The sequence below is a fragment of the Pogoniulus pusillus genome, chromosome Z (genome assembly GCF_015220805.1).
Source record: "Pogoniulus pusillus isolate bPogPus1 chromosome Z, bPogPus1.pri, whole genome shotgun sequence".
Lineage (NCBI taxonomy): Eukaryota > Metazoa > Chordata > Aves > Piciformes > Lybiidae > Pogoniulus > Pogoniulus pusillus.
This window is the reverse complement of record NC_087309.1, coordinates 30,433,729-30,567,844: the sequence shown is the minus strand read 5'-3', so window position 1 is coordinate 30,567,844 and position 134,116 is coordinate 30,433,729. Positions and strand designations below refer to the sequence as shown.

At 42.1% G+C, this 134,116-nt stretch overlaps 5 protein-coding genes across 11 annotated transcripts; 1 reads left to right on the top strand and 4 right to left on the bottom strand.

The window, feature by feature from the left end:
* Nucleotides 1-14,595: 14,595 nt before the first annotated feature.
* Nucleotides 14,596-28,868, bottom strand: FAM151B (family with sequence similarity 151 member B). The gene is made up of 6 exons (XM_064140699.1): nt 28,603-28,868; nt 28,358-28,483; nt 26,011-26,176; nt 22,412-22,629; nt 17,147-17,282; nt 14,596-15,077 (listed from the first exon to the last, which is right to left on the bottom strand). The coding sequence occupies exons 1-6, from the start codon at nt 28,619-28,621 to the stop codon at nt 14,927-14,929; spliced, it is 816 nt and encodes a 271-aa protein (XP_063996769.1). The 5' UTR covers nt 28,622-28,868; the 3' UTR covers nt 14,596-14,926.
* Nucleotides 28,869-28,956: 88 nt separating this feature from the next.
* Nucleotides 28,957-76,343, bottom strand: ZFYVE16 (zinc finger FYVE-type containing 16). Its single transcript, XM_064140698.1, has 18 exons — nt 76,163-76,343; nt 65,613-65,724; nt 63,271-65,432; nt 50,630-50,723; nt 47,858-48,016; nt 46,953-47,062; nt 40,907-41,282; nt 40,275-40,397; nt 40,024-40,179; nt 39,230-39,454; nt 37,477-37,559; nt 36,561-36,665; nt 35,602-35,752; nt 33,995-34,057; nt 33,266-33,428; nt 32,400-32,505; nt 31,533-31,697; nt 28,957-30,544 (listed from the first exon to the last, which is right to left on the bottom strand). Exons 2-18 carry the CDS (start codon nt 65,683-65,685, stop codon nt 30,383-30,385), a joined length of 4,476 nt encoding a protein of 1,491 aa, XP_063996768.1. The 5' UTR covers nt 65,686-65,724; nt 76,163-76,343; the 3' UTR covers nt 28,957-30,382.
* Nucleotides 76,344-76,773: 430 nt separating this feature from the next.
* Nucleotides 76,774-92,260, bottom strand: CCDC125 (coiled-coil domain containing 125). Of its 4 annotated transcripts, none has more exons than XM_064140366.1 (12): nt 92,112-92,260; nt 91,509-91,881; nt 89,982-90,040; nt 88,445-88,531; nt 87,500-87,577; nt 86,652-86,737; nt 83,669-83,751; nt 81,486-81,601; nt 79,809-79,916; nt 78,693-78,864; nt 77,262-77,395; nt 76,774-77,131 (listed from the first exon to the last, which is right to left on the bottom strand). In XM_064140366.1, the coding sequence occupies exons 2-12, from the start codon at nt 91,777-91,779 to the stop codon at nt 76,814-76,816; spliced, it is 1,512 nt and encodes a 503-aa protein (XP_063996436.1). In that variant the 5' UTR covers nt 91,780-91,881; nt 92,112-92,260; the 3' UTR covers nt 76,774-76,813. The 4 variants fall into 4 exon arrangements, with proteins under 4 accessions (XP_063996436.1, XP_063996438.1, XP_063996437.1 ...); XM_064140368.1 differs by having other exon boundaries at nt 91,509-91,861; XM_064140367.1 differs by lacking the exon at nt 92,112-92,260 and adding an exon at nt 91,977-92,099.
* Nucleotides 92,261-92,809: 549 nt separating this feature from the next.
* Nucleotides 92,810-95,476, bottom strand: AK6 (adenylate kinase 6). 2 transcript variants are annotated; one of them, XM_064139986.1, is made up of 5 exons: nt 95,023-95,476; nt 94,654-94,746; nt 94,297-94,355; nt 94,066-94,211; nt 92,810-93,916 (listed from the first exon to the last, which is right to left on the bottom strand). In XM_064139986.1, exons 1-5 carry the CDS (start codon nt 95,048-95,050, stop codon nt 93,727-93,729), a joined length of 516 nt encoding a protein of 171 aa, XP_063996056.1. In that variant the 5' UTR covers nt 95,051-95,476; the 3' UTR covers nt 92,810-93,726. The 2 variants fall into 2 exon arrangements, with proteins under 2 accessions (XP_063996056.1, XP_063996057.1); XM_064139987.1 differs by lacking the exon at nt 95,023-95,476 and adding an exon at nt 94,828-94,972.
* RAD17 (RAD17 checkpoint clamp loader component) lies at nt 95,129-115,387 on the top strand. Of its 3 annotated transcripts, XM_064139983.1 has the most exons (16): nt 95,131-95,411; nt 97,261-97,533; nt 98,617-98,700; nt 99,335-99,491; nt 99,921-100,057; nt 101,196-101,248; nt 101,338-101,463; nt 101,573-101,642; nt 102,871-102,982; nt 105,215-105,406; nt 106,519-106,604; nt 107,119-107,265; nt 107,734-107,880; nt 108,631-108,751; nt 109,983-110,040; nt 114,101-115,387. In XM_064139983.1, exons 1-16 carry the CDS (start codon nt 95,370-95,372, stop codon nt 114,366-114,368), a joined length of 2,073 nt encoding a protein of 690 aa, XP_063996053.1. In that variant the 5' UTR covers nt 95,131-95,369; the 3' UTR covers nt 114,369-115,387. The 3 variants fall into 3 exon arrangements, with proteins under 3 accessions (XP_063996054.1, XP_063996053.1, XP_063996055.1); XM_064139984.1 differs by lacking the exon at nt 107,119-107,265 and having other exon boundaries at nt 95,129-95,411; XM_064139985.1 differs by lacking the exons at nt 95,131-95,411; nt 97,261-97,533; nt 98,617-98,700 and having other exon boundaries at nt 99,411-99,491; nt 99,908-100,057.
* The last annotated feature ends 18,729 nt before the right edge of the window (nt 115,388-134,116 follow it).

Below are 134,116 nucleotides of genomic sequence, written 5' to 3'. Positions count from 1 at the left end.
AGAACAAGGGGAAACAGTCTCAGGTTGTGCTGGGGAAAGCATAGGCTGGATGTTAGGAGGAAGTTCTTGCCAGAGAGAGTGATTTGCCATAGGAATGGGCTGCCCAGGGAGGTGGTGGAGTTGTTGTCCCTGGAGGCGTTCAAGAAAAGACTGGATGAGGCACTTGGTGCCATAGTCTAGTTGACTGGCTAGGGCTGGGTGCTAGGTTGGCCTGGATGATCTTGGAGGACTCTTCCAACCTGGTTGATTCTATGATATACTAAAAGTACTTGCTCCTTCTTCCTCGTGTTGTCTCTATGCAGGAAAACTGAAAGTTTCATCCAACATAGCTAAACTTGTAAAAAGTATTGTTTGAGAATGGCTCTTTCCATTTGTTGGTAACTTACTGTGGTTCCATTTCAGTGGAGATACAGTTCTGTGACATTTGACGTCTTAAAACTCACCATTTCCCAGTCATCCATAATATCTCTTAAGCAAATAATTGGAACCAAGAGCTGAATTTCTAATGTTAAATTCCACCCTTACCCTGCCACATAAAATTTCACAAACAACAGAACACCCTTCATGTGTTACGCATCTTGATCAAGAAAACACCGCACATGGCAACTTGTTCCTTGACAGTTTTCTTTAAAAAGCTGGGGCTTCTGGGGTGCATTAAGAGTGTGTCAAGCAGATGGAGGTTCTCCTCGGCCACTACTCCGCCCAGTGAGGCTCCACCTGGAATACTACATCCAGTTCTGGCCTCCACAGTTCAACAGGGATAGGGATCAACTTGAGAGAGTCCATGGAGGGCTACAAGGATATTATGAAACTGGAGCACTGCCTTATTAGGAAAGGCTGAGAGACCTGGGGCTCTTTTGTCTCGGATGGAGAAGAATGAGAGGGGATCTAATAAATGTATATCATAGAATCAACCAGGTTGGAAGAGACCTCCAAGATCATCCAGTCCAATCTAGCATCCAGCCCTAGCCAGTCAACTAGACCATGGCACAAAGTGCCTCATCCAGTCTTCTCTTGAACACCTCCAGAGACGGTGCCTCCACCACCTCCCTGGGCAGCCCATTCCAATGGCAAATCACTCTCTCTGGCAAGAACTCCCTCCTAACATCCAGCCTATACCTACCCTGGCACAACCTGAGACTCTGTCCCCTTGTTCTGTTGCTGGTTGCCTGGCAGAAGAGGCCAACCCCCACCTGGCTACAGCCTTTCAGGTAGCTGTAGACAGCAGTGAGGTCACCCCTGACCCTCCTCTTCTCCAGGCTAAACAACCCCAGCTCCCTCAGCCTCTCCTCATAGGGTTTATGTTCCAGGCCCCTCACCAGCTTTGTCACCCTTCTCTGGACACGTTCCAGTACCTCAATATCTCTCTTGAATTGAGGAGCCCAGAACTGGACACAGCACTCAAGGTGTGGCCTGACCAGTGCTGAGTACAGGGGAAGAATAACCTCCCTTGTCCTGCTGGCCACACTGTTCCTGATACAGGCCAGGATGCCATTGGCTCTCTTGGCCACCTGGGCACACTGCTGTCTCATCTTCAGCTTACTATCTATCAGTACCCTCAGATCTCTTTCCTCCTGGCAGCTCTCCAGCCACTCTGTCCCCAGCCTGTAGCACTGCTTGGGGTTGTTGTGGCCAAAGTGTAGAACCCTGCACTTGGCCTTGTTAAATCTTGTCCCATTGGCCTCTGCCAATATAACTATATGAGGGCTGGGTGTCAGAAAGGGACAGCCTATTCTCACTTGCACCCCATGATAGGACAAAGGGCAACAGATGTAAACTACAGCACAGGAAGTTCCACCTCAACATGAAGAACTTCTTTACTGTAAGGGTCACAGTACTGGAACAGGCTCCCCAGAGAGTCTGTGGAGTCTCTTATGGAGAATTTAAAAACTTGTCTGGATGCATTCCTGTGTGACCTGAGCTAGATTTTATGTTCCTGCTCTGTCAGAGGAGTTGGACTCAATGATCTCCAGAGGTCCCTTCCAACCCCTAACAATCCTGTGATCCAGTGAGAACCATCTGGACTAGTTCTCACACCTTACAGTGAAAAATTAGTGAGGCTCATCCACCCCAACTTATAGAAAGATTAGTGGCATAAAACTCTTACACATTTTAACTATGTAAGATGGAAGTGGTGCCTCTTTGTGCAAAAATCCCTGTGGCTGTTTGAGCTGATCCTCTAGCTCAGACATAGGGGAGAGATGAACATTCCAGGGATAGGCCACATAAATGGCAACAATAGATAAATTAATGCAATTTCATTGGAGCATCAAGAACTTAATGTCTAGAAGCACAGTTTGTTCTGCCCCTTCTCCCGCTGGCTTCGAATGCTGCAGCTTCGCCTATCTTCCCTGGCTGCTGTTTTGGCTGCTGCTGCTTCTGCTGCTTCGCCGCCGCTTGACCCCTCCTCCATCTCCCTTAAGGTTATTGTATATTTTTTTTCTTTTCCCTTCCTTCCTTCTCTAGTTATTATTTCTCTTTACATTGTTATACTTATACTATAAGAAAATACAATTTCACCTTTCCCTGACTTTCAAAAAAGGAGGGGGGTTTGTGTTGTGAATTTTCTTCCCGGGGGAGGGATCAGCCCAAACCCGGGACAATCCCTATCCACTTAAGTTACAGCTTGCAGTAAAACACACCACCCAGGAGATTATTGATTCAAAATCTAGACCTGTTTTACTTTTGGTTTTCATTTTCACTGCAAAATGCTAGGAAACTATACATGGGAAGTAACTTCTAGGCAAAAAGTGAAGAAACAACAAACCTGAAAAACCTCACATTTTGGTTTAAGGAAGTTTCTGCATGTTACACAGTACAACCAATTAATTTTCCAACTAACAACAGGTTGGGTTCTTACACTTGTAAATCACTATTCCACTAGTTGGCCATTTTGTTCATGTAACAGGAGCATGATCAGGGACAGAAAGGCTAATGGCAGTCACAGGTAAACTACCTGCTAAGAACATTCACACCTGTACCCAGAGAAAGGAAAAGTTCTTGTTTGTTTTACTTTTTTTTTCATTGTTATTCTTAATACTGATATCCAGAATTAGAGGGAGGAATGTTTGTTGTAAAATATTTTTCAGCTGCACATTTCCACCTTGGCACTGCAATACCTTCAAGGAGATCAGGTTTGATACATCTTAAGAAAAATCAGTTTGTGGGGGTTTGTTTTGTTTTGTTTTGTTTTGTTTTTTTGTGAAAGACATCAAATTCTTTAATGACTACTTGTTCTGATAGAATACCAAGGTATTAATTTATTGTAAAATGGTCTGTCAGACCTTTACACAGCTTAGCCTTATTAATAAAGACCAAACCAAACCAAAAACTAAATTCCTGTTTGTCAAAGGATGTCAAAGGACGACTGGTATTTGGGATGGCCATCTCCTTGGCTGGTAATGCATGCAGTTGACTGAAAGCAAGCACACATTTCACAGGAAGGTCCTTGACTTTGGCATTTCACACAATTCAAACATGAAGTTGCTTTTTGCTAGTACAGCACGGGCAACAGAACCCCAGGACTTTGATGAGGGACCACGACACGCTGGTAACAAAAGCAAAGTTACTTTGGATAAATTTCATACTTGAAATTCCTTGAAAGTATCTGGTAAAGCTCAACAAAGATGAAAGTAAGTCTGTAATGACCAAACTCAATGAATTACAGAAGAATTACTTAAAACTCCTCCTCTGTCCATACTGTCCTCTGTGGGAGTATGCACTATGTGGCAGGTGAAATGTATATAAGGAAGAAAAATCTCAGTCAACAGGAACTTCTGGGGGTCTTGCCCCACTTACAGCTCAAAGAGGGGCTTGCCTCAGCCACAGTGCCTATCGGAACCGGATCCACGAAACCAAGCTATCAACAGTTCAACACTTAAGGAAGCACCAGAGGTCTCGCCAGCATGAAGCCAAAAGCACTGTTTTAAATTTAGCCATAAAGAAGGCATCTTCTGTGCCAGCACCACACTGCAGATCATCTAAGGGTAATGCAGATTCAGAGCCTTTCTCTGCGAGCAGATAAAAAAATTAATTTATGGTTAGCCATTTAAAAACATCTTAAGCTATGACATTAAGCAGTGAATGTAATTTATTTCTTGGAATTGTATACAGTTCATTTTATTTCCAAATTTCCGAACCCAGGTGCAGACAGATGCTGATGAACTGTAATGAATTCCTGTATTTTCTCTCCAAAGGCATCAGCTGGCAGTTTTGCACACTCAGACAAGCTGCCATAGACTGCAGAAGTTACAGCCTTCTCCCTCAAAAGCTAGGGCCATTTTTAAATAAAAACTTAACCTGTACACACCACTTAAAAAAACCCAGTAATTAGAGTAGCTTTTAAAAACACATTTTAATTGTGCTTGGACAGATCCCTGCTGAGATTATGAATTTGCACAGGCGACTGCTGCTGCTGTAGTGATAGGCAGAATCAGCAGCAGGCAGTGAAAGCAACAGCTATAATGACAGAATGATGATCAAGGGAAACCAGGCCCAAGTAAAAGGATATTAAAAAAATAACATACAATTGCACCCAGAAATTAGGCATCAAAATTCAGAGGGTGCAGAAGAGTGCTTTGAATATCACTCAAAGTACAATGTCAACTAATGCTTCTCTTTCATAGGTTCTAATGAAGCAGCTCTGCTCTGTCAGTTTAAGATGTCATCCCCAGCAGCTTGCAGTCCAAGGGTCTCTACCTGAATGCCCCAGTGCAACGTGGAGTAACTGCAGCATGGAGTGTTTTCTTCAACCATGCTACTAAAGGGTAATGGCACAGTAATTAGGGTGAAATGCAGTATAGAATCATAGAATCAACTAAGTTGGAAGAGACCTCCAAGATCAGCCAGGCCAACCTAGCACCCAGCCCTAGCCAGTCAACTAGACCATGGCACTAAGTGCCTCAGCCAGTCCCGTCTTGAACACCTCCAGGGACAGTGACTCCACCACCTCCCTGGGCAGCCCATTCCAATGGCAAATCACTCTCTCTGGCAAGAACTCCCTCCTAACATCCAGCCTATACTTCCCCTGGCACAACTTGAGACTGTTTCCCCTTGTTCTATTGCTGGTTGCCTGGCAGAAGAGGCCAACCCTCACCTGGCTACAACCTCCCTTCAGGTAGCTGTAGACAGCAATGAGGTCACCCCTGAGACTTCTCCAGACTGAACAACCTCAGCTCCCTCAGCATCTCCTCATAGGGTTTGTGTTCCAGGCCCTTCACCAGCTTTGTTGCCCTTCTCTGGACACCTTCCAGCACCTCAATATCTCTCTTGAATTGAGGGGCCCAGAACTGGACACAGGACTCAAGGTGTGGCCTGACCAGTGCTGAGTACAGGGGAAGAATAACCTCCCTTGTCCTACTGGCCACACAGTTCCTGATGCAGGCCAGGATGCCATTGGCTCTCTTGGCCACCTGGGCACACTGCTGCCTCATCTTCAGCCTACTATCTACCAGTACCCCCAGGTCTGTTTCTTTCTGGCTGCTCTCCAGCCACTCTGTCTCCAGCCACTCTGTCTCCAGCCTGTAGTGCTGCTTGGGATTGTTGTGGCCAAAGGGCAGAACCCTGCACTTGGCCTTGTTAAATCTCATCCCATTGGCCTCTCCCCTCCCAGGCAGCCTGTCTAGGCTCTCCTACCCTCCCAACAGATCCACACCTGCTCCTAGCTTGGTGTCATCTGCAAACTTACTGATGCTGGACTCAATCCCCTCGTCCAGATCATCAATAAAGATATTGAACAGGACTGGGCCCAGCACTGATCCTTGGGGAACACCACTTGTGACTGGCTGCCAACTGGATGTGGCACCATTCACCACCACTCTCTGGGCCTGGCCTTCCAGCCAGTTGTTAAACCCATATCAGAGTGAATCTGTCCAAGCCATGAGCTGCCAGCTTTGCCAGGAGCTTGTTGTGGCAGACAGTGTCAAAGGCTTTGCTGAAGTCCAGGTAGACTACATCCACAGCCTTCCCCACATTCACCAGGCAGGTAACCTGATCATAAAGGGAGATCAGGTTGGTGAAGCAGGACCTGCCCTTCTAAAACCTCTTCTGGCTGGGCCTGATCCCTTGGCCATCCTGTAGGTGCTTTGTGATGGAACTCAAGATGACCTGTTCCATCACCTTGCCTCTCATTGAAGTGAGGATGACAGGTCTGTAGTTTTCTGTCTCCTCCTTTCAGCCCTTTTTGAGTAAGGGCATAGCAGAAGTATAGCTGTAAAATAACATCTTAATTCCCTGCTAAGATGTACACCGAAACTCATCCAGAAAGAGCCTAAAAGAGGGTCAAAGAATGAAAGACTAACAAATTACCCTGGCTTGGGTGTTACCCAGGAACCATTACTGCAGCACATACAGAGAATCACAAAATGTTGGGGATTGGAAGAGACCTCAAAAGATCATTCAGTCTAACCTCCCACGCCTGAGCAGGATCAACTAGAGTAGGTTGCACAGGAACACATCCAAGTAGGTTTTGAATGTCTGTACCCTTCAGGGTGGTTTTCATTTCTCCTTTCCAGTTTTTTGTCACCCTCAATTTTTTTTCCTTATGTTCTTGTTAATTTCCTGTGCTCCAGCTCGCACTCATTGCCCCTTGTCCTACCATTGGGCATCACTGAGAGGAGCCTGGTTCCATCCTCCTGACACTCACCTTTCACATCTTTATAAATGTGACTGAGATCACCCCTCAGCCTCCTCTTCCGCAAGTTTAAGAGACCCAGCTCCCTCAGCCTTTCCTCACAAGGAAAATGTTCCTCTCCATCATCTTCATGACTGTGCTAGACTTTCAGGCAGTTCCCTGAGGTCCTTCTTGAACTGAGGCGCCAGAATTGGACACAACACTTCAGTTGCAGCCTCACCACAGCAGTGCAGAGAGGGTAGGAGAACCTCTGTTGATCTACTAACCACAACCCTTTTAATACATCCCAGGATGACACTGACCTTTGCTGCAAGGGCACACTGCTGGCTGGTGGTCATCCTTCTGTCAGTAAGGACCTCCAGGTCTTTTTCTCTTTGCTGCTCCATGGGGTTGTTTGTTAGTGCTATAGATAGTACTCTCGGCAAAACTGACAGTAAATACAACAAGCTAATATATAGTAGATGAGCTCAAGAATCAGGAAATCACTGCATAAGCAGGTAGCCCTGCAACAAACAGTGAACAAGCTAAACCATAATATATATCTCAGAGGGTCAAAAGTTGACAATGAAGTTTTCAGTTAAAATATCAAGAAATTAGATTTTTGTGGCAGAAAGAGATTTCTAATTAACATAAAGCATACAGAAAAAAAAGTTTCTTTACAAAATTGCCCAAACTCTTTCCAGTATCTTTCAGTAAGAACAAAACTATCAATGTAAGAAATACTCTCTGAAAATAGAAAGATATGTCAAGTAAATTAAAAGCCATTTTGGAAGAACACTGGAACCTATGAAAAAGGTCCTGACTCTTGGAGACAATGGAGACTCTTGGAGGCAATTCGTAGTACTCCTCCATCAGCTTCTCCCTAACCTTTAAAAAACAAACCCTAGAAGAGACCAAACAGTTTTAGTGCCCCAACACTGTATTTAAAGGACAGGGCCACTTTATCATCAAGTTACTGGATCAAAGACTTTCTAACCCATTCCCTAGCTCTGTTTTCTTAATCACCAGTGACACAAAATCCTCATGGTGGCCTGCAGAAGTAGAGATTTATGTAAACTTGAAACTGCAAACGGGAACTTGGAAGGTTAAGATATAGCTTCCTGTGGCACAACAGACAGCACGTGCCAGGTGTGGGAATCAAATTCTTTGCCATCCAGAGAAAGCAAAACAAAAATCCCAGGAGAAAGCTTGCACTCAAACTTTAAATACAATGTAATGAACAATGCAGGAAGCAAGCATGCAGAAAACATTAGCAAATGGCCAGGTCATAGACATCTGGCTGATAAATAAAACATAAAATGCCTTAATTGGAAGGTTACAATTAATAGAATGGGATGGTTATGATGTGTTTTTCTTTATGTTTTCCCTCATCAGAGTATGTGGAGTACATGAATGCTGAGGATGGGGAGAGCTGCTTTTGAAAAATGCGTCTTTGGGGGCATTTTCTTCAATTCCAGAGCACATTTAAACAACATAAACCTCAGAAAATCAGCTTCTGTTTTGCTTTCTTCTGTACACCTACATGTTACTGCAAGATATTAGTGAGTAGCTGTGCAGAACTAATGATATCCATACTCTTCTGTACCATGTTATTTAATCTATTTATTAAGTTCCACCAAGTTCACAGAAAAATACGAAGCCTGAACTGCACTTGCAGTAATAAATGAGGAAAGTTTTATTAATTGATTAACTCACCTGGGCATCCTGAACAATAACTAAATCCACTGAAGTGAAGCAGACTTTTCATGGAACAAGGACAACTAGCTGAAGGGGAGCTGTAGCCAGGTGGGGGTTGGTCACTTCTCCCAGGCAACCAGCAACAGAACAAGGGGACACAGTCTTGAATTGTGCTGGAGAAGGTATAGGCTTGATATTGGGAAGAAGTTCTTCCCAGAGAGAGTGATTTGCCATTGGAATGGGCTGTCCAGGGAGGTAGTGGAGTTGCCATCCCTGAAGGTGTTCATGAAAAGTCTGGATAGGGCACTTAGTGCCATGGTCTAGTGACTGGATAGAGCTGGATGACAGTTTGGACTGGGTGACCTTGGAAGTCTCCTCCAACATGGTTGATTCTATTCTATTCTATTCTATTCTATTCTATTCTATTCTATTCTATTCTATTCTATTCTATTCTATTCTATTCTATTCTATTCTATTCGCCTTGCATAAATATATCAGCAGACATGAAGCAGCACTGACAAAATGGTTCCATAAAGAGTTGGCAGCACCTAAGCAAAGTTTCTAAACTTAGTTTTAAGTACAAGGAATAGATTCCAAATGGAAGGACAAAGATGGCAGCAACAGCTCAAGTAATGTGGATGTGTCACAGATCCTCGTTTCCAACAGAATATATAACTGGCTTTCATCTCACCTTTAAGGTCTTACTGCCAGCTATACAGTTAATACATTTTACTTCAGTATAAGGGCATTTGTATGAAGCATGACATCAGAGAAACAAACTCATATGGATTTATTTACATGTAGTGAGACTGAACTGACATAAGCCAACAAAAAAAAACTTCACAGGAAACTCAACAGGGATCCTTGGTTAAAAAATATATACAGAAATTCATATATACAGGGTAAATACCACCACCAGGTGAAACCCTTCTGCCACTGCAAGAATGCTTAATGGAATCAATTTCTAGCATTTTGTTAGATCTGGTAATCTGGTTTTACACATCTTGTTACCTCAATTAATTTCATCACGTCTTTTTTCAGAATATTCCTGTTTATTCATTATCCACACGTGTTACTCAGTGACATCTAATTCATGATGTCCACACTATTAAAAGTAGTTCTGGTAATTTTTGATGGCTTTGTTTTTACTTAGTTTAATCAGTTCTAACAAATTCCAGTACTTCACGTGAGAACTGGTAAGTGAAAAAAATATTTTTAAATAACAGAAAAGTTTGCCAGTGTGTTAGCAAAAAGGCCTAACCAACTGGAAGATAAAATCCTTGAAGTCAAGAAGTTGTTGAAAGAAGGAATCCATACCAGTCCTGAATATTTATATAAAGTGTAGAACAAAAGGATGATGAGATAATCTTGTCCCTTCTGAATGACCAGTGTATCAAGACAAGAAATCCAGACCAAGCCTAGAACTAGTGAAGTGCTAAATAGGAGCAATAAAAGTGCCTCAGTGCTCTTTAGTGACACTTTCATTCAGTAAATGAACACAGCCACAGCAATGTGTCTTCAAGCTCTTTCCTTTATGTCCCTTGAAGGCAAATTTGGTTACTCAGACACCTGCCTGACTCATTTAGGCTACTGCAGCTATGCTGCATTTGCTTACATAATCTGGCTGATGTCCCTTAAGTGTTTCTTGTTCAGTAGGTATACCAGAAAACAAATCCCTCTGAACTATACCATTTTCTACTAGTTTATTTTGTGTACCACAGATTCAAAGCAACATCTGTAGTTTTGGTCTCACTGGAGCTTTGGCCATTCACATATTCTGTTCTCCCTGGAGAGGTGTTAGATGAAAGGGTCATCATCCAGAAAAGGACATTGGGTTATCAGACCTGAAAGCAAACTGTTCAAACAACAGCTTCTGAACCTGTTTCAGTCACAGTGATCCAGGATAGAAAAGGATCTTTGGAGTATTTCAAATGTTTTCCATAGTTCTGATCAGCTAGGAAACTGTTATTGGTATAGCCAAGTGTGCATGCAAAGGTCAGAGAAAGAGATGCTATGAAGAGAACCAAGTGGTTACACCTGTTAAAATCAGATCATGTTGCCAGTGAATATAGGTAATTTCCAATCCATTAAAAGGAATCATGCTGCTAAACTTGACCTTTCGGTGGTTACCATCATTCATACTGACTGATTGTGCAAATGAAATTCTCTGTTTATTACAAGTAGATATATTTTTTTTTCTTAATTGGAAAAAGTATTTCCTTGTTTTATCCAATCATGTCACAACTTAGGTGACAAAAGTGACAAAAACATCCTATCAAAAGAACCCTTGCAAACAGTCCCTCTCCAGTTTTTTTGTAGGTCCCCTTCAGATAGTGGAAGGCCACTTACACGGTCTCCCTGGAGCCATCAAGGTTTAGGATTATTAAATTATAACTAACTTTTCTATCATTTCTAGCATTACACAGTTGTAGTAATGCTATCTAAGAAACAAAAATTGCTGTAATTAACTCTAGTACTAATAGCCTGTCCAGTACTATATAAAACATCAAAGTAACAATTCCTGTGGGAATCATGCTGAGAGGAATGAGAGGAGAAGGACAGTAAGATGATGACATAATGCCTCTTCTAAATGAATGCTGATTCTTTCAAATCAAAATCTCATCTGTCATCATGGGAAAAAAAACCCCAACTTTCAATGTTTGGCAGAATTTTTAGGGATGAAGGAGCAAAAGAATAAAAAAATGCATAAAATGAAATAGGTCAGACCCTTCAGAGAATCAGAATCACAGAACATTAGAGGTTGGAAAGGACCTCCAGAGATCATCTGTTGGAGAAATTCTTGCTAGCAGAGGACACAAAATGATAAACATGAGCAACCCGTGCTGGGAGTGTCCTTGAATCCATCTTGGGAGTTAAGATACCAGGCGCTGGGTAGCAACCCTCCACATGCAGCTGCAGGGGGTGGAGTGCAGCTGCAGGTGGGCAGAGTTAGCCAGCCCCAGAGGCTGACCCTCAGATTGTTATGGTATATTGACCTATCCATGCCTTACATGTAACCCTGTACCCTCTATATGTAACCAATTTTCATGGAGCACGCCTCATGTAAGAATGCATATTAAGTCTCTGCATCACGGAAATAGGATGGACTATGACCATCTAACCATATTGGTGAACAAAGAGTCATTGTACCCAGGTGCTCCACCGGTGTGTTTGATAATAATCATCGAGTCCAACCCCATTGCCAAGGCAGGAGTATCACCTACAGTAGTTTACACAAGAATGCATCCAGCTGGGTTTTCAAAGTCTTCAGAGAAGGAGACTTCACAACCTCTCTGGACAGCTTGTTTCAGTGCTCTGTCACCCTCAGTGTAAGGTTTCTCCTCATGCTGAAGTGCAATAGTCCATGTTCGAGTTTGTAGCCATTGCTCCTTGCTTTACTACTGTGAACCACCAAAAAGAAGATTGTCCCCATCCATTTGACACCCACATCTCAGATATTTATAGATTGGTAACATCTCCTCTTAGTCTTCTCTTCTCCAAACTAAACAGCCCCAGATTTTTCAGTCTCTCTCCACAGGGTCTCCAGCAGGTCCCTGTCTCTCTTGAACTGAGGAACCCAGAACCGGACACAGTATTCCAGATGTGGGCTCACCAGGGCAGAGTAGAAGGGGAGAAGAACCTCCCTAGACCTGCTGGGCACACTTTTCTTAATGCACCCTGGGATGCCATTGGCTGTCTTGGCCACAAGGGCACACTGCTGTCCCATGGAGAACTTGCTGTCCATCAGGACTCCAAGGTCTCTCTCCATGATTTTCCTACAGGTCATAAGCAGGATTGCAATGATTTTAGTTTTTGTCAGTGTGATGTTCAACTTTTGAAAATCTGTGAAATTCTATTCTGAGAGCTACGAAGATGCACAAAGCAGAAGCATGTTGAAAATAAGCATGCTACCACAGAAATCTACAATCTTTTGCTGTAAGCACTGTGAGAAATATATAGAATCATATGTGTGATCCGATCAATTCGTGGCAAGGGGTCACAGACAAGGAGGAAGGGGGGTTTGAAAGAAACTGCATTCCTGCTTGCACCACCATTGCAAAAGGTATGCAATAAGCCTAAGATAAGAGTAATAAGATTGGCGAAGGAGGGAGGCATGTGGAAGAGATAGTCTTTTGCATATTTAAATGGAAATGAATTCCTCCTGGTGCCACCTTTCTGCATGAGCAAACAGAAGAACCAAGACTTTGAAGTTCATGAGGAAGACACTTAAGCAAGACTCCTTACTTCATCAAAGATTACCAGAGGGACCACTGGATAAAAGGAGACCTGTGTGGAAGAGACATCTCACATTCCTAAAAACTGATAAAGAAAACCCAACCTTTTCTTAGAACTTAGTAATGAATATGTATAAAAAGAGAAAACTGAAGGCAAAGGGGGTGCACTGGGGTAGATCAGAGTCACCCCTCGTACGCGGGCCTGTACATTGCTTGATTCCTGCAACTCTATTAAAGCCTTAACTTGCATGAACACCAGTTTATGCCTGTTACTTCTAACAGCACTAATGTCTATACAGCTATTTCAGTCTCTGGCTTTTAGGAAGACTGCAGCAGAATATTTCACAGAACTCTTTGAATTTAGTTTCGAGCTGCTGAAAGAACCATCAGCACTTCTCTCATATTAAACGCTCCAGTTCATCCAATGCTATCTCTGACAGTGCCTTACAGCACAGGATTACCATAAAATTATGGGATGGTAGGGACTGGAAGTGGCTTCTGGAGATCATCTAGCCTAAACTCCCTGACAAAGCAGAATCACCTAGGCCAGGGCACACAGGAACACATCAAAGCAGGTTTTTAGAGTCCCCAAGGGGAGACTCCACCTCTCATGGCAGCCTGTTCCAGTGCTCCCTCATCATAAAGAGTATTCTCCTCCTGCTTCACTACTCTTCATTTTGGGCATTCTGCTTGCCCCTGAACCTCCTGTAGTGCAGCTGAAGCTCCTACTCCGCCTTCCCAAAATCCAAGGATGACCTCGCTAATGGCTCAGAAAGCATGGATGCAAGCCATGGCATGGAATGCAAAACTGCCATGCTGCAGAGAACCCAATAAATTGTAATTCATCGAAAACAGCCAAATTTTTTTGTCCCTGAAATGCATAGCATCACAGACTGCACTCTACACATTTAGCAAATAAAATTTTCTGTTGACTAGGAGTGGGAACATTATCAATTGCAACAGCAGTAAAAACAGAGTACACCAAGATGAGGAACAACATAACTCCCTTGGGAAATGCACAGTTCTGTACTTAATATTAGTCCTGACTCTTGTCCTCCCCTACGAGAAGCAAAATGAGGCTTTGACAGAGACTGAGCATCTCATAGACTCTGGCTTACACAAAAGCAGTTAGTAGGAAACTGCCTCGGTCGGTGTGGCAGAGGGCCACATAGGCCCAAATGGCCATGTTTACAAGCCTATTCTTGCCCGGACAGGCTGTTCCCCCGAAAGGTGTTGTCCTGCCCAAACCAGGGGAAAACAAATTAAGGGGGACAAAGGAGCACAACAAGCCTGGTGCCTTCGAGTCTGGCCCTGGTTGGGGTAAACACCTTGTGTAAGCTCACACGCCTAGGGTGGGGACCCACCTGAGCCCCCTCCATATTTGGGGGTACCGGACCTGTGGATTTCACCTTATTTGGTACGTTTTGGCCTGCTGCCAGACTCTTATTGGACAGAACTGTGGCCAAAAGGGACCATCAATCTCGGGCACACACCTCATAAAAGGGGCAATTCAGTGTTCCTGCCACCCTCCTCCACCCGCCGCTCCTGGCCGCTTTGCCGCCTTGGGGCCACTGCCACTGCATGATTCCAGCCCACAGCGCTTCACACCGGCCCAGGGAACATCGACCAAGGCACTCCCGGCCAGCCGCCGCCCCAGCCTGTCGTTCCCAGCTCGATCGTGCCCGTGGAGCCTTCAGACAGCACACCCCAATAACACCTGAACTGAACTATTCAGACCCACGAGGGTCAACAACGTGACTTTTGCTACATGTATTTGGGATCACCGAGACTGTGACTCCAGCCAGTGAGTAACTGAGCGATCTCGATTCGAGCAGCACAGACTTTCAGTGACTTTATCAGTGGCACTTTTATGCCGCAAGACTCTCTATCCAAAACCTTTCCAAACCTCTACTAAATTCCTGATTCCTGCTGTAAATAGACATTCTGTAAAATAATTTTACAACCGTATACAAAGAACTTGCGTAGGGTAACTGTAGGTAAGTTTGGGGGGGGGGATTACTTTTGTATATAATATTAAATTATTTAAAACCCTTTTAAATTTGGCCTCATATTTAATCCCATGAACCCAAACAAAACCCCTTCACAACAGTCTGCAACTATTAGCTGGCCCTATTATCGCCTTTACAAGGCCTTTGAGTGAATGAGAGTGAACATGCATATGATAAGTAACAAGCATGACCTATTAAAGAAGGCATCAAATTTCTGTTTGAAAAGCCTTTCCACTGGAGAAAACTCCTCAAATAATCACAGCTATGTTCTATACAATTCTTTTGAGAAGGAAAACACATTTCTCTGAACATGAAATCTTCATATTTAAAGGGGCTAAGTACTGTAAGGTCAGAGATTGCCCGCTCTGTATCTATTACTCTATTCCTATAGCCTTCTTGAATTCAGAGTTTTGTGGCTCTAAAATATCGTAATAAACTCTACTTTTAGAAAAGTTTTCTCTGATGTAAAGCAAATCTTCCACAGAATACACATCTTCCCTTCCTGTCCAAACTGTGAGGCTGTATCTATATTAAAACAAGAGGGAAAAAAAAAAGACAAAGAGAAAAAAAGATATGTTATTATCTCAAGATAACTCATGCAAGACAGAAAAACACTGCACTGTCAAGCTCATAAAAATACTTATGACAATGGTATGTTAATTTTAGGAATGTAATGAAATACCAAGACCCTAACCTCCTTTACATTTCAAAGTTAAGTGGCCACAATTTCTGAACTATCCGTTTCACATGTCTCTGCCCTCCTCAACCCTCCACACTCAGGCAAGTCATCCTCTGCCTTGCATTAGTTCTGCAATGGAGAGCACTCAGAGCCTCTCCAATCTTGTTACCACAGTGCCTTCAAGTTACTGGGAGAAAAGCAATTGCTCGATCAAAATCGTACCCCTAGAAACAGGGGTAACAGACACATCCACTTGCACACAGTGCACGTGAAATGCTTCGTACAGGCTAGTCATTGAATAATAGGATTGACAGCCTTTAAATAGTTACTTGATACACACTAACTAAAAATCTTTGACACTTTTTCTTTTCCCTATCACAGAAGCAGTAAGTCAGACAATTTGGCTCCAGACAAACTTCAAGGTCCTGTTCCTGAAACTAAACTTGCTAGAACTTCTCAAGGACTCAAAAATGTTTCAGATACGCAAACCTACAGCCCTCAGAGCAACTTATCTGTAGCTTGGTTCTGTCAAACCTAGCAACAAACAGATCAATCTCAGCCAGATATCCATCACAGAAATTTACCTGACTGAGCATTTTAAGTCTGACACAATAATAAATAGTTACAAGCAGAGCATTGTAATAGAAAATGAGGCAATCTCAGATGATTTTCATACTCTGTTTTGTCACCCCTGCGATGTGTAGGAATAATCATCTAAGCAAATGTGTCTCCTGTACTTCTATCACACACACTTTTCTCATTAGTTGCACAACCTTTATTATAACTCTTTAAAACAACTGAGGAACTTTGAAGTATTTAAAATATAAAGCACTATCCTCCACAATCTCCACATGACAAACACTTCATTCTCCCCCTTCTTTTCTTTAAAACTGTTAATCTAAAACACAGGTAAATCAGAATCCAGTTGCATGTCAACAAAATCATCTCTGGAATTTCCATCTTCTAATCATGCCATTAAAAAAACCCCCAATATTTTTATGCTGAGGTAAAAGAGAAAACCTTGGCATTTGAGTAATGCTTGCATCCAATGAAAACACATTTGAGAATGGGAAAATTTGCAAGACATACTCTTAACATAATTTGAAATTAATTTCTCAGTTTAAAATACTTAATTCTAGTTTCTCTCTCAATTCATCACTATAAATGAGGGGGAAAAAAGGACTTTGCTTTTTTTCACCCTGTTGTCTCTAATTACTTAGACATTTTTCATACAAGTCACTGTCTTAACATTTCTGTCTTGGGCTTTGATTTTGGTTGGTGCTTAGGGAACAGCTTTAATAAAGCATAAACAAGCAAGTTGTTGAAAGAGATGAGTAACAGTTGGCATGTACAAAGTATGTTTTATTGTCATTCTACTATATGTAAATACTTTCGATTAAGTGGCTATAAGTTTGCAGTAACTATTTTTGGAAGGAAACACTAAGTCACTGTTTGGAAGCCATTAGATATACTTCAAATACCTATGCAAAAATCAGCTTTGTCCAACCTAAAAATCACCTCTAATGTTTTTACACCATATTATTACAGAAAATACAAATAAAAAAGTTTTAATTTCACATTGCACCATCCAACTACCTGGTTTACTCAACTATGTTAGTCTTATGAAATGTTTATAATGCAACTGGATTACAAGCCTACAAAAAAATCACTACCTACAGTAATTTAAAAAGAGGCTTTTGAAACTTTATGATTTCCAATAAATTACTAGTGAGCTCTTCAGCACAGTAACACGGTGTAAGAACTCAAGGGATCATCCAGAAGAAAAAATATTTTCAATGTCAAATGTCAAAAACGTATTCAATGTCAAGTAAGTACACATAACTGTGCTATATTTAATATAAACAATGATGTGCCTATGTAACAGACAGCTAAAAATAGAAACCCTTAAACTTACCTCTCTGACTGTTGCATTAACCAACACAGCTCAGCTACTGACTGTGGTACCAATGCTGCTCTTACAGGGAAAGTGACACGCTGGGACAGCATACTGCATATCTGAGCCATTTCTGTCACCATCGCCCAGTCATAGCCTACAACAAAGACAGTCTGATCACAGAGAATTCCTCACAAAAACAATCTGATTACAGAGAACTCCTCACAAAGACAATCACCACAAAGACAATGAATTCTAGAACAGTTAGGCTGCAAGGCAGTGCAAGAACAAACACATTTTGAGGAAACAATACAACTCTAAAATGAAACTGCAAAATCATTAGAAACAAGTCATTGTCCCAGGGAATTCCATTAACTGCACTGTTATTTTACACACATTTCTAGAATGTGACATTTGTGACATTCTTTAATGTCCACGAAATTAAGTCTTTGCTTTCTCTCTCTAACAACAAATGCTGCTGATCACTTCAACATGGACTAAACATAACTTGAGAGCAACATTTAGAAAAACCCATAGAGAATGTGACAAAAAGTAGAAAAAAATGGAATGAATGCCAACAGAAGCAGCCCTTAAAAACAAAGGGGCTCAGGAAGGTTGGACCTACTTCAAGAAAGAACTCCTTAAGGCACAGGAGCAGCTGTGCCATTGTACCAGAAGATGAACCAACGAGGGAGGCAGCCAGACCGGATGGGAAAGGAGCTGCTGAAGGAATTAAAGAAAAAAAAGAGAGTGCATTGCAGGAAGAGTTCAAGGATGTTGCTAAGTCTTGTAGGAAAAGAATTAGAGAGGCAAAAGCCCATTTAGAACTTAGGCTGGCCACTGCTGTTAAGGAGAATAACAAATGTTTCTATAAGTACATTAATGGCAAGAGAAAGGCCAAGGACAACCTCCAGTCCTTGTTAGATAGAGAAGGGAATATAGTGACAAAAGATGAGGAAAAGGCAGAGGTGCTTAACACCTTCTTTGCCTCAATCTTCAATAGTGGGACAGTTGTCTCCAGGACAACTGAACTCCTGAAGTGGCAGATGGAGTCAGGGACCAGTATAGTCCCCCTCTAATCCATGAGGAAGCAGTAAGGGAACTGTTGAGTCACTTGGATCCTCACAAGTCCATGGGACTGGATGGGATCCATCCTAGGGTGCTGAGAGAGCTGGCAGATGAGCTGGCCAAGCCACTCTCTATCATTTATGAACAGTCCTGCCTCACTGGAGAGGTTCCTGAAGACTGGAAGCTGGCCAATGTGATACCCATCCACAAGAAGGGTCAAAAGGAGGAGACAGAAAACTACAGAGCTGTCAGCCTGACCTCAGTGCCAGGCAAGGTGATGGAACAGGTCATCTTGGGTGCCATCACAAAGCACCTACAGAATGGCCAAGGGATCAGGCCCAGCCAGAATGGGTTTAGAAAGGGCAGGTCCTGCCTCACCACCTGATCTCCTTTTATGATCAGGTTACCTGCCGGGTGAATGTGGGGAAGGCTGTGGATGTAGTCTGCCTGGACTTCAGCAAAGCCTTTGACATTGTCTGCCACAACAAGCTCCTGGCAAAGCTGGCAGCTCATGGTTTGGACAGATTCACTCTGTGCTGGATCAAGAACTGGCTGGATGGCTAGGCCCAGAGAGTGGTGCCACATCCAGTTGACAGCCAGTCACTAGTGGTGTTCCCCAAGGATCAGTGCTGGGCCCAGTCCTGTTCAATACCTTTATTGATGACCTGGATGAGGGGATTGAGTCCAGCATCAGTAAGTTTGCAGATGACACCAAGCTGGGAGCAGGTGTTGAGCTGTTGGAAGGTAGAAGAGCCCTGCAGAGGGACCTGGACAGACTGGATGGGAGGGCAGAGGCCAATGGGATGAGATTTAACAAGGCCAAGTGCAGGGTTCTGCACTTCGGCCACAATAACCCCAAGCAGTGCTACAGGCTGGGGACTGAGTGGCTGGAGAGTAGCCAGGAAGAAAGGGACCTGGGGGTACTGATAGACAGTAAGCTGAAGATGAGGCAGCAGTGTGCCCAGGTGGCCAAGAGAGCCAATGGCATCCTGGCCTGCATCAGAAACAGTGTGGCCAGTAGGACAAGGGAGGTTATTCTTCCCCTGTACTCAGCACTGGTCAGGCCACACTTTGAGTGTCCAGTTCTGGGCCCCTCAATTCAAGACAGATGTTGAGGTGCTGGAAGGTGTCCAGATAAGGGCGACAAAGCTGGTGAGGGGCCTGGAACACAAACCCTATGAGGAGAGCTGAGGGAGCTGGGGTTGTTTAGCTTAGAGAAGAGGAGGCTCAAGGGTGACCTCACTGCTGTCTACAAATACCTGAAGGGACATTGTAGCCAGGTGAGGGGTGGCCTCTTCTGCCAGGCAACCAGCAATAGAGCAAGGGGACACAGTCTCAAGTTGTGCCGGGGAAAGTCTAGGCTGGATGTTAGGAGGAAGTTCTTGACAGAGAGAGTGATTGGCATTGGAATGGGCTGCCCAGGAAGGTGGTGGAGTCACCATCCCTGGAGGTGTTCAAGAAAAGACTGGATGAGGCACTTAGTGCCATGGTCTGGTTGACTGGCTAGGACTGGGTGCTGAGTTGGACTGGATGATCTTGGACGTCTCTTCCAACCTGGCTGATTCTATGATTCTACGGTTTAGAGATAAACAAAACACTTAAAACATTTTATACTAAAAAAATGCTAGAATCAAGTGATCTAAAATGCTTTAAGCATTTGTTGTCAATGTTTTTACAAGCACTGGAGCCAATTAAAATGGTATTCAATCTCCACAGAATCACAGGAGAGTAGGGGTTGGAAGGGATCTCTGGAGATCATCTAGTCCAACTCTCCTGTCAAAGTAGTTTCACCTAAAACTGGTCACACAGTTCTAAAGATTCCAGATATGAAGATTCCTTCACCCATCTGGGCACAATGTTTCAGTGCTCCACCATCCTCAGTGTAGACAAGTTCCATCTCATATTTAGACAGAGCATTCACTGTTCAAGCTTGTGCCTGTTACCCCTTGTCTTATCACTAGATACCCACTGGAAAAAGACTAGTTCCACCCTCCCGACACCCACCATTTAATTATTTGAGCACTAAGATCCCCCCTTGATCTTTTCCAGGTTAAAAACTCCCAGTCTCAAGTTGTGCTGGGGGAAGTATAGGCTGGATGTTAGGAAGAAGTTCTTAACAGAGAGAGTGATTTGCCATTGGAATGGGCTGCCCAGGGAGGTGGTGGAGGCACCGTCCCTGGAGGTGTTCAAGAAAAGACTGGATGAGGCACTTAGTGCCATGGTCTGGTTGACTGGCTAGGGCTGGGTGCTAGGTTGGATTGGATGATCTTGGAGGTCTCTTCCAACCTGGTTGATTCTACGATTCTATGATTCTAATCGTCTTTCTAGCCCTTTGTTGTACTCTCTCAAGCAGTTCTCTGTCCTTGAACTGGGGAGCCCAGAACTGGTCATGGTACTGCAGATGAGGCCTCACCAAGGCCGAGTGGAGGGGGAGGACAACCTTCCTCAACCTACTTGTCACACTCTTCTCCCTGCATCTCAGAGTAACATCGGTCTTCTTGGCCACAAGGGCATATTGCTGGCTTATAGTCATCCTATTGTCTATTAAGTCTTCCAGGTCTTTTTCCACAGAGCTATCTTCCAGCAGATCAGCCCCCAGCTTGTACTGATAGGACCTCCCGAGGGGCAGTATCCTATGCTTGCCCTTACTGAATTTCATAAGGTTACTCTCTGCCAAACTCTGCAGCCCTTCTGGGTTAAGCTGGATGGCATCACAGCCTTATGGTGTGTCAGACAGCTCTCTCAGTTCTGTGTCATTAGTAAACTTGCTGAGGGTACACTGTATGCCTTCATCCAGGTTGTTGACGAATATATTGAACAAGACTGCACTCAGAACTGACCCCTGGGTCACCAGTTGTTACACACTTCTGACTAGACCCTGTGGCACCAATCAAAACCCACTGATCTCTACATTTCAGGCAATGTCACACTTTCTAAGCTTGCCTGTGAGGATTCTATGGAAGACAGTTATCAGTAGCCCTGCTGATGTCATGGCAGACAACGTCCACTGCCCTCCCCTCATCCTTTTATTTCTGCAGGCTAGGAAAATCTTGACTTCAGTAATGACAGTTACTGTTCTTCTCTCAGGAAGGCACATTGTGACTGAAAGGGCTTAACCAAATCTTAAAACCCCCAATGTCGTTGGGCAAACAGCAGTTTGTAGTTGAAATCAGTCAAACAAGCTGTTTTTCTTCTGTCTCACAGTATATTTTTGATAAGCATTACCATTAACAGAAAGTTAGAATGGAGATAAAGTTACATTTACTAGAAAATATCAGTGAATAAAAGCATTTCAATTATTTTCAGCTGCTTCGTACTGCACTGGAAATACTTTGCATGGTGTACTGTAGGGTTTAATAAAATTATTGTATTAAACAAAATCCTTGTAACACAATATGAATTCTTAAAAAAGAACAACTGGCAAGTTGGAAAGGTTATGTGGTTTTGTTGCAGTCACAGAAAATATTGGTGGGGAGTAGGCTACTGCACACAAGTGGATGTGCAACGCAGTAAAAACCTCTGACAAAGCAACTATGAGTGGATACCTGTGAAAAGAACACTAAGATAATGTTTAGGATCTGAGTTTGAGATGGGGATTAATATAAAACTCTTTAATTAGATTCTCAAAACTGAGACTTTAAAAAGTGTAGTGGGTGGCTTGGCAGTACTGGGTTAATAACTGAGCTCAATGACTATAAAGGTGTCTTCTAACCTAAACAATTCTACGGCAAATAACTTGAAAAATTAATTGCAAAAAAATCAAACATTCAGTAGAAATTAATTACTAAAAACAGTGCTGACTTACAATTTGCTTTGGGTTATCTATTGCAAAAGCACACTAGTAGGGCTCTGAACCTACAGCTAATGTACTTTCCCTCAGGAAACATGCCAGAATTCCAATTACCAAACCAATACTTCCAGGATTCACAAAGCAGACTATCTAAAACAGGGTTTAAACAATTTGTCCCCCAAGGTCTCTCAGCATGAGCAAATAAGTTGAAGAATAAAATACTGTTTGACAACAAAAATATAATTTTCATACATTTCTGCTGTAACTCAAGCACTGAACTAACTGCTATAAAACACAATCAAATATACACCAACAAAGAAAATAATCCACCTTATATTCACTATCATTTGCAAACTGGCAGGTGGCATATACCTTATTTTTAATCAGTTATGAAACGAGTTTGAAGAAACATTAAATATTCACTCTACCTTTATTGTGTTTGTCAGGATGCCAGCCAGTTGTCCATCCAAGTGACAAGGTTATGTTTGGGAAGAACGAAGTGACAGTGTCAAGGAACCTTTTTGCATCCACTGCAGCACTATTTCCATTAGGTCCTGGCAGGATGTCTGCATTGATCCAAACAGGTCGCCTCAAATGCTGCTTCATGTGTTCAAGAAGCTCCAAGGAAGGCTTCACAGCTTCTAGACTGTACCAATAGCAGATGGATGAGATGAGACACCTCACTTGGACTGAAGATGGGAAATGTACAGTACGCATGTAAATGAGTATGCAAGTCAGAGAGGAAATGCTGAGGAATCTTTCAACTAGAAGGTGTCTACTATTGCTGGTGCAAGGCAATATAAGCTTCTTTTCTCCCTGCTGTTAAAGATTAACTACTTCGTGGCTCTCATCTCATGGCTCTTCTGACTCCTGACCTGTTAAGACCTAGATGGCACTGACAAGATTTTAATGAAGGAAGCCACTGTGGGGTCTAACTTTCCTGTAGTGGCTGTTCCCACAGCTCAGAAGTGTGGCACAGTAAGGGCAGCATGAAGAATTCTCACCATCATGTGTCCACTATTAAGTGAGAAATCAATGAAGCTCATCAAGTCAGACCATTATCTAACACTTTCAAATCTGATGATAAAACATGTCCCTTAGCACCACATAGGTGTCTTTTAAACACCTCCAGGCACAGGGATTCAACCACTTGCCTGGGGAGCCTATTCCAGTCTTTGATAAATTTTTCAATGAAGAAGTTTCTTCTAATATTGAACCTAAACCTCCTCTGGTGCAAACTGAGGCCATTTCCTCTTGTTCTATCAATTTCTACTAGGGACAAGAGGAGAAACCCAAAACTAAACACAGGCTTTGAGGTGCAGCCTCACCAGGGACACAATGGCATCCTTACTCCTGCTGGCCATACAGTTCCTGATATAGGCCAGGATGATGTTGGCCTTCTTGGCTACCCAAGCACACTACTGGCTCATTTTTAGCCAGCTGTCAAACAGCACCCCAGCTCCTTTTCTTCTGTGCAGCTTTCCAGTCACTCTGCCCCATGCCTGTATCATTGCCTAGGGTTGCTGTGACTTAAGTGCCTTGTTGACTCCAGACCATCTGCCTCTCTATAGGGCCTTCCTACCCCCAAGCAGACCAAAAGAAGGCACCGTGAAGGGGAAGATTACAATTGCTCCACAGTATACAAATAAAAGACACATAAGTTATATGCTGAACTAGTGCCTGTCTAAACCATACACATGATCGTTAACTGCTACCATGTTGTCCCAATTCCCAGGCCATTTTATCTTCCCAAATCCTAGCTGCATATCTGCAGTTTCTTATGCCTTAGCAGCAGTGTCTGAGTTGAGGGACAAAAGTGGTAAACAGCTACTCTTACTGTTTTGTAGGGATGGTTCTATACCAAGTTATTCCCTAGCTTAGCTCTCAATGAGATCAGATGAATTGTATCAGGCTGCGTGGACAAAACTGGGATTACATGATATTAGCTTTAAAGCCTAAAGCTATTTATTGCCTCTGAACTCTGAGCTAACTGTGTTGTTTCCTGTAAAAAGCAATTTTGTACATTTTAACTTTTGTGTTGTTAAAAAAGCTGCATAGTGGTAGGAATTCCACTCAGTGCTTTTAGTCAGTACTAGCTCCAGTCTTCTCAGAGAAAAGCTAGTGATGGCTTGACTTAACATTATTGGTTTAAGTATTTCTCATATTGTCTGAGGCCAGAGAGTTTGCATTTTCCCATATAGAAGAGATTGTTAAAGCCAGCGGAATGCCTTCCCTTGCACTATAGAGTAAAAGATAATATAAAACCCCAAAGTAGCATCTCTTGAAACAGACAACAAAAAATACACCCAGACAGCACTGTTTTTATTGCACAGTATTTGGAAACTTCAAACATATTGCTGACTCCATGCTGGAATGACTGGCATTTTTTAAAGTAGGACTCTGCAGCCTTTTTGCAAAATACATTCATTCCTGCAGATAAAGTCAGCAGGAAATGCAATTATGCGGTCAAGGAAGCTGACAGGGGAAATAATCTTGAAATAATAATCTTCAGAACTTCAGCAATGGTACGTAAGAGATATTATCCAGAAGACCATCAAATCCTGTTATCACATATTTGACTGTATCTGCTCTGCTTGCCTGTGGTTTTTAAAATGCTTTTACACAATTAAGACCTTTATGATGCAACATAACTTGAAAAGCCTTTTAACATCACTACATTTGGCCAAAAATTTGTTGTGATAAAGTAAGACGTAAATGTTCTCAAATTAATTTAAACAATAATTCAATCTCCAAAATCCAATCAATAAACTCAATAGGTAAACCCAAACAAACACCTCTTTCTCTTGTCCTTTCCCTACTCTGTCCAGGCAGATGCTTACAGATTCTGTAACAATAAAAAGATTTAGCCTGCCCATTTTTTTTATTTTCATGAACTTTCTGCATTACACAGAACAATGGGTACAAAAAACATTTTACAATGATCTAGTTTGCCCTTCTTTTTCCTACTTAGGCATTAATGTGGAGGTAGCTTCTCCATTTGCTGCAAAAATAGACACTGCATGTGCAAGTTTGGACAAAGCTGATGTTAGGAGCTTCAGAGATGTACATCTGAAACCCATTTCAAACTTCTCAAGACAATCTCACGGGGTCTTCAGGTGCATTTTCCATTAAAGACAATGAAAGAGCTAATGGTTATAATGATAAATGAATTGCTAAATATTTAATAAGGCCAAAGAAACTGAACTTAACAATGTGTTTGCACATTACAACATAAAAAGCAAGAAATTTTTTTTGTGCTACCAAACATGCTGAAGAAATCTACCACATCATCTGTGGTGTGAGATCAGATATTAAAAGGACTACACCTAATTCCTGAGCTGAGACAAACCCAACGTAGTGTTAGTATTGGAGCTGATCAGGGAATACAATTCCTCTCCTTTGGGGTGCCAGGGAAGCTCTGGGAAAGTAAAGATACTCACACTGGTATTGGGAGAGGTTTCTAAATTGTGATGAACTTCAGCAGACCTGAAACAGGAGTTAGCTTTTCAGCATGCTTTTCAAGCTCCTTGAAAAACCTTCACGTTTTCATTCCCCTTTCATAGTTGCAAATGACACCATGAATACTGGGTGACAGCAGAAGAGACTTGTGTGCTGCCAGGCACAGAGGCAACAGAACTGAGCCCCCTTTGCAGCCTGGGAGCCATTCTCTGACCTTCCACTTTCTTCCCCAATTTAATTGCTGAAGCAGAAGGAAAAGGAGTTCTCTAAATAAGCACTATCATTTCAGTTATGCAGATGGGAAACTTTGCTCAAGAGCAACTCAGTAACTAATTCATTGAATATGAAATGATTTGTTTGAAACACATTTAAAGTTTAATTTTTGCAGCTCATATAGTAATACTAGCTATATTTACTCATTTTCTGTTCAAGAAGGAACATACTGCACTCAATTCCAGAGTAAGAAGATAGTTTGGTCCACTGTCACCAAAGAACAGTTAATGCTATTTGTAAAACTGTTAATTAGTAAGAACACAAACAATATAGAAATTTTCTTGTCTTGAGATACCTCTTAAAATCCAGCTTGATGCCTTTATCTGTGTTGAAAATCTCCTCCAGCCATTCCTGCAATGTGATGTCACTGTCTGTTTCAGGTGGATGAGCCATAACAGGGTCTCCATTTCCTCCCTTGCCACCGCGAAGAAGAACATCTGCCTCAATCATGTGAACATCACCTGTGGATTTAAAAACCTCAACGCTCCATCAGAAGCAAATCCAATAGCTCCAGTGGCTGCTTCAAAGAGCAACTACAGCACAAGTGCTTCTGCACCAGACTGTGCACATTTCATTAAGGTCACCTAGCATGAGCTGCTACAAATGAAGCCACAGACGTGCTTTTCTTTGGGTACGTCTATGACTGCATTCTCTAGAAATCTATAACCATGTTAGAGTTTCTGTAGATAACATTTGGCCAAGTATTCATGGGGTTTTCTTCACTGAAACGCCAAAACGGATATCCAAAATGTGAATCAACTCTAGCTACCTTTCTCTCTTTTCCCTAGAAGTCTCTATCTGGAAGCCTATTTTAACAGGAAAAAAGGTAACCAGAAAATCTTAACACTGGCAGAGACTGAGCACTCCCCTCGTCTCATTCTCAAAACTGACCAACTTATGTTGGCCAAAACTTGAAAAAAAAACAAACCAGTCAGCCCACAGGCAACATCTGCCAGGCAAATGGTAGCTGAAACAGAAGACAACTGAACAGATACGCTGCAAGCTCTTGGAAACAGTTTCCTACAATGAGAAGCATCTAACAAAGGGACATAGTCTCAAGTTGTGCCAGGGGAAGTATAGGCTGAATGTTAAGAGGAAGTTCTTGACAGAGAGAGTGATTTGCCATTGGAATGGGCTGCCCAGGGAGGTGGTGGAGGCACCGTCCCCAGAGGTGTTCAAGAGAAGACTGGCTGAGGCACTTAGTGCCATGGTCTAGTTGACTGGCTAGGGCTGGGTGCTAGGTTGGACTGGATGATCTTGGAGGTCTCTTCCAACCTGGTTGATTCTATGATTCTAAGAGTCTGATCAGTGCTTCCAGCTTTGCAGAAAATTAAGTTATTTAATATATTTAAAATTCAATTATTTAATATAATGCAGGACAGATTTTGCAGTATAGCCCTGACAAAGCTGTCACAAGCAACTGACTTTACAGCACTGCAGGTGGTGGGCTGGCACCCAGGACAAAGCCAGCCAGAGTGACAGTAGTTTCCTATAAGGGTTTTTTCCACCACCTGCTGCCCTTTTAACAGCACTCTCCATCTCTCTTTGGATGGAGAGAAGGATGAAGACAGGGAAGAAAGAAGCCAGAGACTCTCAAAGAAGTTGGCACAATGGAAAGGCTGACCTACCATGAAAACAAGTAGGAAAGAGGGACAATTTGGCTACTATTACCAAGGCTGGCTATCAGGGAGCTGAGGTTTAACTCCAGTACAAGCACATTAAAGAAACCAATTTTACCCACAGAGGGTTTGTGTTTGCCTGTGTTAAACAACACTTCGAATAACCTCAGTTCAAGTGTGTGAAACCTGAAGACCCCTTAACTGCGGCTCTGGTCTGCTGGTGGAGAAAGAAGAGCCCACCAGAAGGACATCATGCTTGGAATCACAGAATTGTTCAGGTTGGAAAAGCCCTTTAATATCAGATTCAAGCCCATCTGTTAAGTTAGGATTGCCAAGTCCAGGGCTAAACCACATCACTAAGCAGCACATCTAAGTTTTAAGTATCTCCAAGGATGCTGCCTTAATTATGTACTTGGGCAGCCTGCTCCACCGATTTACAGCCTTTTGGTGAAGAAACATTTCCTAATGTGCAGCGTAACTGTCACCTGGCACAATTGAGGCTATTTTGCCTTGTCCTGTCACTTGCTAGTTGGGAGACCAGCCCCACACTGTCTCCAAGCTCATTTTGGGGAGTTGCAGAGTGGCAAGTCTCCCTTCAGCCTCCTTCTTTCCAGACTAAATTAATCACTCTCAGCCGCTGAGAAGTCGTCTGTGCCCTAAGCTAGCCAAGATTGTGTAATGAAACGATATCACCTCCAAAGCTTGCCCTGTTAGCGTTTGCGGGCAGACGGCCGCTTTGTGAAACGCCTCGCCGAGCTGCCTGACAGCACAGCCAAGCCTCCTCTCTACGCCAGCCCTTCACGTTAACGCGAGGCGGCAGGCCGCCGGGCAGGGCAGGGCAGGCCGCCGGGCAGGGCAGGGCAGGCCGCCGGGCAGGGCAGGGCAGGCCGCCGGGCAGGGCAGGGCAGGCCGCCGGGCAGGGCAGGGCAGGCCGCCGGGCAGGGCAGGGCAGGCCGCCGGGCAGGACAGGCCGCAGGGCAGGGCAGGCCGCCGGGCAGGGCAGGCCGCCGTCGGCTCACTTACTTCTGGCGGCCTCCACAGCTCGAGCCTTGCTATTAGCGGCGTGGAACCACTTGACGGCCGCTCCGTCTCTCGCTCCGATGCGCTGAAGCCTCAGGAAGTGATCCACTGCCTCCTGGCTCCAGACGCCTGCGGCGGCGCGAAGGAAAAGCTGCCCTCAGGTTCGCCGTTCGGCGGGGCAGGACCCAGGCGCCTGCACCGCAGGACCTGCACTACAGGACGCCCGGTCCCCGGGGCACAGCTCTTACCCTGCGTCTCGTCTATCATGGCCTTGCCGCGATCCGACACGCCGCTGCGGCGGGAGTGGAGTGCCAGGCGCTCCCCGGGCGGAGCGGGGACAGCTGGCGGGCTCGGACCAACGGAACTGCCCGGCGCTCTACTGGTGGGAGAAGAGCGAGCACCGCAGCTCCCCGCCGCTCATGGCGAAGGCTTAGGGGAGCATTTCCGCAGGAAGCGGAACCGGCGGCCCGCCAGAGAACAGGCTGGGCGCACCGCCACCGGCTGCCGCAGGAAGGGGGCTGTGAGGCATCTCCAGGAAGCTCTGAGGCCGAGATACACCCACCTTGAAGTTGTACTTTTTAAGTAACAAGAGGTCCGCTAAATGCCGCTTGGTTAACTTTTATTGACCGTTACTTAGAAATGGTACAGGCTAAGGGGCAGGGTCAGACGTTCCCTTGTTTGCTCCACTGTCCCGTGGCAGTTTGATTTCAAGCAAGGACGGGTTTTGCTCACGCTGCAGATGGTATGGACTTAAGTAAGCTCTTCCCCTGACTGCAGTTTCTCTCGTTACATTAATTACTTCAAATGCAGGCTCAGTTTTCCCTGGGACGAGACGTGAAGCCTGAACCCTTCTAGAAACAGTATTTTGAAGCGTAGATTACAGCAAAACAGATTAAGTAACAAACTGTTTTTGATACGAAAACACAAAATATCCCCTATTAGCATTATGAAGGCATCGAAATTTTAATAGTCTTACTATAAAACTGTACCAGCATTTTTAATGAAAACTATACAGATCTTGTATATATTTAGTTTTGTTTCTGTTCTTGATGTGTGACAGTGGTGTGACAGTCACCAAACCCAAACTGTAGTTTGCTGGACTCAATACAAATAGGATGTCTCACAAATACATAAATAGATCTTAATGACCCAATATAAAAAATACTATAGAAGAACCTCTGGTATACCAAAAAAAATCGATCTGCTAATGAAAATTCACACTTCATACATCAATTCTCCCTGAAAGGAAAGGTGGCCCCGAGGAGATGGCAAAAACTGAAGGCATGAGCAGGAAAGATATTGCAGAATTCTTGTCTGACTTATTGCTAAATGTAGATTACATCAAGGGTAATCTGGTTTTATGTTGATCCTTGAAAGGTCAAATTGTATGTGGACTTCCAAGCAGAGAGTAAAGAGAAAGAAAAAGGAGTATTTACAAAATTAGCATCCATTTAAGTTAGATAAATACAACAAAAATCAGTTATTCTGTAGAAGAACTAATTCAGAGCATATATTCTTGAAGCACCAGCACTGAATCCTACCATTAAGGCCTTCATATAGAAGATGAAGACCTACCCAAGTCTTCCTCATGCTGACTAGAAACCTGCAGTCAGCTATAGATCTTACACGGCAGGAAAGTAATTTTGTGCCGGTTTCTACTTAACATGCTGCAGAGATCACATGTAGCTGCAGCAGATTTTAGTAATACATTTATCTCAGGTTAAGAGGCAAGATAGTATGGCTTAAAGTTATGTAATGTAATAAATGCTACAACTATGTAAAGAGGTAAACAAAAACCTGCCCTCTTTTGCACCTGTATCAAGTGTAAACTTTCAGAACTTCAGGAAACATTACAAACTACAATTCATTTGTGGCAAGATAACCAGAGGGGATTTAAGGGTTTTGAAAAACAGTTTGAAAAATCTATTGAAACATAATAGGTTTAGAAACTTTAACACTTTCAGTGTGTGTAGCATCAAAACTTTGGTGTTCAGATATAGCAAATCAGTATCTTTTCTGTAATCAGCCTCAATGTAGATGTTCAACAATGAAAAATAGTAATTCCAGTTTCAGTGGTAGACTTCCAGGATGTAACATCCTGCTATGAATCACAGGGACCAGAGTACTGTCCAATTCGTTTAGATAGTTCTGTGGAAGAAGACAATATTCAGATCCAGCAGTGTACTCAACCTAGAAGGAAAACACATTCATGTTGGTATTAACACTTTTTTATATTAAAAATATTTTTATATTAGTGTTTATATTATTATGCTTATATTATTAAAATATTCCAACTAGTCTCAAACTACCACAACAATACAAAAATGCAGTCTCTTGGCAGAAGATGGTTTCAGCATGAAGTGACATAACAGTCCAACATATGCAGCTGGATGGGTTTTGAGGCCAATCATGACTGATTCAGCTTGCCATTGGGAAGCATGCAACACTCCCCAAGTTTACAGGGCCACACATCCTTCATTTCCCAGACTGCTTAAGTATCACAGTATCACAGTATCACCAAGGTTGGAAGAGACCTCACAGATCATCAAGTCCAACCCTTTACCACAGTCTGATGTCCAAGAATGATATGATTGTATCTTAGTATCATAATTACTATTACATTTATTTCAAAATAGACTACTGAAAACTAGATTTTCAGGCCCCTATTTCCAGATTCTCTCAAAAAAGATGAGGAAGTGCAACAGAGAACACCTTCAGAGGTTGGGAACTGAATTGTTCTGCTATTTTGCAATATTTTGAGCAGCATCACCACAAGCCTTCTCTTCCACCTCAGATGGGCAGAGCTGTCCTTCTCTGCTGTACAGATTTTGGTGCAAACATCCCTTAATGAACCAGTAGAAAACTGTGCCCTTTGAGCAAAGCATCAGAAAATTAGTTCCATGATTCTCTAAACTGGCTCACCTTGGAGGCATATGAGTGGCAGAGACAGTTTCAACTAAGAAAAGACTGACAGCTTACTGCAAACACTTATTAGGGAATTTGGAGGAATTCCTTTTGAGAAAAGCTGGTCATTAAGACAGCCTCTTAATGAAATTTCATTCTCAGTTTGGATCTGATTTGGGGAAAAACCTAAAAACATTCAGAAAGAGACCCAAGGTCTTTCCAAGAAAACAAATTTCAGATGAAACAGTATCTGCAATAAAAATGGAAACATTACCGTATCTGTGGCAACAGAAACTCTTACACCTATCTTATTCATCCCACTATTTTTCAAGCTTCTAATGTGTGGGCAAAGAGCAGCAATGGTGCCTGAAGCAACCTCATCAGCAAACACAGGAAGAACAGGATTGGTCAGTTCATAGTTGTTCACAAAATAGTATACCTGAAATTACAGAAAGCACAAAAAACAGTCAGCAGCCTGGCAGAACAGAGCAAGCTACAATGCTTGTCTGTTAGCAAATGACTCTAGTATTTCACCTATTTAGTCAAAACACGTACATGGTCATGACAACGGCCTACATATTTATATATAGAGTTACCAGTGTTAACAGACTTTTAGTCTTCCTCAGAGGAGAAAAGCAGGAGGTCTGTAAACTTGTCACAGAATCACAGAGCCATTTAGGTTGGGAAAAAAACTTCAAGATCGTCAAAGTCCAAGCATTAACCCTACTCTGCCAAGTCCACCACCAAGACATATTTGCCCAAGCACCACATCTACACAGCTTTTAAACATATCCAGGGTGACCCACTCAGCCATCTTCCCGGGCAGGCTGTTCCAATGCCTGACAACTCTTTCAGTGAAAACACCTTTCCTAATGTCTAGCCTCAACCTGCCCTGGTGCAGCTTGATACCATTCCATCTTGTTCTATCACTAGTTACTTGGGAGAAGAGACTAACACCCAGCTCATGACTAACTTCCTTCAGGCAGTTGTCAAAGAGCTGTGGAGAACTTTCTGCCTGTCAGCATGACTATACATCAACTAAGTGACTTACTTTCATAGTAGTACTACTCAGAATGATCACCTTACCACTTAACAGTTCTGAACAGTAGCAAAAAAAGGTTCAAGAACATAATTTACTAACTTTGGTACAGTTCAGAGCTTTCCCTGTCCCTTCAAAGTTTCTCTTGTGGAACATTTTTTCACTCAGAGTTCCTTCCATTGGTAGTCCATCCACAGGGCTTAAAATTCTGTGGAAGATAATCATATGATTAACAAGTAAAAGCAGATTTTATTATTACACAAAATAATGTTTAGCCATCCTTAAAGGCTATTTAAACAGCCATACAAGAAAATTAAATACAGGATGAAAATTAAAACAATGCTTGATAAAAAAAAATAATCTTACGAGTTTAAAATAAGCCATCTTATGTAAAACTACTGTGTAGTTGATATGGGAAGCCACAGAGAAGGGCATACCAAGTCAAACCTGTGGCGCCAAAGACAGTTTAAGTGAGATGTTTTCAGTTAGTGTTACATAATTAAGGTTTAAAACTACATATACAAGCATTTAAATTACATCCAGTAATAACACCTTATATTTCATGTTGCTTTGTTGAATGCTGGCATCCCAAGCAGTATATGAACAAGGGCAGTTCCATGCATTTACGAGCCCCTCTCTAGCAAGGAAGTTTAATGGGATTAATTGCCTCCTCACACAAACTGGTTACTTATTTGATAGAGGACTTCTAAAGGAAATTGAGAGCTCGCACTCTTTCCATGACAGTTTCCCAGAGAACACTGTATTAATTTTGATGAACTACAGCAAAATTATCTGTTAGTGACATCTAGAGGACTGCTGTTAGTTTATCATTCCATACTCTTTCAAGTTTTAGTATCAGGTACTTTCAATAAAAATATTTTAGTTTAACTTCTAAACATTAAAGATGGATATTTGAAAATCGAGAGCAAGAATTCTCTTAAGATGTTTAACTTTGATAATATATTTACCCTTTGATTGTTTGGTCTTCATCTTCTACCCAGCAAATATCTACACATTTTTCTACTTCGCCTGTATCCATTTTGGGACAAATTATTTTATAGTCCTTCTTGCTTCTTAATGCCTTACATAGGTTTTGCAAGGTTTCTGTTGTAACATGTACTATTATTCCATCTAGAAGAAAATTAAAGTTTAAATTTATCTACAGAATAAGTAGCACAACTTTCCAGTAGAAACTTTGCTTAAATTCTAGTAGGACCAGCCCTCTATTACAGCTTGTTATTAGATGCACATCAAATGGACTCCACCCCCCAACTACAGCATTGTTACATGAAAGAGAATGTAATGCAAATCTTTTTTTCAGACAGAATTAAGTCAACAGAATAAAGACTAAAAAGATCAATCTTAGACTAATGATAGAAGTTTATCCTATTTGTGTCAATATATGCATTTCATCAACACAGCAATGAAAATCGTTGCATATATAGGTAGCCATAAAGGGAAGACTTGCACTGACTAAGGCAAAAAGAGTTACAACTTACTAATAAAGAAACAACCTAGGTGAACTAATATATATTTATTTTACCAATATTTACTTTGCAGTAGGTCTACTAAGTTAAAAATCCCAGAAAGAAGTTTAGTTCACTGAGGAATAAAGATCTTGCACAAGACTGCTGCTATTTATTTATTGTTTTTAAAGCTCCCTTTAAGACAAAAACCACAGAGGACAAAATTATTACCTTCAATTACAGCATATTTAGCTGCAGTTGCTTCTTTGAACACCACAAAACTTGCACTGGTGACTAGAAAAAGTAGGAACAAAGTGAGTACTGCTTTATAAGATGCAAGTTTGTCATTGCTAACGTTTAATTCACATTATTTTTTTACAACAGCAGGCAGAAAAAGCACTACTATACTGAAATTGCTATTACAAATCCCTCACTGACAGGATATGAAATGCAACTCTCTAAAGAAGATTTTTTTATAGTTAGACCTTAGAAAAAAAATCAGCTTTGTTAACTTATTTTATGAGTGCATACAATATCTTTTAAATATTTGCTACAAGCCAACACAAGCAACCCATATAAGCTTTGTATGCAAAGAGTGGACTTGGTTGAAGAAACAGTGATGTGATGTTTTCTTTCCTTGGGTGTTTTTTTTCCTTTTTTTTTCCTCCTTGTAAAACAGACATGCTACTTAAACTTTTAAACTCAAAATTTTTACAGGAGATATTCCTGAAATTTAGATATTTTCAGTGGCACTAGAAGCAGTTGGAAAAAAAAGTGAACTTCCATGCTATAAACCTTTGTATAAATTCCTTAGTTACAAAAAAGAACACACCAAGTAGCTACACACAGAATAAAATTTCAGAGATGGTAAGAGCACAACCCCCATCAGTCTGGAATTCCTCCCTCCAAATGGGCCTTGTGGAAAAACATGGCTGTGATGCAAAGCCCTATCGCAGAGCTGTATTAGTTTCAGAAAGTAAAAAGTATTTGTGCACTCCTTGTTCCACAGGTGGTTGCATCAGTTTGCTAGGTGTTGTATAGAAGTACTCACCATTACCATATTCGCATATGCTTGGTTACTGACACTCTATGTTTACATATAAATAAATTGCCCAATTCACACTATTATTAAATTTTGGTTTTGAAGTATGTAAATAATCTGATGATGCTTGAAAATGTAAACTACATGAATAACACTAAAGGAACAAAGAGGAAGAAAGTGTTAATCTCCATTTAATACCATATTTTTTAAGTCTCAGGTAAGTGTTGATACATATCTGCAACATTTTATTTTGCATTTAAACTACTACGCTGCTTTGTAGTGGTTTGAACCACATAATATGTCTGTGTGTACATATATATATTCCCTACTATCAAAATCATTATGACTGCTGCATTCACAGCTGTGCTGAACAACGACCCTGGAAAGGGGGACTGGTTACCCTCTTGCTTTTCCAGTCTTTGAACAAGCAGCTTTTTTGGCCTGTAACGAAATTTGGACAGGTATTCCCTTCCCTTTTCCCTCTGTTCTCTATATATACTGGTGTAATCTGATACCTCTGTAGCAGGGGATTAAAATATTCAGTGTAAATCAACTGAAAACTTTACCTTATGTTTCCCCTCCCTTTCTTATCTCCTGGCAAGGAGAAAGCAGACAGGAAGGGGAGTGGAGGGGACGTAGAAAGAGATATCTTGTGTTGCACTCACTACATGCTTGTATGCTGACCTTTACCTCAACAATTTCCTGGGATTAAGTACTTTCCTTGCAGCCTAATATGAATCAATATTTCTACTCTGGAAATGTATTTTTTCTCCACAAGCCAAACTAGACATCTTACCTCTCCTAGGACATCCAGTAACACTGACTGTTTTACTCTGATAGAGGCCATCTTCATCCTGCACACACACTAAGAAAGAATCTGCCTCATTACTAGGGTTCGTTCCAATAATAATCACATATTCATCAGAAGAATCTATCACCTTCATCACCTGTCAATACAAAATTTGTTGTTAAGCTGACAAATCTCACTCTGCAGCACCCCATGTAAGCACAAGACATTAGGAAAAAAAAACACCTCTCAAAACAAACCCCAGAAATTACTCGCCAGTTCTAGGAAGTATGAACAACAGAGTTTGCCATGACTAGCTGATGGAACACTAAGCATGATCGAAACTAAGTTGAGAAGATACAGAATACCAGTCATAGGGATTTTGTTAGTATTAAGGCATTAAGTCTTGTGCAACTTACTATCTAGGTTCATGGTAGTTTTTTTTGTTAAACCTGAAGGAAACAAATTATAATAAAAACTACACTGGCAAGAAAGTTTTTCAAGTTTAAAGCAAAACAACATCATCAGGAAATAAAAGATAATCCTTGGAGATATATGCTAAAAGATTCTGAAGAAATTGCTGATTTTCACCATTTAACAGCTATCCTAAACCTTGATTTTCCACTCATCATTATCCACCCTCCTATGTATGAAGGAAAAAGAAAACATGTAGTCTGATAATTTCATGCTCTCTGCCTCCCCTCATCACACATTTGCAACAGTTTAAAGTTCAAAGCATCTACTGCACAGCAAATCATAAACTAATCTAAAGATCTGCTATCAAGTCGATAGTTCACTTGCAGAACTGCCTGAAAAGTGAACACAAATAAAAATACTGCAGCTCCTAAGAATCAACTCTCTTTTTAAATTTCCCCCCCTTACTTTTAAAGATGTGACTGGTATTATAAGAAAAACGAAACACTGAAATAGTTTAGATTAGAAAGCTAATTGAGAATGATTTTACTCACCTCATTATACCTCCTTAGGGGTATTTTAATACAGCATCTATCATTTTCCAAATGAATAAATAGGCTGTGTATGATATCCACAGTATATCCATCATTTTTGAAGTCCTAGACAAAGTTTTTATGTTAGCAGAAAATTAAGTACCATTTTCTTACCTGCTGTAACAAATGTCACCTAGATAAAAGTAGTTTACATATCAAAGAATAATGATAGCTAAGGGTGGCTAAAAACTGAAGCAATCTCTTTTTTTTCTGCTGTAATTCATAGAATCACAGAACGTCGGAGACTGCAAAGGACCTTGAAAGATCATCTAGTCCAACCCCCCTGCCAGAGCAGGATCACCTATACCAGATCACACAGAAATGCATCCAGGCATGTTTTGAGTATCTCCAGAGATGGAGACTTCACAACCCCCTTGGGCAGCCTATTTCAGTGTTCTGTTGCCCTCACAGTGAAAAAATTCCTCCTCATGTTTAAATGAAACTTCCTATGCTTTAGCTTCCACCCATTGCCCCTTGTCCTGTCACTGGGCATTACTGAGAAGAATCTGGCTCCATCCTCTTGGCACTCACCCTTTACATATTTATAAACATTGATAAGGTCACTTCTCATTCTTCCCTTCTCCAAGCTAAAGAGTTCCAGCTCCCTCAATCTCTCCTCGTAAGAGAGATGCTTCATTCTCTTAACCATATTTGTGGCTCTGTGCTGTACTCTCTCAAGCAGTTCTATGTCCCTCTTGAACTTTGGGATGCAGAACTGGACACAGTACTCCAGATGTGGCCTCACCAGGGCAGAGTAGAGGGACAGGAGAACCTCTCTCGACCTACTAGCCGCAGCCCTTCTAGTACACCCCAGGATGACACTGGCCCTCCTGGCCACAAGAGCACACTGCTGAAAGACAATAAAACTTTTACTCACAGTGAGTATTTGCAAAATTCTGCATCCGATCTCTGTAAAGATTGGCTTCCTCCCTCTAACACTTAGTAGAGGCATTGGATATTCTAGGGTCATGGACAAAAAAGAGAAAAGGTCAGTGTTTACCTATATCCAACTGGAAGGCTTGCCAATCCATGCACTTTTAACTTCAGCTATCGTCTATGCTTCTTAATCTTCATATCTGAGCAGCCAAATGAACTAGAGGTCCTGTCATGGGCTGCTGCTTAGCCCTCTGTGTGGTTTCTCCACCCACAGTTAAATCCTAGTGCAGTGCCATTGCCTGGAGTCACTGTGGTAGGCACTTGCAATTGCTTTCATATATTTTGTCAGCTATGTAGTAGGAGGTGGATAGAAACATCCTGGATTTAATCTCTGGGTCACCAGCTGTGTGAGGGGTTGCAAGGCTTCAGAGTTGCTAGAATAAGAATACTGTACAGTTTAACATCTACAACAATGCTCTTATACCACATGAAGCACTACTTAGTACTGATAAGCAAGAATAGAGCAAGTGAGCACGTTCATTCAAAGCAACAAGCTTGCAAGTTCCATAGCTGCATGGGACATATGCAGATGGAATCTAGGGAAGCAGAGGTTCAGGAGATCACAAACCACAATACGAAGCCATTTGAAAACAAAATGAGTAGTGTATCTGTCAGCACTGTCAGGTTAAAGATACAGAACTAGTAAAAGAAAAAAACAGAGAAGTAGCTTGGAAAGAGAAAATAAAAAAAGGTAAAGAAGCTACCACCATTCTCAACATGCAGACAGACATTCTGGACAGCAAAAATCAAACACTGACTCAAGAAATAACAAGAAATATGTATTTGTGAGCTTGAAGGTACTAGAATTTTAGGCTTATTTATTAAAAATGTGTTCAGGTCATGAAATTTGTGTATAATTTAAAAAAATCTATTTCACTTAAGCAACTGCTGCACACTTCACCTTATCCAATGACCTGCTCTTTCCTCTACATAAGAAGCAGCAGTGCAACAGGAAACGAAACACTATCTATATAAGTAGACAAGCTACTCTAGATGGCCTGTAGGATAGTATCTAACTGCAGGTCTTGCTCAAGCTAGCTTTGTCTGTTCCTCAAGACATTAGGAACCTGCAGCAACATTCTCCTTTGGTGAGTCTGAAGTAGTCTCACCGTGACAGAGGTTCACACTAACTGTATGAGAAAGCATCAGCCTGCACAGACTGTGAAGGGTAATCTCCATATGGAGGTTGTGTCACTGCACAACCTTTGGTGGTCCATACTCATATGGTCTCCATCCACCTCTTTGAAAGAGTGCCTGCTGCATTTTTACAGGCCCAGAGATTAAAAGTTTGTTAATTAGTGAGTTATCCTTTTAAGTACTGAATACTTCTATCCATTATGTAGTAGTAATACTTTAATGATATACTCAGTTTCAGTAATTTAATTCAAAAAAACAATTTGTCAGCTGTAGATTTGGTTTGTTAACTTCCCATCAAATTTTCTTACTATGCCAACAAGTGTCAGACATAGTCTACTGCTGTGAGTTGGGATTTCTTAGCTTTCTCATCAGCTAAGAGGAGAAAAAATAAATCAAGGAAGTCTAGCAGAACAATTGACTTTCCAGGTATGAAAGTTCAATCCTTCAAGAGTGTAAAATAAAACTCTGCAAAGATTAATCTAAATGCAAGGTCTAAACACCTTGCATCTCTAAAGGAAATTTAATGTTCATACAGACTCTGAAATGTAAAAACTTACCCCCAGATTCTGCTCCCAAGCTAGACATTAAACGGCTTGGAAAAGCTTTCACCGAGGGTATTTCCACCTTGTGGATGAGAATGCCACAAAGATAGGGTTTATCTGGTAGAATCTGATCATCAAGTTTCTGGTAGGTTGGTGAAACAAACAGGAATCCTCCCAAGTCTTCTGTACCAAGGAACTTTCCAGTAAAAGTAATATATCCCATGTTTTTTATTAACTTTCCTGTAGAAAGATGGAAAACACCTTTGCATGTCTGGAGAAGTTAATACATCATGGGAAGAAAACCACTCTAACCAGTGGTCCCCAAGAGACAAGTAAGTCAGACAGCATCTCTCACATCTTCCCAGAAGTCCGACAGATACCTAAACCCAAATGCTCTATATTTACTGATTAAATTAACTTTTATATTTTCCAAAAGCACTGTTCCAGAAGAAACTAGTTGATGATCTGCTATCATACACACACACACACACGCACACATGTAACAGTATGGTACCTCTACAAATGAAGTTCTAGATGTCACTGCCTGAAAGACTTGTATCCATAGTCTCCAACACAGTATGACTGAACAACATAAAAACCTACCAACAGGAAGTTTATAGAGGTATGAAACAAAACTTTTTTATTATTCCTGTTGCTTATGTAGAACCCAAGGCTAACACTGGAGATTTTTCAATGGAATCATTAGACACTCACAGACACTTTTAAGAAAAATTAGGTATTGACTTAAAACTTTAAAAATCAGCAAGAAAGTATTAGAAAGCAGTAAGCAAGCCTTTCAAGTTACATACCATTCTCTGCATCCTTATAGATGTCAATAAATAATTTCAACATTTCAGCTGGAAAGATTTCTTCTTCTGGTAAATGCTGCAACAGAATGATAATTTCCGCCTGACCCAAACCATGCAATCCAGTTGTTGAGAAGTACCAGCATTTTTTGGAACAATCTTTAATTAAAAAGACAGATACATCATAGTAATGTTGTTTTATAGTCAGAAAAAGAAAGCTAGATTTCATGGAAACGAAAATGTGCACTACTTACAAGTCATTAGCTTGACATTTACAAGCAAGTTTGCATTTAGGATAAAAGTTACTGGATAAGGATTGCCTTCTGCAAGCAGACAGATGACCTGTTGGTGAGACGGCTGTTGTTCCACCAGAGGACCTGAATAATTTAATACACAATTTAGTTCAACATATCAAGCAACCACTTAAAATAAGAATTACAGATCAAAGCATAGCAAATACTATATCATCCTGTCTTAAGAGGGTGGTAATTATTCTCAAATCTAGAACAGCCACGGAGCTACCAATGATCAGCTTACACTAAGAGTTGAGGAATGTATAAAACTAAGGCAGTAACTTGTAACAAAGGTGCACACTAGGTCTAACATTCATTTTGTAACCAATGAATAATTTTATATACTGCCTTTTCATCCATACACTGGTACTGGTAAGTACCACCAATGTGCATTCACTACTACGATGCATTGAAATGATAAAGCATTCTCTTTCTACATTTGACCTTATTAATGATGCACATTCAATTATCAGACAATGCACTGTGCAGCAAATAAATGAGATTAGAATTGTACTGAAAGAAGAATTATATACACACAAGTCCATATTTAGAAATCCTGTATCAAAAGATTAAACAGTTTTCTCAAATTTTACCTTTTTCTTTTTCACTCACTGCAAGCAGAAGTGGTGGCAGTTGATCGCCATCAGGAAAAAGGCTGACTGCTCGACTGACACAGTTTTCAACACCACAGAGTTGTCTGTAACGTGAAGGACTAGGAAATGTAACACCTGCAGCCTGAGGAACTGAATTCAAACTAGTGCTCACAGCTTTTGCAGCAGAACACTCTTCAGTTTCTACAGTGTCAAGTGTAAATCTGTGTGCCACCTCAGCTCGGCCTGCAATAGCTTGCCGTGCATCATGTGAAGAGAAAGAAGAATGTAACTCCGCCATTCTTGTAACTAGATTAACTTCTTCAACAGGTTCTGAATTTACATTAGTTGATGCATCATCTGCCTCTGGTTTTACAGCCTATGAAGAAGAAAAATTAAAAAGTCTACACTCTTGTCTCACAACAGCTAAACCTTTATTTGTTCAGCAACACAAAGTTTGTATCAGAGTACTGAATATTAATTATTTAGTATAGAATAGTCAGATATAACACAATCAACAATAAACCAAGTACTCTCCAGGAATCTGTTTAGCATTACTGTTTCCTCACTCACAGCTACTGAACACTGTCATCATTGTAACTTGCCATCATACGATCTGCAAATGTATTTCTATTTCTACACTATCTACTGATAGCTGAGTCCAGCATTTTATAGCCTGATTAATTTCCAGTTTGGAGTCAAACCTATACTGCACCCCCAGCAAAACAGGTATGACAAACTATGAGCACAGGCATATTAGAACATAATCTGTCAAAAGATACAAAACATCATGAGGTGTGCCACTGCCTTTCAAGTATGCTAAAATGTATACACGAACAATCCTACAGAGAGGGGAGGAGAGAGAGGGGAGATGAGGAAGGGGGGAGTGAAAAAGAACACCTTCTGATTTGCATTGCATCCAGTGACAGTATGTTCAGGATTATGGGCTACTCATGCATGAGTTGGCAGGGCTCACTGAAAGGGCTTTAAAAGTGGGAAGAGGATAGAAACAGGCTCATGCTAGTGCCGGTGGTGAAACTGATAGCCCAGCTCAAGTGCATCTACACAAATGTATGCAGCACAGTCAACAAACAGGAGGAGCTGGAAGCCACTGTGCAGCAAGACAGCTATGACATAGTTGCCACCACAGAAACATATCAGGATGACCGTCATGTCTGGAGTGATACAATGGATGGCTTTAAGCTCTTCAGAAGGGATAGGCAGGAAAGGAGAAGTGTTGGATTGGCTCTGTATATTAAGGACTGTTTTGGCTGTGATGCTGAATGCTTATGGGTGAGGATGAGGGGGAAGGCCAATGACACAGATATCCTGTTTGAAGTCTGTTACAGACCACCCAAGCAGGATGAAGAGATTGATGCAGGGTTCTACAGAATGCTGGTAGAAGTCTCCAAAAGGACAGCACTTGTTCTTGTGTGAGGCTTCAACTTACCAGACATCTTATTGTAAATACAACACAGCAGAGAGGAAATACTCCAGGAGGTTCCTGGAGCATGTGGAAAGCAACCTCATGACTCAGCTGATAAGTGAGTCTACCAAGGAAGGTGCCACACATTAGATCTGTTGTTTACTAACAGAGAAGGTCTGGTGGGTTATGTGATAGTGGGATGACTGTCTTGGGCTTAGCATCCACAAAGTAATGGTGCTCTCAATTCTTGGTAAAGTAAGGAGTAGGGTCAGCCAAAGTACTATCAGGGACATCTGGAGGGCAGACTTTGGCCTGTTCAGGTCACTAGTTGAAAGAGTCCCTTGGGAGATGGCCCTGAAAGGCAAAGGAGTCCAGGCAGAATGGGTGTTTTTCAAAAATCAGCTGTCAGAGGCACAGGAGTGGACTGCCCCCATGTGCTGTTAAGAGGGACTTACACAGAAAACGACTGGCCTTGCTGAACAGGGAGCTTTTGTAGGCACAAGGAGGAGAGTTTACTACTTCTGTAAGAAGGGGAAGGCTACTCAAGAGTTGTACAGGGATTTAGTCAGGATGTGCAGAAAGAACATTAGGAAGGCAAAAGCCCAATCAGAACTCAGTCTGGCCAGTGCTGTAAGAGATATTAAAAAGTGTTTTCTACAAATACATTAACAACAAGAAGAGAGTCATGCAGAATCTCCATCCCTTAATGGATACAAAGAGGAATACTGTCACCAAGGATGAGCAAAAAGCTGAGGTAATTAATGACTTCTTTGCCTCGTAACGGTCAGAGCAATTATCTTCATGGTATTCAGCCCCTGAACTATAGGGGCAGATGAGATCCTCCTGAGAACAGCGAGTAAGCTAGTGGAGGAGCCTGTCAAGCCACTTTTCACCATTTATCATCAGCCCTGGTTAATAGGGGAGGTCCTGGATCTCTGGAGGCTTGCCAATGTGATGCCCATCTACAAAAAAGGGCTGGAAGGAGGATGCAGGAACTACAGACCTGTCATTATGACCTCGGTATCTGGGAAGATTATGGAGCAGTTCATCTTGGGTATGCTCACATGTCAAGTACAGGAAAACCAGGTGTTTGAAGCAGGCTAGAATGTTTTGGTGAGAGAAAGTAGATAATTGGCTGTGAAAGGAAAACAATGGTTATGTCTCCTTCCCTCACAGTCTCACTGAGAGGTATGGGAACAAGAAAGTAAACATTAGATAACACTTTTCGCCATTTTCTCACTCTGCTTCTGGCTTCAGACTGAGCTAAATCTCCCTAACCTCACTGCCACTAACCTTGCTCCTTAACCTCTTGGCTGAACCTCTTTTCTTCCTAGGACTGGGGTAAGGCTGAGAGGGGCAGGGGGAAGGTGCAGGGGTGGTTGAGAGCCCCTCCTGAGGACTCAGGTTTCTGGGAGGGTAGTTGTGTTTCTGTATTGTTTTTACCTTGTATATTTCTGTATATAACTGTATATATTGTAAATAACTGCTTGTATATTGTGCTAGCTGTAAATAAATAGCTTCATTTATATTCCCAGAGCACGACTGAGTTAGCTGGGGTTCTTTCTAAAGTGTGGGGGGGCGGGTAATAGCCAAACCACCACACCAGGGGATCATCTTCAGCCAGCATGAGTTCATGAAGGGCAGGTCCCACTTAACCAGCCTGATCTCCTTCTATGATTAGGTGGCCTACCTAGTGGATAAGGGAAAGCCTGTGGATGTTGTATACTAGATTTTAGTAAAGCATTTGACACTGTCCCCCATAGCACTCTCTTAGAGAAGCTCATAGCTTACAGCTCAAGAAGTACTTTGCTAGACTGAAAACTAGCTGGATGGCCAAACCCAGTAAGTTGAGATAAATTGAGTAAAATCCAGCTAGCGACCAGTCAAAAGCAATGTTCCCCAGGGCTGGGGCTGGTCCTGTTTGATATCTTTAACAATGGTTTCAGATGAGAGAGGATTGAGTGTACTCTCAGTAAGTTTGCAGACAACACAAAATTAAGCAGAGGTGTTGATCTCCTTGAGAGTAGGAAGAACCTACAGAGACTTCACAGAATCATAGAATCAGTCATGGTTGGAAGAGACCTGAAGGATCATCTAGTTCCAACCCCCTTGCCATGGGCAGAGGCACCCTACTCTAAATCAGGCTGGCCAGAGTCCCATCCAGCCTGGCCTCAAACTTCTCCAGGGACAGGGCCTCAACCACCTCCCTGGGCAACCCTTTCCAGGATCTCACCACTCTCACAGTGAAGAACTTCCTCCTCATGTCCAGCCAGACTTGGACAGGTTGGATGAGTGGGCTAAGGTCAATTGTATGGTTTAACAAGGCCAAGTGCTCGATCCTACACTTGGGTTACAACAACCCCAGGCAATGTTACAGGCTTGGGGCAGAGTTGCTAGAAAGCTGCCTGGCAGAAAAGGGCCTGGGGTTGCTTACTGACAGCTGGTTGAACATGAGCCATCAGGGTTTTCAGGTGGCCAGGAAGGCCAAAAGCATCCTGACTTGTATCAGAAATGGTATGGCCAGAAGAAGTAAGGAAACAATTGTGCCACTCTAATTGGCATTAGTGAGACTGTACCTGAAGTACTGCGTTCAATTTTGGGCACTACAGTGTAAGAAAGATATTGAGGTACACGAAGTGGGTACAGAGAACACCAATGCAGCTGGTGAATGGTCTGGAGAACAAGTCGTATAAGGATTAGCTGAGGTTGCTGAGATTATTTAGCCTGGAGAAGAGACCTTATTGCTCACTACAGCCACCTGAAAGGGGGTTGTAGTAAGGCTGGCCTGGCCTCTTCCTCCAGGTAACTAACAGGACTAGTGGTAATGCCCTCAAGCGGTGCCAGGAGAAATTCAGAATGGATATTAGGAAGAGTTTCTTTACTGAAAGAGTAGTGAGGCATTGGAATAGGCTACCGAGGGAAGAGGTGAAGTCACCATTCCTGAAGGTGTTCAAGAAACAAGTAGATGTGTTACTTCAGAACATGATCTGTTGCTCATGGAGGTGATGAGTGGAAGGCTGGGCTTGATTTAGAGGTCTTTTCTGACCTTAATGAATTTATGATTCTATGATCTAATGTAAAAAAGCTAATCATTTCAATATTACTTCACACTAGAAGCAACATGCAGATTTTGGTGCGCTCTACAATGTAGTATTGTAGGACATTAAACAAATTCTGGTTAGCCTAATCCAATAGGCAAACTATAGCAAGACACTGGGAAAACTGCCACAGACTTCTACAGTAACCATATTACTACTGACAAGTTTCAGAATTATGTCTTAGGTTACCCTCATAGAAGCAGTTATGCAAAGGCTGTGTAGAAAATATGTCTAGATTGGAAAACTTTCTGCTATACTGTTTTCAAAGTTCACATACACCTCAAACCAAACATGGTTTCCTTTGAAGTACTGTCTACAGAATATTTCTATCTCAGGATATCACATCACTCTGCAAAAGTTGTGAGGCAGAGGTTGTATTATGGTTGTCCAGGGGCACCCCAAATTCCTTCTTAATTCCTTCCACTCCATGGGTTTGAATGGGAGAAGAAGGCGTGGAAACAGCTTCCCCCACCCTGCACTGTGTGCTTAAAGGGGGGCCGCAAAAGGCTGACCCGTGTGGAAGCTTGCGCTGGTATTGGTTTGGTGGTTGGCTGGGTTTTGTGCCCAGTATAAATGGTAAATGGACACTCTGTCTAGAAAAACGGTAAATAGAGCAAAAGTTCCTGCCTTGAGAGTTCCCATCTTGAGAGTCCCCTACCACTGCGAAGGACAGATTCCTTCCATGACTGGACCATCACCGCTTTTGGACAGCTCCTACCTTTGTATGGCTCTTAGGTTTATCCTGTGCCTGCTTTTGGATGGTTCTTCCCCACCTTTGCACCCTTCTGTGCAAACCTGCAGGCTTGGCAAGCCCTGGGGTCCTTTGAGAGAGCCAGCGGCATCTGGACTGCCCTCTCTTAGACCATATCAGTATCCAACTCCCTGGCTGCCTCTGGGAGGACCCTAGCAGTTTTGGCTCTCCCCTGCCACTGTGAAGGCAACATAGCTTCACGACCATCCCACTCGGGAAGAAGTGCTCGAGAGACTTCTGAGTTTGGTGGCTCTGCCACTTGCTTTGGACTTCTGCTGCATGGATCTCTGTTATTGGGTATTGCCTAAAATGTCAGTGGGCTGCTCCTGCAGAGGAATCCAGCAAGGGATCATTGCTGAATGCCTACACCACCTCCCTGAGTAAGACTCGCTATTCCATTAATCTTCTGTTTAGCCTGATTGATAATGGGGTAAAGCTGTTTATAGCTTAGCCTTTTCCATTTCCTGACTTCCAAAGTATCTAAATTTAACTATAATATCCTTTTGGAAGATATTTCTGATCGAACTGAATCTGTCAATAAACTAAACTAATTTTTGTATATAGTTTGGGGGTGAAATTCCAGGAAAATAAAATAATTTTATTTTTTGTAATTCCTGGCTTGGCCACATGAAATCCCTGCCTCAATGACAATAGTATGTAAGGGGCCCCATCAATTTGTTAGCAATGTGTTTCAAGAAGTAAGAAGTGTGTGCAATTGCATGAATTAATTCATGTTATATCCATTTCTGTCAAGTCAGAGTTAACAAGACTTACGTTTGGTGATAACCCCTGTGCTATAGGTGAAAGTCTTCTTGCATCTTCTATTTCATCACATGCAAGAGGATTCACAAAATCAACTCTCCTCTCCTCTCTGGGAGACAGCTCTAGGAAAGGTTAAGAAAACAACACCAACTCCATACTGCACCGTTCCAATAGGTGAAAAGGATACAAATGAAGCCACTCTTTTCCCAGCACTTTTATACAGCTTAGGAGACTTCTCGTTTGTACTGTGTCTGGTTTGTATTACAGCTATCCTGCAAGTAGTAACTTTTTCCTAAACAATTAGTGATAGTTGTTTTTTATTTTTTTACTGTAAGGCTCAGTCACAACACAAACCAGAAATCTCCTAAACTATATAGAAACATTGATATTACTACTTACACACATAAAAAAAACCCAATATAAACAGAGAGGACAATGAAAAAAAGTAACATCCACCTTTCATAAGCAGAGACTAAAGACTTAGTCTCTCAGAGGTAATTAGTGATACAACAAGGAGGAATGGCCTCAAGCTGCGACTGGGTAGGTTTAGACTGGGTATCAGGAAAAAAAATTCACAGAAGAGTGGTCAGGCATTGGATTAGGCTGCCCAGGGAGCTGGTGGAGTCACCAACCCCGGGTGTGCCTAAGTCGTTTGGATGTGGTGCCTGGAGATATGGTTTAGGGTGAACCTTCCAGAGTAAGGTTACTGGTTGGACTTGGTGACCCTGAGGGTCTTTTCCAACCTGAACGTTTCTGTCATTCTGTGATTCACACATGGCATCAAAACTGGGAATTAAAAGTCATTTTCCAGTGTCTTAATTCAGAGTTTCTACTTCCCATAAAAAGTAGCACTCTAATAAGTATGCATTTATGCTATGCTGATAGTGTTAAGATGTATTATACTATATTTAGCATACCTTTAATATTGGGTTGTCCAAGTACTAACATGGGTGAAGAAGGTGTAGCAGAAGTACCAGATGTCTGGACTTCCCCTGCAGGTGAATCAGCAGAAGGCTCACAGGAAGTAGTGGAACTGAGGTCAGGATCAGTTGAGCTCACCTTTCCAAATGCCTGTGCTAAAAAAAAAAAAAGGCAAACAAAATCCCCAGTGTGGTTAGTTTTTAATATCTCACCATTTATTTCATTTGCACTGTGGTATTATGGCTTGGCTTTTTGCAGAAGCAGTGCACAATTTGTAAGCTAGTTATGGAAAATGAGCACTCGAACCATTGTAGAGAAGAAAATTTAGGTATCTTGATTTGCTACCTACACATTTGCCTAATTTGTTCCCAACAAATTGGAACAGATGTCCTTGTATATCTTGCTACTGCTGCAGTGACTACATTGAATCATATGAACCCTATATCTTAGTGTAAATACCTCTATCACAGTAGTCAAGCCAAATTCCATTCAGGCAGCATTAAAAGCCTCTTGTGTTTTCAACTCATTTAAATAATAATGAGGACCTAGATGAGGCTCTGGCCAGCCTGATCTAGGGTATGGTGTCCCTGCCCGTGGCAGGGGAGCTGGAACTAGACAATCTTTGTGGTCCCTTCCAACCCCGACTGGTTCTATGATTTTTTTTCCTCCTGATGTTTCCATAATCAGAGATGTTTAGCTCTCAGTTAAGGTGACCTTATGACTCATTATTGAAGCAGTTGCAAAAATATCATGACAGAAAGCTAGACAAAATGGGCAAATAACTAGTGCAAATAAGCAAGTGCATGGCCTTTGAGTGCAGAGAAGGCTACTGTGGAGGGAGGATCACTTTTGGCTAGAGTGGCAACAGCTGAACTTGACTTAATAGTTAGACTTTACATAATAGTCTTATGGAACTCAAGCTGTTGCTTGAATGGTTTTTTTTAGACAAATCACAAACCATCAATCAAACTCAGTGCTACTCCAAATTTAAAATAAGAACAAAAATCCATCTATGTGGTACAATTATTCTCTCATCTTCCATCTGAGTGCTATGAAACATCATGCAAGTGTTTGCTCACCCAACACACACTCCAGCTGCTGCCTGCTAACACCACACACATTCCCAGCACTTGCTTGTTAGTCCCCAGCCACCCCCTACTCAGCCTGTGCACCCCCACAGACGTTGATTACTGCCCCAGCACACACCCCACAGCTGTTGCTTGACCACCCTGCCTCCAGCCACTGTTTGCTCCTGCCACACACACTCCCTAGCCGATGGTTGCCTCCCAGCCACTGCTTGCTCACCCAGTACCACTACTCCTGCAGGTACTGCTTGCTCACCTGACACATCTCAGATACTGACTGCTAACCCTACAGTCTCCCACCTTCACTCTCCCTTCCAGCCATTCCATGCTCACCTTGCCCCCTACCCACTCCTTGCCCAAGCCACACCCTCCTTCAATCACTCCTTGCTCAACCTACGCCCCTGCAAAGCCATTGTGTGCACCCCCGCAGACTCTCAGCCCCTGCTTACCCCTCCACCTCACAGCCACTGGTTGTTCACTCCACATACACTCCTCAGTTGCTGCTGCTTACCCCATACACCCCTCTCCTGCTTCTCAGTGCACCCTCTAGCCACTCCTTGCTCTCTCCACAACCTGACTCCACCATTTCCCCACCCACAAGCTGCTCCTTGCTCCCACCACACCCTCCCCAAACCCTCTCTGCTCTGAAGGACGATGGAAGGGTAAAGGTAAGAAGACAAGATACAAATTAGTAATTGAAAGAGAATTACAACAGAATAATAATGCTAGTAAAAAGAATAGAGAGATAAGTGATGCACAATGGCAATTACTTTTGGTCCTCCAGGCAGTGCCCAGTATTTCTGGTGCGTGGTGCCAGAAGAGAATAACACTGAAATCATAGCCTGGGAAGAGTGGTAGAGGCTGCTGACCACCCCTCATCTAATACATGCTGGCAATGACATATATTGAGAACGTCCCATTGGTCAGTTTTGGTCCATTGCTGTGGTCATGCTCTCTCCCACCTTCTTGTGTACCTTGACACCAGCCAGACATGGTAGTTGAAGTCTTTGATTTCTGAACAGCTAAAAACATGGTATAAACAATTTTCTTGTAACAATTCTCTGACTTAACCCCTAACATGCCATTTGTTTTTCTACCAGTGTTGTGAGTTGGGTTTTTTTAAAGAGAACACGACAGAAATTAAACTCTCAAAATCAAATTGGAGAGAAAATACAGAATTCTATTTGGAGAGAGAACACAGCAATAGACATTACAGAGCAATTACAACGACAAACACCCTTGAAGTTTCCCCCATTCCCAAAAACTATATCTACACTCCCCAATGCTCCAATCCTCCCCCCTCCCCAAAGCCTCTGCCATCCAAGAGGCCTACTGCTTACATGTTTCCCGATAAATTGGCTCCCGCCACACACTCAGGGCAGGAGGAGGAGGAAAGGAGAACGAATTGACCTTGTTGTCAGTCAATAAAGAGATAGCAGAATTATGGGATTGAATAACAATCTTCCAGTCCTAGGGAAAATTTTTTAACCCTATAGCCCCAACCTGGGACGACCAAGAAGAAAAACAGCTCTATTTTCTGACAAACCAAGGACACTCAAAACCAGGAAAAAATACACCAATTAAACCAGTGAAGTACCTCAAAAAGAGCAAGGAGATGTTAGCTGCATCTATACTTCTCTAATGATTACTGCATTTGCTCAAAAAAAAAAAGAACTTTTTTACCTTTAATATAATCATAGCAGCCAGTACAGACTCTTGCTTCCTTCTCCATGTATTGTAGTTTGCATTTTCGTTTGCAACAAGCACCACAAAAAACCTGAACCAGAGAAAGATAAAGTTACACACTCTACAGACAAAATCTCAGCAACTCCTGAATCAAGTTCCTGTTCATTATTTAATCCTTTTACTAAAACAGACTGCACTAGATAAAGAGTACATGCATTGTTTCATAAGTATGGATGTTGAAAAGGACCTTAGTATGTAGGGGTAGTGGTCAATGGCTTAATGTCCAAATGGAGACCAGTGACAAGTGGCATCCCTCAGGGGTCAGTATTTGGACTAGCACTAGTTAATATCTTTGCTGGTGATCTGCTCGGTAGAACTGAGGGCACCTTGCAACAGGTCTGTGGACACTATCAAGCTGCGTGGTATGGTTAACATGCAGCAAGAAGTGGTGTCCCTCAGGGGTCTGTACTGGGACCTGTACTAACACTTTTACTGATGATATAGACAGTGGAATCAAATGCACCATCAGCAAATTTGCAGATGGCACCAAGCTGAGTGGTGCTGTTGATAAGCCGGGGGGGATGAGATACCATCCAGAGGGACTTGAACAGGCTGGAGGGGCAGGGCCATGCCAACATCATGAAGGTCAACAAGACCAAGCGCAAGGTCCTGCACTTGGGTCCAGACAATCCCAAGCACAATTATAGGGTAGGCAAGAAGTGAGTGGCTTGAAAGCAGTCTTAAGGAGAGGAGAGCTTGGGCATGCCAGAGAATGAAAAACTCAGCATGAGCTGTCAATGTGCATTTGCGGCCCAGAAAGCCAACCATGTCCTGGGCTGCATTAAAAGCAGTATGACCAGCAGGACAAGGGAGGTGATTCTCCCGGTCTGCTCTGCTCACAGGAGATCCCACTGGCAGTACTGCATTCAGTTCTGCTGCCCACTCCACATGACATCCATATGACACAGCTAAACTCTTGCCAGTACTTCCTCAGATTCAGCTATGAAACATAGTATCACCTCCAGTCTCTTGCTGTGAGCAGATCTAATCACGTACAATTGATCCAGATAAACACCTAAAACTGGACTTTTTAAAGACAATAGCTGTAAAGCATCCTTAAAGACCTGCCAGTTCTATTCTGCTCCCTTGTTCCTGAGGACTGTTTTCCATGGGGTCTCATTCACTAACTACTTGAAGGGCTGGAATTTTGTTTTCCTAAAATTTAGAAGCCTAACTATGCTTCTCATGGGCTACATATTCCTTAAGACAGGATGAAGACCCTTGTTATCACTCTATCCCTCCAACCCTGATGTGTCTTCCTGCCACTTGCCACCATCTCCCACCTCACAGAAACGGCAAAATGAAGGCTGTCCTTAGGCTCATCTCTGGAGTCTGGTTTTAACCCACTCCCACTTAAAACCTGGTTTAGAGCTCTTTCAGTGAGCCCTGCCAACTCATGTACTGATTGTTTTTCCCCCTCTTGAGACCAACAGATGTACTCCATCTGCTGCTAGCAGATCCAGTGCCATATAAAGTTCCCCAAGGTCAAAACCTCCAAAATTCTGTTGGTGGCAACAGCATCTGAGCCACTTATTAATCATGCAGCATTTCCTATTCCTTTCAGTATTCCTTCCTGCCACTGAGCATATTGATTAAAAAATTACCTGTGCCCCTGGTCCCTCAACCAGTCTCTCCAGTGCCTTGCTTTTTTATTTCTGATTTTGACCTCATTTCTCTCCACTTGAATTAACTAGCAAGGGATGGTAATTGGAGGGTTGTACCACACTAGGCAGCCTTCTGGTAACATCTCTGACCCAGACCCGAGGGAGGCAGCAGACTTTCCTATGGGAAAGATCTTGTCAACACATGGGGCCCTCTGTTCCACTCAGAAGGGAATCATCAGTAACAACTACCCTGCCCTTGTTCTGGTGGGCGACTTTAACCTAACAGACATCTGCTGGGACTTAAACACTGCAGAGAAGAAGCAGTCAAGAAGGTTTCTGCAATGTGTGGAAGACAACTTCCTATCCCAGCTGTTACGTGAGCCTACCGGGGGGGCAGCCCTGCTTGACTTGCTGCTCACAAGTAGAGAGGGGCTGGTGGGGGATGTGGTGGTTGGAGGCTGCCTGGGGTCCAGTGACCATGAAATTATAGAGTTTTCAATACATGGAGAAGCCAGGAGGGGCATCACCAGAACCTCCATGCTGGACTTCCGAAGGGCAGACTTCAGCCTATTTAAGGAACTAATTCAGAAAGTTCCTTGGGAAAGAGCCCTTGAAAACAAAGGGGTCCAGGAAGGTTGGACCTGATTCAAGAAAGAACTCCTGCAGGCACAGGAGCAGGCAGTGCCACTGAGCCGGAAGATGAGCCGACGAGGGAGGCAGCCAGGCTGGATGGGCAGGGAGCTGCTGAAGGAATTAAAGATTAAAAAGAGAGTGTATCACCTTTGGAAGAGAGGGGAGGTGTCCCAGGAGAAGTTCAAGGAGGTTGCTAGGTCTTGTAGAGGAAAAATTAGAGAGGCAAAAGCCCACTTGGACCTCAGGCTGGCCACGGCTGCCAAGGAAAATAAAAAGTGTTTCTTTAAATATATGAATGGCAAGAGAAGGGCCAAGGACAACCTCCAGTCCTTGTTAGATAGAGAGGGGAATATAGTGACAAAGGATGAGGAAAAGGCAGAGGTGCTTAACACCTTCTTTGCCTCAGTCTTCAATAGTGGGACAGGTTGTCTCCAGGACAACTGGACTCCTGAAGTGGTGGATGGAGTCAGGGACCAGTACAGTCCCCCTCTAATCCATGAGGAAGCAGTAAGGGACCTGCTGCATCATTTGGATCCTCACAAGTCCATGGGACCGGATGGGATCCACCCTAGTGTGCTGAGAGAGCTGGCAGCTGAGTTGGCCAAGCCACTCTCCATCATTTATCAGCAGTCCTGGCTCACTGGAGAGGTCCCTGAAGACTGGAAGCTGGCCAATGTGATACCCATTCACAAGAAGGGTCATAAGGAGGAGCCAGAAAACTACAGAGCTGTGAGCCTGACCTCAGTGCCAGGCAAAGTCATGGAACAGGTCATCTTGGGTGCCATCACAAAGCACCTACAGAATGGCCAAGGGATCAGGCCCAGCCAGCATGGGTTTAGGAAGGGCAAGTCCTGTCTCACCAACCTGATCTCCTTTTATGATCAGGTTACCTGCCGGGTGAATGTGGGGAAGGCTGTGGATGTAGTCTACTTGGACTTCAGCAAAGCCTTTGACACTGTCTGCCACAAGAAGCTCCTAGCCAAGCTGGCAGCTCATGGTTTGGACAGATTCACTCTGTGCTGGATCAAGAACTGGCTGGATGGCAGAGCTCAGAGTGGTGGTGAATGGTGCCACATCCAGTTGGCAGCCAGTCACAAGTGGTGTTCCCCAAGGATCAGTGCTGGGCCCAGTCCTGTTCAATATCTTTACTGATGACCTGGACGAGGGGATTGAGTTCAGCATCAGTAAGTTTGCAGATGACACCAAGCTAGGAGCAGGTGTTGATCTGTTGGAAGGTAGGAGAGCCCTGCAGAGGGACCTGAACAGGCTGGATAGGTGGGCAGAGGCCAATGGGATGAGATTTAACAAGGCCAAGTGCAGGGTTCTGCACTTTGGCCACAACATCCCCAAGCAGCGCTACAGGCTGGGGACTGAGTGGCTGGAGAGCAGTCAGGAGGAAAGGGACCTGGGGGTACTGATAGATAGTAGGCTGAAGATGAGGCAGCAGTGTGCCCAGGTGGCCAAGAGAGCCAATGGCATCCTGGCCTGTATCAGGAGCAGTGTGGCCAGTAGGTCAAGGGAGGTTATTCTTCCCCTGTACTCAGCACTGGTCAGACCACACCTTGAGTACTGTGTCCAGTTCTGGGCCCCTGAATTCAAGAGGGATGTTGAGGTGCTGGAACATGTCCAGAGAAGGGCAACAAAGCTGATGAGGGACCTGGAGCACAAATCCTATGAGGAGAGGTTGAGGGAGCTGGGCCTGTTTAGCCTGGAGAAGAGGAGGCTCAGGGGTGATCTTATTACTGTCTACAACTACCAGAAGGGGCATTGTAGCCAGGTCGGGGGTGGCCTCTTCTCCCAGGCAACCAGCAATAGAACAAGGGGACACAGTCTCAAGTTGTGCCAGGGTAGGTATAGGCTGGATATTAGGAAGAAGTTCTTCACAGAGAGAGTGATTTCCCATTGGAATGGGCTGCCCAGGGAGATGGTGGAGTCACCGTCCCTGGGGGTCTTCAAGAAAAGCCTGGATGAGGCACTTAGTGCCATGGTCTAGTTGATTGGGTAGGGCTGGGTGATAGGTTGGACTGGATGATCTTGGAGATCTCTTCCAACCTGGTTGATTCTATGATTCTTTTTCTTTAAAGGTACAAGTCCTGATGCAATGGGGGCACTCATTTGCTTTAGGCAACCCCCTAGATTGTGTCTCTTCTGCCTTCTCATTCACCTCACTTGTTTCATTCTGAATCCTCTACAGCCTAATATTTAAGCCTGTATCTTAATGTCTCATGAAGAAGTCTACGTACCACATATATGTACACATCATGTGATACTATATTGAAATTCTTTTATGGACTGATTGCAGGAATTCCCAAGTTGCATCATCATTCTCACACTCACTCCAAGTTTTGTTAATCCCACACCCATTTTAGACAGAACAACCCTGATAGGAACAAGGACTGAACAAGAATTTCAGACTTTGCTTTATCAGTTCCATATTATCTCTTAAAGTAATTGTTAGATTCTCCCATTAGAATTCAAATAATGGCCAGAACAAGTCTCATACCAGCAAAAATAATAATTTATTATCTACTGATCTTGCAGCACTGTGCCCTGCACTGTTTCCTGCTAACAAACCAGTTTGTTACAAAATTGTGAAGAAGTCTCTTTCACGGCCCAGACAACTATGAAAGCCAGAATTCACTGCTTTCCAGCACAGAACACAGAAGTCGCACATGTTGCTGTTTTCCCTGTTAAAAAGTATCTTTTGGATCATATGAAAGCTATACTGTTGCCTTCCACAATAGACCACAGAGGACAACTATGAACAGCTATCAGTTTCTCCTTATGTCCAAGAGGTAGAAAACACAATCCACAACATCTTCACCAAGAATGTTTCATTTAAGCAAAAACAGTCATTAAAAAGACAAAAAGTCATACAAGGCACAAAGTTAATGTGGTGGAGGGGCTGCAGCCCCAAAACAGAGGCCTCCCTATGCCTCTAAATGCCTGGACTTGTTTTTCTGCCAGGACCCATGGTAGTAAACAGATTGTGTAACACACACACACCCAGTCCGTGTATCTCTGGGGTCCGCCCAGGTGATCCCCATATTTGGGAGGGTCCAGGCAAACAGCTCCTGCCTATTAAGGTAAGGTTTGGCTTACTGCCAACCTGATTGGTCACTTTAGATGGCCAAAAGGGCCACGAATCTCGGCCCAGTCTATAAAGAGTGGTGCAAAGGTGCACCCTGTGTTCAGAGGTTCCGACTTAGCTGTTCAGACTTAGCTCTCTGATCCACATTGCAGCTCTCACCTGCTTGCAAGCCCTAGACATAGGACCTGGCCCCTTACTTGCATACTCACTGAGGCTCATCCCTCTTGCATTGATCTCGACTCACAATTAAGCTGTCTGCGAATCTTTGGAAGCAGAGCACATTCACGACTGCACTTGATACATACATGGGGAGCCGAGAGCCCCCTAAGCCGAGAGCTATCTCAAATTATCCACGGAGATCAATCTCCCTGCAGCCTGGCACATACTGCATGCCCACTGCTGCAGCCTGGAGTACCAGGTCAGCAGACCTTCTAGCTTGTCTGCAAACCCACGAACACAGCCTGCTAGCTGTACAGAAGACTGCCAGAGACTGCACAGACAAATCCTCCTCCTGTTCCTTGAATCCTGCCAGCTGATCATCCCTGGACACGCAGCATCCAGAGGAAGCAGCAGCATCGAGGCAGAGACCACTTCACACCAGGAGAGAAGGTTAGAGAAATCCTGTTTACCCCAGAGACTGGGAACACTTATCATTCCCCCCCGTGATCCGGGAAGATTCCAGCCTCACAAAGACCCGAATACTGGGCACGCTGTGACACAATCCCGAGAGGGAAATTAATAATTAAGGGCAACACATCTAAGTAAGCTTTGATTCCTTTGTAAAATAAGTTACCTCTGGCTTAGAGCAGACAGTTTCAGCCCCTGCTGGTCAAACAGCATAGCTCCTAAGCAGGCATTAAGCCTAAGGGAAATCTCTCTGTCTATAGTTGATAATTTGATTCAAATCCCTGTAAATATATCATATCCTAATTGTTTTCATAAGTTTGCACTAGAACTTAATTACACAGTGGTTGGGGGTGGCAAGAGTTTGTAAATACTAATTTTAATAAATATTTTTTATGAAAAATCAGTACCACCTCAAATTAATTTCTCACCTCCCCCAAATAAGGGAGGCATAGAGAAATCCCCCTCTGCAACAGTTAACCTGTTACACAATTAGTAAGCCTATGACAGTAACAACTGCACAGCATTCCAGGATCCATAAAATGTTTATTTAGATGTTCTGTAATGCCTTAGAATCACATAATCATTGAGTTTTTTTGGTTGGAAAAGACCTTCAAGATCAAGTCCAACCATCAACCTAACACCACCATGGCCACTAAACCATGTCTCAAAGTGCCATGTCCACACATTTCTTGAGCACCTCCAGTGACAGTGATGCCACCACCTCCCTGGGCAGCCTATTCCATGTCTGACCACTCTTTCTGTAAAGAAAATTTTTCCAATATTGAACCTAAACCTCCCCTGGTGCAGCTTAAGGCCATTTTCTCTCGTTCTGTCACTTGGTGCTGGAAGAGAAGACTGGACCCAAACTCACTATAACCTGATTTAAGGCAGTTGTACAGAGCAATGAGGTCTCCCCTCAGCTTCTTTTTCTCCAGTCTAAACAACTCCAGTTCCCACAGCTTCTCCCTGTAAGACTTGTTCACCAGCTTTGCTGCCCTTCTTTGCATACACTCCAGTATCTCAATGTCTTGTAGCGAGGAGCCTAAAACTGAACATGGTATTCAAGGTGTGTCCTCACCAGTGCTGAGTACAGGATCGTTTCCCTTCTGCTCACTGCAGAGTTTCCAATCCAGGCCCAGATGCTGTTTGCCTTCTTGGCTGAAGGATGAAGATTCTTCTTAGTCCTCCTTTTTTTTACTAACATATTTGTAGAAGCATTTCTTCTTGTCTTAACAATCTGAAGCCAGATTTGTTTCTAGATGGACTTCAGCCCTTCTAATCTTCTCCCTGCAACCTTGTAGTCTGCCTGAGTGACCTGTCTCTTCTTCCAATTACCATAAACTCTCATTTTAATCCTGATTTGCAACCAAATGTCTCTTCAGCAAGGCTGGCCTTCTTTCTCACCAACTTCTTTCAGCACATGGGGACAGCCTATTCCTGCACCTTTAAGACTTCCTTCTTGAACAGCGTCCAGCCTTCCTGGACTCCCTGGTCCCTCAGGACTGCCTCCCAAGGTTCCTTTTTGACCAGTTTCTGAAACAGGCCAAAGTCTGCCTGCTTCAAGTCCCAAGTGGCAGTACTGATAAACCTTCCTCTTCATTTCTCCAACTGAGAACTTATAATTTATGATCACTGTGCCCCAGACAGCCCCAGTCAGTTATGCAACCCACAAATTCTTTTCTATTCACAAGCAGCAGGTCCAGCAAAGTGCTATCCGTAACTGGCTTCTGTCAACAGCTGCATCAGGAAGCTATCCTCTCCACACTCCAGAAGCCTCAAGGAATGTCCCTCTTTGCCATGTTCTATTTACAGCAGACATCAGGGAAGTTCAAGCGCCCCATGAGAACGAGGGCTGGCAATTGTGAGACTTCTATTTAACATCTTTATTGATGATGTGAATGAGAGGATCAAGTCTACTGCCTAGTAAATTCGCAGATGACACCAAGTTGGGGGGGAGTGTCGATTTCCTGGAAGGTAGGAAGACACTTCAGAGTGACCTGGACAGGCTGGGTGGATTGGCTGAGGCCTAGGATGTGGTTTAACAAGGCCAAGTGCAGGGTCCTACACTCGGGCCACAATAAACCGATGCAGCACCACAGACTGTGGAATGAGTGGCTGGAGAGTGGCCTGGCAGAGAGGGACCCGACAGTGCTGGTTGATAGCTGGCTGAACATGAGCCAGCAGTGTGCCCAGGTGGCATGGAAGGTCAATGGCTTCTTGGCTTATATCAGAAATTGTGTGGCTGGCAGAACTAGAGATGCAACTCTGCCCCTGTACTCGGCACTCATAAGGCCTCACTTCGAGCACTGTGTGTAGTTCTGGACCTCTCACTTCAAGAAAGATACTGAGGTGCTGGAGTGGGTACAGAGGAGATCAATGAGACTAGTGAAGGGACTGGAGGGAAAGTCTTATGAGGAGGGGCTGAGGTTGTTTAGTCTGGAAGAGACTAAGGAGGGACCTTATCACACTCTACAACTATCCAAAGGCAAGTTCTAGTAAGGTGGGGGTCAGGCTCTTCTCCCAGGCAACTTGACAAGATAATAGAGAATGACCTGAAGCTGCACTAGAGGAGTTTTAGGTTGGAGGTTAGGAAGCATTTCCTCATGCAAAAGGTAATTAGACACTGGAGTGGACTGCCCAGGGAGGTGGGGAAGTCCTTGTCCCTGTCCTGTATACCCCTAAATTCCTCTCAAATTACTCTCCCTCTGGGGTTTGAATGGGAGAGGAAAGGTGCGAAAAGACCTGTTTCCCCCCCAGCTCGATGCCCTGCAGGAGGGAAGGGGGGGGAGCAAGAGGCCCTTCTGGCATGAGGGGTGCCCGTGCAGTGCCCGCGCTGGAATCAGGCTGGGATTGGCTGTGGTTTTAGCACCTAGGAAGTGGTAACTCTGCTCTTTGTCTAGGAAGGGTATAAATATTGGGGGACTTCCTTTGGGGTTCCTGCCTTAGAGATCATGCCTGCCTGAGACTTCCCCGCCCTCCCTCCCTCCCGCTCCCCACCCCCGCCTGGACAGATTGTGCAGAAGGAGCCCTGCATTCTGCTCCAAGGCTTCACCTATTTGCGTCTATTAAGGTCTTAACGACTCTCCTACAGGTTCTGAAAAAGAATCCCAGTGGACAGGCAGCTGGACCACCCTTTTCACCCAGCCTGACTGTGAGTTGTTTGGCTCAGCTTTATTATTAAAGAAAAAACACTATAATTTAATAGCTAAAAGCCTTTTCCAACTTCTGATTTCCAAAATAGTCAAATTATCTATGGCATCCTGTAGATTTTCTCAAACGAGCTGAATCTCATAAAACTAAATTAATTTCTGTATATAGTTTTGGGGGTGGGTTTTCGGGAAAATAAAATAACTCTGTTTTTATATAAATTCCTGACTCGGCCACATTAATTCCCTGCCTCCACAACAGGTTGGATGTTAGGAAGCATTTCCTCATGAAAAAGGTAATTAGACACTGGAGTGGACTGCCCAGGGAGGTGGGGGAGTCGTTGTCCCTGGAGGTGTTTAAGGAAAGGTTGGATGTGGGCTTAGTGACATGGTCTAGTTGATGTGGTGGTGTTAATCTATAGACTGGACTTCATGATCTCAGAGGTCTATTCCAGCCTCAATAATTCTGTGACCCTGGCAGATGCCTAAAGAATATTTAATCTGTGTCTTCATTCTGGATGGGTGGCTTACAACAGACTACCACCAGGATGTATTCCTTGTTGGCCTTCCTCCTAATTCTTACCCATAAACACTCAGGTCTATCATCACCATCATTAACCTCAACCCAATCAAAACATTCCCTGACATAGAGGGCCATGCCACCGCCTCTCTTTCCTTGCCTATCCCTTCTGAAGGGATTGTAGCTATAAATGGTGGCAATCCAGTTAAGTGAGACATCCCATCACATTTCTGTGACGGCTATGGAGGTGGTGGAGTCGCCATCCCTGGAGGTGTTCAAAAAAGAACCAGATGAGGCACTTAGTGCCATGGTCTAGTTGACCGGCTAGGGCTGGGTGCTAGGTTGGACTGGATGATCTTGGAGGTCTCTTCCAACCTGGTTGATTCTACCACCTCATAATTTTCCTGATAGACAATGACTTCCCGCTCCTTCTTTGGGGATAAAAGCACCCTTCACTACACAGCCCTGTTTACAGTCATCAGCCACTGGTGTTGCTAATCCTGTGTGTTAAGGGGGTTTTGGCTGTGCAATGTAATTAGAGGGGAGCACCACTGAGTCACTGGAGAAGACTGGACTGGCTGAATACACACAAAGTTGGCTAATGGCCTGGAGAACAAGTCTTTTGAGGAATGGCTGAGGGAACTGATGTCACTGTATACATTAGTGATGGACAAAACAACAGCAACACAAGAATATGTGGATATAGTAGTAGCTGAAGCTGTTTATTGCTACAGCAGCAGTCTTTTTACATGCCACTCTACAAATTGTGGTAATGCTATAAGTTGTGGAATACAGTGATGACTGGATAAAATATTGTCTTTAACATTCTTACTGGATGACAGTGAGGTGTTTGCTACCTTGGCAAAGACTACTTTGAGTTCTTTGTTTTAAATTGTTTACTAGGTTTCTAACCTTAATCTTCCTGTGTCAATGGTACTCAAGGATGTGCCCTTGCTGACTCCCTTACTTGGTTCCCACAAACTGGGGTTGTTTAGTCTGGAGAAGGCTGCTATGTACAACTACCTGAAAGGAGGTTGTAGTGAGGTAGGGCTCAGACTCTTCTCCCTAGTATCAGATGACAGAATGACAAGAAATGCCCTGAAACTGTGCTGGGGCAGGTTAGATTGGATATTAAAAAATATTTCTTTAGAGAGTCAGGCACTGGAACGGGCTGTCCAGGAAGGTCACCATGTCTGGAGGTGTTCCAAGAAACATGCAGACATGGCAGATTGGGACATCATTTAATGACTGTAGTGACCTTAGGTCGTGATGATCATGATGGTCTTTAATTATGTGATTCCATGATTCCACGATCTTTAGGCAAAGAGCAAAAAAAAAAAATCTCACTGGCAAATGTAAACAGGAACTTGAAGTCAGCCAGTCTTAGAACTAAACCAAAAAACGTTCTCAAAAACTTTGTTTTAAAATGTTGCAAAACTTCACACAGGATATTGTGCCAAGTAAGTAAAATTAATGACTCCTAGTTTTTTTACAATGAGTTTCTAATCATCTTGGCAGCCAAATTCAGGCCTATATTTTAATTCCCACGTACTGCAGCTGAAGTAAATTCATACTACGCTTTCAATACGCTATACTAGAAAAGTCACCCTGAAGAAAGAAAACAAACAAGTCTCTCCAGATGCCTTTCAACACTGGGCACACAAAAAGTTATCAAGTTCTAACATTACTGTTTGCAATACCTCCTCATCCATAAAGCTTAAAGAGAATAGTGAAAAGTAGGTCATTAGTATTGTCAACATTTCCATGTATGTACTATTACAAACATAAGGGCTCACAAGGGAATTATAGTTTAAGAATAAGCTTTGACATTTACTCACTGCGGAAGACCACAGGTTGAAAAAAAGTAATTCTACGGATTACTTACTCAGTTGGTGAGTATTATTCACCTCACAAAAGTAGCATGGTTTTACCCTGAGATGACTCCCCTGGAAAATGACACATCTAAACACACAGGAGGACAGATTTATGCTGACTGCTTTATCACTGTTCAGACTGCAATCCTTCCTGATTTATGGACAGTGTTTTACAAACAGCATTATTACCTGACTTGTCATTACTATCACCTCAATTTTTTAAAGCTTAAATGTATAACTTCAATGCTGAGTCAAAAGCTCATTCACGGCAACTATGATGCAGTTCACTATCTCATCTTCCATGATCGCGTTTGCCTAACCAGCAATGTTAAGACAAAATAAGAATATTCTCTGTACTTCCCTTTCTTATATCAAAAGGTCATACTTAATTCGTATCAGTTTTTTGAGCTAATTATTATGATTTTTTTTTGTGCTAGTTTGAAGCAAGCTGGAATGTTTTGGTAAAAGAACTAGATAACGGGCAGTGAAATGAAAAACAATTGTGTCTACTTCTCTCACAGTCACGCTGAGAACTCTGGGAAGAAGAAGAAAACATTCTCCATTTTGTTTCTCACTCTTGCTTTTGCCTTAGACCTGGTCACATCTCATTAACCCTGCTCCTACTAACCCTGCTCCCTAACCTCTTGGCTGCACCTCTATTCTTCCTGAGAACTGGGGTAAGGTTGAGAGGGCCGGGGGGAGGTGTTGGGGTGGTTTGAGAGCCCCTCCTGGGGACTCAAGTTTCTGGGAGGGGAGTTGTGCTTTTATATTGTTTATCCTTTGTATATTTCTGTATATAATTGTATATAACTGTATATATTGTAAATAGCTGCTTGTAAATTCTGCTAGCTGTAAATGAATTGCTTCATCTATATTCCCAGGGTCCGTCTGAGTTAGCTGGGGCAAATTCAAAAGTGGGGGGGGGGGCGGGGTAACCCCCAAACCATCACATCATTTATATTTTTTTAACACTTTGAGCCTAGAAAAATTCTGTCAGCTCTTTTTTCTGTCTGTATTTCGGTTATTCCTAGATCTGACATGGTTTGCTTGCTGTTAACACAACACCCCTCTCCAAAAACTTACCTTTCCACACGCACGGCAGTGGTGTCGTCTTTTTGTAAATGTAAACTTGACTTGGCAGTTCATGCAGTTGGGTGCTTCTGAATCAGGAACCCAAAACGGTTGTTTCCATGAGAGAGTTGCAGGTATTTTAGGTGATGCTGCATTTTTCAATGTTTGATTTCCTCCAGCTTGAGAGTTGATTTCCCTAGAACACACAGGGTCAGAATTTTTACCAACAATATTTATGTTGGTGTCTGAGAGAGGAGCTTCTGGGGTAAGAGAACCGGCTTCCTGTTTTTTTGTCTCAAGTACATCAGCACTGTCCAGTTGTCTCTGACCAACAGCTCCTTGGGAAAGGCCAAGCAACTGTGTTGGTCTTGCTCCTTCACCATGAACATTACAAACTAGCGCTTCACTACCACTCTCAGTCATGTCTTGAATGTGAGACACAGTCTCTTCTGACGCAGAGTGTAATTCATTGGCAGAAAGAGATACTTGAAGATTACTATTAATATTTGTTATCTTGTCCAGTTTTTCTTGCATATGCTCTTCGGTGACCTCTGTGATATCTAGGTTGTTCACATTTGCTAGATATCCTTCATCTACATCGACTTCCACTGAGAGACTATCATTGTCTGAAGATTTTAGCACACTGGGCTGAAGACCTGACCCATACAAGAAAGCATCGAGCTCAGCATCTGTTATTAGAGTATCGCTTTTAATGACATTCTCAACAATCAAGTCAGACATAATTCCATAGCCATCAGAGGCTATATCAACACCATATGGCTCAGCTTCACATTCCAGAAAACCAGAAACAAAAGCTTTGATTTGTTGCGAATCACTGTCATCAATGACATCCTCTGTATCATACTTCTCTCCATCTTTGCTTTTTTCCACCTCACTTCCATCAACTTCAGCTGCATATACTTCCTCTTCATGGAAGTTAGTGTTTTCACAGGATTCCCCGCTAGAGAGATCAGTGCTAGATTTTCCAGTATGAACAGTTAAAATATTACTAAGAACCTCTGACATTTCTTTTTGAGGTAGAAGATTAACCTTTTCTTCTGTTGCAATTAATGAACCACACAGAGATGCAGGAAGTGGAAGGCATGACAGTGAGGCCTGGACATCCTTCACTGAACTTGAAACAGTGTTCAGTATTTCACTGCTATGAAGTTCTTTACTATCTACACTCTCTACATTCCCTTCTGTGATTTTCTTTTCCAGTTCTACTTTAGCTTCTGTTTGACATGAGTAGCCTAGTAAAACACTATTTCCAGGTAATACTGTATGGCTTTCATGCAACTGAAGCCTCTTTGTCAGATCCGAAGGCATGGATTCAATGTTGTTCTTATTTTTTGAGTCTACCTTTTCTACAGCATTTCTTCCATGCATCTCTTTGCTTACAGTAGAGCATTCATTTTCATCTTGTGGTTCACAAGGCAATTCTTTGCATGCTTTCTCATCTTTGGGACTGTACACATCCAAATTTTGTGATGTTACAGCATCACATGGAGTATTAACATCAGCAGTTCGTTCACACTGATCAAACTCTCCACTGCACTTCACCAACTCTGCCCTATGTTGATCATCACATGGACCTGAGATATCTGTTGTAGTGTAACTGTTCAATTTTGAAGCTAAATCATTAGTCTCTGGTTTAAGATGTCCCAAGTCTTGTAGCATTGAGTCTCCATCACTCTGCTCTGTACTTGACACACTGCTACATCCAGTTGATGACACACAGGTATGAACAGGTATGCAAGATGTGCCAATCAAACCTTCTCTGTACTGGAAGTCATCTGGCTGCAACTTTTGAGCATCTTCACGAGCAGCTGCTGAATGGATCAAGTTACCTGTGTCATTAACAAGATCACACACAGGTACACTACACCTCCCTAGATTTGAAGCCTGAATTTCATTTAAGGAACCACTGTCCACAGTGGACAAAAGATCAGGTCCAGCAACACCCTTCTCATTTTGCTGTGAGTAACTTGGAAGTGCTTCACTTGTTCCAGTGTGGCTAGACAGACAGATTTCTTCTGATGAAGTGCAGCTATTAGCATCCTCTTGTCGTTTTGGTGTTGGGTATACGCATTGCAAGCAATCCAGAACTGAAGAAAGCGAATGGTGTTTTGAGTCATATGAATTTTGAGGTGTTCTGTAGCAATCATATTCATCTATTTGAAAGAAAAAGACATCAAAAGTGAAGTTTAGAAAGCTCCTCTCTTTCTGCTCCCTCTGAATCCCATCTATTCATCAATACAAGCTTTTATTTAACACATGTTACTTCCACATTTCGTGTTAAGTCATTTGACCTAAGCTGTTTCACTGGTCAAGGCAGCAGTGCAGGAACTAACCTGTTGTACTCTGTTCAAATTCATCAAGTAATGTGTCCAAGGCACAGACTGCAGCTTTAAAGTAACTGTCCATCCTTGTTGCAGTTCCAGTGAAGTTTTAGCCTTCTTAAACCTAAAAAGAAAATCAGTTTGTTTTATTCACAGTATTTTGCTGCTTACAAAGTCAAATCATTATTCTGTTCTGCATTACCCATGGTTGCGGAGTCTCCTTCTCTGGAGACTTCCTCAAGACCTGCCTGGACACATTCTTGTTTGGACTACCTTGAGTGATCCTGCTTTCAGCAGTAGGGTTGGACTCAATCTTTAGAGTTCCCTTCCAACCTCCAAATTCTGATTCCATGAAATTTTTTTTTTCCTTTTTCAACTGACTCTTACTCTCCCTCCACATAAAACAAGTAGAAACTGAGTTGCAGACTGCTAGCCTCTACATACTCTGAATATACTGTACAGTACACTCAGAATACTATGCACAATATACTCAAAAAATCACCCTAAACCATGAGCTTGAAGCTACCCTATTAAAACCAAATGCATCTGAAACTACATACTATGGTACTCTAAAGTCACAAAGTTCAAAATCAGAAGGGATACTCAGATATTCTGCTCTGGCCCCCTCTATATTTTACACCACACAGCTCACAGGCAAAGAATGAAAACACAGCACCAACACCCCTGTGACACAAGTGTTTAAATAAATGATGTCTACATAATCCCAAACATTTCACAGAATCCAGAACAGTAGAGGTTGGAAGAAGATGGTCTAGCCCATTCCAGGATCACGTAGATCAAGACACCCAGGAACAAACATAAAAAAAGTTTTTCAATGCCTCCAGAGATAAAGACTCCACAACCTCTCTGAGCAGCCTGTACTAGTGCTCTGTCACTCTCAAAGTGAAGGAATTTTAATTTGTATTTTTGTGGAACCTCTTGTGTTCCAGTTTGTGACCACTGCCACTTGTCCTGCCACTGGACACCACTGAGAAGAGCTCTATCCTCCTGATAGTCACCCTTCAGATATTTATAAGCATTAATGAGATTCACCCCCTTCAGCCTCCTTCTCCTCCAAGTAAAACGCCAGTTTTCTCAGCCTTGTCTGATACGGTAGATGCTCCAATCCCTCAGTCATCTTAGTGGCTTGCCATTGGACTCTCTTCAGTAGTTCCTTGCTGTTCTTGAACTGGGAAGTCCAGAAGTGGATGCAGTATTCCACATTAAGACCTCACCAGAGTAGATGGGGAGGAAAACCTTCCTCAACCTACTAGCCACACTCTTCTTAATGCATCTCAGGATGCTGCTGGCCTTCTTGATCATGAGGGCATGTTGCTGACTTACAGTTCATCCATTGTTCATCTGAACTCCCAAGTCCCTCTCTGCAGAACTGCCTTCCACCTGTATTGGTGCACGGAGTTATTGTTCCCCAGATACACTACTTTACACATGCCCTTGCTGAATTTCAATAGGTTTCCCACCCAAGTCTCCACTGGCCACGTCACACTGACATGTCAGCTATTCCTCCCAGTTCCGGAGGAGCAAAAACTTGTTGAGGGTACACTGTGTCCCTTTGTCCACGTCACTGATGAGTACATTTAACAGGACTGGAACTAGTACTGCTCTCTGGGGAACACCACTGGCCACAGGCTCGCAACTAAACTCTGCCTCACTGACCACAAGACTCTGAGCTCTGTCCTTCAGTCAGTTCTCAACTCATCTCACAGTCCCACCATCCAATTCACACTTCTTAAGGTTGGCTGCAAGTATGCTGTGGGAGATGGTGTTGAAAAACTTGCTGAAATCAAGGTACACCACATCCACTGCCCTCTCATCATCTACCCATTAAGTTATGCTGTTGTAAAAGGCTATCGGATTAGTCAAGCACAGAATCATAGAATGATCTGGGATGGAAGGGATCTCTAAAAGTCATTTAGTCCAACCACCTCTGCAGTAAGCAGTGGCATTCTCAACTAGATCAGGCTGCCCAGAGCACTGTCAAGCCTTACTTTGATATCTCCAGGGATGGGGCCACAACCACCTTCCCCTGCAGCCTAGTACAGTCTTTACCTCCTAGTAAAGAACTTGCTCCTAACAACCAATCCAAATTTACTCTTCTATAGTTTGAAGGCATTGCCCCTTGTCCTATCATTACAGGGCTTTGTAAACAAGCCAGCACACTGATGGCTTATAGTCAACCTTCCATCCACCAGGACCCCTAAGTCCTTTTCCCCTTAACTGCTCTCTAACAGGTTCTGATACCTGAGGTTGTTCTTTCCCAGTTGCAACTTCATTAAATTTCTCCCCGCCCAATTCTCCAGCCTGTTGTAAGTTTTCCTGAATGGTAGCACAGCCTTCTGGTGCGTCAGTCACTCCACCCAGCGGACTTGCTGGCAGGGCACTCTGTTCTCTCGACCAGGCTGTTGATGAATATATTAAGTATCACTGGTGCCAGTACTGACCCCTGAGGGACTCCACTAGTTACAGGTCTCCAACTAGACTCCATTCCATTGACCACAACTCTCTGGCTCCTTTCTTTAAACCAGTTCCAAATCCGCCTCACTACCTGATCCTCCAGATCATGCTGCCTTAGTGTGACAGTGTCAAATGTTTTACTGAAATCAAGGTAAAGCACATCAACTGTTCTACCAACACAGGTTAAGAAGTAAAATGTAACAGAACTAAAAAGCAGATAACCAGCCAAGGCACTGAAGTATAGCACAGATGTCTTAACACAAGGATGCAATGCATTTAAAGAGGTTGAGGTCGGTTCACATTCCCCAAGATGATCAACAAGCTGTCTTTAAATCCTTCTCTCAAGCTTTCCTCTAAGGATAGTAAAAAACAACTAAAAATGCAGCATGATTGTCAGACTCTGATCCAAACAAGTTCATGTCTTAAGCACTGCGTGAAGAAGCAGCCTTGCAGTTAAGGCAAGTATGTACTTCGTGGGTAAGACAAGGAATAAAATATGACAGTTGAATAGAGTACAGATCGAATCAGAAGACAGATGGTTCAGCCCCTTGCAAAGTTTTATCTGCTGAGATAAGGAAGTTTGCTGGAAATGGTTAATGACAGCCATCAGCAGTCACCTTCCAGTGCTACCCATGCAAACTGAGGGATATCCTGCTTCAGGCATGTGACAGATTATGCAAAAATAATAATCTGTACTAGTCTGGATATGCAGGCAATGATTGTTAATAACTAGAAAACTGTTTATAAACATCAAACCTCATCAGAAAACTTATTCACAAGATTCAAAAAAGCAGAGGTTGGAAATTTACACATACAGGAAACAGGCACATCCTGCCTGACCAACCTGATCTCCTTTTATGATCAGGTTACCCACCTCGTGAATGTGGGGAAGGCTGTGGATGTAGTCTACCTGGACTTCAGCAAAGCCTTTGACACTGTCTGCCAAAACAAGCTCCTGGCCAAGCTGGCAGCTCATGGTTTGGACAGATTCACTCTGTGCTGGATCAAGAACTGGCTGGATGGCAGAGCTCAGAGAGTGGTGGTGAATGGTGCCACATCCAGTTGGCAGCCAGTCACTAGTCATGTGCCCCAAGGATCAGTACTGGGCCCAGTCCTGTTCAACATCTTTATTGATGATCTGGACAAGGGAATTGAGTCCAGCATCAGTAAGCTTGCAGATGACACCAAGCTGGGAGCAGGTGTGGATCTGCTGGAAGGTAGGAGAGCCCTGCAGAGGGACCTGGACAGGCTGGATGGGAGAGCAGAGGCCAATGGGATGAGACTGAACAAGGCCAAGTGCAGGGTTCTGCACTTTGGCCACAACAACCCCAAGCAGTGCTACAGGTTGGGGACAGAGTGGTGGGAGAGTAGCCAGGAAGAAACAGACCTGGGGGTACTGGTAGATAGTAGGCTGAAGATGAGACAGCAGTGTGCCCAGGTGGCCAAGAGAGCCAATGGCATCCTGGCCTGTATCAGGAACAGTGTGGCCAGTAGGACAAGGGAGGTTATTCTTCCCCTGTACTCAGCACTGGTCAGGCCACACCTTGAGTACTGTGTCCAGTTCTGGGCTCCACAATTCAAGAGAGATGTTGAGATACTGGAATGTGTCCAGAGAAGGGCAACAAAGCTGGTGAGGGGCCTGGAACACAAACCCTATGAGGAGAGGCTGAGAGATATGGGGCTGTTTAGCCTGGAGAAGAGGAGGCTCAGGGGGGACCTCATTGCTGTCTACAACTACCTGAAGGGATGTTGTAGCCAGGTGGGGGTTGGTCTCTTCTGCCAGGCAAACAGCAATAGAACAAGAGGACACAGTCTCAAGTTGTGCCGGGGGAAGTATAGGCTGGATGTTAGGAGGAAGTTCTTGCCAGAGAGAGTGATTTGCCATTGGAATGGGCTGCCCAGGGAGATGGTGGAGTCCCCGTCCCTGGAAGTGTTCAAGAAAAGACTGGATGAGGCACTTAGTGCCATGGTCTAGTTGACTAGCTAAGGCTGGGGGACAGGTTGGACTGCATGATCTTGCAGGTCTCTTCCAACCTGGCTGATTCTATGATCAGGCAAAACTAGAACACTTATTTCTTAAAGTGGCAAACACAAATATCATACTGGAAGAGGCTTTTAACTAATTAGTCACAAAGTATAAATCAGACCATACCCAGAACATGTGGAGGGGCTGCTGTCAGTTTCCCAGGCTCTTTTCTCAGGAAGCTGAAAGTCTACAGCATAGTCCCTGACCTGGTCCTCTCGATGATGTGTGTATCTCCAGGACTTCCTGCCTTGGCAGGAGACTTGCATAGGGGCAGGCAGGATGCAATGTGATGTGCAGTCTTGGTACAATATCATGCTGGCTACACAGGCTGATTGCATGCAGGCATTTAGAGCCTGCTCCTGGTAAGCTCTCCAGGCAAATTCAGGATGCAAATGGGGCAGCAGCACCCCCCCATGCTACCTGCTTATCTCTTTTATCAATATCTGGCACAAGAGTAATGGGGCTTTGGACATAGATTAGCCAATCAGAACAGCACTTTGACAAGATTCACCATATTAGGTGAAGCCAGGGCTTTCACCCTCCCCTCTCACAGTTGCTTTCCCCAGCACAGAAGGAAGGGGAGCAGGGGAAAATATCCGAGCAAGACAGGGCATGGATGAGCCCATATTTGGCCTATCAGGCCTACCACCACAAAGCAATACCCCTCTTGTCAGTGAATATGATGACTTGAACAGGATGGTAGGTGTGCATCTACTACCAAAGACCCAATGAATGGACCAGGAGAGACTGGAACCCTGGGTAGTGATCCAGATCTTTCCCTTTTCTCTCTCTACTCCTTTTATCCCTTTCTTTTAGGCATATATGCATACATATACACACAGAAGCACATGTATAACTTTAGTTGGACAGTTAACAATAAAATCTTATTATATGGACCTACGGTATAAGTCTTCTTCATTTGACCCAAGTGAATCATCAATCTTAAGTCACTTCATTTTCTCTCCCTACGTAGGATGTGACAATGGTAATATACTCATCACATCTATTCTACTTAAACCACAAAAAACATTAAATCAGTAACTTCTTCTTAGATCCAAACAAATATATATTTTAAAATATCTTTTAAAAGACTTACTACCTCATCAGAAAGCTAGTAATTAATCACATTCCCTATTGCAAGATATCCTGTTTTGTTTATGTAATGAAGACTTCCACCTAATCAAATGTTAGGCCTTTGGTCACTCAGAAGTGTTTTTTTTTAACTGCACAACTTTTTCACGTCAGAATACACATACTGTGTGCAATTACTTACAACATGTAATCAGAACTTAATATTAAGTAAACTGAAGGGGCCTAGACCCATTAGGTCTAACATCTTTAAACTACACCACTAGACCCATAAAGGTTTGTCTAGCTTTCCTTGTACTGTTATCCATTTACTTAGTCTCTACCTTGGCTGACTTCACACCCTGTTTCATTCCATGTAGTCTAGTACAGTCTGAGATGCTGAAAGCTTAGAATCCAAAGAAATAAATCTTCTCCATTATGCCACACTACAGCTACAAATCTGTGTTCTGTGTTTGCATTACTCTGTTGAGGTTTAAGGTTTCCTCTCACTGAATGGTTCAGATCAGATGCATTCACTTACTACCACATTAACATGTATATGGCAAAAATACTTCTAAAAGCTGATATGTATTTCAAACAGAGACTTGCAGAACACAAGAAAAGTGAAATAAATTGAACGCTTCACAGTTTAAAGCAGTATTTTGTGCCCATACAGAAGCAAAAAAACCAATCTGAATACAGCACTGTATTGACATCCATGGCCATGTATTATTGACTTTGATGGTCTTCAGCATGCTGCACTGTTAAGCCTCACACAGCTATCTAATGAGCATCAAACAGCAACACAGACACACCTAATGCCATTTCTCTTAACAGTCATCAGAGCACAGATCTTGTGTGAAAACAACTCACGTTACAAACCCCTAGCAAGTGGGAGATTACAACTTGAAATGAAGTTACTTCATTTAAGAGGCTTTCAAGTTAACAGCTTTTGGCATTTCATTAAGAGACATTAAAATCCTTAAAGCATGTATTTATGGACAGCAACAAAACTGAGCCAAGTAACAGTCTAACACATAAATCAGAAATACTGAAGGTCTATTACATCAGGCTACTTTAGAATCTGCTCAGTGACACGGTGCACAGAGCAAGAACTGAACTGGGTTAAACAGAGCTTTTCATCTAGTCTTCTTTCATCCAGACAACATCCCCATGCAGGCATACAAAAAAGGATGACAGCACAACAAAAGAAAGAAAAGCACAGGGAAGCTTAACGTGCCCATTTGAGAGATACCTTCAGGACCTAGTAAATCACTTCCTTGCTGCTGTCACCTCGTAAGCATTTAAAGGCACAGACCTTCTTGAAACTAAAGAGCATGAAGCACTGCTTTCTGAACATGTTTTCCACAGCTCTGAATACTAAATTCCAGATTGGTGCACAGATTTATTTTTCTTTTAAAATAAAATATTCAAGCACAAGGGACACAATTCGATATGAAGCACTAAGTCCCTAACAGTGCTGTGAGGTGCAAAACTTGAGGCTCTTACCAGCTCAGCTTTACATTTTTTTTTTCCAAACAGAATGCTTTTAAGTTTTTAACACTGTTTAAATCACTGGAAAGGTTATATGCTTTCAGATTAAGAAACACATTTTTGTGCAAGAAGACTTTATGAAATACCAGTCCTTTCCAAAAAGAGAAAACAATAATCAAAGCATAAAATTACTACAGTACCATGACAGCAGCCAGTATCTAAGAATCTAGCACCTGGTTTAACAACTAAGATCTAGAAAAGCTTTATTTCATGAAGTCAAGTTTAGAGAGGGAAATGGTTACATTGGGTTAACATACAGTTTTAGAGATGTACTTTCACAGATTACTGTTGCTGAATTGAGATAATTAGGTCTGTTATTTCCTTAAGACGTGCCCACTACACAAGTGAACTACAAGGCCTCTAGACACTATATCAAGAGAAATGCTGTGATGCTCAGCTACTACTAATTTTTTTAGCCACAAATATACCAAAGATAAGATGTTAATGGACAGACACAAGTCGTATTCTGAACATGTTACAGGTCATCCACACCACTCATCTTTATGTACACCTCATTTCTTAAGCAGCAGCTAATCCCTCTTGAAGAACAGAGACCTCTCATTGATCACAAGTACATATGTTTCCAAGTACAAGGAAATATTGATCACAAGTACATATGTTTCCAAGTACAAGGTTGGCCAAGATGCTTACTTCCAGGTAGCAGTCAACTCTCTGTTCCATTAAGTACTCCAGAGCTTCAAGACAAAATACTAGATTAAAAAGGGAACAGCAAAGGTTTGCTTACATTATCTACCAGTCAAACAAAGCTTGGTCTCTGACAGACTCCTAGGAGTGCATTTAAAATTGTATCAAGACAGTGTTTTAAGAAACAGAGGCAATATTTCTACTACATAAAACCCTGTTACCTAAGGGAAACAAATGCTGTTATCTGGATGTCTGTGCAATAATGCAGTTGTGTTTGTATTTAAAACCACTTTATATAGGCCACTTCATTTATACCCTTTTAAAACCACTTTTAATATAAAAGGCTTATAATGAAAAGTTGAAAACCAGCACTCCATTATGGACTGCTCTTTAAGAGGACAACACAAGCCTCTTAGGATGGATTGTATTTTTTTTACCAAATACATTCTACATGAAGGCAGTAAGTAGTTCTCAGTGATATTGCACTGTAAAATAAAACTTATGTTAATTATTACCAGCTAAGCAGTTCAATGTACGACAACAACCTATTTTTTGAAGTTTAAGAATCCCTGAAAAATACTCTATCACATTAACGCATACAGGCATTATCAGATTATCACTGCAGAATGCAGACTTGCTTTCATACGGAGCATGCTAAAACACTTCAAGGTCCCCTCCAATGTTCCCATGCTGTGCATTTACCTACAGGCTCGGGCCTCTACCGGCAGAGAAAAAATGTAGGCAATCAGCTGGGAAGTTCACTTGTAATAAAGCAAATGTTTTGTGAAAAACCTAAATGTTGTCAAACAAACTAAAATTATTCTTGCTGAGCAAGACAACACACTATCCAAACAAAAAACTGCAGAAGTTGCTACCACTGCAAATTTCCTAGCTGAAGCTAGGGTTGCAGGCAGAAGTTACAGAAGTTTTCAATCACATAAGGAAAAGCTTACACAGCACACTGAAAAAAAAACTAAGTTGCCTTGCTTAGAGAACAATGATCTGTTAACACAATTCTTTCAGGAGAATAAAACTTTATCAGCAGCATTAGAATACTAACACCAATCAGACAACTCTATCCTGACATCACCTTCAGTTTCTAAAGACTTTCATTCCTAAACAATCCTTTTTTTTTAATTGCTCTTTGAAACAGAAAATGGCATCATTCACACCACACAGAAGAAACTGTCAACAATTACTGATTTTAAGCAGTGCTCCATCAGCAACCAGGCCTACAGCTGAAGCATCTACTTGCTCAACAAAAGTCTCTCTCACACACTGCACAGTGTCATCATTAGTTGTATCAAATGTTTACTACTCAGCATTAGAACATAACAGGTCTGAAAGATTATCCTTTACTGGAAAACAGTGTTCCCTCAAAGTTCTTATTTTCTCTACTAATTTCTCCTGAATATATTAGCAACCTGCTCCCTGCAATTATAGCTTTTATTTAAATACAAAATGAAAATGTTTCCTGGTCTACCCAGAAGCACTTTTAAAAGTATTTAATGTCTGTAAATATGTAGTGTAAGCATACCCACTACGTTCTGTGCCCTATATGAAAGTAAGCCAAAATATCACTATCATGTGTAAACCTCTATGGACAATTACAATCACAGACCCATAGAACTGTTTGGATTCTAGAAGTCCTTTAAGATCAAGCACAAACATCAACCTAACGCTAAACCACATTCCTTAAAATCACATCTAGATGTCTTAAACACTGGATTCAACCTGTGCCAGGGTTTGAAAACCCTTTCTGTGCAGAATTTTTTTCTAATATTCAATCTAAACTTCCCCTGTTGTAACTTCAGGTCCTCTTCCTGGGGCCTGTTACCAGGAAGAAGAAACTGACTGCCACCTCACTCCAGCCTCCTTTCAGGGAGCTGCAGTAAACTAAGTCTCCCCCCAGCCACCCTTTCTCCAGACTAAACAACCTCAGTTCCCTCAGCCACTCCTTGCAAGCTCGACACCCTTCGCCATCCTTCCCTGGACACATTCCAGCACTTCAATGTCCATCTTGTAGTGAAGGGGCCAAAACTAAATATACTACTCAAGTTGTGGCCTCATTAGAGCTGAGTACAGGAGACTGATGCACCTAAGAAATCTAATGCGCAATACGCAGTATGAATGCTCCAAGAGCACTACACAGTCGGATTCTATAGTGTGCCTGCAGCAAATTCTTTGCCATGGTTTTGTTTCATGACCATGTCACCACATTTCCAAGGAGCGGGTGCTACTGAAAATGTCAAACTCTTACTGCAAAATAAGTTTCTTTACTTAACGACAGCTTGATCAGTTTTGAAGTGCCCAAGCCCTTCTTCAGGCCCTGAACAAACTTCAGTGCTGAATGTCATCTTCGGACAGTCTCCTCGGCCGAGCTGCGTATCTGTGCCAGGTCAGGCAGAGAGACACAACAGCGCCCACGACAGCGCGGCGGCAGCTATCACGAGCCCGCCGGCCGCACAGGCACAGGGGAGATCACAGCCGCACCGAGCGCCTCCGAAGGAAGCCCGCTCCGCTTCCCAAGCGGGCCTGGCCTCCTCAAGCCCGCCCACGCAGCCCACCGCCTGAAGCCTCGGGATGTGCCCGCACCGGCACCCATCCGCTCTACGGCTCCCTCCTTATCCCTCCCGCCAAGGAGGGTGGCCCGGGAGGTCACGGCTACCGGCGGGCGGAAGCCATGGGGCGGCAGGGCACCCACAACCGCTGCCGGGCCGCGCCTCCCTCTCCGCACTTTGTTCGGTGCCCCGGCCCACCGCGGCTCCCGCCAGCCCCGAACCCACATCCTCACCCCCCTGGCGGTGGGGCAGGGCCGCCCTGCCGGGGCGCTGAACGAGGGCGACACGCACGACGTGGAGGAGGCTGCCACGGAGGAGGGTGGGGGTGGGAATCAGCGGGTGGCAGTTCTCCTTACAAGCCGCCCCTCCCACCCACACCGGCTCCGGGACGGCGGCTGCTGCGGCCTCGGAACGCCTTGTTTGTGCACCCATGCGCCCCTCCGCGCATGCGCGACACCGCCCACCGGGCGCATTCAGCCCCTGGTGTGGTCCAGAGGACCCTCCCGCGCCCTGCCATCAGGGGGCGCCACTGCGTACCTCTCCCCTTAGGAGGAGTACCGCAGCCCTCTCAGCCTCCGGATGTCGCTACCACGGTGACAGGGATCTTCCGGCTGCACGCTGGTCATACGTAATGTGGAATCAGGGATGGGGGTGGCAAAAGTGAGGACTCAGGACGTGGCCAGCTGCTTCAGCTGGTTCATAAACTACTGTCAAATTAACCCCGTTTCACCAAAGCAGTAGTTACCATCACATTACTCATTAAAGGTAGTACCAGCTGTTAGTTTACCCTGTCTCAGCCCCCAGTGACGTAATAACAGGATGCTCCCACATCTTCACAAAAATCTTTCTTTTTTTTTTTAAAATAACTTTATTCCAGTAGATGGCTATAGGGAGATCACAACAGTTTCATCTCCTTGTTCATGTGGATTATTTTCTTTGCAGTGCATTGTCTCAGATGGCCAGGAGTGTGATTTTCGAAGGATTTTTATGGGATATTCAAATATTTTTGCCCTAGGTACTGAAGAAATACTGTTTTGGGAACTGAGTTTCTGGCAACATGGCCCCTCAGCTTTGCACAGATGACTCCCCAGCACACCATTTCCTCTATCCTGTTCCAAAACATCCTCTTTTGTCTCCATTGCACGAGCCAGCATGTAACTAACCTTCCTCTGATGAGCGAGAGCCTCCTCTTTGTCATTTACCTGCATATTTATTTAAAAGAGAAAGAAAAAAAACTGGTTTATGAACTAAGATCAAGGAGGTCTATGTAAATCAACAGTAACACATTGCTCCCCTAAGGGCCCACAATGAATAGTTTGACAAAATACTGACCAAATCTATTAGTATCTTCAGGATTTCATGAGGATTGTCTAGCTGTTCAACTTTCCGACAGTCCCCATCTGAGGAAAGCAGGCCAGATAATTTTCGCCCTAGACTGTTCTTGTTCCCTTGTAACTTGACATGTCCTAAGGAAAACAGAAGTATAAGAACTGCGGAATTGCTTAGGAGGAGAAAAACTATCCTGGAATAGAATGGGCATACATAAAACTTCAGTCTCTCTTAAAACGGCAATTATGACTACAGCCTTTCCCACTGTACAAAATGTTGGCAGATTACTTGCATGTGGCACTATTTTTACCATCACTTAAAGGCTAATTAAGACCTTTCAGAGTAAGTATGTTTTGGCAAATTGAAAATAAATGTTTCTTTTGCTATGTGTGGGAATCACATTTTGACACTCTAGTTAATAATTTGTATTTATTTGTTTTCAAAGAGTAGGTTGGCTGGAAAAGAGTACTGATATAAGCTGTTTTTAAAAATGCTGAGATTTCCAAAAACATTAAAGTACATTAAAATTATTAAATGTATGTATTGGGATATAGAGATTGGAAACAATGATGATATAGGGAAAACAGATATTCAAGATGTATGCCATTTTAGTACTAGATCCTGAGGGCACTCAAGGAATCTAGCAAACACACCGAACTTCTAAGTCTGGAACCTCCAGGTTGATGGATAATGTATCTAGAAGTGGCTTTTCTAAATTCTGCTATAGTTCTGACCGTGACACAAGCATTTAAATACTCATCTTTATCCTGTTTCTCAAAGACGATAAGGATAATAAGCATTCATTCTCTTTACAGATGACCATATGAAGTGCAAGACGAGTAGTAAATACTGAGGGAGATACACATACAGAATGAAAATCTATTTTATTTAGTACTTCAGTGAAAGGTGAGTGTATGTATTTTGCATTTCTCATCATCCCCTAAGTCTTATACAGAGATCACTTCAAAAACCTATACACCTTACACTGTTGGCAGCATCTAAAATGGCCAGGTTAAACTTGCCAGATTTTAGAGGTTTTCTGTGCTGTTTTCATAATAAACCTCTTTAAATATTCAGAATAGTGTTGTCATCCTGGACAACAGTTTATTATTCAAGCTAATAGGTAACAAGTAAGTAACAAAAAAGGAGCTGTATTAGAGGCCTGGACAGGTAGATTTACTGAATTACAGTAGTAATTACATATTTCACTTGTACACAGACACCCTGTACTGCAAAATTTCATGTAGAAATTCTTCAGCTACATGACACACTACTTAAGGTATCTACAGTCTTTTATTCTTGGCTCTTCAGAAGCCTAAGTCAGACATTAAATCACAACCATGAATTTAATACGATAAGAAAGTCTTCCTGTGTCACTTGTCAGCTAACTTCTTTCCCACTCAGCCATTACAGATGTATATCATGCCCAGTTACCATCATCTTTCAGGCGTCTCCAGTTTATAAATTTTGTTTCCTTCTTAATCTTTATCACTTCTGCAAGCCTCAGGGCTTGGTCCTTCCTCTGCATTAATTGCTGCTCAAATGCAATTCTGAAGGCATCTGCCATTATATAAGCTTCATCTTTACTCTTCTTCAGATTTTCAATCTGTTTTTAATTCAGATAAAATTCATATTAAGCAATTTGGAAGCAAATTTAAAATGCAAATCAAGAGAAAAAAAAAACATTAGTATAGACAACTTATAAATAAACAACCAGGGAAGTAGTAGAAACTGAACAAAGTAGTTTCTTGTTACATTAAGAAATACTTACCCTTCCTCTTTTATGCACACACACACACACACACACCATCACCTATCTACAGAGAGAAGCTGCCTGCACTGATTATTTATGTGTGCAGATGCAGAATAGCTTGAGGAAGGTATATGATGGTTAGGCCAGGAGCAAACAGAGCAAAAGAATGGTATCTACGTCAGGGATGATAACTTTGGTACAAAAGGGATGCAACATACTTATTTTCAAAATCACTACGTCAGATGGAATTTCTGCAGTGGGACCACAAAGGTGATACCCACATCTAGAGAGTCGAATACAAATTAGAATAAAAATCATAAAACTACAGAATTTCACTGAATTAAAAACCTTAAGAGCTTGAAAACCAAGTTATTAAGTGTAACGTAAATATAAAGTCTTTAGCAAGATCAGCTTCCTAACATAGGCTGCCAAGTGCTGATGTCAACGTTAGGGAGGAGTGGAACTCACTGCCAGGAAGGAAGGCAAAGGGTCAGGGGTAGTCCACACCCACACTGTGCATACATTTAAAATGGTTTTTTTTTTCCTTTTTTTTTCACATTAGACAAATATGAGTAGAAGAAAAAACAGTATTTCTTTTCCTAGTAAAGGTGATGGAAATAATAATTACACTTTTCTATCAGCAAGAGTACTGCAAAGAAACATTACATAATTTCTGAGAAGCCTTCTTGTTTTAAGACACATTAGTTTGTGTAAGCTGCAATGACTATTTCTGACTATATTAAGTTTTGAGCACATGCACCCCTCTGCTTGCTCATGTCTATGCCAAGCAGCATTACCTCTTGCTTGAGATGAAGAAGTTGCTTTCGAGTTACAGCTGCCATTTTAGCACAAGGACAAGGTTGCCCTCCAGAAGTATTGCAGGTGCAGGCTCCAAGAATTGCCAGCTTAAAATCCAAAACAAACCACCAGTTAAATAAGTATCTACCTGCATACACAATGTAATCCCAGAGGTGCCATAAGTCTAGCATAAAAGCATCCTGAAACTACAGATGGAGTGTTGAGTTTCAAAGGAAGCAAGCTACAAGAGATTTAAGTATGATTTCTTTTGACTCAGAACCACATATGTGAAACACATTTCTGCAAGGCAACCAACCTAAAGGCAAAAATTGTTGTTATCACAGTATCACAGTATCACCAAGGTTGGAAGAGACCTCACAGATCATCAAGTCCAACCCTTTACCACAGTGCCCAAGGCTAGACCATGGCACCAAGTGCCACATCCAACGTTGCCTTGAACTGCCCCAGGGACGATGACTCCACCACCTCCCCAGGCAGCCCATTCCAGTGCCCAATGACTCTCTCAGTGAAGAACTTTCTCCTCACCTCGAGCCGAAACTTCCCCTGGCGCAGCCTGAGGCTGTGTCCTCTTGTTCTGGAGCTGGCCACCTGAGAGAAGAGAGCAACCTCCTCCTGGCCACAACCACCCTTCAGGTAGTTGTAGACAGCAATAAGGTCACCCCTGAGCCTCCTCTTCTCCAGGCTAAACAATCCCAGCTCCCTAAGCCTCTCCTCGTAGGGCTTGTGCTCAAGGCCTCTCACCAGCCTCGTCGCCCTTCTCTGGACACCCTCAAGCATCTCAGTGTCCTTCCTAAACTGGGGGGCCCAGAACTGAACGCAGTACTCGAGGTGTGGTCTGACCAGTGCAGAGTACAGGGGCAGAATGACCTCCCTGCTCCTGCTGACCACACCATTCCTGATGCAGGCCAGGATGCCACTGGCTCTCTTGGCCACCTGGGCACACTGCTGGCTCATGTTCAGGCGGGTATCAATCAGTACCCCCAGATCCCTCTCTGTCTGGCTGCTCTCCAGCCACTCCGACCCCAGCCTGTATCTCTGCATGGGGTTGTTGTGGCCAAAGTGCAGCACCCTGCACTTTGAGCTATTGAACCCCATCCCATTGGCCTCTGCCCATCTGTCCAGGCGGTCAAGGTCCCGCTGCAGAGCCCTTCTGCCCTCCAGCTCAGTCACATCTGCCCCCAGCTTAGTGTCATCTGCAAACTTGCTGATGACTGACTCGATGCCCTCATCCAGATCATCTATGAAGATGTTAAAGAGGATGGGGCCCAGCACTGATCCCTGAGGGACACCACTAGTGACTGGCCGGCTGTTCTGTATGCTACTTGCTGCACAACTCATTACTTTATTTTTTTAAGTCAACACAGCATAGCAGCAGGCATAGAAGTTAAGAATTAACATATTAGGCAGCAAAAAAATAGCACTCTGGCTCATCAAAGGTAGCCTGACACTCCTCTGTTTACTCTTTCTTTGCAAGATAGGAATCACGACACATCACAAATTAGGAAACTGATTAGCAGGCATGCAAGTGCATACTGTCATTAGCTAAAAATGGGTCCTAAGAAACAATTAATCAGTAAGAAAAAGTTATCCATGCATTTTTTATATAAACATAGCTTTGAACCAACCATTTTAAAAAACATGTCAGTCATACTTACTTCAAGACTTGTAAAATCTGTAATGTCACTTTTATTCAAGGACATGTTTTCCTGAATAATCTTCTGCTGCTTCGCATCTAGCATTGCAAGGAATTCCAAGCACTGCTGATTCAGGACTATGTTATAAAACAATGAAAGTGATTACAAAGTCTGCTGCTCTGGTTTCTTCATTTCAGAGTTTAACTACACTCAAATGAAGCAGTTCTATAGTTTAAGCATCATTTTGGGAATATGAAGAGACTATGTAGATGTAGAAACTCAGATCCCAGTTGTTTTTCCTTCTGTGTTTTCCCAGAAGTGATGACTCACTTACAAAGATACCACATATTACTCTGCCTCAATACTATCTGCTCCTCTCTTTGTATACTTTAAAGCAAAGCAGATGCTCTTTCAGAACATCACGACATTGGGAAAATAATAATCTATGTCAGCTTTTTTTACACTTTCTGGGAACAAAAACAATAAAGGAAAGGAGGCTTGAGCCATCTGATCAAGCTAGGTGCCTGTACAATTTGCAGTTGGAAAAGTTCCACTGTAAACCCATGAAGTTGAATACTTCTAGGTTTTTGCTATGGGTATATTTATATGGGTATGTTAATGATAGAACCATAGAATGGCTTAGATTGGAGGGGGACCTTAAACATCATGTAGTTCCAGGACCCCTGCCATAAGCATGGATACCTTCTATTAGATCAGATTGGTCAAGACCAATTCAACCTGACTTTGCACATTTCCAGGCTTGGAGCCTCCAATGCTTCTCTGGCAACTTGTTCCAGTGCCTCACCATTCACATCATCAAGAATTTCCTCCTAATGTCTACTATAAGTATAGTTTCCTCCAGTTTAAAGTCATTACCCCTAATCCAGTCACTTACACGCCTCTGTGAAAAGTCCTTCTCCAGCTATCCTGTAGGCCCCTTCAGGTACTAAAAAGGCTGCTATAAGATCTCCCAAAGCTTTTTCTTCTTCAGGTTGAACATCCCTGATTCTCTTGGCCTCTCTTCATAGCAGAGGTTCCAGCCCTCTGATCATCTCTGTGGACCTCCTCTAGACCTGCTATAACAGTTCCATGTCTTTCTTGTATTGGGGACCTCCAGAGCTAGACACAGTACTCCAGGTGGGGTGTCACAAGTGTGGAGTAGAGGAGGAGAATCATCTCCCTCAGCCTGCTGCCCACACTTCTTTTGATGCAGCATAGGACACAGATGGCCTTCTGGGCTGTGAGCACACATGGCTTCCCTTCCCTCCAGCTTGGTGGCACCAGCAAACTTGCTGAAGGTGCCTCAGTCCCACTGTCCATATTGCCACCAAGCTGTTCTTAAACATCACCAGTCCCAGTGCCAAACCCTGGGGAACACCACTCAGTGCTTGTTTTCACTTAGACATCGAGTCATTGACCATCACTCCCTGAAGATTAGACAGCCAATGCCTTATCCATTGAGTGGTCCACTCATCAAATTCATCTTTCTGATTTGGAGTTCAGGATGCTGTAGGGACACAGTGTCAAACATTTTGCACAAGGCCAGGTAGATGACATAATTTGCTTTGTCCTTCTGCGTTATTACCCCATCAAGAAAGCCACCAAATTTGTCAGTCGTGAGTTGGCCTTGGGTGAAGCCATGGTGGCTGCCACCAGTCACTCTGTCACTTCTAACATGCCTCAGTGGAGAGTCCAGAAGGATCTGCTCCATGCCCTTGCTGGGCACACAGGTGAGACTGACTGGCCTGTAGCTCTCTATATCTTCCTTTTTGAAAGATGTGAATTACCCTTTTTACAGTCGGTGGGAATTCCACCAGTCTGTGTCTTTAATTCAGACTGCCACTGGAACATTCAGTGGCTACTCTAGCTACAGTTACTCCTTCCAGGACACAGCTGGGAGCACAGACTGGTTGTGTTCCTCCACAACCATTAAGATAACTTAAGTATACTACTTTCACACCCGATCTACTCTTAAAGCTACACATACTTGAGTTTCCTTGTTGTTCAGTGTGTTGGTTTTTTTAGTTCAATTGACAACACGAGAAAACAAACACAACTTGTCTGTTCAAAGGGCTTCTGCATATCCACTAACATCAGTTGCCAGTAACAAGAAACTTATGCCCACAGAAAACCTCCTTCATAGCTAAATTCTGAATAATTCCTGAGAAACCGTATATGAAGAGGTACAGCTGTTGGTGGCTTACTTGCATTTTCAGCTTGAAGAGTTTTAACTTCTTCTGTTCTCAGTTTCAGTGCTTCCTTAAGAGCTGAATTTTCACAATATATCCTGCAGAAGTCACAAAAAGTTTGTATTAACTTTAAAACAAACCAAAACAATATTTAAATGGACAGTCAAAAGATTCAGTCTCAAAATACTGTACCTAATGTTTCTGCATATTAAAGCTGCAACAGCTGAAGGGATTGAAGAAAACAAAAATAAAAACTGAAAAGAAAATGGATTATTTTTCTTGATGAAGTTATTACCTATGAAGCATTATACAAACAATATTCTCACCTGTAACATCTGTAATGGAAAAAAAGTAAAATTTGTTCATAGCAATACTTGTACCAGTAATATGTAGTATAATGTTCGGTCCAAAACTGCTAGCAAGAGGCCAATAAAGCAAATTGAAAATTACTCCTAACTAACTCCAAAGAAAGTTCTGTGTGTAGGCTTGGTCTCACTGGCACTGAACCAAGGCTAAGAAAACAAGCTACACCAGGCTGGCTACTGCAGAGTCACTTCTCATTATCAAAGCTGCAGGTGGCTCTGCAGGGAGCGAAACCAGGAACATCAACACTCAAAGAGTGGTTTCTCTGCAGCCCAGATAGCCTGCACTTTTCAAACAGGCTCACCTTGTTCATGAAACCACACCCTTGTACAACTTACATGTGTCCAAGTATGCTCAAGAGAATGTTAGAAAAAATAATTTAAAAAACATTAAAAATTGATTGTAAGTGGACAGTGCCAAAAACTGAAGAGTTTAACAAGAGGTCAGTTTAAGTACCATGTTACCATCATAAACTGAAAAGCATTTGTAATTATGACCTTCTGGAAAGCTAGAAATCTCTTCCTTCCTTCAGAAAACAAAATTATTATTGGATATGTGACAACATGTCTTTAGTTTGAATTTTAGAAAGAAATCTTTGTGTAATCTTAATGCTTGCTGCCAAGAACAGCTCTACTTTCAAGTCTTCAACCTGGGAATACACAATGCACACTTACAGTACATCTTTTCCTTGAAGTATTTAACTATTCCCTTCTTGAATTGAATAAACTGGGAATCTAAAGTCCTAAATGTTAAAGAAATACAATTTATTTGGTGCATCTCCTCAGTTGTCAGTAAATGCAGAATAATGTAAACTCGTGGTTTTGTGGCGGTACTAGCCTGAATTATTTAACTTGATTAAACAAAAAGAAATAATTAGTCTTCTCATCCTGCTGTCTTAGATATCAGAAAAACTTTTGGCAAAGAAGGCTGAGCTCCTGCCTTGCGGTTTCTGAAGCCACATCTCTAGCTTTCAACAGTTAACTCTAGTTTTGTTGCTCTAAACTAGCCAGCTACATTTTCATCTCCTAAGCTAGGAAAGCCAGAGCATCTTTCAAGAAGTATCTCTCAGTAAGAGAAATTAAACTAATTGATGAACGAGACAATATGCTTTTTACAAATTGTAAGCATTTGGCTTACTCCTTCATTCAGAGTTTGAAAATCTTAAATAAAAATATCTTCTGAAATAATGATATAACTGATGGGTAGAATTCAGAAATCACATTTCTGCATTTAAGTAAGTGAGCCTACTGGTCATATTTTTCCAGGTCTGTTGCTGCAGCATTAATTTAGTGCCTCTGGCATTTCTGCTTGCCTAACCACACCTGCTGTCCATCCAGAGTAACTCTTAATTAAACAGAGAACCAGTTGATCAGCTTCTCAAAAGCATTCCATATTACCTGTACATATGATTATATATACACAATGCAAGAAAACAAAGCAATGATTAGCCAGCAAATGATATTTCCACATGCACAGACACACCATTATTTTATAAGCCTCATTTACATTTAGAACATAGAATCATAAATCAACCAGGTTGGAAGAGACCTCCAAGATCATCCAGTCCAACCTAGCACCCAGCCTTAGCCAGTCAACTAGACCATGGCACTAAGTGCCTCATCCAGGCTTTTCTTGAACACCTCCAGGGATGGTGCCTCCACCACCTCCCTGGGCAGCCCATTCCAATAGTAAATCACTCTCCTGTGAAGAACTTCCTCCTAACATCCAGCCTATACCTCCCCCAGCACAACTTGAGACTCTGTCCTCTTGTTCTGTTGCTGGTTGTCTGGGAGAAGAGACCAACTCCCACCTGGCTGCAACCTCCCTTCATGTAGTTGTAAAAAGTAATGAGATCCCCCTGAGCCTCCTCTTCTCCAGGCTAAACAACTCCAGCTCCCTCAGCCTCTCCTCATAAGCTTTGTGTTCCAGGCCACTCACCAGCATGTTCCAGTATCTCAACATCCCTCTTGAATTGAGGAGCCCAGAACTGGACACAATACTCAAGGTGTGGCCTGACCAATGCTGAGTATAACCTCTCTTGTTCTGCTGGCCACACTGTTCCTGATACAGGCCAGGATGCCATTGGCTCTCCTGGCCACTTGGGCACACTGCTGGCTCACGTTCAGCCTACTATCTACCAGTACCCCCGGTCTCTTTATGCCTGGCTGCTCTCCAGCCACTCTGTGCCCAGCCTGTAGCACTGCTTGGGGTTGTAGCATGTATACAACCCTGCACTTGGCCTTGTTCAATCTCATCTCACTGGCCTCTGCTCACTCATCCAGCCTGAAGTAAGCAAGGACATTCTACCTCCACCTGGCTAACAGAATAATATAACAGGATGAAAATGAAAACAGTCTAGCAAAGCTTGCCTGTATACACATTGAAGAATTGTGGCTTGATAATTTAAGTAGTTTTAATTGAAATTTACTAATGTGACTATCATGGAAATGAAATAGATCTCCCTTACTTTGGAAGGACATTAGGAATACATTAAAACCCCCAAAAACCTGATATAGCAAACTGGGAACACAATAAACAGGACATATGGTATTTGATGCAATTAAAAACCAAAACAAAACAAATCCCTAAACAAACAAAAACCCACAACCAGAGACAGACAGCAAAACTCAAATACCTGTCATATTTTTCTGTCCATGCATCTTCTATATTTTTAAATCTATCCTGGTCAAATTCAATTTCCCATTGCAAAAAACTTATTTCCTGTGGAAACAAAACAAACCATTTTATTACAAGCCTCCCATGGAAAGGAAGAAAAGGAACTGCTGGAGCTGTTTGGCACCAGCAGTGATCTAGGTGGCCAACAATGATGACAACTTATGACACTGTCAAAAGTACATTTGGTGCCAGGCACCAAGAAATTTCTGTGTCAGTGATCAGTGGATTCCAGACCATGCTGCATGAACTAATGCTTGTAGTGGCTTACAATAAAAGCAAACCCACGCTGTCTCATTTCCCTGTCCCCTCACTGTTCTCTGGAAAGAACACATCAGGGGAGAAGCAAACATAAAACTCAGTTTAACAAAGTAGCTCAATGCCACCTGCACTTCATCACAGTGAAAATCTGGCACTCATTTCTTAGATGTGTTGGGAAGTTCCATCTAATAACTAAGAAACAGCACAATTCATAATGACTGCTTGAGAAACTGAAAACAAAAAAACTACTGAAAGTACAGAAAGAACTCCAGTAACTTCCAGGTATTATTTGTACACACTATAGCATCAAAATATCCAGATCGAAAGAGTGATACATGAACAATTTCCCTTCCTACTAAAAAGGACTAAGAATACTTTCAAAAAAACCTGGAAGTAAGGGCAGAGTTGTACTGATTTAAACAGAATCATTTTAATTAAACAGAATTGTGTAGGTTGGAAAAGACCTTTAAAGGGTTATCAAACTACTGGTTTTATCAGCATCAGTCTGCTGTTTTATTCCACAGGTGTCAAAGAAATATACACCCTTACCTTTTCTAAAGTTCTTTTTTCTTCCTCAGTTTTTTGAAGCATTGCTTTTGTATGGCTAGTGGCTTTATTAAATACTGTCTGAAAGAAAATTAAATAAAAGAGCACAACTCTGTCAAATACTGTAATTCAGTTTAATTAATTTTCAGTTTTGCATCAAGAGAAGTTTACATTCTTAGTTAACAGCAGTGTGGAATTACAAACACTACAACTTGTTCATAAGTCCCAGGGGATTCTAATTTCAAGTCAGTGAAATAGCTACATTGCATAGCAAAGAGGTGTTTCAATCTCAAATACTTCTGCATAGAAAGAATGAGCATAATTTAAAATGAGATCATATTTTCTTTGAGACTTGGCCACAAAACGAGCTCTTCAAAAACTTGCTTACACATATTTATTCTTTGATTCAAGTGTGGCTTGCTACAAATGTCTAAGTGTAGAAACTGCAGAACTATAGCGACATTATGTGAGTAAGGTGAAAAACAGGAACTGATTTCAACATAATTAATTTTAATAAAGAACAAAAACATTACAGTCCCTGAAAAAAAGACTGACATACCATTTAATGCATACTGTCCCCTAAGACAACAAACGGGGTACTGAACTGAAAATTGCAGCAGAATTTCAAGCACTGGCAAAGTCTGCAATTTAAAGGACCTAAAAGAAGGCCTTATTCTTTAAGTTAAACAGATAAATACTCAAAGTTGTGAGAAATTGATGCCACAGTGAGGATTTCTTATAAAAACACTGTAGTTCCATAAAAAAAAAAAAAAGAAGTATATCATAGACCCCAAATTTCTACACACATCCAGACCCAATGCTTTGAACTACAAGCTCTGGGAAGAACTTCAGATTTGGAAGGTTTTGATGAGGAGTGGAAGGAAGATTTCTTCTGTTTTCCTTTTTTTTCTACTAAGTATATTTAAATAATTTCTGAACAACTCCTACCATGCTCTGCAGAATTCTTAAGGCTTCATCTTTTCCTTCCAGCTGTCTTTGTGATGCTTCAAGTTCAACTTTCAAAATTTCAACTTCCTGAAGCACAACAGAATAGGTACACTGAGTAAAAGCCAATGTAATCTTGTTAAACCTCAACTGTAACAGCAATGTAAATTTGTCCTCTTAAAAAAAAAATCAACTTCTATGCTTCCTACTTCGTATGACTTCTTTCCTGATTAATAAGTTTCCTGACATGAAGAAATGTTAACAGTCCATGCTAGCACAAAATCCTTAAAGGAGAATACATTTAAGTATTATTCATTTTGTTCACTTCCAGTGTACTTAGAAAATAAACTACTGCTATTCTGCCTCATATGTCATAGAATCATAGAATCAACCAGGTTACAAGAGACCTCCAAGATCATCCAGTCCAACCTATCACCCATGGTCAACTAGACCATGGCACTAAGTGCCTCATCCAGTCTTTTCTTGAACACTTCCAGGGATGGTGACTCCACCACCTCCCTGGGCAGCCCATTCCAATGGCAAATCATTCTCTGTGAAGAACTTCCTCCTAACATCCAGCCTATACCAGCACAGCTTGGTCTGGAGCTTCAAAATAAGTAGCTAAAACAACACAGAGATTTCTTATATGTGCAGTGGTAAATATTACAACTATATACTGAAATATAAATGCTATATTAGTATCATGTACTACAAGTACACTATACAATATAGCCATATAGTGCAAATATCATGTAAGGGATGTTAGAGCACAACCACTACTTTTCCAGAACAAAACCAATAAGCCAAATGACAACAAACCAAAGACATGCCAATTATGTCTTTCTGTAACATTTTGCCCCTCAGGAGAAAGCAGTCTTGCCAACAGTTAAAAGAAAGCATATTGCTTCAGATACTTATTTTTTCCTAACTCCTGTGAAGTCACTCAGTTGTTCACTTGTGGTCATACAGATGTTTTTTTACCATGGTTCTTCTACTACTATTACTTCAGCAACTGACATTGAAATTGTATCTGCAAGCAGTGGCAATTTGTCTAAAGGAAAATGATAAAGGTTCCCTGACATTTTAACTTGCTGTGTACTGAAGGTTCTTCATTCTACAACTGCTTGAAAATGACCAACCATGGGCTATCTTGAGGTTAAAGTGCAGATAATATTTTAACAGCTGAAATCGTCTTGCTCTTCCCGCCTGCAATGATGCCACACATTAACATATTTAACCACAATAAAATAAAAATGTAGGAATTTACTAGCTTTCAAAAAAAAAAAAAAAAAAAGGCACTACAACTTAAAAAATAAAAGCCTGTTAGAAAAGGAGTACAATCCAGAGTACAAACCTCACCTCACACTGATTTCATGGCATAAAATTTAACGAGGCTTCCCATTCCTATTCTAATTTCAGGAACCTGAATCCATCCAAGGCTTTGGACCTGCTATGATCATTAGCTACACTGACACTGTACTCTGCTACATTAAAACGAAATGTCAATTTCAAAAGCAACACATTTGTCACAGTTACTCACCTCTAGAGCTTCTTGAAGTTGCTGCTTCAGTTCTTCTTTTGATAGTTCAGTATTAGACTCTGTAGGATTGACAGGAGATACTAAATGATGAGAAACTCTAAATTAATTAAAAAAAGAAAATGTGAAAATTTGCTTTATCCTGAGAACAGGTAACATGTGGGATATGAATTTTCATCTTTGCAGGCCTTTTTCTCCTGGAGCTTATAAAAAAGATTTAAGAATACACAAATAGTAACCTCAAATGCATTATTTTGCATTTAAAAAAATGAAATGGGAAAAAAAAAAGATCAGTTGTAAAGAGACCTAAAATAAGGACAATTATTTCAGAATGTCCTTTAACACCCTTCCGCCCCCAAAACTGCAATCTTGATCAAAAAAGAAAAAATTAGATTATTTTCCAATTTTATTTTCTCAACAACAAAACAGCAGTAGCTAGCACTATTCAGAAGTATCCTACAAGATCCAGTACTCCTCTAAACCAGCAGTTACTACTGCCACTGGTTTTCTTACACTGCGCATCACAGAGGCATGCTGAGATATAGCCTTCTCATAAATTAAAGTCACATGGACTTCTGTCATGCTTTCATGGGTATTGTTGTATTAAAGACCTAGATCTAAGAAAACATACAGAAACCAGCAGAAGGATGGTGAAAACAGGTTGCTTTTCATAACATCTTTGCACTGAAGATTCTGAAATCAATAAATACGTGTCTTAGCTTACTGCTTGTGGGGGACTTGTTCTAAAGGAGAGAAATAAAAGAAGTTATTCAGAAACACCCAAGTCAAGATAATAGAAGTGGTTAAATATGGAAGGAAAGGCAGCTAAATCATAAAAGAACAGCACTGCCTGCATTTGATTTTATTCATAGTAGTGTTGTTTTCACCAAATAAAATGAATGCCAGTATTGGGACATGAAATGAACAGGTTCTAAAAATAAGTTAACCTCAACAAAATGCCAATTCACAATTTTCAGCTAAATAGCAAACAGGGTTTTGAAAATGTAGCCATAAGCATTAGGTCCAATCTCTATGAAGACACACTTAAGCCATGAATCCATGCAATTCCACTCAATTTCATCTGTATTTGGAGAGAAACAATACTATCCTTCACCAAAGAATAGTCTTCCTATAACTGCCACTTTCAAATGCAAAACTAAACTTTACAAATGATTATTTAATGCTGGGAAGGGCTATAGCCTCATTCACTGAAAGGCAACTCTGCTGTTCATGTTTGGGAAGGAGGTCTAGGAGCAGAGACTCCTCTGCTGCCTTCATAGCAACGACTATCTCCTTTTGCAATGCTGACAGAAGATTTATAGTCTGCACCTGCTACTCTGGGAGGCTATTCTGAGACCCAGAAGATGTGCAACATAAGTGAACATCTGGAAATCCTCCACATTCTGGTAAAAGTGTATTAGCAAATGATTTGGGTTACAGCTAATGGCGCCTTGCAAAGCTACTAACTGCTTGGTCTTGCTAGCACTGATTTTTCTCATAGTGAATAATCAGCTTCTGAATTATTCTTACCGCAGCTATTCTGTCTCATGGAACCAGCAATTGGCTTTTTGGATGTTCCATCGTAAAAACTGTTCCGTTTGGAACCAGGAAGAGCTGCAGCATCACTCTCTTCCACTCTCTTTATTGGCAAGAGAGAAGTGCAAACCTTCGCAGAGTCCTTCCTCGATCTAAACGAACGTGTGCTCTGTAAATCTTCCCCTCCGTAAACACCCCCAGGTCTTCTCCCAAGTCCGTTTCCCAAGTCTCCACGTGTCATGTCATCCTCCTCTGCTTCCTCCATCTTCTCCACCTTTTTTTCTTTTCCTTTTGTTCGTTCCCCCGGTCGAGGGCACGTCACTTACTGGCAGTATCAACAGACTCTCCTGCAAAACACGTATTTGACCTAGAAAAGCAGGAAAGCGCTCCATCGTTACACCAGCAAAACAACAATACAGCGAAAAACACGAAGGTGTCGGTGCACGACCGCTTCCACCTCACCTTCGGACTGCCAGAAAACATCGCCCCCGCCGCTCGCTACAGCATTAGCCCAGTGAAGCGTCCGCCCTTGCCCGGGCCCAGCCGCCCCCGCTCTCTGTCTCCGGCCCGCTCCCGGTCCCGGCGCCCCCGGCTCACCTGCCCTGCCGACCCTGGCGCTGCCGGTCCCGCCCCGGGGCGGGCTGCATTTTCCGGAAAGCGAGACGACCGCACCCCGGGAGGCTGTGCGGAGCGCAAAGACCGAGCGCCAAGAGGATGTTTGCTTGCTTCTTCTTAGATGCCAAGAAGGCCAACAGCATCCTGGCCTGTTACCAGGAACAGTGCGGCCAGCAGGAGAAATGATCCTGCACTTGTACTCGGAACTGGTGAGGGCACACCTCGAATACTTGATACAGTTTATGCGCCTCGCTGCAGGAAAGACGTTGAGGTGAAGGGCCGTGTCCAGATTACAGAAAAAAAAAGCTGGTGAACGGTCTAGAGAAGGGCTGAGGGAACCGGGATTGTTTAGTCTGGAGGAGGCTGAGGGGAGACGTTAGTGATTTCTACTACTGACAGCAGATTGTAACTAGGTGCACGTTGGTTTCTCCTCCAAGTAACCAGTGATAAGATGAGGAGATCCCAAGTTGGACCTGGGGAGGTTAGCATAATGGGTATTAGAAGAAATGTGCTCATTGAAAGGGTTGTCAAACACTGGAAAAGACTCTCCAGATAAGTGGTTCAGTCCCCATCTCTGGCAGTGTTTTAACAGACACATGGTCGTGATGCAATTCCTCTGTGAGTCTTGCCAAAAAAATCTACACCACATTTGAGATAAGAGAATCTTAAAAATGTAACCATTTTGCTCAAGCAAATACTTTTATTATTCAAAGTCATGTATAGAAAACGTTTATTAATAGCACTTTGTTCAGAATCTTTCACAAGGCTTTACAAGCCACCTTTTCAGGGAAAGGAGGCTACTTCTGCTCTTCATAGCCATGCTCTCCCAGAACCCAAGCTTTACAAGCAAGTAGAACAGATGACTGCTGGTATTTTAAGAGTAAGCAAATGTACAGTGAGAGGTACATCCCATAGCTGGAATGGGTGAAGAAAAACACAGAAAGAAAAAGAAAAATTACTAATTTTCCATACCAGCGCAGATATACTTGATGTTTCCTTACACAATTCCCAAAGCTGTGCCATCAAATATCTCTCTTGACAAGTAACTTCTCATCCCTCCAAAGCATCTTCCTCAAACTACATGATAGACTGTGCAGTAACATTCTCACATTCAACAACAGGCTAGAGCAAGTTTTAGCCTGACAATTGAGAAACAGACTAACGCTTCCTCAAAATACTCTTCTTACACTTTTTAAATCAAGTTCCTCAAATTGCTATCCTTACCATGATTTTACAGCTTTCCTGGGGATCTAAGGGGTGAAATTTTTGTTTTAACTGTTATCTCCAAACAACTCTTAATTCTTGAACTGTTTGTGCTACTGTGACCAACCACATCAATTTCATCCTTTCATTCACTGCTGAATTTTCATGTATTTTGATACATTTTCATGTGTCTCAAGCATGAATACAGACCCAAATTCTGCAGGCCTCTTCCAGAGTCCTTCAGAGGCTGTTCTAAAGCCATAGAACCTGGCTATTGTAAAGCTGCTCATTCTTAGCCATATCAAATTACAGTATCATTTATCATACAAGAATTGTGAATGCCACTTATTAAACCCTCCCAAAAGAGATCCAGTTGTTAGTTTTTCAACAAGTGTCAATTGTTGTCCTTCATCCATTGCTCAATCCATTGCATAATCTGATCCAAATTTCTCTCTACATCTTCTGGAGTATTGCTGGGTAACTGGTGTACAATTTCCTTTCTGTATGACAACATAGCTTCCTCAAAAAGTGTCTGAAAAATTTCACACTGAATATTGTCTTGCAGCTTTTTCCCTCTGTAGCCCCTAGAAAAAAAAGAACAATACCACGAGACAGTCTTAGATATGGGGCAAACCATAAAGCATTTTATAGGAAACATGCAATTTTTACCCTAGAAAACTTCCACTGAAGTAACACAACAGTAGCTTATCAATTATTTACTTCACTAACCTACCTTTTTTCAAGTCTTTCATACAAAAATGAAGTTTCTGTACGAAGTACAAATACTATATGAAACCACCGTTCAGGGAAAAAATCGCAGCCATGATAATCAACAATCACACCACCTTCACTCATTTTATCTTCTAGTTCATCAACTACCTATGAAAGAAACAAAGGTAAGCAAGTTCACCTGAAACTACAGAAAGTAGTAATACAAAAATAGCAGGTTTAAAGTTGCACTTACCCTGTCTTCATCCAATATGGGACAATCATACTCCTCATCGAAACCTTCATACAGTTCTCCTGCAACAAGAATAATCTGTGAAACTTTGTGAAGTAGCAGCAGATACTAACATTATTTATGCAGCTATAGTTCAGGAAGATACAAACAAAAGACAGCGTTCAGTGCAAGGAATACTGTTGACAAATCCACACAAAGACAGATTTCTTAGTTATTACTTGATACAAAGTAACACGCTCTGTTACATGAATACCTTTTAAACTCATGCCACCAAAACCTTTCCTGTTTCATTTGGCTGATAAAACATGCTCATAGTTATACAAAGCCAAAATGCCTACTTGTTTTCTTCATATGGCCTACCTTCTTTTGCCATGTCACCCACGTTAATGTAGGTCATCCCTGCTCTTGACGCAAGTTCTTTTCCGAGCGTGGTTTTCCCAACACCCGGAGTACCTAAAGACAAAACCCCATTTAAGACAGTAAGAGGAGCCCTAACATGGAAAAGTCCCACGTTTTCAAGCAGTGCATCCCTACCCTGCCTCGGCGTGGACCTCACGCTCCAGACTGTGCACAGGGCTGGTGTGTCCCATCACAGACCCAACCTAGATCCCGCCGCGCCTCCTTCTCGCAGCCTCAGCAGCGCAGCCGGGACCAAGCAGCCCTGGCACCACCACCGCCCTCCCGCTTCATGTGGTCCCGCACTGGGCCCGCCGCTCCCACCCCTCGCACCGGTGAGCAGAACGTTAGGCCGCCGCATCCTCCGGACACAGCCGCACGCGGCGGCCGCCAGTCGCCTTGGAGACACGCGCACGGGGCCCTCCGCCACCGCAGCGCACGCCGATGGCGTCACCGCCGTGCTGCGGGCCCGGCGGGAGGGCAGACCGGCGCGCTGCGGACAGCTAAGGGCCGCGGGAGGGCAGGCCCCAGTCGGGAGCTCCGTGGTGTGGTATGAGCGGCTGCGCTTCGCGGGGCGTCTGCGGCTGACTCAGGCTGCCGGGGTGCGGTTTCGGCGCTGGGCGCTCTGGTAGCCAAGCTCTTCCCTCAAGCCCGGCGGATGGGCCCGGCCCGGCCCGAAGATGTCTGGAAGGTCCTCTGGAAGGGAGGCGGCACCGGCAGGGGTAGGCGGCGGCGGGGGAGGATGGAGCCGAGTGGTTCTCTGGCACCCTTTTACCACCCGGAGCGGGCTGCGGCCCAGAGTCTGCCCCGAGGAATGGTTTAGTAGGCTTCAGTTACCAAGGTTTTTAGGCCTGCTAGTTACTCTTTGGTGTATTGTTAGCAGTTCCTGTTCAGCTGTAGTTTTTTTTGTGTATTGTTTTTGTTTTGTTTGTTTGTTTTTACATGTGAGATGTGTATTCTCTTCTGGTGCAGCGTGTGAATAAGAAACTTTAATGAGGTAGCTTTTTAGGACTTTCTAGTAAATACGAAAATGTAGCTAAAAATAGCTTTTGTAAGAATAACACTAAAAGCAAATCATGCACAGAAAAGTGTTCTTTCTCAGGTGCTAATGCCCCCTGCTCTCTAATAATCTCTTCCTTGGTAATTGCCCACTGCATTTATGTATAAAAGATATACACTGTAGAGTACTGACAGGCCTTCTGGGAATTTAGCTTTCTATTCTGTTACTCACAGAAATGTGGCTTAGCCTGTTGTGATTCCTGAGCTAGAAGTTTACTGTGTGATTATTGGCAGTTGAAAGTGTGTGACCACTGGGCTATTACTTGGGCTGATAGGTAGGCCGAAAATTGGCTGTGTTTTAAGTTTTTGCACCTGTGCTAGAAGGCGGTTTCTCAAATCTAAAATGAATAATAGAATCATAGAATGGTTTAGGTTGGAAGGAACCTCAAATCTCATCTAGTTCCAACCCCCTGCCATAGGCAGGAACACCTCCCACTAGAACAGGTCGCTCCAGGCTTCATCCAACCTAGCCTTGAACACATCCAGGAAGGAAGCATCCACAGCCTCCCTGGGCAACCTGTTCCAGTGTCTCACCACCCTCACTGTAAATAACTTCTTCCTAACATCTAGTTTAAATCTCCTCTCTTTCAGTTTAAACCCATTACCCCTCATCCTGTCATTACAAGCCCTTGCAAACAGTCCCTCCTCAGCTTTCCTGCAGGCCCCCTTCAGATACTGGAGGGCCACTAAAAGGTCTCCTTGAAGCCTCCTCTTCAGGCTGAAAAGCCCTAACTGTTGTAGCCTGTCCTCATAGCAGAGGTGCTCCATCCCTCTGATCATCTTCGTAGCCTTCCTCTGGACTTGCTCTAATAACATTTCAGTGTCCTTTTTGTGCTGGGGGCTCCAGAACTGTACACAGTACTCCAGTTGGGGTCTGATGAGATCAGAGTAAAGGGGGAGAATCACCTCCCTAGTGTCATGAAATACTGACACTATTAGCAGTTTTGTCACTGACGGACTTCTGAGGACAGTCTGATTCTAGAAGATTGCAAGCTTCCTCAGGAAACAAATAACATTATCTGTTTTGATTTTGTGATGCCCAAGTAGTTTTTCGCTTCTGTGTTCTGTCTTTTAAATACAAGTGGCTGCATTGTGAACATTAAAGTCACGTACTGAAATGCATAGAGACAACCTAAACTTAACCCTAATGTGAAAATTATATACGCATGCTATAAATAAGCTTGTACTGTTGTTTTCATTTGTGTCTCTCTTTCACTGTTTACTGCTTCTAGTTTGAATATGTTTACAGAATACTGAACTTTTTCTGATTTGCCAGTTTGCTGTAAAATGCTCTTACCTCAGTAAGATGTAGCCTTTTATTTAGTGCTGAAGAAGTATGTGTGGTACATTTGAAAAAGCCCAACTGCCTATGCTTGTTGCAATCTAGTATGTCTTTGGTAATGAATTCTTTACATGTTTCTGATAAAAAAACTGCAGTTCTCTTGAGACGTCTGTACCTAGTTGAGAGGAAGACGGTGTTACATTAATAGCAAAATGTTCGTGTTTTACCAGGTTACAGATTGGTTGGCGCATTCATTTGATGACTTCTTTGGAAATGCAAATACTCCTAGTGTTGTTCCTGTGAAGCCACTTCGAGGCAAATCTGGAAGGAATTGCCAGCAACAGAAAGACCTGTGTTCTGTGCCAGAAAGTAGCAAAACCAAAGTTCTACCCAGGAAAAGAGCAAAGTCGTCTTCAGTAGATCTGCCTTCTAGCAAGTCCAGACTAAACCAGAGCTCTTCTCAAGATGAGCCATGGGTAGATAGATACAAACCTGAAACTCAGGTATGAGAGTTAGTACCAATATCATAGTGTGACATTATAATGTAGTATGTTGTTCATAGTCTGTATTGTTCAGGCTCAAAGTATATCCTGTTTTATTAGGGCAGTGAAATACTAGTTTGATTTGTTTGCCACCTGTCATTAAGATTTTAATGAGCTGATTATCTGTAAGATATGTCCCCCCCCTTTTTTTTTTTAACCCCAGGCTTCCTGAGGAGGTAAAGCTGCTGCTGAGATGTTTTTTCCTGTTCATCCACACCTAAACTTTTGAACCCATTTTGAATTTCAGCTGTATCTAGTAACTTCAAGTGCAGGAAAGAGTTGAGTTTGTGCCCTCATAATGGAAAAAAGAAATTATCTTGCATGTTAGTGGACATCAGTTAACTGTTGTCTTTGCATATTTAGAGTAATTGACTAATGGCAGTTTGTGCTATTTCTTGCTTGCCTGAAGAATCTTAGGGAGAGCTTTGTGAGTAGAGTTACTGTGATACCTTGAAGTTTCAAAGAGAAAGGTCTCAAATCTGCAGTAAACCTACAGATCTGGTTCTCCTCCTGAAACGGCTTTCTCATGGGGTGTTTTAAAGATAAGCATCGTGTGTGTGTTAGCTATCTCTTAGATCCTAATGCTGATCGAATATGAATATGAAGTGTAGTACTTCATATTTTGGATTTTAATATTTAGTGGCTCATCACTGGAGAGGAATTGAGTTTGAGTCTAAAAAACAAGTAAGCTGCATGAGATTTACACATGGTCCAAAAGCTTATGTTTGAGTCAGCAGAGCCTAAAAAGTACCTACTCCAGCAGTAGCTATAATGCAAACTGACACAGACAGGCAAGTTGTAATGTTGTTACTTCAGGAATAATAAATTATTTTTCCAGCTGCAACCAGTAGAAAATTGATTGAGAAGATGGGCTAAAATAGTTGTTCTTACCTGTTGCGTTTAGGTACTATGAAAGATAAATATATGTAACTGGAATAAACATACATGTATGTTAATAATTTAAACAGTGTATGCGCTCTTCTTGGATCTCATTACAGTTTCAACATCTATGCTTGCATTTCCTGTATTTTAATCTTGTTTTAGAATGACCTTGCTGTGCAGAAAAAGAAAATTGAAGAAGTTGAAACCTGGTTAAAAATGCACATATTTCAGAGGCAACCAAAGCAGGTAATCTCACTAAAAGTGGCAGCTAGAGATATAGTCATAGAAATGATCTGGATTCAGTTTAACTTTCAGGTAGTGATTATGTATTTATTTCATTATAATAAATCTATTAAGAACATAAGTTGGAGCTTGGCTGCTAAGAGGTGAATTCTAACTTCCAATCAGTTAATATCTTTTTATTGTGTGCTTCTAAACTACATCTTGTCTCTCACAGAGTAATTTCAAATATCTTGGCAAATTTCCAGTTGCACTAATTTTATGTAATAGGGTGTTTTTAACCATTTGATTGTAAGAGGCATTCTTATACACATGTATACTTTACTAGTCTTGGCCTGAATCTCCAGTTCAATATCTGTTATGTTGGTGGGCTACATAATATACAATTGACTAAACAGGTATGTTAAAATGTGAGCAAGGCTTTCAGAGTTCTGGTCTAGCTCTTTCTGTATCTGTATACTCAACAGGTAAATTAATAAAACAAAATAGTTAACTTGTTTTTTAGTAGGGAAAAGACAATAATTACCGGGTAAACCAATAGAAGAAATTCAACCAATATTAATTTGGAGCCAACTCTCAGTCATTATTTGTCATGGAATTTTAGTAATTTTTTAAATGTTTCTGTTCCCCCCTGTGGCAGGATGCTTCTGTTTTGCTGCTGACTGGTCCGCCTGGTTGTGGGAAGACTGCAACTGTACAAATACTAGCAAAAGACCTTTGCATTCAAGTGCAAGAATGGATCAATCCGATATCTTCGGACTTTACAAAAGAAGACTTCAGAAATATTTTTAGCTATGGTAAGTATTTTGTTTGTTTTCCTTCAAGTTACTTATGTGAGTTACTTCTGTGTTTGTCACATACAAAGTCAGATCTACATCCATGTAAGTCAGATTCTTAGTGTTTAGTAAGAATCTTCCTTTTTGATGAGAGGCTACTTAGGTTTTCTTTTTACAGTGTTTAGTCCAAAATAACTTGTGATTCAGATCAATATAGAAGACTACGTAGTAGCCCCTATATCATTTGAGCCAAATAAAATAAGCAAATTCTGTCTTTGTCTGAGCCCTATATTGAATTCTACTCTTTAAAAATTCTCTTTTTATCATGTGTTTGGCAAAGGGCTTGGCTGCTGTCAGAAAATAGCATGAGTGGATTTTAATTCTTGTGGCTATTTATATTCTCCTTGGTGTTACACAGAATACATATTTTAAATTAGTTTTCTTTTTCAGACTCAAATCTCCCTATGTTTCCAAGTCAGGCCCAAGCAGCTGTCTTTCAAGATTTTCTGTTAAGAGCAAATAAATATAACAAACTTCAGATGCTTGGGGAGTCCCCAGAAAATGATAAAAAACTTATTCTCGTTGAAGTAAGTGAAAACTTCTGAAATCTTGTTTTGAAAACAGTACCTTTTATTATAATACTGATGTGCAAACTAGCATCCAGATGGTGGATTGAGGTTGCCAAAAGTTAGTCCTCTTTAGTGCAGATGAGTTCTGTTACTTTTTGAGTCTCTACAGCAATCTAGAACCAAGTTCCACCTGTAGTTAAATTATGCAAGCTAAACGGCAGGCAGAAATTGGACCCTGGTTTGTGTACTTTTCAGTTATTATTATTTTCCGTAAATCAAAACAATATTGGAAAATCATTCCTGTATTTCTCTCTGATTAGCTTTCTAGAAATACAGATGCATATAAAACAGGAAGGAGGGAAGATCTCCCATTAGTCCTGTTTTTAAGGACACAAGAGAGTGGGGAAGATACCTGAGAATTAACAGTCAGAAATTGTTTCACATTTATTATTTGTCCTTAATGCAGGGTGTGTTATTTAGAGCAGAGACATGAACTCTTGAGGGTTTGTAAACCGTAATGTGAGGTTCAGGAGAAGACTTAATATTGACTAATTCAGGAGTGTGCTTCAGTAACACTTTCTGTCTGAGATTTTTAGTATTTTATGACAGAAGATTTTTTGGTAAGTTATGATAGCCAGGTTGTCTGAAAACTTTCAAGTAAAATAGTAGATGAGATTAACAATTCTAGCTAAGTAATGTGATGTACTGTAGTATTTAGGAAGCATAGTTTCTGTGCCTTCATAAAGTCACTTCTTTGTGTAGGTCTCCTCATATCTCAAGTAGTGTACTCTGGCCTTTTCCTCAGTGGAACTGCTACCTTGAGTGCTTGAGTGCCTTCTGAGTAAAACTATCTAGCAGGCAGAGTAATCACAAAAGGCTGTGATTGTAAACAAGGAGGAAAAGAAAAAGTTTCTATTTAGATAATTTTATTTTCTTTTCCACAATGAAAGAGAAATACTTTGCTTTGGGTTGTGTGTTTTTTTTTCCTCTATTCTCTTTTTTTTGCCCTTGATTATCTTCACTGTTGACCGCATTCAAATTTAGTTAAAAGCAAACTTAACTAGGAAGAAAAAATGGGAAACAACATAATGTACTGTAAGTCAGTCGTGGCAGAGATGTCTGAATGTAATACCAGCTGTTCATCTGTTTTGAACAGGATATGCCTAACCAATTCTATCGAGATCCCAGCAGTCTACATGAAATTCTCAGGTCAGTTGTAAATAAGTTTTTCATAGTTAGGGTTATCCACTTGAAGCTGGAGTTTGCTTCACGTTACGTTTCCTTATTTTTTGATTCAGGAGGTTTGTTCGTACAAGTAGATGTCCTCTTATATTCATAATCTCAGATAACTTCAGTGGGGATACCAACCAGAAGTTACTATTCCCAACAGAACTTCTAGAGGAGCTGTGTATATCCAGTATTAGGTAAGGGCTTTTAATTCATTGAAACTTAAATAAAATAAATGAGAAAGTCAGAAACCAATTGTTGTTGTGTTTGTTTTTTGTTGTTTGTTTTTTTAATGAAATTCAACAGTTTCAAGCCCATTGCACCAACAAACATGATGAAAGTTCTTAACCGAATAGCTGCAACAGAAGCTAGTATGGTAAGTTGTTGAAACTAATACTTTCTTTGCAGTGCTAGGACCAAAGGATTTCAGAATGTTATATCTGTTATATATCAGAATGTTACAGAATCATAGAAGGGATTGGAAGGGCCCTCTGGAGATCATCAGGCCCAGCCTCCCTGCTAAAGCAGGTATGCCTATATAGTGTTGCACAGGAACATGTCTAGGTAGATTTTGAAAGACTCCAGAGAGGGAGACTCTACAGATTCTCTGAGCAGCCTGTTTTGATGCTCCATCACCCTCAAAGTAAAGAAACCTCCTGTGTTCTAATTTGTACCCATTGCCCTTACTGGGCTCCACTGAAAAGATACCAGCTCCATCCTCATGACCATCATTGTTTAGATATTTTATGCATTGATAAGATCTCCTCTCGGTCTGATCTTCTTCAGGCTAAAGAGCCCCAGGTCATTTTGCTTCTACTTGTAGAAGAGATGCTTCAGTCTCCTAATTATCTTTATGGCCCTCCATTGGACTGTCGAGTAACTCCCCGTCTCTCTTGCACGTGAACACTGGACACAGTACTCCAGCTGTGGCCTCACAGGCCAGGGCCAGGTCAGAGTAGAGTGGAGGAGAACTTCCTTGACCTGATGAGGGCACTGTTCTTAATGAACCCCAGAGTATTATTGGCCTTCTTGGCCATGGCACATTGCTGTGACTTGTCGTTGTTGCTGTATTTATTTGATTTTTGGTAGCAGAGTCCCAGGAAAGTCCGCCAATACCTGTCAAAAGAAAACAAGAACATAGTGAAAAGGCATTTTGTTTTTAAGCTTAGTTGCACTTGAGCCTTAGTTTAGACTGTTTTCCAAGCTACCTCTGAAAATTATTCTGTCTATTACAAAAAGTGTATATATGCAAAAATAATAGGAATAGAAGCAATTTTTATTATATGCCGGAAGGCCAGAAGAGGTCATGAACACGAATGCTCTATTATTCCCAAACCATTTTCTTTACAGCCAGGTTGAATATTGACTGAAAATTTGCAAAGGATTATGTGCATTATTCTCTTTAATGCTGCTGTAGAAAATACAGCAATGTGCTTGAATGGATTGAATGCATTAAAGTTAGCAGTATTACACATCTTGAGCACATAGTGGATGCTCATGTAGTCTGCTCATGTGTATCAGAAGTGGATTCCTACAGCCAGAATAATACTCAAATACTCTTTTTCCTACTTCTATTACTTTGAATGGTACTTTTCCTTTTACAGAACAGAGAAAAGAACCATGCTTTCGATAGAACCTCTCTGGAGTTGCTTTGCAGAGGTTGTTCAGGTGATATAAGAAGTGCAATAAACAGTCTTCAGTTTTCTTCAATGCAAGGTAAATACCTGTGAATTTGTGAAGTAAAGGACGTTTTGACCATTTGTGCTGTAAAGGTTCTTTTTGCTGTTGCAACATACCTGGGTGAGCTGTTCAAACCATTTCTGATGTGTTGCTCTGGAGCAGGAATAAAAAGCACAGAGGGTTTTTTTTGTGTGTTTTTTTTTAAGCTGAAAACATTGTTTCAGGTCTCAGAACTAAATAACATCTGCTATGCATGCATTGATGTAACTTCATAACATGCTGTTTTCTTGAAATTTGTGCTATTAGTGTGTGTTTGGTATTCCATGCATTTGTGATTCAAGCTTCTTATTGTTCTTATTGCTACCTTTCAAGCATTTTTTAAATACCTCACTGATTTTGTAAACTGCATTTTTGTAATGATTGGTTTTGCTTTGGAGTTCCTGTGGCTGTTGGTAAATTGAAAGCTGTGAGGCAGTGTCACCTATTATGAAGTTACTGAGTGTGTTATAGACTAACTTTGGAGCGTTTTAGTAGTCTTCAGAGGGTGGGACAACACTCAAATCAGACATGGTCTGGCATTATTGTTAATATTCCAACAGTGAAATTAAACAAAAGACTTATATTTTGCACTGGAAATCAATAATTGCTAAAAAACGAATGTATATGTTTCCTAAGCTACGAGCGTCACTCTTAAATGTGTAGTTTGTTCTAATGGCTGATGCCAATATTTATATTTGGACTTGATGATCTGTGAGGTCTCTTCCAACCCTGATGATACTGTGATACTGTGATATTCAACTTAGAAATAAGGACATAAATTCAGCAGTTCTCTTCTGCTGTATGTCAGAAAGCTAGCAGTGATATTCTTGCTTTTACTCATCTTCTCTCCCATCCACATTGCAAACAGAATATGCTCACAGAACACAGCATTAAATGTAGTTTCAAGTCCTTGTTGTAAGTGGGAGTGTGGTAGTTTGAGCTTTGGAGTATATTAAAATTAACTTTGTGTGTGTGTTAAACTGCACAGACAGAATGAAGTTTCTATGTTTAGCTTGTAGATGTGGAAACTAGACTGTTACAATGTTGTTTGTTCTGTTTTTTGTTAATCAGAAAAAAAAATTCCTCTAATGCATTAAGTTAATAAATATTAGGCCAGTGACACCTGAAAAGTTTGGAGTGCCTCACTGCTGGGTGCTAAGTAGCTTCTACATACTCTAGAAAATTTTTAGTTTTAAAATTACCAGTTTTATGTAATTTTTAATACACTGCCATGGGAAATGTAAAGTCGTTACACTTATAAAGAGAATGTGAGAGAGAAGAAAGGCATATGGCTTGACAGCTTCTGTACATGACATCTGAGAATTATGTGCTCAAGTCATACCACACTGAATGTTCCATTTACATATTGCCTCACAGATTGATAAAAGGAGACACTAATATTTTGTAAATTTTGAAGATACTTTGCCTCCTTATTGATGTCCTGAGAATGCAGTATTAGTATTCACATCTATCTAATTTATTTTTTCACTTGTATACATGTGTAAGGAGGAGTAGTACATTCACTTTGTAGTAATGTTAGCGGGTGAAATTAATCCATGGTAATTGTGGGAGAAAATGAAGATACTTAAGGGATAATTCTTTTAGCTTGATATTGAACATTCACCTGTCAACTAAATCCAAGTGTGGGTAAAAAATGTTGAGTTCTGAATTATAGCAGAAAAAGAGGTTTATTCCTTGCACCTCAAAACTTCTTTGTAGGCTATTGGAAGACATCACCTAAATGAAAGGTTTCTTTTGCTGCCTTGTTTTGTTGATGAGGGTATTATCAGTTTAACTTACTTGCATTATCTTTATAAGTAAACAGAATTAATTGTAATTTGCACTTATAGTACATTTGCACAGGTACTTTATACAGAAGAAAACTGTAAAAAAGGTAAATTTGGGATGATTCAGATCAAGGAACAGCAAGCAAGAATGCTAACTGCTTTTAAAGAGAGATACTGCTCTAAAAAAGTACTTGGCACCTTAGCTGTGGTGCCAAGAGATATAAGTGGAATGAAGCATGTTAGTTTAGGTGGCAGTGCACCTAATTATGTAGTCTTTCCTGTTGTTTTAGTTGTTGTTTTGGTTGTTTTTCCCCCCTCTGTTGTATTTGTTTGTTTAGAACATTTACAGTAGAGCAATATAATCACAGTATCACACATAATAGAAAACTTTCCTTGATTTGTGTACTTCATCTTAATTTATATTTTTGCTTTTTATTGATAGTCTGCTCATTGGAGAAAGAGTTTTGGTCAAGGAAAAAAAGAAGCTCTACACTAAAATGTGAAGCAGAAGTATCTAAACTAAGAAAGAAAAATAAATCTGATACATCAGAAGACCATGAGATACAAGCTATCGGTGGCAAAGATGCTTCCATCTTTCTTTTCCATGCTTTGGGGAAAATAATTTACTGCAAAAGTAAGAAAACTTTGACTTACTCCTCCATTCAGTGAGCAAAGCCCAGAAGCTCCTATTTGCTGAAGTAAGGCTTTGGGTGACCTCTAATTTGCATGTTGGTCATTAATAACAGCAATGATAATAACTGTAGAAAAGCAGGAATAAAAGCTTGTGGTAACTGCCATTGCAGCTGTCAGTATCTGTTAGGTAAATAAAACTAAAATAAAACTAAAATAAAATGACTTAAGTCTAATTCTGTTAGGTCCATGTGCAGTCACCACAAAGCTAGTTAGATAGCCACCACATTTGTTGCTTTGTACAAGAGCAAATTTTGGTTTTGTGCAGAGTTGCACATTGTTGTATGGTTATGTTCTGCAGCTACTTGCCTTCCTAAAGGGTACAGAACTTTCTTACAGCCTCACAGCTGCTTCCTCCCTCATTTGTGTGCCTGCTGTTCTCTCCTCTCTACTTTTGTCTCAACTTTTATTTTGCTTTAGGAGACATACGTGCTTTCTTCTTTCTGAACTCAAAACCCCTTACCTTCTTCTCTGTCATACCCCATCTGCCTTTCTATTTCTCAAAAATACTTTCCACCTCGACAGTACTCTTTGTTGTACTTACATTTTTAACATTTAAAAACTATTAATTATAAGCATTTGGTACTTCCTAAACTGCCCAAATCTGCACTCAGCTAAATCAGGATTCATAATGCCATTGGCTGTCCACATTTCCGTAGTAATGCACAATATCAATTACAAACTGAACTGAGGAGAAATATTTAGACAAAAGAATATGAAAATAAACAGATTAAATTTGTTGCATGAAGTGTAATGTAATTACACGTTTGCTGTGCAGTATCGACTGCATCGTGAAGTACCTACACATGAAGACCTTTCTGAGAACTGAAAATGGTGTGATCTAGTTGCTGCTAGAGTTGACAATTGCTAAGAATGATGTTCAGTATATACAAAACCTGATACTCATGTAGTTACACATCTCTATTCTTGCTCATGTCTAATTTATGTTGTAGTTTTGAGTATTTGAAATTTATGTCTTCTGGCTTTTTTGATTATATGCAGAAATGCAACAGTATTTCCAGTACTAAAAGACTAAAGATTGTAAATCCCTTGTAGGAGAACCAACGTCAGAATCAGAATTCCCACAGCTGCCTGCCCATTTATCAGAATATCATCGAGACACCTTACTTATTCAGCCTGAGGTACATCTGCAACAATTACTTAATTCCAGTTTGCTATAAAAAAAAACCAAACATAAACAAGTTCAAGTGATGGATGTAAATTCTCAAACATAGTGGGTTTTTTTCCACAGTTACTAATATATATAAGTATTTGGCCTAAGTTACAGAATAAATAAGATGGAAGTGACCTGGAGGCTAACTTCAATGGTAGATTAGGTTCTGAGGCTCTTGATCTGTAAAGATTCTACCACCTCACTGATGGACTTCCCGTGGAAGTAGACATCCTTGCTTTCATCCTGCACTGCCCAGAGTAGTCTGAGCTCACCTTTCTGTTACCACCCATTTAAACAGTTGAAGAGAGCAGTTGTTTCTGCCTGCCCCCACAGTTCACCTTCTCTGGGAGTAAACCAGCCTCCCTTTTGTATATAAGCATTGCTTTGTAGATCATCATGTGTGCCAGTTGCAATCATAACTTCTATAGCATGACTTTCCTTATACACTGTTTAGAGCTTGAACTTCTGTTTTTTCCTAATAGGCTATCGTGGAAAAATCACATATGTCTGGATCCATGTTTAATTTATACCTTCACCAGAACTACGTAGACTTCTTTTCTGATATAGATGATGTAGTGAGAGCCAGTGACTATTTGAGCATTGCAGATATCCTTTGTAGCAATTGGAATGTAAGTGTCGTCTTTTTATACACACAGTCCTTTTTGATGCTCTTATTGTCTAGTTTTTCCTGTTAAGTGTGTATGAATGGTAGAAAGCAATTTTCTTGCGAGTCAGAAAGAAGCTGTAGTACTTAAACTTCAGGTGACAGTTAATTGCTAGTGTATGGTGAAGTACATCAAGTGTAAAAAGAGAGGCAGGTCCAACTTCTGTCAGCATTTCATTATCTTGGGTTGTAGTGGTTGTAAAATATTCTACAAAGGATTTTTAAGTAGAATAAATTTATGGTAAAAAAATGTGCCAGAGTCTCTGTGCTTTTTCCCTGAAGTAGTTGACCTAGCTACTTTGAGTAAAAGTTTCACAGCAGTCTAAACATATTCTAGGCATGTCATGTTGCTGCATTTGCAGAATGTGTTGTAGTTCAAATGAGACACACTGTAGAGGCCTCAAGTTCACAAGATACCTGATTTCTCTCTTAGACACGGTTGGAGATGGAAAAATACAGTGCATCTGTGGCTACCCGAGGGGTGATACATTCGAATACATCCAGAGCCTTTGCCCACCACCAAGGAGGCATGGGATTCCGGCCTTTACATAAGCCTCAGTGGTTCTTCATCAATAAAAAGGTAAATGCTTGATTTGTCTTTTGTGTCTGTATGTATGGTTTTGTTTTAGTAAGGTATGACAATACAGTAGTATAGATGAGGTTTGTTCGCTGTGCTAAACTTGTCAAATAACCTGTTTTGATGTAAATCACTTCTAAAAAGCACTTGCTTGAAGAGTTATATTATTCCTTTAACGGTGAAATAAATTGGAAGCTTCTGATGAAGTCTGTGTCCAAGCTAGCTTATCAGTGGGAGAGTCTTGATCCTAAGTTAATAAGGACATACTTTAGAGTATTTAAGCACTAATTATTCTTTAAAATAAGTTTTTTGTGCGGCATAAATCGTATTAAACTGTTACGTAATTTTAATGAATTACTGCTAATTTGTATGTGTTCCAGAAATAGACTGTTCATGAGATGCTAAAGCTCTTGGCAGTTTTTTACATTTACACTCATGCTTTTCTTGCTGTATCTATCAAAAATATTGGCCTGGATGGGTTGGGAGTTCTGTATTCAAGGGATAAATGTTTTATGTAAATGTTGTTGATCAGCAAAAGGTGAAAATGAAGGAATTTATCATTTTATTGGTTTCTGTATGTGAATTCTAGATGCTTCTCTTTTTTTTTTTTTCTGATCTCAATTTTTTCAGTGGGTTGTGTGTAGTCATCCAGCAGGCAAGAGGAAAGTTTGTCTGGTATGGTACAGAATATTTACATTAATAATGACTTCCTATTTTTTTTGCTTGTGTTTCTTTTTCCTGCAACTCTTACAGTATCAAGAAAATTGCCTTGCTGCAAAATCACTCTTTTCAAGCTTCTGCTTACCACCTGAGTGCCTTCAGACTGAGCTACTGCCTTATCTTGCTTTGTTAGCAAATCCAATGAGAAACCAAGGTAGGATGGTGTGACTCTTCATCTTGGACTCTATTTTGTAATTAAAGTACGCTGAAAAATGATTGAAACTTGGTGTGTCAATGCTATTGATGCTTTTGACTTGGTTAAAAAAATTACCCTAAAATATTTGTAGTGACATAGCCAAATGAAAGCAGACTGGTTAGGTATGAAACAATATCAAGAATGCTTTAAAAGAATTAAAATAAGCAGGTCTTTTGGCAGAATTGAGCATACTTGAGTGTGTAAGACAGGGTCCTCATGTTGGATACATTGAAAATGATTTTTTTCTCTTTTGTTTTACTGCATGGATTTCTGGTATGTCTGTACTTTGGATTTTCATCATGTTGCCCTCTTAGTCTTTTGTTTAAGGTGCTTGCACAGGTTTTTCTGGCTGCCCACATCCATAATAGCTTGTCAAATCTAAATACTGTTGGCAAATGTGCTCATCTTGCTCTTCATCCCCTTTCTTCACAAGATTACATTTCAGAATATACTGGATAGCCCAGCTTCTAGCACATGTCTCTGCAGAACTGTATTGGCATTTTTTTTTTCCATTGCAAGACTTAAACTGTTACTTCATAGCTCCCTCCTCACTTCCCATTCATTATTCCCAATCTACTAGAGGATTTGGGTAGAAGACTTTTCAAAATCTAGTGGGTAGTATTAACTAACTAGGTCTTCATTGCTTACTGATCTCTTTCCAGTAGCAGACTTAAAAGGCTTAAAGCCTTTTCCCATATAAAGAAAAGAAACTCCAAGCTTGCATAAGAAGAATGTGTAATCTGAAGTAATCCAATAGCAGACAGTTCATGTGGAAAAATGTACTTTGTATGCTAAAAAAAAAGCCAAAAATAACCATTTAGAAAGCTGGGCTGCTTATCCTGTGTGAATTACTTCTGATAAAAGTCTTGTGTCTTAACTAAGGCCTTGACATCAAGATGAATGAATTTTGTAGGCTATGGAATATTAACTCTGTATCATAAATACAGACAATGAATGTAAAGGATTACTTTTTTCTTTTATGTGTAGGCCATCTGTAAATGTGTTATGGTCATGAGCTAAACAGTTTGAAGACATGCATGTGTACACAGTCTTTGCTATCCAATGCAATGCAAATATAGTCAGGAATACTTGACTAAATACATGAATTACTTAATTTCCAGTATGCTTTGCTTAATTGTGCATTATGATACATATGTTCAGTATGACACTGGTAATTCTTTGTTTTTAGCTCAGATTGCTTTTATCCAGGATGTTGGGAGGCTACCACTGAAAAGACACTTTGGGAGGTAAGTTTGACTTCCATCTTTTCTTAAGGAAAGTAAGATTGATTTCTTAATACTGTTTTGGAGGGGTTTGAGTCTCAGTTTGGGGTTAGATATGAGGCAAATTTGAAAGGGTTTAAATAATTTAATAATATTAAATTATTAATTATTAACAAATAGAGTTTCCCCCAAACTTCTGTACAGTTAACCCACACAAATTCTTTGTACGCGGTTAGTGAAACTATTCTACAGAATGTCTGTTTACAGCAGGATTAAGCAATTTGGTAGAGGTTTAGAAAGGTCCTGGTCAGAGAGTCTTGTGGCATAGTGCCACTGGCAAAGTCAATGAAACTCCTTAGCTTCTCAAATTGAGAGAGTTCAGTTACTCACTAATTGAAAGTCTCAGTCTCTGTGGTCCCAGAATATGTGTAGCAAAAGCCACGTAGTTGATTCCCATGGAGCTAGTAGTTCAATTCGGATTTTGGGATGTGCTGTCTTGAGAAGAGTCCACGGGCCCGATCGGGCTGATGCAGAAAGCTGGAGCGGCGGCCGGCTGGAGCGGTGGCTGGCCGGGAACACCTTGGTCGATCGCCCACTGGATCGGTGCAGAGTACCGTGGAACAAAGAGTGTGAATAAAGATAGTGGCCCCAGGCAATGAGTAGGCTAGGAGAGGTGAGCGGAGCAGGTGGCAGGAGGCACTTTGTTTACCTGAATCGCCCTATTTATCAGATGTGGGCCGAGATTCATGGTCCTTTGGCCACAATATTGTCCAACAAGCATCTGGCAGCAGGCCAAAACACCAAATAAGGAAGGGTCCATAAGTCTGATACCCCCAAATATGGGAAGAGCATACGTGGGCCACATGCTAAGTGCGTGGGTATATGCAACCTGTTTACATCAAACTAGGGTGCTGAGAGAGCTGGCAGCTGAGCTGGCCAAGCCGCTTTCCATCATTTTCCAGCTCAACGGAGAGGTCCCAGGAGAGTGGAAAATGGCCGGCGTGATCCCCATCCACAAGAAGGGTCGGATGGAGGAACCTGGGAACTACAGACCTGTCAGCCTGACCTCAGTGCCAGGGAAACTGATGGAGCAGGTTATCTTGGGGGTGATAAGAGCACACCTGAGGGATGGCAAAGGGCTCAGGTCCAGCCAACATGGATTTAGGAAGGGCAGATCCTGCCTCTCCAACCTGATCTCCTATGATCAGGTGACCTGCTTGGTGGATGTGGGGAGGCCTGTGGATGTGGTCTATCTGGACTTCAGCAAGGCCTTTGACACTGTCCCCCACAGCAAACTGCTGGCTAAGCTGTCAGCCCATGGCTTGGATGGCAACACTCTGTGCTGGGTTAGGAACTGTCTGGAGGGCCGGACCCAGAGAGTGGTGGTGAATGGTGCCACATCCAGCTGGCAGCCAGTCACTAGCGGTGTCCCTCAGGGATCAGTGCTGGGCCCCATCCTCTTTAACATCTTCATAGATGATCTGGATGAGGGCATGGAGTCAGTCATCAGCAAGTTTGCAGATGACACTAAGCTGGGGGCAGATGTGATTGAGTTGGAGGGCAGAAGGGCTCTGCAGCGGGACCTTGACCGCCTGCACATATGGGCAGAGTCCAATGGGATGGCGTTCAATAGCTCCAAGTGCAGGGTGCTGCACTTTGGCCACAACAACCCCATGCAGAGATACAGGCTGGTGTCGGAGTGGCTGGAGGGCAGCCAGACAGAGAGGGATCTGGGGGTGCTGATTGATACCCGCCTGAACATGAGCCAGCAGTGTGCCCAGGTGGCCAAGAGAGCCAGTGGCATCCTGGCCTGCATCAGGAATGGTGTGGTCAGCAGGAGCAGGGAGGTCATTCTGCCCCTGTACTCTGCACTGATTAGACCACACCTTGAGTACTGTGTTCAGTTCTGGGCCTCCCAGTTTAGGAAGGACATTGAGATGCTTGAGGGTGTCCAGAGAAGGGCGACAAGGCTGGTGAGAGGCCTTGAGCACAAGCCCTACGAGGAGAGGCTGAGGGAGCTGGGATTGTTTAGCCTGGAGAAGAGGAGGCTCAGGGGTGACCTTATTGCTGTCTACAACTACCTGAGGGGTGGTTGTGGCCAGGAGGAGGTTGCTCTCTTCTCTCAGGTGGCCAGCACCAGAACGAGAGGACACAGCCTCAAGCTATGCCAGGGGAAATTTAGGCTTGAGGTGAGGAGAAAGTTCTTCACTGAGAGAGTCATTGGTCACTGGAATGGGCTGCCCGGGGAGGTGGTGGAGTCGCCATCCCTGGGGCTGTTCAAGGCAAGATTGGATGTGGCACTTGGTGCCGTGGTCTAGCCTTGAGAATTGTGGTAAAGGGTTGGACTTGATGATCTATGAGGTCTCTTCCAACCTTGTTGATACTGTGATACTCTTTTTAGAGGTATCTGTTTCTCCAGTACATGATCTGAATAGAATATTTATATGAGAATAAAATTGAACAGACACAAAGATTATTGTGTGCTTTCCCTGTTGTTTAGTGTAACATGAAGCATTAATCTGGAAGTTTGATAGAACGTTCTGTATTTATCTGCATGTTAGCTAGAGATATAAGAAAGTACAACGGGAAGTTTGTTCTGGCTTCCTTCGAAGCACTCGCGTATTGATGGATCTCAAAAATATTTTAGTGAGTACTTTCTCTGAAATTAGATAGCAGCACTGGTTTTTGTTGTTGATTTTTTGCCTGTTGGACTATTTCAAATAAATCTGTGTTGAGACTATTTTTAAAATAAATCTCTAGCTGCTAGAGTTCCTTTGCCTTAGATGTTAAATACCAAAAAAGTACTTTTTATTTCAGTGGCAAGACTCTAGTGTTCTACTTAGAAACTCTGTAGTGCTCATGGAGAGATGTCGCCTGATGTGTTATGATTCTTGTGAGCCTTCTGAATCATGGGTACCACCTATGCCAGTAGAGCCTCTGTGACATTTCTGTAACTTGGATAGGTCTCAAATTTTAAAAAGATTTTTAACTGAGATGGTTTATTTCTAATAAAGGTTTAAGATCACAGCTGGAATGAACCTTACTCTTTGATCTCTTAAGCAAGTGAGACAGTTTTTTAGGGCATCTGACAAAGCTTCTCATGTTTGTCAATGTGGTGTTGCAGTCTGACTTTAGGGTCAGACTATGCTGAAATGCTGGGCTGGAAAGTAAAGGCTGTGTTATCCAGGAACAATGCCATTCCCCAAGAGTTGTATTAAAGGCAGTTTGCTTGCTAGTCAGGAGGAAAGGGGAGTATCTGTGTCTCTCTAATGGGTTTGTTTCTTTGAAATCTCCCTTGTCTAAAAAAAAATGTTTGTGACTTTACAAATTAATCGTAGCCTCCCTTATGCTATTGTGTTTTTTTCTGCACCGTATCTTTAAATATTCATTTTGTATCTGCATTAATAAGTTGTATATAAGTAAGTAGTAAGAATTAATGTAAGTTATTTTGAGTATTATCTGAGGGGTAGCTTTCTCCTGAGAACATGGCAGTCTTTTTTTCGTTTGTTCACTGTTTTGGAAAGGAAGTACAGAGAAATGTAGGTATTTTAGTAAGCATTTGCTTTCTTCAGGAATCCTAATTGAAAGTAATGTATCTTGTGTTAATAAACAGTCCTTAAAATACCTTAAGTGCAGCTGTTTCAACAGAAGTAAGACTATTTGTTTTCCATCATATTTATTAATGGCATGGTACTGTGGTAAGAAAACTGACGTCAATGAGAGTGCATGATGCTTCACCAGTTAAGAATCGGTGTCAGGATGGATCTTTGTCAGTAACTGTAAGTTTGTATTGTTCCCAAGTAAAGCAGGAAAAGTACTAAAGGAATATTGGTAACATGCAGACATAAAGATGCTAGAAAGATTGATAGTCTTGACTGATACATAATGCTGAAGGTAGTGATTTTAATCACAGAATGTGCATAGCTTGAATTAACTGTGACTGATGTGAGGTATTACTGCCAGGTAATGTGAAAGCTGTTTAGCAGCAGTGAAAAGAGTGACCCATGTAATGTCTTCTGTTACAATTTCAGTGTGAGAGAGGTGTTTTTCATGGTAACTTACTGCTGCAATGGTTATTTTATAGGTTAAAGCTGGAAACACTTACCGATAAAGATCCTGGGATACCAGACATATTTGTGACCTCCGAAGTGGACCCTGCTGATGTGCATGCTGTGGAGGCAGCTGCACAGATGGAGAAAAGCACAGCGAATGAGAAGGGATTGGATGGATTAATTCTCTCTTCTAGCCAGTGCAGTGGAAGTGAACTGCCTTGCAGTCAGCCTCAGCCTGTGACATCTCAAGCAATCATGGAGGAAGAAGAATTAAAAATAGAGGAGTATGATAGTGACTGAGTACAAGAAAGTGTCAACCACCACTTTGCCCAAACATGAATATGCTATGAAGGCCTTTACTGAGGAGAGCATAGTCAGCACAATGTACCCCTTTAGCTACTTGGGTGGACTAGGAGGCCAAGTCTAAACCTACTCTATCAGCACAAAGACAACTCTCCTCGGCTTCCTTTTAACAGGATCAGGCCTATGCTGAATGCTAAATTACAAGTTGTTCTTTGCTTTTTCTGAGCCATCAAATAACCTACAGTGCTAAAACTAGAATAAATGGTTACTGAAATCAGTTTGAAAAAGACTGTAAATAAGCAGTGTCACTCTTAAGTTATTTTTATTTTTTACACTTTTTAATTTAGTTTGCAGTTGTACAGTGTGCTTCCTGAGGACATACTTGATAAGCTGTCATCAGCATTTGGAGGTTTTACTCAAATTCATACTTGCAGAAGCTTAGCCCTTCTGAAAGAAGATACTGAAGTGTACATGTAAAAAGTCTGATAGACCATGGTGATGCTGTAAATAAAACTCCTGTATTAATACTGTTTTGTATTCTGCCACAGATTTTTATGTGTTTGTAAATCGAACATATATTGTACAACAGATCATTTGGGATTCCTTTTTGAAAGATACTTTCATAACTTACAGAAGGGAAAATACAACAATCAAGCAGAAGTCCTTCTCATCGTTTCTCTCCCATAGGAAGTTAAGGGGATAGTGTGCATTTTTTTTCCTTAAACGGTAGTGGTACTGAGTGAGTAATCCTGAGTTTGTTAACTCTCACATGAGAGAAGTATACTGTAGCTGTTTAATACTTCAGTGTTTGTCAGTAGCTGAAGTTGGTCCATGCTACTCTAACATGTTTCTGTGTTTAGTGATAACCAGAGGACTAAGATAAAAGCAACCCAAACAACTTAGAATGTGTGTTGTATGTTTGCGTTTTTGCAGTTTAGGAGACAAAACCATTGTTTAACCACTATAATGTTGGAATTAGCACTGCTATTAAAGAGTTCAGGTTTGTCCTCCCTCAAGAGTTTGTGTATTCTTTCTCTCTACAGCTATTACTAAATTTTGAAGAGAGAAATCTCTCCCTTAATTCTTAAATTCGGTTGCAGCTATACTCATTACAGTGAAGTGAAATGTTTCTCGTTGTGAATGCCCCTTAATGGCTTTCCCAGGTATGCTTCGTGGGATGATCCATGCTTAGGTTAAGTGGTAGCTCCCTCTCTTGGGCCTCCTGCAGTTGTGTGTCACTGAAACGCCATCTGATCCCTCCCTTTGCTCTTGTGGAGTCTCTAGTGCGAAAAAAAAAACCCAATAAGGCATTAAACAGTGATTTTTATTTAGTTTTTTTTTTTTTTTTTTTTTTTTTTTTTTTTAACTCTGCAAGCAGAGCTTCAACCTCTCCTCACACTATCTTCAGGTGATAATATAACAGAGTTATTTTCACACTGACTTGTCCATGTTACTCAGCTGGTTAATTATGTATTGTAATGGTAGAGACTTTATTAGCTAGGTCATGTACAGTAATTTGTGTAAAACCTCTTTCACTTCAAAATACCACCAAAGAAAAAACCCAAACGTTCTCTTTATCAGTCTCTCATGCTTGGATGCCCATGCGCTTCCCTCTGTATTGAAAAATGTTTGAACAGTATGGAAGCCTGCAATTCCTGAAGTGCTAGTGAGCACCCTGTAAAGTCTATGCCAAATTAAGTCAGTCCTCCAGGAAGCCAATATGTGGTGTTAAGTTCCTTTTCAACTCATCCTATCATTCTATGAATTCTGTGAAAATTCTCTTCAGGCTCTGGCAGCACTCGGGGCTGGTGCATCCCAGCTTTTAAGCACAGGGCAGTCCAGAACTTTGTGAAGGATGTTTCTAACAGTCTGGCACAGCCAATGCCTTTACACAGACACTGGCACAGATGATGCTTGTGAAAACACTGCACTCTGGCAATTGCCTTTGTTCAGGACTTTTAACCAAACATTGAAGAGTCGTAAGGATGGGTTGCCACTGGGTGGCAAATAATGCTGCCTGCTCAATTGCTTCACACTGGTTGTGACAGCAGTGTCCCAGCTTGCTCTTTAGTTTGATCAGCAGGTCATAGCTTAGCCATGGTGGTCTCCTACCTGCCTTGCCCATTTTCTTACATGTGGGAATTGAGATCTCTTGTGCTCTATAGCATTCTTAAAGATCTGCCAGCTCTCTTCTGCTCCCTTGTCCCTGAGGGCTGTTTCCCATGGCATCCTGTTTAATAACTGCTTGAAGAGCTGGAACTTTGTTTTCCTAAAAGTTTCTCATAACTATGCTTTTTATGGGCTCCATACTCCTTAGGACAGTGAACTGCGCTAGCATATGGTTGCTGGGCTGCCTTTGACTGTGACATCCCTGATGTCCCTGTCAGCTCTGCCTGATGATGCCTTGGGGTTTAGGGGCAGCTTTGGTAGCACAGACCTATTGTCACTGGCTGTGTCAGAGGGCAAGATCCCCCTCTGATTTAGTTGGGAATTAATCTGTTGAGGCGGGAATTATAAAAATATTCTTATTTTCCAAAATGCCCCACCCCAAAACTGTACACAAAACTAGTTGAATTTTATTTGCAGCTTCTAATTTGATCAGGAATTTCCACAAGGATGCTTATGGGCAATTTTGATAATTTGGGAAAGTCAGAAAATGGAAAAGGCTAAGCCACGAGATACCTTTACCTCACGTAGAAGTCAGAGGCCTAGAGAAAGGCTGATTTGCTGGAGGAGTAGCAATTTGGAGACTGCCCCTGGATCGCCTTTGTGGCAGCCTTGGGAAACTGCAAGTTATAATCCAGTTGGGGAACTAAAGACATAAGTCAAATGTGAATAAAACCCACCAAAGTCTTAAGTGTCTGCAGACACAGCTTTTATGAAGCAGATTCCATGGAATGGCACTGCCTTAGCAACGCAGGGAAAGCCATACTGCTGGCATGTTCCTGCCAACAGCAGCAGTTTACAGCTGAGGCGGGGTTGTTCCAGCTCAGGAGTAGTGAGTAGGAAGCCAGGATACCCTGGGTCTGAGGAGAAGCTGGATCCAGGTGCAACTCCCTTGAATGGACCTAATGGACTTGCTGGACCTGTGGAACTTGAGGGACTGTACATGCTTTCTTGTCACTCTATTTAAGTCGTTCTTAGACAGTGTGTCCAGTGCTGATATGTACTGGATGCAAAGAATCTGGCCAATCACAGTGGCAGATTCTAGTGAGGGCTTTCCCACAATTGAGTACACATGTGGGATAAGGACACCTTTTGCCATTCCCCGTTCAAGCCTTCAAGGCGAGAGGAAAGCAGTTTCGTGCCTTCTTCCCCCATTCAAAGCACCGCTGATGAAGGAGAGGGAAGGGAGTTTGGAACACCCTGCTGCACCCTGGTGGCAATGGACAGATTTGTGCAGGAATTCAGAGTGATGGGTACTTACTCCTTGCAGCTCAGTGGGGTATGTGTGCTATTTTTAGCTTAGCACTGACCATGTACAATACCATTAATTACCACAACAATGTTTAACAACGCTACACAGTCAAATAAGTAATTGATTGCTCTGTACGTAGAGTCCATGGCAGAGCATTAATACAGTTCATGGTAGAGCCTTGGCTGCTCTGAGTCCATGGCTGGAGGTCATGCTTTCCAGGTCCTGATGCAGTCATCCACTGGCCACCTGAGTGATGTTTCTCCATCTCCTGTGTAGCTGGTTCTGGTTCTCCCTATCCCAGATGCTGGTCACATATTGGTCAATGTGCTGGAACCAGGTTCTCAGTCTTGACTCCCTCCTGCAGTGAGATAAACTTGCCTTGACATGTAGTAGCCAGGCTTGGCAGTTAGTAGTTGGAGACAGTTCACTGGACGCTGATGCAGTGTGTCTTCCCATTAGCATCCAGGGCTTCCCAGGCATATAAGCCCCTGGGCTTAGTCAGTGTCTTGGGCACAACCCCAGTAGATGACAGTTTAACCAATGCAAGTTGGGCAGCTTGAATCTGGGACAAAGATTTATCCTGGGTCCCTCCTGGCAAAGTGGTCAGCACCGACTATTGGCTTGGCTGGGCAGAAGGCCTTAATCTTGGGGCTTCCACAGTTTCCCCAGCGATTGTTGACTGTGAAGTCTGCCTGAGACAAATGTGAGTCCCAGCTACCTTTAGAAACATTTGCATGTTTTTTGATTAGATCCCTTCATCCTCTGGACTATGCCATTTGCCTGAGGGTAATATGGGATATAGAACACCCACTCATTTCACCTTGTCACTGTGTGCCCAGTCTTGCACTGCAGTGAAGTGCAACCTGTTATTGCTCTGGATGTGCTCAGGCATTGGCAGTTTGACTCTCAATGTTTGAGAGTCTCAATTGTTTGATCTTCCAAGGCTGTACTGGTGGCACTGGCCATGGTTAAGCCAGAAACCTATGTCAACCAGTATCTATTTTTCCCATGCGATGGCTTGAGAGGTCCTGCATAATCCACCTGCCAGACATTTCAGAGATTTTTGTCCTGGCAGATATGTTGGACAGGTGCAAGGTTTGGGTGGTTTGCCTTCAGCCTTATCTGGTGTTGTGGACAGGCTGAAATGTTGGTCTCACTTGCTGATTGGGGGACTGGCCATTCATAAAACCCACACTCAGAGTGGAGATCAGCTTTGCCTGAGTGGCCCTTTTTAAGGTGTAGCCACTCAGCTAATCTCTCCCAATCCTTCCCCTTGCTACTCACTACATGGATACCTGCTGGGTGATTGACCTGCTGGTTCCATTTCACAGGAGAGGTTTCTTTCTTTGAGTGCCCTTTGACCCAGCCCACTTTGATGGGTCTTGACTGGATTATCTCTAGCACCCTCTGCCAATCTCCAGCTCTCCAGACTTTGGTGGTACCAAGTTCTCATTGGTTTGCCTCCCACTGGCAAATTAACTCTGTAGCTCCTTTAAAGGTGGCATAGGAGTCTGTACAGATGGCTTGGCACCATTTTCCACAGCCAGCATGGGGGCCTGCAGTTCACTGCCTTCACTCTCTTCAGTGACAGTCCTGCCTGTGCTGATCTCCAGGGCTACTGCTTTGTAGTGCCACTGTGATCCCACTCTCTTGGAAAAGGCATTGGTGAACCCCCAGCGTCAGAGTCTGTGGTTACCTCTGGAGCTACATATATTGGAGATGGCTTGTAGGGCTGTCCCAGTAAAGCTGTATCCAGATTTACCAGTTGATGGAGCTTGGACACCTTAGCTGGACCCTCTCTTAGAAGCATGAGCTGTGCAGTTCCCTCTATGTAGGTGTACCACTTTCTCACAGCGGACTTCTGTGCTATTCCCCCTGGTGTAGTGGATCCCTTAAGAATTGGCTTAAGCAGGAGGAAAGGGCCTTACACCACAATATCCTACATGGTGCAAAGATTCTCTGCTTCCTTACCAACCCTTGCAAGGGAAAGGAGCCCCTTTTCCCATTCAGAAATCCTCTTTTCAGTGTCCCTGAATGCTGTAGAGGAAGGCAGGAGAGCTCTACTGGGGCCTTTAGGTGCCTTCTGGTAACTGCCACAGTAGGAAGCGTGTTCTGAGAAGCTCCATTCTGCCCTTTGGATATAGTGAGCCAAATTTCTGGTAGGTCTTTAAACTCATCTTTAAGGATTTTAAGGCTCTCGTGCTTTGCAGTCTAATCCCAGGCCTTGTGCTTTTTAAGCAGATCATACAATGACCTGGCAACCACTGAGAAGCTGGGAATATGCTTTCTCCGGTATCCCATGGTCTGCAGTAATTTTTGCAGTTCCTTTTTGTTCCTGGTGATTCAGCCCTTTTTTGCCTTCCTCCAGGGTGTCAGCAGGCACTGCCACTGCTCTGGCTACCCACCAGGTCCCGAGAAATTTGATTTCCTGTCCTGAGCCTTGGCACTTGGTAGAGGGGATGTCTAACCCACTCTGGGTTAGCAGTTTTCAGATGTCTCTTACTACTGATCCCACCTAGTCTTTGTTACTCTGCCCACCCATATGTCATCTCTGCATTGATAAAGGACATATTGTTAGGCTTGTTGGGGAGGGGAAATTAATTGATGCAAGATGATATTTTCCAAAATGAATATTGTTTATTAATTTTGCTATTCAGAAATCTCACCACCCCCAACCACTAATTTTAATAATATTTTGGCTCTTACATGGTCATGAAAACGTTCTGTGGATAATATCTACATCTAGTAATAACCAGCAAAATATATAAACATTAACTGAACTGGAAGAGAAGGTTCTGCAGTCAGATGCTGCTTGCCCAGTAGATGGGCTCAAGCTCCTTCTGCTCTGTGACAGAAGGCAGAAGAGAATTACAGAGGCATCAAGCATTTACTCACAAATTATTATTATTGCCCACTCGGGGAGCTAGCCACAGTCCAGACAGTGCCTAAATGCTTTCAGGGGACTCTGTCTTGTTGGACATTGAGGCTTGAATCTTCCCAGCTTCTGAGGACACGACACAGACAATCTCTGACCTTGTCTCCTGGCTTCTTTTGGACTATCTGTATATATGTCCAGGAATTCTAGGCAGGACTTTCAGGTGCAGAAGCAGATGTCATGCAGTCTCAGCATGATGTCACACTGGCCACACAGGCTGATCACTGTCGTGGAGGGCCTGCAGGCCTGAAAAGAGGCTTGCTTATGCCATGCCTTGCCTGGGCATGTCTTTCTTTCAGGACCCCTGGTTGTAAACAAGTTGTGTAAGCCACACACACCCAGCTCATGTCTCCCTGGGGTAAACCCATGTGATCCCCATATTTGGGGAAAGTCCAGGCAAGAGCCTTCTGCCTATTATGGTAAGGTTTGGCTAACTGCCAACCTGATTGGTCATTCTAGTGGCCAAAGGAGCCATTTATCTGAGCCCACATTCAATAAATAGGGGTGCACAGGTAAACAACGTGCTCAGCTCGGACCCCATTGCAGCACTCAGCTCAGCTCTGACTCACCTGCATGGCTCAGACACAGCTCTGACCCTCACTTGCAGCACTCAGCTGCTCAGACCCCCACGCTCGGATGCCATTGATAGCTCTGATGCTCAAAGTACATATTTTATCCTAAATTTTATCCTGTACATATTTTATCCTAAATTGTTTTCATAACCGTGTACCGAACTGAATATTAATATACAGTGGTTGGGTTGGCAACAGTTCAGAATATTGAATTTAATAAATCTATATTTTTATATAAAATTATATCACCCCAATTAATTTCTTTCCTCTGCCCAATAGGTATAGGTACTAAGAATACCCTCTCTGCAACAATCACGTGCAGGCATCCAGGGTCTGCTCCTGGTAACTGGCAGCAGTGGAGTTTGCCAGGCAAGCAACAAGGCAGTGTGCAATAGCAGCAGGGCTGGGCACAGCAGAGAGAGCACAGCAAAGAGCAGGGAAGCAAAAGCACATTGTTCACCTGCGTATCTCCTTTTATCAATGTGGGCCGAGATTAACTGCCCTTTGGACACAAGAACAGCCAATCAGGATTGCAGTTAGCCAAACCTTACCATATTAGGCAAAGCTTAATTTGGGAAAAGCACAGGCCTTGCGCTAGGCAGGCACAAGCTAAGTGTGTGTACCTTGTTTACCACAGGACTCTGGGCAGGCCAGACCCAGTGGCTACAGTGCTTGCCTCTCTGGTGGAGCAGAAAATCATGCCTAGGCAAGGCAGGACATGTGTAAGCCTATTTTGGGCCTATTAGGCTTACCACAACAGACTTCAAAAAGTCTAATTTATTCTCCCTCTGGATTCTCATAAGTAAATTGTTTGTGATGAGTTGGGCCTGGCTGCATGTTCTATCACTCCTCCTCCTGAAATGGACAGGGAAGAAGAAAACATGATGGAAACATCATGAGTTGAGATAAAGACAAACAGAGATCACTGACAGAATGTCAGCAATTACTGTCACGGGCAAAACAGACTTGTCTTGGGGAAATTAATTTACTATCTTACTGATAAAATCAGAGTAGGTCAATGAGAAAATTTTTTTTCCCTTTTTTTTTTTTTTCTCCCTCTATGAACAGATAAAATAGGCTTTGGGACTGCATTCAAGTTCAAAGCAATCTTTCAATAACAAAAGTATTATTATGGAAATCACTGCCACCTGTGAGATTATTGCTGTTTTCTGGAAAAAAGAAGAATAGTAATTTCCCCTCTTCCTCAGATAATAACTATGAACTAAGCAATTACCACAGAACTTAACTTTGCTTTGTGTCTGTCCTCTAAATATTTCCTCTTAAGACTAGGTTAAGTATGGGAAAGAAAACTTTTGATTAAAAAAAACAAAAGTGCAAATCTCATATACTGCATTAGCACTATGTATTATAAACTGCATTTAGAATCATAGAATCAGTGAGGGCTGGAAGGGACCACAGGGATCATCTAGTTCCAACCCCTCTGCCATGGGCAGGGACACCCTACTCTAGAGCAGGCTGGCCAGAGCCTCATCCAGCCTGGCCTTAAACACCTCCAGGGATGGAGCCCCAACCACCTCCCCTGGGCAACCCATTCGAGAGTCTCACCATCCTGATGATGGAGAACTTCCTTCTCACACCCATCCTGAACCTACCCATCTCCAGCTTTGCTCCATTCCCCTTAGTCCTGTCACTCCCTGATATCCTGAAAAGTCCCTCTCTAGCTTTTTTGTAGGCCCCCTTCAGATACTGAAAGGCCACAATAAGGTCACCTCAGAGCCTCCTCTTCTCCAAACTGAGCAGCCCCAACTTTTTCAGTCTGTCCTCATAGGAGAGGTGCTCCAGCCCCCTGATCATCCTCGCTGACCTTCTCTGGACATGCTCCAGCATATCCACATCCCTCTTGTAATAGAGGCTCCAGAACTGGATGCAGTACTCCAGGTACTTACATATCTTACTTTGATGCTAAAAAAAAAGGCAATGTGCTCTCTTCCAAATCATTTTTGTGCCACAAAGCAATTTTCATGATACTTTAGGCTGGCATGAAGCATCTTTGCAGCTGGTTACCCTTCCATGGAAAAGAAGATCAACTCTCATCTGCCTAGCTTCAGGAGGTCTGTCTCCATCAGAGAACTCTCAAATATAACTGGACTTCTGCAGAGGTGTTGGTGCTTAAGTGCAATACTGGATGAATTTGTTCTGCATCCAAGGTGGAGTTACCAGGTGCCATTGATACATACTATTTCAGTGCAGCAGGGTATCTACACAGGTTTCATTATTTAGGATTTTTAAATTGCTTTTCATAATATTCTGAGAAATGGTATTGATGGTTTCAGAAACAAAAAAATCATGGCTCATTCTAATGAAGGTACTCATCCTTTGTAACAAGTACTTCTCAGTACTTACCCTAAACAGAGAGCAAAAGACCTCACCAGTAAAAAAAGCATAAAAGTGATGGTGTTTTGCTGGCATTTGCAAGAAGGACTTATTCCAAACAGTGAGCTGCAAGGTAGCAAAAGCAGAAGATATGACTCTAGTGCTGGAGGAATGAATTTGCATCTTGATAAAGACTTGGAATATGAGAGGTGCAAAAATGAGAGTGGTGGCACATTTACTTTCTTAATTCATTCAGGAACTATGTGGAACAATTAGGTACAACAAATTACACAGTTATTGATCCAGAACAGTCACATTGCAGAGGAGAACACTGAACCTTTCCCCTTGTTCAGTCATCTTTGCATCTTCTACTTCATTAGAGGAGCAGCAATGTTATGCCTTTGTTCTAATGAAATGTCTCTCACAGTAAAACCCTCCCATAGCCTTATTATAGCAGTAAAGAAAATTTGATTCATAGCATAAAAAGAGAGTGGCTAAATAAATCTCTGGGTTTGATTTAGAATGACCTGAAATGAAAGGCAGGAAACCCTGACATTAAAAAGAAGAGACAAAGTGGAAATTCTGTGTGAAGCTTGATAATCAATTACTTCTGGGTGATATTTCAAACAGTGTGTGATTACTCTAGAGACTGAGGAAAAATAGCTCTGCATATACGCTCTATACCTCTCCATAGCCTCCTATAGAGGAAATTCAGCCATGTGATGGTAAAGATAAATTAGTTGCCTTCAGCAAAATCTATAGTCAATTGTGGTGGAGGGCCACATAGGCCCAAATAGGCTTATTCACAGGCCTATGCTTGCCTGGACATGTTTTCCTGCCGAAAGGTGTTTCTCTAAACCAGTGGAAAACACATTAAGCAGACAAAAGGAGCACAATAAGCCTGGTGCCTTGGAGTCTGGCCTGCCCTGGTTATATAAGGTTGATGTAAACAGGTTGCATAAGCTCACACGCTTAGCGTGTGGCCCGCCTGTGCTCTTCCCATATTTGGGGGTACCAGACCTATGGACTCTTCCTTATTTGGTGTGTTTTGGCCTGCTGCCAGATGCTTATTGGACAGTATTGTGGCCAAAGGACCATCAGTCTCGGCCCACATCTGATAAATAGGGCGATTCAGGTAAACAAAGTGCCTCCTGCCACCATCCTCCGCTCACCTCTCCCAGCTCCTTATCACCTGGGGCCACTACCTTTACCCGCTGTGTATGACTCTTTGCCCCACGGTACTTTGCACCGATCCTTGGGCGATCGACCAAAGCGTTCTTGGACGGCCGCCGCTCCAGCCCGCTGCTGCTCCAGCTCACCGCATCAGCCCGGTCAGGCCTGTGGAATCTTCTCAGTGCACCCCAAAATCCAGATTGAACCATTAGCTCCACAAGGATTAACTACGTGGCTTTTTCGCTACACATATTTGGGACCACAGAGACTGAGACTTCCACTTAGTGAGTAATCGAACTCTCTCAATTTGAGTAGCTAAGAAATTTCAGTGGCTTTACCAGTGGCACTTTATGCCACAAGACTCTCTAACCAGAACCTTTCCAAACCTCTACCAAATTGCTTAATCCTGCTGTAAATAGACATTCTGTAGAATAGTTTCACTAACCGCGTACAAAGAATTTGTGTGGGTTAACTGTATATAAGTTTGGGGGAAATTCTCTTTGTATATATTATTAAATTATTTTAAAACCTTTTAAAATCGGCCTCATATCTTACCCCAAATGCAGACAAACCCTCTCCATAACATCAATGCAAATAAGTCATGGTAAAGAGACCTTGGTTTTCTCTAGTTACTGTTATGGACCAACCCTGAATCCTGAGCACAGAGACAATTTGGCTTCTCCATTTCTTCCCTCAGTGTGGAGTGCAGTATCTGTTGCCAATGTGCTGGAAAGTGTAGTTGAGAGGCCACGTGGCATCTTTTTTTTTTTTTTTTTTTTTTTTTTTTTTTTTTTTTTTCCATGAATATTTGTCATTACATCCAAAGATAGCAGTATCTGGACAGATATTTTTTGCAGTTTCTGTTCCATTCATACTAACATGGCTAAACAGGAAAACTGTTAGGCAACTCACACACAGAGACACTTTGAAGATCTTTTTGATGCAAATGCTCTACTTAGTTGATTCCTTAATTGTGAACTCCAGAAAAACCACAGGGGGCTCCATTCATCTTCACTGCAATCTTGGGTTGTGATGCACATACTGCAACTATTTCGCATCTGTGGCATTTGCTGAGATTTGTCTCAAAGGTGGGAAATTTCATCTTGCAATCCTGTGCATACCTTAGTGAGTTGTTACACACCTGTTGGTTCATATTGTAGCTGTTGTAGATTTCAAGTGACAGCTTTGTGAATCACTTGTCAAAAAAACAAAACAAAACAAAACAAAACAAAACAAAACAAAACAAAACAAAACAAAACATATATATGATGCTTAAAAAGTCTCCTAGGAGCAAATACAGACTCTACCTTTGTAGACACACATGATCATACTCTAGATCACTTCAAGCATGGCAATTTGTAACTGCTACAGTGAGATGAATAAATCACTTGCATAAAAAACCCAAACCAAACCAAACACCCCCAAAACCCCCAAAAACTTGAAAAGAAAGCAAACTGGCAGTTACATTATTACTTTTATTAAACACACGTTTCTATTTTTTTGTTTGCTTTGTGAAAACAAAAAGCTAGTTTAGAGGGTATAAATATACTGGTGGTAGAAGAAACAAACAAGTGAAAAAAAACCCCGTCATAACAATTTATCCCTGTTCTTCAGTATTTTATTACTTTCCTTACTACAATTCTATTTTGTATTAAAATATTATTTTCTTCATGTTATTACCAAAAGTACTTGGGGAACTACTTTCTACAGATAAATAATTTACTTTGTTATTTTGTCTTCTTAACAGACACTAGGTAAAAAAAAACCTCAAAGAGTAACTATAAGGAAATATTGTCTCTTCTTTTACCTATATCCTACAAGGATATAGTGCTCAAGTTCAAAGACATGTGAGACTGTTGTTACCTCAAGAACTCTGCAGTACCTGAAATACTCTTGGATGTACTGCAAAGTAATTGGAGGGAGAAGAATTTGGAAGAAAACAAGAAAGGGAAGGGAAGGGAAGGGAAGGGAAGGGAAGGGAAGGGAAGGGAAGGGAAGGGAAGGGAAGGGAAGGGAAGGGAAGGGAAGGGAAGGGAAGGGAAGGGAAGGGGAGGGGAGGGGAGGGGAGGGGAGGGGAGGGGAGGGGAGGGGAGGGGAGGGGAGGGGAGGGGAGGGGAGGGGAGGGGAGGGGAGGGGAGGGGAGGGGAGGGGAGGGGAGGGGAGGGGAGGGGAGGGGAGGGGAGGGGAGGGGAGGGGAGGGGAGGGGAGGGGAGGGGAGGGAAGGGAAGGGAAGGGAAGGGAAGGGAAGGGAAGGGAAGGGAAGGGAAGGGAAGGGAAGGGAAGGGAAGGGAAGGGAAGGGAAGGGAAGGGAAGGGAAGGGAAGGGAAGGGAAGGGAAGGGAAGGGAAGGGAAGGGAAGGGAAGGGAAGGGAAGGGAAGGGAAGGGAAGGGAAGGGAAGGGAAGGGAAGGGAAGGGAAGGGAAGGGAAGGGAAGGGAAGGGAAGGGAAGGGAAGGGAAGATACTATAGTTCTGACTCAGCTGGCAGCTGAGTTCCAACAGCTGCTTTTGTAGGACTCCTGCACACCACCCTCCATCCTGGTGGGATGGGGAGAAGGATTGGGAGCAAAAACCCTGTGGGTTGAAATAAGAAGTATTTAATGGAATAACTCTAAAAAAAAAAAAAGTACTGGATTTTTTTTTTTTTGGGAGACAAATGAGCAAGCTACCAATTGGAAAAGGAAGCACAAAATCCTGGAAGCAGAAGAAGACCAAGAAAACTCTGGAAGTGGGAAGAGACACAGGATTACAGTCTGAAGTCTAAACTCCATCTTTCTTTGCCCCAGCCATCTCTTCCCTTTTTTGATGGGCATGATGTCAGTGTGAGCTGATTCAGCTGCCTGTCCTGGCTAGGTTCCACCCTAGTCAAATGCTGAACAGAAGGAATGTCCAGTATTAATTCTGTTATCTCAGTGTGGACATAGAATTGGCTCAAAGAGATTAGTGCTCATAGATGGCATTCTTATCCAGAACTGGAAAAAAAAAAACTGGAGGAATTAAATAAGTACCTAAAGAGTAGCTGGTGAAAAGAGTTTTTTGCTATTGTACACAAAACACTATTTACAGATACATTTCTATGATTTTTTTCTCTTTAAATTTATGTTCCTATTATAAATGGAACATTTCACTTAATGACTAGAAGGGGCTTTCAATTAACATAATAACCAATGCCTGAGCTGAAAATCCATTAAGCACAGTGCTTATCCATTCCAGCATACGGCCCCATCCTTTGAGGAAACAGCTCCAAATTGCTTCTAAGAAGCACTGAAAAGGATGAAATAATGCTGACAGAAGTGAGAATCTTCCATGTCTGTAAGCACTTAGCCTAACCAGCCATTGGTGCATGCCACCATTTTGCCTCAGTCCATCCCTGTGAGCTCGCTCTCGTTGTTAGCACTGATCAGCAACAGTCAGCACATTGAAGTAAAATATTCTTAGCATTAATTCAGAACAATACAGAGTCATATATCTAAACCCCATATAATCCTGCACTCACTTCTTATGCTAATGAACTAATTATACAGTTTCAGGCCATCTTGCCTAGTTTTGCCATAAATTAAAGCATGCTAGTGATGTGCATGATTTGTTTGTGTGAAGGAAGCAAACAAACACTACAAAGAATTTGCAGCTCCAGGGTATTATTTTCCACTGAGAGATGTGTAAACTCATACATAATCCTCAGTGTAACAGCAGATCCAAATACTATGGCATGGAAAATGTGAAACATTAATATTTTCAATTAACCTTCTTAGGCAAATATCCCTGAATGCCAGACTTCTGCAGAAAGCCGTGGGTGTGCCATCAGCTTTCTGCTTAAACAGGAAGATAAGTTAAAGAACACACTACAAAATGAAGGTACGAAAATGTGATTAGGGTATTTTAAAACATAGAATAGAATCATAGAATCAACCAGGTTGGATAAGACCTCCAAGATCATCCAGTCCAACCAACCCAACCAAGATCATCCAGACCAGCCCTACCCAATCAACTAGGCCATGACACTAAGTGCACCATCCAGTCTTTTCTTGAACACCTCCAGGGTGACTCCACCACCTCCCTGGGCAGCCCATTACAAAGGCAAATCTGTGAAGAACTTCCTCCTAACATCCAGCCTATACCTCCCCCAGCACAACTTGAGACTGTAACACTTCCAGTTTTATGGTAATCCCACATTTTGTATCCCTTGTACTCAGTTATGTATTATACGTTATTTAAAATAGTGTGGGTTTTGTGTGTGTCTGTACTTCCGTTTCTCCCTCTGTGAATTATCCCTTGCAAAACATTATTTCTATTTTTAGACTATTTTTACAAGAAACTACAAAACGAGATTTTCTCAGACAGTTTATTTTGCCCTATATAGATTTATTCTCCTCTGTTCTGTGTATTTTTTTCTTCATCTTTTTGAATGTCTTTCAGTGTATAAGATCTTGCTCCCTTTTCAGTAATCTCAGGTCACAGCAGAAGCCATTCTGTCATAACATAACTTTTATAGTTACAGAACAAATAAGAAAGAAAATTACTGACATCACCAGTGATAAATTATATAATTCAAAGCTGCATTAGCAACCTTTTACATGGGAAAAAGCTCCAGGAATTTAACTGGTGTTCCTTTCATGTGGTAAACTGTGATAATAACTCTATTACTTATAGAATACGAGTACAGAGAGTTTCACTTTGAAAGCAAGTTCTGTAATTCAGTGTGCACTGGTTGGTTTACACTTTCTCAAGACTTTTAGTCACCAGGGATTTTGTACACAACTTGGAAGCTGCAAATATTGTGAAGGAAGCATTGTTAGCCTTATGGAAATGATGCCTGCCAGACAGCCTCAATGAGATACAACACTGAGCCAAGAATCTGAATGATAGATTCCTCTAAAAAAGTACTTAATAGCACTACAGCTCATGTTGTGTTCCTTTGAACAGTGATATGAAACAAACAAACAAAAATTCCTTAGGCAATTAGACCCTTACAATCTACGTTTCCCAATCCTCAGCTGACAGTTCAGACCAGTAGCATTAAGGCTGGGTTTCTTCTTGCTTTTTTATTTATTGGACTTGTTAGCTGTTTCATTGCTATATGGTTTCTAAATGGTCATCAATTGTTATTATGTGGTCACCTTCTGAGTTGCACAGTGATTCTTTATTGTATTTCACATCCTCTTGGGCTGCTTTCGGCTGGTTCTGCAGTTACTTTATTGACACTTTGTAGTACCATTTTTACAGTGGATGTATAATGGTTTATAGGCTTTGTCTGTTCTAGCTAGTAATGTTTAAGTTTCCTCCTTTTTAGAACAATCTTTAGGTGAAACTTCATGATTTGCTACCTGAGGCTTCTGCTACTTTAGCTTCAAAGTAAGGCTACTAATCCTAACAATTGTGTGTGCCCCCCACTCTTTTTTTTCCCAGATATACCTGCATTTAAAGGATCATTAAAAACCCAAAAAAACAATAAGAAGATACAAGGAACATAAAATCTTAATAAGAATATTACCAAGAATTAAGTCATCAATGTCTGAATAGTCATTTCCACCCTTCTTAATAGTCTCCGCAGCTACAGGGTTCAGTTAAGAAGTAAACCAGCAGATGGCAGTGTGAAACCAGCTTTTGAGTAAAGACTCAGCTGGCTGCTCCTTCGTTCCTCAGCACGGGTAGTTCAAAGGGCTTGGAGTCACCTGGCAGTCCCAGTGCGGTAGAAGTTTAAAGCTTCCTTTGTAGCTTGAAAAACCTTTCCTCTCTCTGTATCTCAACATACAAGCTCCATTTCCTCTGTCTCGGTAGCTTTTGTGCCCTAGGGTCTGTGGTGTTCTGTTCTGACTAAAAATCCTTGCAGTTGTTTCTTTGTTACTGGTCAAGGTATTTCTACAATACTTGGAGCTGTTCTGGTTCTATTAATCTTCATCCATCTGTTAACATAAATCCAAACTAAATTTTACTTCCTGTTGACACAAGTGGAGCTTAAAACCAGATGATTACTTCCTCCCTCTTCACTAAACCAGTACATAAACAAGTAGTAGAAACAGATTTCAAGCAATCTTTGTGTGTTTTGCTGGCAAGTAACAAGTCATGTATGTGTTGTACAAGTACAGAACCTGCAGGTAATGTAACAGCTTTCAGATTTTCTCCTTGCCACCCTGGCATGTGATCATTAAAATAGTTGCAGATATCAGGAGCGCCTTGCTCTAGAAACACACTTACTGTTGTAGTTTTCCTCAGTAATGGTGGTCATATGCTGAGTTATCCCATTCATGTCAGTAAGATGCTGAGGTTTTTAATCTTCTGAAATATTCCAAATCACAATCCTGCTATGTCCTATCACTACCTGACCTCCCAAAAAGTCCCTTGCCAGCTTTCTTGTAGGCCCTCTTGGGATAATGGAAGGTCTTTTAAAAGCCTTTTCCACTGAACAGCCCCAGCTCTTTCAGCTTGTCTTCATAAGAGAGGTGCTCCAGCCCTCTGACCATCCTCGTGGCCCTTCACTGGAAATGTTCCAGCATGTTCATACCCTTCCTGTAATAGGGGCTCCAGAAATGGATGCAGTACTCCAGATGGGGTCTCACCAGAGTGGAGTAGAGGGTGAGAATGACCTCCCTCGACCTGCTGGTCACACTTCTTGTGATGTAGCCCAGAATATAGTTTGCTCTCTGGGCTGCAAGTGCACACTGAGTTTATATTGAGTTTCTTATCCACCAGTCCCCCAAATCCCTCTTCTCAGGACTGCTTTCAAACCAGTCACAGCTCAGCCTGTATTTGTGTTTGGGATTGCCCCGACTTGGGTGCAGGACCTTGCACTTGGTCTTGTTGGCTTCATGAAGTTGGCTTATGCCCACCTCTGCAGCCTGTTCAGGTCCCTCTGGATGGCATCCCCTCCCTCCAGCGGGTCAGCTGCACTATACAGTGTGGTGTTGTCAGCAAACTTGCTGAGGTGCACTCAGTGCCACTCTCCATGCTGCTGACAAAGGCATTGAACAAGACTGGTCCCTGTACTGGTCCTTGAGCAGCTCTGCTTGTCACTGACTATCACTCATTCTTTTTCATTGACCTGCGGTGCAGTCTGTTTTCCTCTGGTTTTATAGGATAAGGACATCCCCTTCACAGAATCACAGAATGTTATCCCCTTCTCTATTCCAGGTACATTCTCCATATCTACATGGCCAACTCATGTGCCTTATGCTGATCAGGATTTGCACTCCTAACATATTTCCAAGATGGGACTCGAACTGCTTCTGAGGCAAGACTAGAATCCACTCACACTCCAAAATACTTAGAATTTATTTGTGTGGTTTTAACATGCATCAATACTTAGAATTTAGTAGCCAAATTTTAGCATGTACAGAAATCTAGGTTTTAGTAGTGGAATTTTAACACTGACCCGTTAGCATTTCCCATCTCCAAAGTTTCCAAGTGAACTCAATTGGCAATTGGATGTTTGGAGATGAGTTCAGTGACCAGCATTGGTTGTCTAATGTGGATCTGCAAGATCTTACTGAAATCACATATGCCAGTCATCTCAACAGGATTTGACTCCAGGTTTCCACTGAGTCAGTCAGAGTAGATTTCTCTGCAAAAGTATTTGTTTTTTACAGCACCTCAGTATGAGGTGAAAGGCTTTGAAGAGGGCCTCTGTAGTAGTTTAAGACTCTGTCTGCTCTAGGTAGTAGCATGTAGTATTTAGTCTGCTCCCTTTCTAGAGCAATCTCTCCATAGAAGTTCATGGTTTGCAGCCTAAGGTGTTATCTACTTTAACTTCTAGTGCTAAGCAAGGCTATTAATTGTAACAATTCTTAACAGTTAAATTATTGTACTATTATTCCTTCCAATCAAGAGAACCAAAGGTGAAACACTTAGTGCACAGGAATACAACAATAGACACAGAATTAAGAAATCCAATCAACTTGTCTTTCTCTTGTCCTATTAACAGTTAAGAAAACATAATCAACAATCACTACAAATTAAGAAGTTACTCCAAACAAAGGTAGATAGTGTTCAAGTGTTAAGATTTTTTCTCCCTTTGGATGCATACAGGAATAGCTAAATTAATCTTTTTTTTCTGCAAAAAATTTTAGGTACATGTGTCAATTAACTATAACATTTGAGCAAATTTAAAGGGCAATTTTGGATCTACTTTGAGTATTCTGCCAGATGGTGTGTGTTTCCCCTAATTATTTTACTAGAAATCATGACTTTTTCCAACTAGCTGGGAAATGAGTTAAGTTGCTATAATCCAGAGCAAGGACCTATAGCATATCTTGCAGCTTGATTGACTCCATGGGACTTCACAGAAGCTCCTGTCATGAGCATCTTGGAAGTTGGGAAGAAGTCCTTGTAACCAGGGATTAAATTACAGAAGGGAGAGTGTCAAGCAGATGGAGGTAGGCTCTTTTCAATGGTTCTCAGCAACTGGACATGAAGCAGTGGGCAAAAGCTCACATACAAGAGGTTCCCTCTGGACATCAGGAAACACTTTCACAGTGAGGATAACCAAGTGCTGGAACAGGCTTTGTGGAGAGGTTGTGAAGTTCCTTGGAGATCTTCAAAACCCATCTGGACATGGTCTTAGGCAACTGGCTCTAGGTGACCCTACTTGGGCTTGGATTAGATGACCTCCAAAGGTCCTTTTGAGCTTCAAAGAATCTAGCCCATCAGAAGTCCAGATACTGCTACCATTTTTGCAGCTATTCTCCATAGTAATTGCTATGTCTCAGTTACTTGGAAATACTGGTGTTTTCTTTGTCAAGATCACAGCTGAATAGTAATAACTGCATTAGAGGGAATCTAAAAGGCACTGAGTTCCCTAACTCTAGATCCAGCAAATGGTTTCAGCAAACTCATAACCTGAAGTATGGTAGCAATCCAGAAGCCACCACCTGGGTAGTTAACACCCACATTTCTTGAGCTGAGGAAGTATTTAAAACCTGCCACTGGCCAGTGGTAAAGAAAGCACTTGATTTTATTGCTGTGATGTCTATTACTACTTTCTAAAATAGACATCTGCTTTTCAGTCAACAAAACCATAAAGGGTTTGGTCCATAAAATAATAACCCTTACCAGATAGGAGAAAATGCTGGGCTTGATGTTTGTTAGTCTCTTTCACTGGTTAATGAACAAAAGCAACAGTTATACTTTGCCTTTACATATATGTCACTACTCCTTAAGCTTTTTCAACAAATAGTCATGCCATTTTCATCAATGTTTATACCTCTACTGTGTTCACACTCAATAGCTAAAAACCCATGAACAACAAAACAAGAAAAGGATTTAGAAATTTTAGATGCTTAAGAGGCTGTAATAACCTTGTCCTTCCTTTGCTTTGGTGAAG

Bases quoted from the DNA above. Each gene is read 5' to 3' on its own strand.
- FAM151B (XM_064140699.1), bottom strand. The intron at 22,630-26,010 runs GTATCTCAAGAC...CTATTGGTACAG, and splicing joins ATCAAGCTGGATTTTAAGAG to TCTAGAAGCTGTGAAGCCTT. The intron at 15,078-17,146 runs GTAAGTTTAAGG...GTTTTAATATAG, and splicing joins TTAATGCAACAGTCAGAGAG to ATACAGCCTCACAGTTTGGA.
- ZFYVE16 (XM_064140698.1), bottom strand. From the start codon at position 65,685: ATGGACAGTTACTTTAAAGCTGCAGTCTGTGCCTTGGACACATTACTT. The intron at 40,180-40,274 runs GTAAGTAGTGCA...TTTTAATTAAAG, and splicing joins AAATGTCAAGCTAATGACTT to ATTGTTCCAAAAAATGCTGG. The intron at 30,545-31,532 runs GTAATGTTTCCA...TTTTCCTTCTAG, and splicing joins TTTCTGTTGCCACAGATACG to GTTGAGTACACTGCTGGATC.
- CCDC125 (XM_064140366.1), bottom strand. From the start codon at position 91,779: ATGGAGGAAGCAGAGGAGGATGACATGACACGTGGAGACTTGGGAAAC. The intron at 83,752-86,651 runs GTATTTGAGTTT...TGACTTCTGCAG, and splicing joins TGGACAGAAAAATATGACAG to GATATATTGTGAAAATTCAG. The intron at 78,865-79,808 runs GTAATGCTGCTT...AATTAAAAACAG, and splicing joins TTCTTCATCTCAAGCAAGAG to ATTGAAAATCTGAAGAAGAG.
- AK6 (XM_064139986.1), bottom strand. From the start codon at position 95,050: ATGCGGCGGCCTAACGTTCTGCTCACCG. The intron at 94,356-94,653 runs GTAGGCCATATG...TTCTTGTTGCAG, and splicing joins GGGTGACATGGCAAAAGAAG to GAGAACTGTATGAAGGTTTC. The intron at 93,917-94,065 runs GTAGGTTAGTGA...TTTTTTTTCTAG, and splicing joins TATGAAAGACTTGAAAAAAG to GGGCTACAGAGGGAAAAAGC.
- RAD17 (XM_064139983.1), top strand. From the start codon at position 95,370: ATGTCTGGAAGGTCCTCTGGAAGGGAGGCGGCACCGGCAGGG. The intron at 101,249-101,337 runs GTCAGTTGTAAA...TTTTTGATTCAG, and splicing joins AGTCTACATGAAATTCTCAG to GAGGTTTGTTCGTACAAGTA. The intron at 101,643-102,870 runs GTAAGTTGTTGA...TTCCTTTTACAG, and splicing joins CTGCAACAGAAGCTAGTATG to AACAGAGAAAAGAACCATGC.